This window comes from Phacochoerus africanus, chromosome 6 (genome assembly GCF_016906955.1).
Source record: "Phacochoerus africanus isolate WHEZ1 chromosome 6, ROS_Pafr_v1, whole genome shotgun sequence".
NCBI classification, from domain to species: Eukaryota; Metazoa; Chordata; class Mammalia; order Artiodactyla; family Suidae; genus Phacochoerus; species Phacochoerus africanus.
In genome coordinates this window covers 109,253,153-109,386,970 of record NC_062549.1, presented here as the reverse complement: position 1 = coordinate 109,386,970, position 133,818 = coordinate 109,253,153, and the positions used below count along the sequence as shown (strand labels likewise).

The following is a 133,818-nucleotide window of genomic DNA, read 5'->3' as shown; positions in this document are numbered from 1 at the left end:
CATAGGTGGGGAACCCCATGAGGAGCTTCTCTGAAGGGACCCCGTTGGCTCTCCAGTACTTCATGGCAAATTCCTAAAGAAGGCAGCACAGACATTTCTCCTCACCAGTGTCTGACCCATTCGCTTAACAAAGTCTAGCTCACTGCCCCCCAAAGAGAAAGCCTCTTTCCCAGCAAACACCGCTCCCAGGCTCTTCCCCATCTCCCCTCTGCAAATGATCTGAGGTTTGCTTTCTCACACAGTTGAAATAACGCATGTCGCCTTCATCCTTGGATCCGACATGCAGCGGACTGTTGTGCCCTGTACATGTATCCCAGCCACCATGGAAGTCATAGGTCATCACACTGATGAAATCAAGGAGCCTGGAGCAAGAGATTTGGACCCATCACGACCCTAGGAGAATTTTCCTATGGAAAACTTAAGAGCAATCAACAGTAGCAATGACAATTCATGACGCCAAGTAGATACCCATATTGCCCCACTGATGAGGCTTTCTGGATGGTATCCCCAGGAGCAGGTTTTCTTCTGTGACCCCCACGGAGCTAGACAGGAAGTCTCCTTTACGTCCTTGAAAGAAACTGGGCAAACCCAGAGCAGGGAGTAAGGAGATGTAGTCGTAGGGCGTGTGTCTCAGAAACCCATGTCCATAGAGCTATGGGAATCACAGGTAAGTAGCTTTGTCGATAGCAGCTTTCCTGATTGTACACTTTTTCTAATGAGGATTTCTATTACATATAAGGATTTCCCAAGGTCTTGAATCTTGTTCTCCTTTCCCCCAAAGCCTACTATAGTGATAATTTAAAGGAGAGACAGCCTTATCCCAGAACCACTAAATCTCCAAACATTTTTGCTTATTGACGGTACCAACTTTCCCAATGCTTTGTTTACATAACTACTTGGAATGCTTTCTACCAAACTATGAAGGAATCTCTGATCTAGTATTCGAAGGTCCTGAGGGACTCGTCACACTCACTTCCCAATCTCTGCAATTTCATATCCTGCATCAATGGTTCCTTTTCCAGCAGATACACCTGCTGTGAGCAGCAGTCGGGGGCCAGAAAACCACACGAGGGGGCTAGTCACGATGTGGAGCATTCATTTAAGGCGTGTCATTTTCCTCCTATGGGACCAGATCCTACACTCAAGGCCAGTGGCAAGCGTCTGAAGGAACCCTGCAGGGTTCAGGAAAGGGCAGGACTAGCCCCGCTCCTCTTCTCCCCCTGTCCCCTAGTGATTTCACTGCCACAGCGCTGGAGGGAAAGACAGGACAGACACAGGATGCTGCAGCTGCCAGCTGTCCTCCCTTGTTCCAGCCCAGGGAAGGCATGGGGAAAGGGCAGCTGCTGCCAGAGAAACGTGAACCTGGTACCTCTGCCCCCTTCTCCTCATTCTGGGAGGGGTCACGGCATCTGGATCTAAGCAACTGCTTTTGCCAGAGCCTGGCTCCTTGGGAAAAACGGAGGAGACTGAAGTGGGAGGTGGGGGGAAGAGGTGTGACCAGGGGAATAGTCAGTGCTACATGGGAGGCAGGAGTTGTAGAGGGCAAGACTCGTTTTATCTCACCCTGATGCCCCAAGGTCATAGATTTGCCCCTGCCAGCAGCTGTATCCCTCAAACCTGGGCCAGGTGGGCAGATAAGAGTGGGCACAGGTGCAGGGGCCGCTGCCAGCCTTGGCCTTAAGGCAAGTCCTCAGGCTGAGCCAAGGATTTCCTCAGTGTATCCAGCCTCCTTTAAGATGTCTCAAGGAAGGCGCTGACTCACATATTTCCAGTGCCAAGTTGCGTCTTTGGATCCCTGGAAGTCGACACAGACTAGGCACTTGATGAAAGTTGGTTGAATAAATGGACGTTTCATCTCCAGCAGGTCCGGTGCTGAGCAACCTCAGGGCCAAATATCGACCAGCATCTATTCCTGACTCTATTTGCCATCTATTGCTGTATAACAAATGATCCCAATCTTAGCCACTGAAAACAATAAGCAATATGTATTCTTTCGTAGTGTGTCTATAATTCAGGAGAAGCTTGGCTGAGCGGTTCTGGATTGGGTTTTCTCATGAGAGCTGCAGGGTGCAGTCAGGACGCTGACTGGAGCAGTCATTGAAGGCTTGACTGGGTCTGAAGGGTCCGTTCCTAACGTGCCTCCCTCACATGGGTGGCAGGGTGGTACTGACCATCAGCAGGTGTTCCCCGTACCTCCCTGTGGACCTTTCTTTGGTGCTGATGGAATGTCAGCTGGTTCTCTCAGCATAAGAAAACCAAAAACTAAGCATGATGGAAGTCCCCCTCCAATGTATCCACAGTGTCCTATTAGTCATGCAGACCAGTCTTATTCAGGGTGAGAGAGGATTACACAAGTGTAAGAAGACCAGGAGGCAAGAGGCACTTAAGGCTAATTTGGAAACTGGCATCCACACTGAATGAAAGTTGTTTTTTTTTTAATTGTTATTTCCCCAATATAATTTTTTTCTATTGTACAGCATGGTGACCCAGTTACACATACACGTATACATTCTTTTTTCTCACATTGTCATGCTCCATCATTAACCACCCGTTTTGTGACAGTATTGTGCTAAATATTGAGGATTCAAAATTCAGACACCATTCCTACCCTCCAGGAACTCAGAGACTAGTAGGGGAGATTGAGATGTTGTGGGGTTCTTAGGAGAACAGAGTGGGGGCACCAGCCCCACCTGGGATGCTTAGCAATAGCTTCCTAAGTCTCCGACTCGCCCAACTAAGGTATTTTGGTAGTTTTCAGATGTTATACTCTTATCCACTGATTTCTATGGACGTATGCCTGGCACATGAAGTGGGCTAAATAAACTTTGAGATTTACTATTCTCCTTTCTCAGGACCTGATTTCTGCCCCAGGCCCACCTTGCTGGTGGAAGTCCTGACAGATCTCACTTTATCAATGTGCTGACCTGGCTCCACTCAGCTGCTTTCCCGTTCACCGTGCAGGTACCTACAGCTCAGAGGTAAGACTTCCCTACTTACAGCCCATCTCTACAGAGCCTCCATCAACAGAGTTAATCAAGGACCAGTCTGCATCTTTGACAGTAAACAGGGTCCACCCCCTCTTTCGTACTTTCTTTTCTTTTCTTTTTAGGGAGGCACCTGGGACATATGGAAGTTCCCAGGCTAGGGGTCAAATCGGAACTACAGCTGCCAGCCTACGCCACAGCCACAGCAATGCAGGATCCAAGGTGCAGCTCACCGCCACGCTGGATCCTTTAACCCACTGAGCAAGGCCAGGGATCAAACCCTCATCCTCATGGATACTAGTCGGGTTCATTACTGCTGAGTCACGATGGGAATTCCTTTCATTCTCCTTTGATAGGAAAAAGAAATATTGTCATATAGAAGGGCCAATAACCCAGGCTAAGATCTTTCTAGGAAATTAGTAGAGTCTTAAAATTATATAAAAATGAATCCTCCGGAGTTCCCGCTGTGGTGCAGAAGAAATGAATCTGACTAGGAACCATGAGGCTTCAGGTTCAATCCCTGGCCTCACTCAGGGGGTTAAGGATCCAGTGTTGCCCTGTGCTGCAGTGTAGGTTGCAGACACGGCTCGGATCTGGCATCGCTGTGTCTGTGGTGTAAGCTACAACTCCGACTAGACCCCTAGCCTGGGAAGCTCCGTATGCTGCGGGTGCGGACCTAAAAAAGAACAAAAAGACAAAAAAAAAAAAAGAATCCTCAATGTCCACCAAATTCTCACATCTTACCATTTGTCTAAAACCTAAAATAAGTTTTATTCTAATGAGAAGAAACCTATTTTTTTTCCCTTTTAGAGGAACCTGAAAGTTGACCTAGGAATATTTCTGATCCCTTGGAGAAAGGCTCAACAGACTGTTCACCTCCTACTTCCATCACTGCCTGAGAAACCCCAAAGCCCGACCTGTATGAGCACCCACAAATAACCACTGACATAATGGGAAAAGGAAAATAACACAGCATTGAAGGGAAACCAGTTAGCTTGAAAAAAGAGAAACAAACAAATTTCTATAAATACAAAAGCATTTCTTTATACAACATTTTGACTTCTCAGAGGACAAGCCTTTATCACTTTTCCATTTTAAGAAATTTTTTCTTGACTATTTTCCCTAATGTATTTTTCTCAGTGAACATGATAATCAGTTTATCCAATTAAAATTCATGTACACACACACACACACACACACACACTTTTGGGATTTTAAACTGTAATACATTTAGAAATTGCTATGTGAGGAGTTCCTGTTGTAGCTCAGCAGTAACGAACCCAACTAGCATACCCAAGGACACAGGTTCAATCCCTGGCCCCACTCAATGGGTTAAGGATCTGGCATTTCTGTGGCTGTGGTGTAGGCCAGCAGCTATAGCTCTGATTCGACTCCTAGTCTGGGAACCTCCATGTACCTTTAGTGAGGCCCTAAAAAGCCCAAAATGAAAGAGAAAAGAAAAGAATTGTTACGTGAAAATTGATAAGTGTTTTACATTGAGTTTTTTATCTAGGTATATAATTTGTTTCTGATGGTTTGGAAGAGCCATGAAAAAGAGAAATCTATATATCTTATTTGCTTCTGATCCCCAGGGCCTAGCAGAATGCCTGAGAAATAATAGATACTCAATAAATATTTGCTGATTCTTTATCTCTATCAGGTTTAGATGAAATGGAAATAAATTGAAAAGATTTCCTGTGCTTTGCAAATTCTTAATTCTTTCTTAAATGTTTGATAGGACCTCTGGTTCTGGTAGCTTTGGGATTTTTTTTTGTCTTTTTTTGTCTTTCTGGGGCTGCATCCGCAGCTTACGGAGGTTCCCAGACTAGAAGTCGAATCAAAGCTGTAACTCCTGGCCTGCACCACAGCCATAGGAATGCAGGATCCGAGCCACATCTGTGACATACACCACAGCCACAGCATTGCCGGATCCTTAACCCACCCAGTGAAGTCAGGGATTGAACCTGCGTCCTCATGGATGTTAGTCAGATTTGTTTCTGCTGAACCATGATGGGAACTTCAGCTTTGGGGAATATTTTTAATAGCAGCATCTTCCAAGGTTATTGGTCTAAGTGTTCTACTTTTTATGTCAATTCAATTATTTCATGTATCCCTAGAACCTATTCATCTAGATTTTTTAGATGAATTTTATTTGCATAAAATTTTTATAGTAGCTGCTTATAATTTGAATCTCCTTTGTATCAGCGGTAATGTCTGGAAAGAAAACAACATATCAATTCTACATTCAGGTAAGTCTAAAAGGGAGCTCTTGGCTAGAATAGTAAAGGGGTCAGTATCCTGGAAATCAGGCATGGTAGGAAGATATGGTTACTGTTCAGCCCAAAATAGAAATAGCAGAGCACTGGGACAGAGACGCTGGGTTTGGAATCAGATAAAGCTCTGTTTGAATACTCTCACTTGTTAGAGATGTAATTTGGTCAAGTTACTTAGTCTCACAAAGCTTCAGTTTTGTCATGTGTAAAATGCAAACAACAACACCTTTTCTAAAAGATTCTTGCATAAAAAAGAAAAAATAAGAAAAGAAAAAAGTAAATAAAAGCCTACTGTGTGGTGGGAGGGGTTGGGCTGGGGCTTTGGATGGAAGTGTAAAATTAGGTTGTGATGATGGCTGTACAACTATAGATACAGTAAAACTCACTGAGTTTAAAAAAAAAAAGACTGTTGTGAAAATTAACTGCTGGAAAATTAACTGTTGGAAAATTAACCAAAAATTGTGTACAATTATTTACACATAGAAATAAGCATGCCCAGTAGTTATTATTAAGATGCACGGTTAGAGGATTTCTGGATTTAGTGAAACGCTGAGAATAGTGATTTTTAAAACTTTTTCTTGAAGACTCAGTATGAAGAGCTTTCCTCATGCAAAGGCTCTGGAAACTATTTTTATGACTGTGCAAATTGATGTGAACTGACAATGTAGGAAGGGAACTGGATCCTCAGTGATCCTGGAAACGAAGGCAGTGGAGCTCACCGTACTGGCTCCTTAATAAGGGATAAAGTAACTTAAAGAATGCTCATTGCCATCGATACATATTTTTGTATTGTTAGCTGATTCCCCAGTTAGAAGTTGGAAGAGTGTGCATAAGCCATAGGAAAGCATTTTTATTTATTTATTTCCTTTTTTTTTTAGGGGCACACCTGTGGCATATGGGGGTTCTCAGGCTAGGGGTCGAATTGGCATTGCAGCTGCCCGTCTACACGACAGCCTCCGCCATGAGGGATCAGAGCCATGTCTTCGACCTATACCACAGCTCAGGGCAATGCTGGATCCTTAACCCACTAGCGAGGCCAGGAATTGAACCTGCATCTTCATGGATACTAGTCGGGTTGGTTAACTACTGAGCCACAACGGGAACTCCAGGAACGCATTTTTAAAACAGTATTGAGGAAATCATAAAATGATAGTAACGAAAGCTAATACTAACGAGGTTGAGAGTAGGTCAGTGACCTAATCTCTGCCAATGGGCAAGGCCTAGATATGTCCCAGGAAGAAGTCTTGCAAAGGTCAAGGAGATTGCAATCGTGGGGGAATCAGAGAACACCTCTTTGAGAAGGTTTGAGGAAGAGCTGATTCAACAGATAATGGGCCCAGTTTGAGAAATAATGAATCCTAAAAATAAAGTTATTCTTTACTTGCGTTCACTATAAATAGGTAATGAATTTGTTTGTTTAAAATGAGTTTTCAGTGTAGGTTGCAGATGCGGCTCAGATCCCATGTTGCTGTGGCTGTGGTGTAGGCCAGCGGCTACAGCTCCGATTGGCCCCCTAGCCTGGGAACCTCCATATGCCACAGGTACAGCCCTCAAAAGACAAAAAAATAAAATGTGTTTTCTAGGCATTCTACAAGTGCATTCTCTTGTAGGATGCAAGCTATGAATGAAAGGATTTTGTGTGCTGAATTCTCTCCCTGGGGCAGGGTGGGAGGTGTACAACAGGAAGGTAACTTTCTAAGCTATAATGAAATAAAGAGAATATTATGAATAATTGGCAAAGCAATGTATCATGTATTTATCGCATTGAAACAAATTCCAGGAAGCTTCAGTCCTCTCCCAGCCCCATTCTTTCTATTCAAGGCCAGTGAGTTACCGCCCTTACAGCTTTGGTCAAACACAAGGCCCTGTGGACACCTTTTGGCCACAATGTCACCGTTGGTATACTCAAGAGACCTGGGTAGATCATCGGAGTCCCCAAAGATCCCATCAGCTTTGCCTTCACAGAACGTCCTGGGAGGTGTGGGCACAGGGCGGGGTGGGGGCGGGGAGCCTCTGGAGTGACGCAGCTTACACACAAAACAACAGAAACACTATCAATGGCAATCCATGAACACTTTGAGGAAACATCTAAACACACGAGGTCAGAAAAGTCTTTTCATCTTCAATGAGTATTGGGGTGCATGTATTATTTCCAGTGATCGTTTTCTCTGGATATATGCAAGTGGAATTGCTGGATCATATGGTAGTTCTATGCTTAGTTTCCAGACAGCTATTCAGCACTCTATGGTGGCCTATATGGGAAAAGAAACTGAAAAAGAATGGAGATATATATATATATATATATATATATATATATATATATATATATATATCTCTGATTCTCTTTGCTGTACACCTGAAACTAACTCAACATTGTAACTCCGCTATATTCCAATAAGTTTTTTTTTAAAAAAATAAGAAAACATTTACTACAATTAAAAACTAAAGTCTCCTGCTGTATAGCACAGGGAACTATATATCTAGTCACTTGTGATAGAACATGGTGGAGGATAATGTGAGAAAAACAATGTGCGTGTGCGTGTGTGTGAGACTGGGTCACTTTGCTATACAGTGGAAAACTGACATAACACTGTAAACCAACTATAAAGGAAAAAATAAAAATCATTTAAAAATAAAATAACATATAAAAAATAAAAAATAAAGTCAAATTAAAAAAAATTTTTCTCATCTTAAATCCAAACCAAACCAAACCATATTAGAGGTAGGAGGATACCTTTCACCAATGATTAGAGCAGAGTTGCCAAAGACCACAGGATTCTTTGTTCAAAGTGAAGAGAATGCTAGTTTTACTTCTTTCCCTAGCTAGACTAGAAATAAATATATAGTCTCCAAATATTGGGTATTTAATTTCTTTGCTGAGATACTCAGCAATAGCTGTTTCTTGACAGGCAAAATTAGTCTCAAGTTCACCATAGCAAGCCAGTAATTTTGTAAATAGCATCCTGTCAGATGGAAAAGTGCATATTTTCTAGGTTTTTGTTCAATAATTTGCCTCAGCAGCCCACGTCAATGTCTCAAATGAGAAATTCTTGAATGTTAGGCACCATAAGTTGTCTTGCTATTCAAGCTGCTGACTCTCATGGCATATCATTTAAACTGTACGTCCCCTACCTGGGTGAAATGGTTTCATGGTCCCTGATCTATTCTAATAGGATGATCACCAATGCTTTTTCAAGACTTTAAAAACAACTGGTGAGATGCAGCTTCCCCTAGAGCATAAAAGAGGTTTGTTTCTTTAGCCTTTGCTGAAAGGTTTTGAGCTAACAACCTAATCAGGCATTGAATCCCATTGCGACGTGACTCTCAACCTAACAACTGGCCCCAGAAAATTATTTGTTTTATTGCTTTGCAAAATGATGCTCTGTAATTTCTCCCTGTTGGCACGAGCTTTTCATTCAGGACCAACGAGCAAGTCGATACCCTCAGATGTAGTTGTTCGTGATTCCCCTACTCCACTTTTTTTTTTTTTTTTTGAAAGACTTTGCTAAGTGTCAACTCAGATCTCAGAATTTCTTCCAGGAAAACAACTTCGCTATTTATTGGAATCTCCAGTTAACCGGTGTGCCCATCCAGGTCCATTCCAAACATGTTTCTTTCACGCTGGATAATGATGCTGCATGACCACAGAGGCCCCTCTGGTTTTTCATGTAGCGGACAACTCAGGGAGCTGATGTACTGTTACTGGAGTTCCCATTGTGGTTCAGTGGTAACAAACCCAACTAGTATAAATGAGGATGTGGGTTTGATCTCTGGCCTCGTTCAGTGGGTTAAGGAACGTGTATTGCCATGAGCTTCAGTGTAGGTCGCAGATGCAGCTTGGATCTGGCGTGGCTGTGGCTGTGGCGTAGGCTGGAAGCCACAGCTCTGATTCGACCCCTAGCCTAGGAACTTCCATATGCTGAGGGTGTGGCCCTAAAAAGACAAAAAATATTACAAAATTAGTAAACCGAATCCAACAATTAATTAAAAGAATCACACTATGTTCAAGTGGGATTCATTTTATGCACGCAAAGATGGTTCAATATTCAAAAATTAGTCAATGTGCTATACCACATTTACAAATTGAAGAATAAAAATTCTATGTTCATCTCAATAGATGCAGGAAAAGATTTTGACAAAGTTCAACATCCATTTATGATTAAAAAAAAAAAAACCTCCCAATAAAGTAGGTATAGAGGGAACATACCTTGACATAATATAGGCCTATTATGACAAAGCTTCAACCATATCATAATCAATTGGGAAAAGCTGAAAGCTTTCCCTCTAACATAACATAACAAGACAAGCATGCCCATTCTTACCATTTTAATGGTTGTGCACCAGGACCTAAAATAGCATTGCTGCTCAATTACTCTTCAACAACAAATTAAAAACTCAAGTAAAAAGAGATTAGACTTGTGGTTACCAGACACAGGGGTGGGAGGATTAGGAATTGGATGAAAATACAAACTGCTAGTTACAAGGTAAATAAGTATGGAGGGTGTAATGTACAGCAGATAAATACAATCAACATTGCTGTATATTATATGTGGAAGCTGTTAGGGAAATAAATTCTAAGTGTTCTCATCACGAGGAAAACATTTTTTCTTTCCCTTTTATTTTGTATCTGTATGAGATGATGGATGTTCACTAAACTTACTAAAGAAATCATTTCATGATATATATCTATTATGCTGTATACCTTAAGCTTATACAGTGCTGTATGCCAAATGCATCGCAATAAAAATGGAAAAAACAAAAATAAAATAAATAATTTTAATTTAAAAATTAAAAAGAAAATTTTAAAAAGAAAAACAACAATATCTCCACTTGACTGAAAAATTCCTAGAAGGCCAGAGCCGTGCTTCATTTATATTTGCATGCCTCAGTAACTGGCACGCAGAAGACTTTGTTACAGAGCAATATAATAAGAAATATGTGTTACATTGAATCTGGATCTTAATTTCAACACTAACTGCATGATTGCAACTCTACTCCTCGGTTTCTACCGCTGTGGAATAAGAGCAGGGTGTAAGACTGAAATGCTTTCAGGCCTAAAGTGAATATGGGAGGCCATGTGAGAGTACATTTAGAGCCTAATGGGGTTTGCAAAAATGTCAGATAGCATGCAAATTCATTAACACTGTGCTGCTCCCCTCAAAAACCAAATTGTTTTCAGATCAGATTTGGTCTTCAGAGCACCTGCTTGAGATGCTCTCTCAGCGTTTTGGTTTTCTTCTCTGAAACTCTTGATTCAGCATTGCCCTGATTCACATATTTTTTTAATAATGGAGACAAAATAATGTTGGAGGGGTGAAAACTTCCAACCAGGGCTCCTCGCATAGAGACCCCTACATCCTTGACGCCTGTGCTGCATGCAGCCCGTTACCTCCCGTCCTCTTCTCTCCCACGGATCCGCAGAGCTCCCAAACTGTTGCTAGCAATTGAGAACAAACTCCTAAATTCTTTATTGGAAGGAGCCTCAAAGATGTTTGAAGATTTCTGAATTTATTAAGTTCAGGAAGAAAGACTCTCATGAACAGGAGGAATCAGGACAGTTTAAAATACTGCCCTCATCTACAGAGACATTAGGGCAACCCCAGAGTCCTCGGGGAGGGTGGAGACGAGGCGCTCGTCTAGGCGGAGAGGGCAAAGCCCACCTGGTTGTTGGCCATGTCGTAGACAGAGTAATACTCCTTGAGGAAGACATCCCCCAGAATCCACAGGGGCTCCCCGCTGGAGGAGGGCAGGTAAGAGGCCTCAATCCCGAGCCTGCAGGAGTCATTGTTCTGAAGAGACAGAGGACACGAGGACATCACCAGGGGCACAGCTGAGGACTTTCCCCATGGGAACATCCCCCACTCTATATTCCATGGCACCTGGAGGTCCCCGACTTCTCGTCCACCCTCAGCCCTGCCCGCAGGGACTCCCCATGGATGCCCCGATGTGAACTGGGACACAGAAGAGACACCGGGCCCACCCGACCACATATCCAGGGAACCTGGGGTCAATACGCACACTGAAGACGTAGGCAGAGGGAGGCAGAGGGAACTGGGACCCGCCGATGACGAAGGTGATGGTGGGCATGCTCTGCACCAAGTCGCAGTCGACCACAAACTGAGAGGGAGAAGGGGCGATGCTGCAGGAGCCCCGGGCTGGGAGTCCAGACAAAGGGCCCGGCCCCCTTTGCCCTCTAAGACTCTCTTCTCTACCTTCCAGCAGGGGCTGTTTCAGAACTGGAAGGCCAGGCCTGATTCCTAGGAATAATGCTGTCCCAGGGCTCTTGCTTCTTGGCTCCTGTCCTTAAACACACCTCAGCTCTCAGGGGGTGTTTGTATAGCTATGGTCTGTTGTTTGTATAGATGTGGTCATAAGGAGTTTGGCACGTCCAGAGCACAAATTCTAACCCCAGAAAGCACAAGTGACAGAGAAAAAGCATGGACACACAATTGTAGAGGCATACTCATCACATGCACACACACACACACACACACACACACACACACAGTTGCATGCAGGGAGAAGCAAACTACAGATATGTGTACAAAGGGGAGCAGATATGGAGACAGGAGGCTACTCAGAGTGAAACCCAAAGGTGCATTCCTAGCGAAAGAAGAAAGCCAAGTGGAAAGGAGAAGTGCATTGTGTCCTGACTCTATTTAACTCAGTCAAATGACAGTGGCCAGACCAAGCTGACCTAGTCCCCTGGGAACTGCAGTGCTTTAGAAGCACCTCCTGACACCACCCAGCCCATGTCACAGTCTGGACGGGGCTGGTATTACTCCCTCTACTTACCCTTGCTTGCATTGGAGGTTCATGCCTGAAATACTAACCTGTGTCCCCAACCATTTTGTCCTGCCAGAGGCTCAGGTCCCCACACAACCCTTCCTCCTCCCTCTCATGAAATAGTTGCACTTGGGCTCCTTGCTGAGGCCCAGATGTGCAGAGAAACTCTGGGCTTCTGGTTACTCACATCACCATTCTCAGCCTCCTGGGCTCCAGTTGCCTGCAGGAAGGAGGCCAGGTACTGCTGGGGAACAGCCAGCAGGAAGGTCCCTGTATCCACAATGGCTTGGCAGCCCTGGGAGGAGCACCAGCCAGTGGCCTGGTCACCGATGGCAAACCTGAGAGGGACACCAGGGTAAAGAGTCATGTGCCTCTGCTGCAAACATGAGGCATGTCCTCCCCTCACCCACCCAACCTGGCAGCTCCAACATTCTGCATCTTCCAGAAAGCAAGGCCACCCTATGATACATGTGCCCATGTAATGCTGCTGGGCCTTCGTGGTTCCTGGGATAATAGCCTCAGTCTTGGACTGGTGACCTCTCCATCTCTGACTCTTGGCAGGCAGGGATTGTCTTGTCTTCTTTAATCTGCATGTATGGAGCCCAGCACATGGTGCCAAATGCAGTCAGGGCTTGAAATTAATTACTAAACACATTTTGAGCACCTACTATGTTCAAGACTCTGTCATTGGGGTCATAGTGATATAAGTTAGGGGTAAATTGTACTTACTATTTTTAAGAAGCTTATTCTAACTGAGAAAACACAACATAATACATTATGACATGACAAAAACTATAAGGCAGTAGCTGATCAACTCCATAAAGTGGCACATAAAGTCCTCTGTGATTCAGTCCCTGATTCCTTGTCCAACTTTTTCCAATGTTCTACTTCTCCTCTTCATTCCCCATGTATTTGTTGGTGCTGGCTACGTGACAAGGCTTAAGAGATACAATGGTGAAGGAGACAAATGCCACAGCCTAGGGGAAGGGCCAGATACTCAACAAAAGCACACATTTGGAAACACAAAATACCCTAAATAGCCAAAGCCATCTAAGAAAGGGAAATGGAGCTGGAGGAATTAGGCTCCCTGACTTCAGAGTATGCTGCAAAGCTATAGTCATCAAAAGAGTACGGTATTGGCACAAAAACAGAAATTTATATCAGTGGAACCAGAAATAAACCCATGCATTTATGGTCAATTAATCTGTGATAAAAAAGGCAAGAATAAACAGTAAAGACAGGGTCTTCAACAAGCGGTGCTGGGAAAAAGAATGAAAATAAAATTATCTCCAGCATTGTATACAAAAATAAATTCAAAATGGCTTAAAGATGGAAATGTAAGACTAAACACTATAAAACTCCTAGAGAAAAACATAGGCAGAAAACTCTTCAACATAAAGCACAGTAATATCTTTTTTGACCTATCTCCTAGAGTAATGGCAAAAAAAAAAAAAAACCTACCTAAATTTAAAAGCTTTTGCACAGCAAAGGAAACCATTAACAAAATGCAAAGACAATTTACAGAATGGAAGAAAATATTTGCAAATTATTTGATCAACAAGGCATTAATCTCCAAAATATACAAACAGCTCATACAGCTCAATATCAAAAAAAAAAAAAAAACAAACAACACAATAAAAAACTGGGCAGAAGCTCTACAAGACATTTCTCTAAAGAAGACGAACAGATGGCCAAAAAGCACATGAAGAGATATTCAACCTTGCTAATTATTAGAGAAATGCAAATCAAAACTAAAATGAGGTATCTCCTCACACCAGTCAGAATGGCCATCATCAAAAAGTCTACAACTAATAAATTCTGGAGAGGTTGTGAAGAAAAGGGAACCCTCCTACACTGTTGGTAGTAGAGCTACTATGGGAAACAGCATGGAGACTCCTTAAAAAACTAAAAATAGATGATCCTGCAGTCCTACTCCTGAGTGTATATCCAGAAAAGAGCATATTTCAAAAAGATACATGCACCACAATGTTCATTGCAGCACTATTTATAATAGCCAAGACATGGAAGGAACCTAAATGTCCATTGACAGAAGAATGGATAAAGAAAATATGGTTCAAATATACAGTGGAATATTACTTGGTCATAAAAAAGGAACGAAATAATGCCATTTGCAGCAACATGGATGGATCTAGAGATTATCATACTAAGTGAAGTAAGCCAGGCAGAGAAGGACAAATGTCATATAATAGCACTTATGTGTGGAATCTTAAAAAAAAAATGATACAAATAAACTTACATACAAAACAGAAATAGACCCACAGACATAAGAAACAAACTTATGGTTACCAAAGGGGAAAGGGATGGGGAGGGATAAATTAGGAGTTTAGGCTTAACATATACAGACTACTATATACAAAAGAGATAACCAACAAGGACCTACTGTATAGAATATGGAACTATCCTCAATAATGTGTAATAACCTATAAGGGAAGAGACTCTGAAAGGAATAGATACATTTGTATGTATAGCTGAATCATTTTGCTGAACAGCTGAAACTATCACAGCATTGTAAATGAACTATACTTCAATTTATTTTTTGTGTGCATAGATATTTATTGAAATAATATTTTTCAAATTGTAAAAAAACTGTTTAACAATAGAATAACTTCAAATACTAGTATACTCATACCTTAGAATATTATGAATCTATTAAACTGTTTTTAATTTTTATTAACGTATAGATGATTTAGTGTCCTTCAATTTCTGCTGTACAGCAAATTTAAATTGAAGTACAGCTGGGTCACTATACTTCAATTTAAAAAATTAAAAATTAAAAAAAGAGCTAGATGCCAGAGTCTACTGAGCTCCAGGACCACCTCAGCCTGAGGCTTTGGTGATTCTTTAAGAAATTTGTGCCATGACGGGAACAGGAAACAGTGTCACACTGGAGGAACACCCCACGAGGGTGCATAATCCAGAGGAACCGTCCACTCTACTTACTCCTGGATGGCAATCTGCCAGTACAGTTCCCGGGTGACAGGGGTCCAGACGATCTGACCAGAATAAAGCTGGGTGTCCACACCGCCCAGGATGAGCTCTCCACCATACTCATAGGTTGGTTGGCTGCGGAGAAAGTTACGACAGCGCTGAGTTTCCACAATACAAGTGGGTCAGGCAGTTCCTCTCTCCCCTCTCGCCTTCCCTCTCTTCCCCAGACCCAGAGGGACCGCAGAACAAGGCTGTGCTGTCTTCTGAACTGCTTCTCAGACTCCACCTGGCTCCAGGTCCAGAGAGGAGAATTCTCAGAGAAACACCCAAAGCATCAGACACTTGGAAACACAGAGTGTGTCGTGAAAGAGAAGACAGGCAGCTGAAGACAAACTATACACCTACCCCAGAGGAACCTTCCCTGGACAAGGTGAAGAGAAGAAACCCCTCTGAGAGTACCTGGAACGGGGGCTGGGAGAGATCCCAGGTGTGCTATGATGGGGGTGTGCCTATCGTGGTCAGGTTGGTAACTGGATGATGTTAAGAGGATCTAGCTTGCCCGTCTTCACTACCTGGGCCTTCCAGTCATCACAGAAAGACCCTTGGATCAGGTGCCCTGAGTATCATGTGTTTAAGAAAAAAAGATCATGGAGTAGATTTTCCATGAAAGTTCAAGGCCAGGTGGAGTAGAAAAAGTACTAGATTTCTTTTTTTTTTTCTTCTTTTTTTTTTTCTTTTAATACTAGATTTCTGATCAAAGTATTTGAACTTGAGTCTTGGCTTCCCAACTACCAGTGATTGACTTTGCTCAACATCAACAACCTGTTTGAGCCTCCATTGCCTCAGCGGCAAAACTGAGCTAATCACAGGATTTTTGAGATGTCTTTGGAAATAAGTGCTACAAAAACACTTTATAAAGGCAGAGGTGTTTTAATTATCATTCCATGTCTCCATTTCTGTCTTCTCTACTAGTAAATGCTCATGTAGCTTGTTCAGTCACTCTACAGTTTTACTAATACAGCAATCTCCAGATTTACTAAACAAATGTTGAGGGAGCATTACTCTTTTTTTTTTTTTTTTCTTCTGCTTTTTAGGGCTGCATGTGCAGCATATGGAAGTTCCCAGGCTAGGGGTCAAATCAGAGCCACAGCCGAGACCTATGCCACAGCCACAGCAATGCCAGATCCAAGCCACATCTGCAACCTATATCGCAGCTCATGGCAATGCCAGATCCTTACCCACTGAGCAAGGCCAGGGATCCAAACTGCGTCTTCGTGGATACTAGTTGGGTTCCTTACCATGGAGCCACATTGGGAACTCCCAATGTTACTCATTTTTAAGAAAAGAGTCCTCCTATAGCTTATGGCCATAATTAAAAATTCTTTCAGTGCATTTAAAATAAAATTCTCCCCAAAATGCAATTACAAGTTTTCAGAAATACATGGATTGTATATAGCAAGTTACACTCATTATATCAGAAAACTTTTTTTTTTGTCTTTTTATCTTTTTAGGGCCACACCCACGGTATATGGAGGTTCCTAGGCTAGGGGTCCAATCAGAGCTGTAGCTGCCGGCCTACACCACAGCCACAGCAATGCAGGATCCGAGCCATGTCTTGACCTACACCACAGCTCACGGCAACACCCATTGAGCGAGGCCAGGGATCAAACCCGCATCCTCATAGATACTAGTCGGGTTCGTTAACCACTGAGCCACAACGGGAAGTCCAGAAAACTTTTGAAATTTGGTCTCTATCTTATGTTGAGTTGTCCAAAGCCCATTAGAGCCTCATTTGATGAGTGCTTCCCAGGACAAGTGTTCTTACCGAGAGAAGTAGAAGCTGAAGATGGGTTGGGTGAGCTGGTCCTGCTGCAGCATGCTCTGCATGACTGTTGGGCTATTCCCCACTGCCATGTTGGGGTAGGCCATTCCCAGGATCCCATCAAAGTATGAGTAGTAGAAAGGATCGCTGGGCTCACTCACACTCAGGCCAAACTCCTGGTTATCGATGACGATGTTCTGAACCTGGGGTGAGCAGAGAGAAGAGCATGACAATTCAGGAGGGCCAAACCTTCCAGACTTAGGTGTCCGGGGTTTGGAATCTAGAACCTCTCCCCAGAAAGGAAGTTGGCTTCTTTCATGCTGAGCTCAAACATGAGAGTGGAAGGTGAAAAGAGCAACAGCATCCCTAACCATGCATGTCTTTGAAAAAGCAAGTGTTGGGGAAGCAGAGCAGTTACTTTCTGGAGTTCTAGTTTCCACTTCCATGCACCGTGAAAGGACAGTTACTGATTTTATGCTGAACAATCCATGTGCAATAACAACAGAGAACTTTAGGAGCTAGATATGAAGAACTAAGAAAATGGTGAAAGGGAGTTCCTGTTGTGCTGCAGCAGAAATGAATCTGACTAGGAACCATGAGCTTGCAGGTTCAATCCTTGGCCTCGCTCACCGAGTTAAGGATCCGGCATTGCCGTAAGCTGTGGTGTAGGTCACAGACGTGGCTTGGATCTGGTGTTGCTGTGGCTGCGGTGTAGGCCAGCAGCTGTGGCTCCGATTAGATCCCTAGCCTAGGAACCTCTACATGCTGCGGGTGCGGCCCTAAAAGGCAAAAAAAAAAAAAGGGTGAAAGGACATATCATCAAATATGCAAAGTGAACCAGTGTGTGTAGGAGGGAGCAGATTTATTCTATGTGGTTCTCGGGGTGGTGGGCAGAGTTAAGATCAGTAAGTCAAGTCACGAGATGCAGCAACCTTAGCACCATATAAAGAGCTTTCTGTAGTCAGGACTGCTGTGGAAGCAATTCCTGTCTTGGGAGGAATCGAATAAGATGGACTTTGACATTCTTTCCAACTTCTGGGAAGGTTGTACCAAATTAGTAATCATGGATTTTTCTGACGGTTTAAGGCTCTAGAAAACAGGCAAACCACAGACCCTCAGGAGCTACGAGAACATCACTCACAGTCACAGTGTCATATCCCAGGACCACACTCAGGCTGCCACTTCCATAGGACAGTGTATAGGTTTGCCCATTGATGCTGAAGGTGGAGGACTGGTCGGGGTTGAACCTGTGGTGATCGGCTGTAGAAAGACAAAATGAAAGATTAGTATCAACCACAAATTTCCAAAATACTTGGAGACAACTTACTTGAGATCATCAGACCAAGGCTGGGATAAGGCCCTTAACTGCAGCTCCTTTGTACTGGAGACAAACTGTGTTAGCCCCAGGAAATTCTGTCCCCTTGGATAACATATGTTGACCAAATTCCTTCCAACCTGCCATCCCTGGGGGATGATCTCAAAAGTGCCAGGGATTCCAGCCCACAGGAGTGAGCGGAGGGAAAGGAACAACGTAGAAAGGAATAGAAGCCTCCGTCTGTTTCTGCTGTTTCTCTCCAGAACGGTCAGCACTTCTGAGATATAGACCAGGGGCAAAATTTATAGGTGTTTCTAACTAAAGGAGGATGAGATGATGTTTATGCACCAAGAACTCTGAACTTGGCATCATAAGCCTGTGCTCAATCCTGTCCCTGCCCCTCCCTCTACTCCCATCCAGGGGGTGGGGGTGGTGATGCTAGCGGCATACTCACAGCAGGCCTGGGTCTGGCAGTAGGTGGAGGGCACCCACAGGTTGGAGGAGCCCGTGTCAAAGAGAACCAGGAAATTTTGGGGTGGTGTCCCAATGCTGATCTCCCCAAAGTAGAAAGACTGCAAAGAAAGGTTTGTCACCCTCATTAAGCAGCCAATTCTTAAGCAAGCCCTGTCCTAAGAATGGGGAAAAAGGTAGCCCACTTGAAGCCACCTTTTCCTCCCATGATTTCCTTGGGGAATAAGAAGCTTCTCCCACAAGATTTCCTTTCCTTCTGGAGCCAGATGCTCTCAACATTCCACTTTTTCACAATTGCAAATCTTTGACCAGCTGAGACTTAATCACACAAGACGACAGTCTTCTAAATGTTTCATACTTTTGAAAATTGACAGAAGACTGTAAATCAGCTATAATGGAAAAAATAAAAATCACTATTCAAAAAAATAAAAAATAAATGTTTTCTACTTTGTAATAAGGTGATACCTCCATGGATTTACAGTGCTGTGCCAGAATACCCAAAGACCGAGAATTGCTTTTTTCTCTTTTCCCACTGTCTATCCACTTTCCTACTTCTCATACACACACGCAAAGTCTCTCAAACACACACGTACACACTTACACACACGTAAACATTCAAATGCCCTTGTCTCCCCTTCTCTTCCAGTGTCAGCTGCTTCCAGCACCATTCTCCTCCTTCCTGGTCACACACTTGCAAAGAGAGCTAGAGTGAGAGCTAGCATGAAGAGCAAGGGAATTTCACTGAGAAGCAGTTTTATTTAAAATTGAACTGGGTATATGTACCACATACACAATGAAATATTACTCAATCATTAAAAGGAAAGAAATAAAGGCATTTAGCAATGTGGGTGGACCTAGAAATAATCATGCTAAGTGAAGTCAGTCAGACAATGAGACACCAACATCAAATGCTATCACTTACTTGCAGAATCTAAAAAAAAGGCACAATGAACTTCTTTGCAGAACAGATACTGACTCGCAGACTTTGAAAAACTTATGGTTTCCAAAGCAGTTTGGGGTTGGGGGGATGCACTGAGGGTTTGGGATGGAAATGCTGTAAAATTTGGTTGTGATGATTTTTGTACATCTATAAATGTCATAAAAAGCATTAAGTAATAAAAATTAATTAATTAATTAAATGCTGCATGTAAAAAAAAAAATGGAACTGGAGCCAGTTCCTCCGTGTATAAAATGTAGGAGATCCTTAAGGTGTGGCTTCCAGCTCTAAGACTCTATGTATGTTAAGATGCCCTGTGCAGATACAGTAGCCTCAAGAGCATTCAAATAATTGCTCTGGGTACCTGCATATCTTTCCAGAAAAGGGAGGTGTATAGTGTCTGCAGCCACTGGAGATTTTGCCTGGGGGACTTGCATGTGTTTTCCTTCTTTCTCCTGCAGCTCATTGCTGGGACAGTCTTTCAGTCTCTTAATTGACTTGAATATTCCCACTATGAATCTCTTAATCACATAGGCAGGGGTGAGGAGGTTTGGGGGATTGAGCCAGTAATCAAAGGAACAGAGAAAGGAAAAGGAACTGCTATACCATTCCATAGACCAACTCGTAACTCTTGCAGATACTTTGCATGGGAAGGTGAGGCTTAGATTCAGTAACCAGTCCAAAATCGGAGCTAATGAGAGGTGCAAATGAGTGTCTGAGAACAGTTATTAGCTGAGGGTCATGGATCCAACCTTCCCCTTCACTCACATCCAGATAGTTGGTGAAGGGCTCATAAGCAACAGCATCGTTATTGAAATGATACTTGGCAGCTGGATCAATCTTTGGGCGGTTCTTTAGGAATTTCTCCAGCACACCCTGCTCTTCCATTGCCTCACGGATAGACTTGCCTTTCCGCAGGATGATTCTGCACAGAATAGGGTAAAGAAAAGAAATGTGCTTCACATATCCTATTGCAGCAGCCCCTTCAATGATCTGACCTGGAGTTTTCAAATGTATTCAATACTTACTTAAAAGGGGCTCTTTTAGGTAATGATGTCAGATTTTAGCAAGTTCTGACCGTCGCAGTCAGTAAAGCCTTCCCAGCAGAGAAATACACTACACCATATATTTGAGTTTTGTATTTACATGTTGTTTCTAAAGAACAAAACATCTGTTTCTTCCCAGTCTCTCCTGTAAGCGTGGGTCAGAGATCATGTATTCTTCCTTCTTAAGTAACAAAACACCCAACGCATTCTTACACACACACACACACACACACACACACACACACACACACACACCATCCATTTGGGTCTCGGCCCACGGCAGGTGTTCATTCAGTTCTTGGTATTAAGGAAAAACCGGACAGCCTTTCCAAGAGAACTGCTGGTAAAGTCCTTTGCTCTTTCCTGGGTTGTCCTGCTCATTCGGGCTGAAATTCACGATGAGGCTAAATCCCAATACCCACCTTTCCATGCCCTCTGAGAGGTATAGACACATCAGGACCAAGACCAGGATCTTCATAGTGCTGATTTTCCACTGTCCACCAACGCACAGGACACGGTGGCAGACCCAAGGGTTGGGACACACAGAAGGAGGTCGGGTCTCTCTCTTATACCCTGATCTCCTTTCGCTTTTCATCTCTAGGCACATGGGCTTTCCTATCTTTGTACCAGCTTGTGCCCCTACACATCCATGGATTCTGTTTGTTTTTTCCTCTGGCAAGTATCAAGCGCTTGAATATCTACTTTGTAGCCAATTTAAAAGCACTTAGTATCTTTGCTGGTGAAGTCTAAAGATTAGGATGTGATAACTAATGTAAAATACATTGGGATCAAAGGATTCTGGTACACTTGTCGGCTGGGAAATGGCTACTGGCAAGTCCTGCCAGAGCAATGGAACAATTTGCTCTTAGGCTCCAAAGGGCACATGCCTTTTTTTTTTTAACGTTTACTGTATACTCTCTACTTCTTCTCCTTTTCCTCCTTCTTCCTTTGAGCAGTCTCATCTATAGCCTTCCATACATGGTTCTCATAGTCCCTGAAACACGATGCTCTTTATTTTATGTTATTAGTTAATGAATCATTGAATGCCTACTTTGTGTTTGCCTCTGCACTAAGCTTTGGGAGTAAAAAGATAATTAAGAAATGGTTCTCATATGTAAATATTTACATTCCTGATGGAATGATTGACACATATGCAAATTATGAGGCTATATACCTTGAATGCCATCACTCTAGGCGTTCAAATGGATGTTGAATGAATGAGTGAAAATAAGAGTATTTACAAAGCAAACAGAGAGGAAGTGATAGCTCCTGGTGGAATGAAAAAGGCTTCCCAGAAGAGGTAATATTTGAGTAACAATCTTTTTTTTTTTTGTCTTTTTTTAGGGTTGCACTGAGGCATATGGAGGTTCTCAGGCTAGGGGTCGAATCTTAACTGTAGCTGCTGGCCTACACCAGAGCCATAGCAACGCCAGATCTGAGCCACGTCTGCAACCTACACCACAGCACACGGCAACGCCAGATCCTTAACCCACTGAGCAAGGCCAGGGACTGAACCCGAAAGCTCATGGTTCCTAGTTGGATTTGTTTCCACAGCGCCACGACAGGAATTCCTGAGTAACAGTCTTAATGGGAGCTAAATGAGAAGTTTTAGAAGTGGAGAAGTGGAAAAGTTTGAAGGCAGAAGGAAAACATGAGCAATATCACACAAAAAAAGTGAAGTTGGAGTTCCAATCGCAGCTCAGCAGAAATTAATCTGACCAGTATCCACGAGGATGTAGGTTCAATCCCTGGTGTCACTCAGTGTGTTAAGGATCTGGCATTGCCATGAACTATGGTGTAAGTTGCAGACATGGCTAGGATCTGGTGTTGCAGTGTCTGTGGCGTAGGCCAGCAGCTACAGCTCTGATTCCATCTCTAGCCTGGGAACGTCCATGTGCCACACCTGTGGCCCTAAAAGAAAAAAAAAAGTGAAGTTTTGTGATGATTGCAGAGAACATTAGGAGGAATGAATGCTGTCAGAAGGGCAAACCTCAGAGTTCCCGTCGTGGCTCAGTGGTTAACGAATCCAACTAGGAAAAATGAGGTAGTGGGTTCAACCCCTGGCCTCACTCAGTGGGTTAAGGATCCAACGCTGCCGTGAGCTGTGGTGTAGGTCAAAGACTCGGCTCCGATCTGGGGTTGCTGTGGCTATGGTGTAGGCTGGCAGCTACAGCTCCCATTGGACCCCTAGCCTGGGAACCTCCATATGCCTCAGTGCAACCCTAAAAAAAGACAAAAGACCAAAAAAAAAAAAAAAGGGCAATTCTTAATTAACATGGTTCTTCACCAGCCAAGACATATCCAAGGGACCTGCACTGGCTCTGTGCAATTCTCATCATGCTAGTTGTAGCTCTCAAAACTATTTTCTACTCAAGAAACCATTTGAAATGAAGTGACTATAATGCTAAAATAGGAATACTCTTGAGTCTACAGTTCTATTAAAGCAGTACATTGCCAGTACTTTCAGTATTTTAGCTACTACTCTATCAAAGTATTCATGACATGCCTCATGATTAGACCACATCAGAGCACCATGGACAGAACTACTGGACTATAGAACTAGGTAGTGGTATAAGCATGATGGTAAGGCCTATTGACGCATGCTTTTTTAAAGCACTGTGTTATTATCTCTGCTGTTAATAAATGAACAAAGGACTATCTGGAGGGACAGATTATTTTCAGGATTCTAGAGATATTTTTATTTATAGTTGGATAGACTATGTGAATTAAATTTATACACCAGCATGATTGTATAAACTTATAGCCTTTGTATTTTTGTAATTTACATCTTCTGCATATATTAAGGGTAGTTAAAAGGTATTTAATTGATTCCTCTCTGTATTTCTTTATTTTGTATTTATTTTAAAAATATTTTTATTTTTACACAATTTTAAAAATTTACTTTCCACTTACAGTTATTACCAAATATTGGCTATATTTCCCATGTTGCCAATAGTTTGTATCTCCACCCTTCTACCCTTATATTGCCCCCCACCCACACCACCGGTAACTGCTAGTTGTTCTCTATATCTGCGAGTCTGCTTCTTTTTTGTTATATTCACTAGTTTGTTGTAATTTTTAGATTCCACAAGTCATATTATACAATATTTGTCCTTGTCTGACTTATTCCACTTAGCATAAAGCCTTCCAAGTCTACCCATGTTGCTGCAAATGGCAAAATTTTATCTGAGTAGTATTCCATTATGTACACGCACCACATCTTTTTTATCCATGCATCTGTTCATGGACACTTAGGTTGCTTCCCTATTTTGGCTACTGTAATCAATGCTCCTATGAACACTGGGGTGCCTGTATCTTTTCAAATTAACGTTTTCGTTTTCTTTGGCTATATATCTAGGAGTGGAATACTGGGTCCTATGGCAGTTCTGGTTTTAGACATTTGAAAAAACTCCATACAGTTTTCCATGGTGGCTGCTCCAATTTACATTCCCACCAACAGTTTTCTCCATATCTTCTTGTGGATATTTGTCATTTGCATTCTTTTAGGTGAGTCATTCTGACACCTGTGAGGTGATATCTCACTGCGGGTTTGATTTGCATTTCCCTGATGATTAGCCATGTTGAGCACCTTTTCATGTGCCTGCTGGCCATCTGCATTTCCTCTTTGGAATAATGTCTATTCAGTTCTGCTCATTTTTTAATCAGGGTGTTTGCTGTTCTGATGTTGAGTTACATGAACTGTTTAAATATGTTGGAAATTAACCCCTTATCTGTCATATCATTTGCAAATATTTTCTCCCATTCAGGAGGCTTTCTTTTCATTTGTCAATGATTTCCTTTGCAGTGCAAGTCTTTAAGTTTCATTAGGTGCTATTTGTTTGTCTTGCTTTTATTTTCTTTACTTTAGGAAACAGATCCAAAAAGATATTGCCGTGATGTATGTCAAAGAGTGTTTTGCCTATGCTTTCCTCTAGGAGTTTTATTGTATCTGGTCCTATATTTAGGTCTTTAATCTATTTTGTTTATTTTTTTCTATGGTAGTGAAGAATGTTCTAATTTCATTCTTTTACAAGTAGTTATCCTGTTTTTCTAGCCCCATTTACTGAAGAGACTACCTTTTCTTCATTGTATGTTCTTCCTCCTTTGTTGTAGATTCATTGACCATAGTGCCTGTGTGTATTTCTGGGCTCTCTATCCTGTTCCATTAATCTATGTATTTTTGTACCAGAACCATACTGTTTTGATTACCGTATCTTTGTAGTAGAGTCTTGTAACCATGCAGAACCCTATGGAGGCTACCTGGGGCAGACCCTTTCCCCATATCCTCTGCTTTAACTTCTCTCTGAAGAACCAAGATAATAGTATCAGATACACATTTCCTGAGCTGTTTTATAAATGTGAAGATCCACCCCTCCACCATCACCAAATGAAAGATGTTAACTTCTTGATGACCATAAGCACATATCCCCAAGGCCACCTGGAGCCTAAGCATTGATAATGATAATCCCCCAAACACTGTAAACCAGCTATAATGGAAAAAAATTAAAATCATTTAAAATAAAACTTTTTTAAAAAAGAGATAATGATAATCCCTGTGACATTGCCATGCTTGTGGCCCCTCCTTAACCCACTGAAGGAAGCCAGGGGATTGAACCTACACCCTCATGGATACCAGTCAGGTTCTTAACCTGCTTAGCCACAATGGGAACTCCAGGAGACTGTACCTTTCTAAGAATTTGTCCTTTTCTTCTAGCTTGTCCATTTTATTGCTGTATAGTTGCTTGCAGTAGTCTCTTGTGATCCTTTGCACTTCTGTGGTGGTAGTCATAATTTCCCCTTTTTCATTTCTGATTTTATTGATTTGGGCTCACTCCCTCTTTTATGCTTGATGAGTCTGGCCAAAGGTTTATCAATTTTGTTTATCTTTTCAAAGAACCAATTCTTAGCTTCTTTGATCTTTTCTATTATTGTTTAGTCTCTATTTCATTTATTTCTGCTCTGATCTTTAATTTTTTATTAAAGTTTAGTTGAGTTACAATGTTGTGCCAATTTCTGCTGTATAGCAAAGTGACCTAGTCAGCCACTTTGTCAAAATTATTGACCAAGCAATAATATATCAAAGGCATTATAACTGGAAAATGTTAATATATGCACTATTCAGCATATATTTTTGCTTTACACATTTTCCATCTTCATATACCTTGGTCCTGAATTTGAAATAGTTTTTTTTTCTTTTAAAAAAATGCCTATATGCCATGCTAAACCATTCTGGCTTTATTCCATATATGAAAAGGGGCCACTAAAATTTTTTTAATCTAGAGAATGACACACTTAATACTTTCTCCATATCATTTACATATAGTTTTTTAGATTGTAGTCTTTTAGAAGCATTTAGTAAAATACCAAAATACCAAAATGATTCCTTGGGAAAGTTGTAGCTGACAGAGGGAAGTTGCTGGAACTCTGTCATGAATCTACCCTGAAGCTTTTGACCTGTGCACAAACCCAAAGAGAATTCCAATTGCACTTATATGATTTAATTTTTTATACAAGTAAATTCTTCAAGGGACACTCACGAGCTACAGAGGATATGTTTATAGCAACAACTCCCACTTATTGAACACTGACTTTGCATCAGGCACCTATTTCCCTTAACCACTGTAACAACTTTATGAGGTCAATTTACCGTCTCCATTATCACATAGTCAATAAAAGGCAGAGCTGGAATTTCAAGTCTGCTTTGTCTGAACTCAACCTCTGTCTAACCACGGCCTTCTTCTCCTTGAAGCCTTCTGTGCATGAGCTCTCTTTGCTTCAGTGTGCATGGAAGTATCTAAAGATCATGACCTGATTTGATTTTTTTTTTTTTCTTTTTACGGCCCCACCATATGCATATGGAAGTTCCCGGGCTAGGGGTCAAACCGGAGCTGCAGCTGCAGCCTATACCACAGCCACGACAATATCTGTGACCCACATCACAGCTTGCAGCATCAACAGATCCTTAACACACTGAGCAAGGCCAGGGATCAAACCTGCATCCTCACAGAATCAGGTCCTTAACCCCCTAAGCCACAGTGAGAACTTATTGATTTGATTTGATTTTATAGAAAACTATTCTTTCTTTCTTTGTCATTTTAGGGCTGCACCCTCACCATATGGTGGTTCTCAGGCTAGGGGTCAAATCGGAGCTGTAGCTGCTTGCCTACACCACAGCCATGGCCAATGCCAGATCTGACCTATACCACAACTCATGGCAACTCATGGCAACTTACACCACAACTAATGGCGATGCCAGATCCTTAACCCACTGAGTGAGGGAAGGGATTAAGCCTGCATCCTCATGGATACTAGTCAGATTTGTTTTTCCTGAGCCACAACAGGAACTCTTAGAAAGGTATTCTAATTGCTTTTCTCATCGTTCCCAAGTTTTTTACCTGCTGCTGTAAACACAACCCTGTGTGCTGCTGCCACCTGGTGGCACTGTTTCTAACTTACAAAGGAAGGTTTTTGAAATGTAGAAAGGAACTTTTTATGTGACTCTTCGAAATTTAAATTAGAAGATGACATTAGGCATGAAGGCCTTGGTGTACTGCCTATCTAAGTATTTGCTACCACTGAGTCCTTTAGTCTTTATACTGGTGCCATTTTTGAGGGACTGCAAACTGAACTATGCAAGGAAGATGCAAGGGAGAAGCTTTCATTTTGCCAACAATGAACTGACTGGATGATGATGAAACTTAGTCCCCTCAGAGTGGATAACTCAAGGCTGATTCTAGGAGTTTGTGTACAATATAACTTTTTAGTTTTTAACTCATAAGCATCTACAATGACTATGGTCCAATTATAAGTACGGAAGTCAATGAAGTACTTGCCAGCCGCTGATACTGGGCAGTGGGAAGTAAGGTCCAGATGGGCTGTAACCTTAGTACTCACTGCTAATCTGGCCACTTTTGATGTATTCTCTCATCCTGCCTGCAGAGATCAGTACAATCTCTTCTCCAAAGTCATAATCTCCATTCTCTAGAGATCAGAGTTTTCCTTCTAAAGATGTTAGCGAAAGAATCAGGAGTAGGTAGAAGCTATACTGCAGTGAAAATTTAAATGTGAGCCTCAGAGGAAATCAGCAGAATATAGTCCTCCCTATTTCCCACAAAGGGATACCCAGTTGATGGTACTTAAGTGTAGGGACAAGAGAGTGCCACCTGCTGTCATTTTCAATAAACTCCCAGCTAAAGTCATGAATAAAAGGGTCCCAAGTTGAAGACCTGCTCTAAATTCAGGAGCCAAACTTACTGAGTTCGAATGGATGCTTGCTACACCCCAGGGGAAAATCTTCTGTTGGTCCATGTTGTTGTAGGCACTGAGCCAGACCCCAGGGAGGGGTGGGCAGAATTACGCTCTGGAGGATAGCATGCCTCCTCAGGATTCTAGAGATGGGGTCTGAATTCACATACAGCATTCTAATTATTCCTTCTCCCTGTTACCCTTTATTCTCAAGCAATGCCCCCCCCCCAAAATCCATATTGCCAGCTGATTTTTTCTTTTTTCTTTCTTTCTTTTTTTTTTTTTTTTGTCTTTTTGCTATTTCTTTGGGCCGCTCCCGCGGCACATGGAGGTTCCCAGGCTAGGGGTCGAATTGGAGCTGTAGCCCCCGGCCTAAGCCAGAGCCACAGCAACGCAGGATCTGAGCCGCGTCTGCAACCTACACCACAGCTCACGGCAACGCCGGGTCATCAACCCACTGAGCAAGGGCAGGGACCGAACCCGCAACCTCGGGGTTCCTAGTCGGATTCGTTAACCGCTGCGCCACGACAGGAACTCCTCAGCTGATCTTAATAAGTCAGAGAGAGCAAAATACTGGGAGCTTTATAAACTATATTTCAACAAGGATTCACAACAATGCCATGAGTTATATTGGATTTTGCGAGCCCCAGTTCTTCCTTAGGAATTCACCACTCTCCCACTTTGCTTCTAGAGAGGCCAATCGTGTCGGTGCTCCCTCGCTCACTTCCAGCCTCAGTGATGGGTACATTATCTAAGGCCCAGAAAAATCTTGGATCCTCATTCCCTGGAAACAATGAATGGTACCAGGATTAGCACATGAGCCTCATGAGGCCACCAGAGTCTTTCTTGAGACTGACATAGAATTACGATGTGAGATAAGCATTCTTTCCACCAGGAAGATATTATTTGGGGGATTTCAGCAGCAGTTGGCTTGATCAGATGAAGAAGATTGTAGAATTAAAAGCAAGCAGAAATGTGTGTGTGTGTGTGTGTGTGTGTGAGTGTGTGTGTGTAAGAGAAAGAAAGGGATCCAGCCCAACTGACCACCCAGAGCAGGCACAGTGGGAAAAAATAGAAAATGAAAATATTCTTGTGCTCTGCTAATGCTCAGTCTGACAGTTACTAGCATCTTATATTAAATCTGGATTCTGTTTTTCTATCCCTGCCATGCTTGGTGAATTTGTATTTACAAAGCTGTCTAGCTTAGCCTGAAAAGTCTGTCATTGTCCAAATCCCAAATAACTCCCTGCCCTAAAAACATGTACCATCAAGAAACAAACTACAGGATTTCCCACTGTGGCTCAGTGGGATTGGTGGCAGGACACAGGTTCAATCCCCAGCCCAGCACAATGGGTTAAGGATGCAATGTTACCGTAGCTGCAGCATAGGTCAAAAGTGTGGCTCGGATCTGATCCCTGGCTCGGGAACTCCATAGGCTGCAGGGTGGCCAAAAAAAAAGGAAAAAGAAATAAAGACACAAGCTACATTATGATGGATGGAAACTAACATTTGGGGTGGTAAGCACACTGTAGTATGTACGGAAGTAGAAATATAACGTTGTTCACATTTTTAAAAAAACAAGCTACAAAAACTACACAGCCCATTGAAAGTGCAGACTCTCCAATGCCTACTTCAGATGTGGTTATGAAGGAAATGGGCAAGAGAAGGCTCTGAGAAAGCAGTTAGGAGTATGGGGTGCATACCATGTGCCAAGCTCTCTCCTAAGTGTTTCAAGTATATTAACCAATACCTTTAGTCCTCCAATTTAGCCATAAGGAAACCGAAGCATAAAAAAGATAAGGAACCTGCCCAAGATCACATAAGAGCCAAGAACAAATACAGTCTAGCTCTGGATACACATTAACCACATACTCTGCTTCCTCTCTAAAAGGGACAAGAGATGCCTCTCAGAGAGAACTAGGGGCTGGCAGGTGGACTAACCAAGAACTCACACCACTGCCAACCAGGCAGTCATTGGAATTCATAGCCAACAGGGTATGATCATTGCACTCTTTCCCATTCTTTCATTTTTGCAAAGGGAATTTTTATTGGGAGAGATAAAAACAATTTGCCTTGTGTAGCTTATAGGTTATCCGGCCATGGGAAGGGTCGTATCCAGACCTAATGGTGAAGACTGTGAACCACCCAAAAACCCTGGTCTTTGAGCTGATGCAGTAACTGAACAGACTTTGGAGATGCTGTCCAGGAGGATAATAAGGGGGGTCCAAAGATAACAGAAGGGTTTGCACAGGTATTTGAATGGTTAAAAGGGCAGATGCATGCAAAGAAAGCTATTTGCCTCCGATATCAGTCCTTGTTTTATATTTCATGGTATAAGAATCCTAATACTTTCCTGGGTCCATGGCCCACCAGAATAAAATCTGTATTTCTTAGGTTTCATTGCACAATGAGCTCACTTTTGGAATAAGTTCACAAGAGTATGTGCCACCTCCACACCGAACTCTCCTCTTCCCCTTTTCTTGTGACAAATACAGGGTGGACCCTTGACTGCCCATTGATCTATGTTTTGTGATAGATGATGAAGTTACAAGTCCCAACCAATTTACAGCTAAAAGACAAGTTCTGGGAAGCTTATAAGTTATGTATTTAAAATACAGAGATACAGAGAAACTGGCAGGCACATTATCCTTGAATAAAGCACATGCAGAAAGGGGAGGAAAAAAATCACAAAGTTTCATCAGAAATATTTATCATTCATACACGAGCTAGTGGGAAAAACTTCACCTCTAGTTCTTTTCAATACTCTAAAATGACCAATTAAATATATAATCCCAAACCTTAAAGGAGATGAAACCTTAAAGGTTTATATAACAAGTAGGCGAAGAAACCTAAGATAATCCAGGGTCCAGTGGAATGTCAACTCATCTCTATTCTACCAGAGCTTAATGCAAACATCAAAGGCTTTGATCCAACTGCCTTAACAGAGCACCAACACACACATACACACACCTAATTCTGCCTTCTCTTAAACAGAGGAGCATTGAGCTTGGGTGGTATATTATTGCAATAATATCCTCCCCTTTTGTATGCCTCCCTGTCTCCACTTGGCTAATTTCCCTACCATCCTAACTCAAGGCTTGGTCATTTGACTTGCTTTGGCCAATGGAACAATAGTAAATATGATTTAGGCAGAGACTTTAAAATTAATTGCCTACTGGAGCTCTACTGCTTTCTAGTGACAATGTGACCAAATCTTGTGAACTAGCCAGTTTCTCATGAAAAAGAGACCTAAGCTAGCCCAGCTTGACGCCATGATAAACCAGCCACCCCAACCCAACCCACTAGCTAACTGTAGACACAAGCTATTCCAGCCCAAATCAACCAAGACCAGTCTAGACCATAAAAAACCAACTAGTTGAATACAACGTAAATGACTAAACTTTAGAATTATGGGCTAAAAAAATATCTGTTGTGTAATCAACTAAGTTTTGGAGTTGGTTTGTTTTGCAGCCTGAGTTGTGATTTATGCTGTGACAACCTGGTCCCAGGGCCATGTGCCCACAAGAGTGGATATGCCCCTCACCTGCTTTAGTCATTTATGATAGATATGCAAGCTCCCACAAGTATTTTAATAGGAGACCCTTATCTTGAAGTCTTGGAGGCTGCACTTCTAAAAGAAAGGTAACCTTGGTGATAAATCTGACATCCACTAGTATCATTGTTTCCTCGAAGGGGAGGGCTAGAAATTGGTCCTGTGTCCTTGTTGACTTATGAGGGTCAACCATGCCCAGGAAAATCCTCTGTATGTGGACTGCAGTGTGTTGTATGTGGGAATTGGTGTTTCTGGAGGAGGACTAAGAGAAGCATGCAGATAAGACACAAAGACACAAACCCTCTCTTTCCAAAAATAGCGGGAGGGGAAAGTGACCTTGAGAGGGAGAAGCTGACAATTGGCTCCCACAGGTCATTTCAAGAAAAGAACCTCAGAGAACTCAGATGAATTGTTGTGCTTCTAGTTTATTCAACAGAAAAGAGATTAACTCACTGCGGCCTGGGGCCTGCTTTGCCCAAGAAAGATTTATGAAGGGCTGTGCAGAGGCAGCTTCTGTCAGGGAAGCCAGAAGAAAAGACCAGGGCTTTCCCCAGCTTCTGCCACCCACGGAGCTCAGGATCCGGGATGCACAGCAGACTTCTCTGGGTTTTCACTGTTTAGAGGACTCATTGGAAGGGTTATAAAGTTGTCAGAGGGATGATTCCATTAACAGGAACAAAGAGGTGTCAAAAGCAAGAGGACTGTGTCTGGGGGAGATGAAAGGACCAGAGGGCAGCATCTAGTTTTCAGCTTCTGTCTGACGATGGAAGTAACACACCAGGGCGTCAGTGTCAACCTCAGAGGTCAAATTCTCCTCTTAGACTCAGTCTGACCTCTTCCCAGAGAGGAGAGTCATCTTCTCAGGGGCTACAGCCTGGCGTCTTGGGGGCGTGATCCTGTCCACAGTCTGAATAGGCACAGGAGGCACAGACATGTCACCAGGGGTCACAGACGGATGCCCCACAGGGGTCATGGTCTTCTCTCCAGGACTCTCAGTCTTCCCTTCTGAAGCGACAGTGAGCTTCCCAAAGGACAGCGTTGGCCTTGTAGGGGTCACAAGCCCACCTCCAGGGGTCACGGTCATATTGTCAGACCTCCTATGGGTCTCAGTGGCCACAGCCTCTCCTCCTAGGGGCAAAATCCCCAAATCAGTAGTCAAATCCTTGGTCACAGCCAGGCTTTCAGGGCAAGTTCTTGAAGAATTCACAGTGGTTGAGAGCCCAAATCCCAGTGAAGGAGTTGAGCTAACCTCTAGAGAAAATCAGGAGAAAAGGATAAGATTCCCACCTCTTCCTTCCCATCCTATCACTTCCTGGAGGACTAGACCCGCTCCAGGGCTGAAGGGCCTGCTCCCAAAGCAGAATTGGAGGGTTTCCCTATGCACCCACGTGAGGACATATGTAAAACCCCACCGCAGAGCAGCCCTGCTCCATCACCTCATCATATTAACATGATCCCAGGCACCCACAGGCCCTCAGTGACTCCTCTGCACGTCAGCTGAGTGACCGCGAGGAGAAGTCCGCTGGTCCTCCAGGCCCCACCTTCACTTGGACCTTTGCATCTTCAGCAAGACCTTGCCCTCAAGGCCCGTTCCTTACTTGGTGAATCCTCGAGGAGAACCCTTTGTGTCCCCCATTGTGGGGGGTGCCAGGAACAAGGCTGAGGGCAAGGAGGCTGCTCTAGGGCATGTTGTAAAGAACTGCGTTGGAGTCCCCTTTCCACCTCTGACCAGCTGTATTGTCTTTCCAAGCCCTAGTTTTCTCGCAGAATGAAGACTGTCAATCATCTCCAAGAATATTTTAACTCTGGCATGCTGGGTTCCATCTCCTAACTGCCAGGGCAGTCTCTGCTATCAAAGACATATCAAAAAGAAAACTAGGAGTTCCTGTCACGGCGCAGTGGAAACCAATCTGGCTAGGATCCATGAGGATGCAGGTTTGATCCCTGGCCTCACCCAGTGGGTTAAGGATCCAGCATTGCTGTGAGCTGTGGTGTAGGTTGCAGATGTGGCTTGGATCCTATGTCGCTGTGGCTGTGGTGTAGCGGGGCTATTTGCCCCCTAGCCTGGAAACATCCATATGCCACAGGTGCAGCCCTAAAAAGACAGAAAAAAAGAAAAAAGAAAAGAAAACTAATTTCCTTTTCTGGCTCTTGTCCCATGAAAGCAGGAAAAAGAAACAGAGAAATAAACTAACATATATTGAGCCAGCATATTTTTATTCCATAACTCATTTTGTTTGCATAATAACATGGTAAGTATAAGGATTATCCCCATTTCTTAGATGGGAAAACAAAGCTCAGAGAAATCTAGTGGAGCATGCGTCCAAACCAAGATTAGAAAGCAGGCCGGTCTGGCCTCAAAGCACATCCTCTTCCTTCAGTATCATGTTCCCTCACCAAAGCCTTTAGATCTAATAGAAGGGACCCAGCCAGTGTCTGGTGATGCAACTTCCAGCCCCAGCTTCCAGGTCAGAGCTACTCACCAGCCTTCAGCAAGAGATCATTCAGCATGTAGACAAGGGGGAAAGGGCCAGTGCCACAGAAAGTGCCCCTGACATCATCCAGGTCCAAAGTCCACACCATGGCTCCCCCAAAATGCTCCTTCTTTATGAAAAACGCCTGCAAAGCAGGAGTCAGTCAAAGTGCTGTCCTGGGCATCCTCCAGACTGGGTACAGTGGTAAAATCGGATGGACTCTCAGAAGGCAATATGGCAGGACAGTTAGGAATACAGCCTGGATTTGAATCGAGCCTCAACTGCTTATTAGCTATGGCATCTTAAAAGAGTTACAGAAACCCTAATATGTCTGTTACCTGGGGATGGAACTAAGAATGTCTACACTTATCAAGTCTCTTAGGTGATTCCAAGAGAAGGCAGGTAGGGAACCACTAGAACAAGTCATTCTGTTCTAACTTACTATAAAAACCTGCCAGATTCACCTTCATAGGTCCCTGCTAAACTGGGGAGAGTAGCTGGTCACAATTAGAGCCTAAAGGCTTCAAACTCATAGGTCACAGACTTGTTCAGAAACCTGATTTTGCCTGAAAATGCACACGGGATAAAGCCAAACACCTTCACCGGCCTTCAAGTCCCTCCATAAACTCACCTGCATTTTACCGCCCTCTCTCACACTTTGCCCAAAATTCTTGTCTTATCCTAAATTCTTCTTGAACATGCTTTGAATGCGTTTTCTGTACACACTGAGCCTTTCCGCATGTCATCATCTCCTCCCGCTGCTCACCTCCCTCAGGAAGCCCTCCCTGACTTCCACACTCCCGCCACACAGCAGTGATATTCATGGCCTACTTAGCATGATCGACCTCACATGGGTATTTACCTGGTTGGAACTGAACAGATACAAACAGAAAAGAAGAGACTGCTGCCAAAAAATCTGTGTACTGAGAAAAGATACTTCTCCTCTCAAAATCAAGATTCCCTGCCTTCAAAATAAGAGGGTTGGGCCAGATGGGACTGGGAAACTCCAGTTATTCAGATCTGCCTGACACTCACCTGATGTGGTCATCCTCCCCGTTGCACCCTCCACCCAACACACACACACACACACACGCGCGCGCACACACACATTTGTACAGAGCCCATAATCCAGAAGGAAACCCTGTGCTGGAACAAGACAGGACCCAGGTCTCACCTTGTAACTGAAGCTGATGTCATCATCATAGCCGACCCACTCCTTCCCCCGGTAGGCGTATGGCACATACTGATGATCAATCCAGCGCTTCTTCGCTCTCTGGACAAAGGAGCAAACCTGCCAGGTGGATCAGAACAGAGGAGGGTTCTGCACGTGCCATGGAGAGAAGCACCAGCAGAAGCACCAGCAGAAGCACCACTGTTCCTGGTCCAGGAGTAAAAAATCCAAGAATCCCTCACCGGGGAGTGAGAAGAAGGGAGACCAGAGAGGGGGTGGAAAGGCACTCACAAAGGCCCCCATCTCTAGATTGGATAAGTTCCTACTATTGCACACTCCTGACTCTAATGTCCTGATGCATAAACAGGGAGGGGACCAAGGAGTGAGGAGACACCTTTAAGAAAGAAACCAGCGTTTGTTACATAATGTCAATACCAAATACTACAGTAACAAATCTGACCTTGGACTAAGCCTGCATCTTTTTTCAAAGTGTTTACATGAACAAGTCTCTCCTCTGTTCATTAAAACCAACATAAACCACACCACCTAGGTTGTTATCAAACTAACTTTTGAATCCGTAATAAATTTTGAAAGTCTGGAAGGCAGGGAGAACCAGATTCTTACAATCAAGGACGCACTGAGTGTGGACTGTGCGCCCAGCACTGTGCTGGAGACCACATGCTGCCAAGACAGAGATGAGTTCATGTTGGGCTGCAGAAGTTAACATGTAAGTTGGGGTGGTTTTTTTTGTTTTGTTTTGGTTGGTTGGTTGGTTGGTTTGTTAAAGGCTCAGTCTTTCAAAATCTCTTTGACCCAGAGTGTCCTTCAGGAACACTATTTCAGAGTTCCCTTGTGGCACAGCAGGTTAAGGAGCCAGCCTTGTCACTGCAGTGGCTTGAGTCGCCACTATGGCATAAGTAGGATCCCTGACCCTAAAACCTCCCTATGCCGAAGGTAGGGCTGAAAAAAAAACAAAAACAAACAAACAAAAAGCAAAAAAAAAAAAAGCAAACCATTACTTCAGCTTTGTTATCACTCCTAACTAACCACACTTCATCAGATTAGCAGGAAAACAGCTCCAGGAGCCAGCGCAGGGCAGAGACTGGAGAGACACGGCCACCTCCACGACTGCAAAGACTGTCCCTCTGCGCCCCTACACACCTGGTGTCGGTGGACCTGCTCTCCGCTACCTGGGAGGTCCTTCCCAGCTTGTCATTCCTGGCCAGCAGGATTCAACCTGTGCTTCCGAGTTCTGCTCAAAATCCACCTGCTCCATAAGACCCTTCCAGGTCCCACAGCCACGGACGCGGTGCCTCTTACTGTTTTCCCTTCTGTTTCACGTTCCTGTGGCTCCAAGCCTTTCCTCACTCAATACCAAGCTTCGCTGAGATGGGAATTAAGGGGGTGGAACTGGTGTAGAGGAGGAAGAATCTGTGATGGAGGATGTTTTGGAATTGCTTCAAAATAAAATAATAATAATAATAATAATCTAGTATCAGAGGGAGTCAGTCCAGGAGCAGAGAAGAAACCAGCATGGCCATGAGCGGTCAACAACTGAAGCTGGGTGAAGGCTAAGCGGGAGCCAGGGAGAGTGAGAGGAGGTTATCTTATCCTTTTACTTTTACAAATGTTTAAAGTTACATATATTGCAAATAATAATTATGTTTATTTAGGCTGTATAGTAAGTCAGGATTGACTTAAATATCATTTAATATTCTCCAGGGGTTGAAATATCTATCCCCCTCCATTCAGACTCCACCCAGCCCCTCATCCCTTACAAAGGACTGAAATAACTTCCCCTGAAGAAAAAGAGCCTACCCCAGAGAGTGGACCTCCCTCGGCTCAGCAAACCACCTCCTGTCCCTTGTCCTCGCCTTTGGCCCTTGTCCTTGCTCTGGCCTGGGCTAGGGTGAGGAAGGCCTAATAGACAGAGGTCCCATTCCTGTCACCTCATAATAAGCCAGGAAGCCAGCTTGCTTGGTGTACTTCCCTGGAGATGCTGGTCCCACAGCTTCTGCCCCCAGCTCATTCTTAGAGGCTTTGAGGAGGCGAAAAGTCCGTCCATATGTGGGAAAACCCATAAGGAGCTTCTCCGGGGGCGCCCCAAGCTTTCGCCAGTAATTCATGGTGTACGCCTGCAGGTGGGAACAAACCCTTCTTGTTACCAGGAGCCAACGGTCTGACCCAGGCAGATTTCTGGGCTGTCTGAGAACTTTCCTTTTCTTACCGAAGATTTGGGGTCATCAGACAGAGAGAACAGGGGGCTGTTGTGTCCCGTGACCTTCTCCCAGCTTCCATGTAAGTCATAAGACAAGACATTGATGAAATCCAGGAGTCTGCAGGGCGCAGGAAGAGGACATATGATGACTGTGCTAGCTAGATTTGCAAGTCAGATCAGCCCAGCACTAACTAGCCAACTAGCTGCCCACTGAGCAACGAACTCCTTGGCCATTTCTGCCTGAGGGAATGCCCGAGCCGTGCCTCCACATGGGAGCAGGACGCACAGCTGGTTAGAGACAGCGGTGCCTTAGGATCCCAAGGGAGGGGCAGTACAGAGCAGAAAATAAATGCACTCAGGCCAGATCCAAGTGCAGCAGAGGCCTGCATAAACCGCCAGGCATAAGGGCTCTCTGACCTACAGTGTAAGGGAGATTGAGGAACCATGGAAACCCATCTTCCAGAAAGCTTTCCTTTTTTTTTTTTTTTTTTTCTTTTTACAGCACCCACAGCATATGGAAATTTCCAGGCTAGGGGTTGAATCAAGCCGCAGCTGCTGGCCTACACCACGGCAACAGCAATGCCATCCTAGCTGCATCTGCGCCACCTATGCCACAGCTCATGGCAACACTGGATCCTTAACCCACTGAATGCAGCCAGGGATCAAACCCAAATCCTCAGGGACACTATGTTGGGTCTTTAACCTGCTGAGCCACAGCAGGAACTCCAGAAAGCTTTCCTAATGATAAAGTGTGACCGAGTCTTACCAGCTTATAGGTGTAGAGGTTTACACAGATTATCTGGACTAAATACCATCATTGTCTCCATTTTAAAAATGAAGAAATTGGAGTTACCGTCATGGCTCAGTGGAAACAAATCTGACTAGCATCTATGAGGATGTGGGTTTGATCCCTGGCCTTGCTCAGTGGGTTAAGGATCCGGCATTGCCATGAGCAATGGTGTAGGTCACAGACGCAGCTTGGATCCTGAGTTGCTGTGGCTGTGGTGTAGGCTGGCAGCTACAGCTCCGATTCGACCCCTAGCCTGGGAACTTCCATATGCCGCAGGTGCGGCCCTAAAAAGACAACAAAAAAAGAAGAAGAAGAAGAAGAAACTGAAACTCAGACAGCTGTCTAATTTGTCTAAGGTGACCAGCTCTGGGAAGGTGGATTCACTCAACCCTGCCTGGTTATAAGGCAACACTGGCAAACTCTGCCCGACTGGGTCTCTCACCGTTCCTGCCGCATTGAAACCACCCCTGAGTGTAATCCCCTCAGTGAAACACCCCATCACCTCTTGTGCTCTGCATCTGCCCCAGTTTTCCCATCTGTAAATACTTGATTCTTGACTTTTGAGAAAATGAGTCTAGAGCTGGCATGTCCAGACAGAGTTTGTGCTCTCTTTGGCTCTGTAACATTTGCATGAAAATCTGTGCCCTGAAAACTGAGCATGGCTGGGCCTTCCTACTGTTGTTTCCATGGCAGTAGTTGGTTATTCACCTGCTCTCTGATGCCAGCCATCCAGCACCCAGGGTGTGTCTACAGGGAACTCTGGGATGGCAGAGGGCAAGCCCATGGATTCTCTCCTTGAGACCCAGCAACAGGCTGTTCAGATCTCTACCCAAGAGGCTGCTGTGGGGCCACCTGCAGCTTCATCACCTCCCTCTGGGCTTCTAAAGAAAGCCTGTATAATGGGATAAGCCTTGTCCCCACCTGATCAGCCCAGCTCCCAAACCTGCACTTCCGCAGGGGGCGACCTCAGAAAGCTCAGGGCGTTGCTTGGGCACCTCTGGCTCCGAGCTTGACATGCCTCCTTCCTCCCAACGTTTACGGCACCAAGGCAGCCCCCACTCACCTTCCCAGAAGGCGCACATCATAGGCTTTTTGGATGACATGCGGGTCCGCAGAGACAGCAGCAGAGAGCAGCAGCCTCGGACGCATGGTGAGCTGTGCCTCCCTCCTGAAGGCAAGCAGGAGCTCCTGCGGAGAGAGAGGCAGACACAGAGATCCAGACAAAACAGAGTTGGGAAAAGAAAGAATCGTTCAGAAAACCTTTATTTAAGGAGATTTAAGGAGCCCCTGAGCCAGGAGAGTCAGACACAGGTCCTGCCCACAGGCTGGTGAGAAAGGCAGGCGTGAGCCAACATGCTAAGTCACTGCATAGACAGCTGGCAGGCCGGCTCAGAGCACAGGGCTCAGACCACTCGCCCAAGGGAGCCCAGAGCGCTGCACAGAGATGCATTGCTCAGGCTGGAGGGCTGGAGCAAGACCCCAACGTGACAGCAAAAAAGAGCCACCCCAGGGAGCCTGCTCAGCAGTTCCACGTCCAAACCTGCAGGCGGATGGCAGCAGAGGCCCTTCTGTTACTGCTTTCCTACCCTCGCCCTGGGCCTTAGGCCCCTCCTCGGCCACAGGCCCAGATGTGGTAGGATCATGTCTGGATTCAGGAGCTGCCAGGCTGGCCTTACTTCAAGTAAGAAGAGAAAGTTCCAGCGGTCACGCCTGGGGCTGCCTCTGAGCCCAGGGTACAGGAAGAAGAGGTCCAGCCCGTCGAAGCCATGTGTCCTCAGGAGGCCTATGGCAGACCTGATGAACTTTTCCCGGTTGGTGAAGGTGGACAGCATCGTGGTGAACCTGCAGGGAGGCCAGAGGTGAGCCCAGGAATGCCTCCTGCAGAGCCACGGCCTCCCACGAGGCCCCTTGGTCCACCGTGGAGGGCACAGAGGATAGGATTGGGGATCCGAAGGCAGGTCTTTGAAACCTTCAACCCAGCCTAAATGCCCCTCTCTGCAGTGGGATTTTAAGACCGAGATTTCAAGGGGGGAAAAAAAAAAAAAACGGATTCACAAACAACCACCAGCCCCTGCCCCATGGAAACTGGCACACAGCCTGGGTGGAGAGACAGGGTTCAGGCAGCCTTGCCTCTGGAAACACAGTCTGCCACCAGCCAGCCACTGCCCCGCTGCTGTCTCCTCATGGGTAACTGCTCAGTCTTGGCACCCTGTCTTGGCACTGACTTTTCCTGCCTACCTGGATGGAGGGGAAGGAACACGAGCCGAGGGCCAGCCTTTCCAGAAAGATCCCTCATCCAGTAGGCTCCTAACTTGGCACAGGAGGCCAGTGATCAACTGAGGGTTCCCGACCCTGCTCTTTTGTTCATTGGGTGTTTGTTTTCTAGGCTTTCTAGTGTTTTCTCTTCCATAGAGAAGACACAATTGCAAAGCTTCTAACTTACTGGAGTTGAATTTTAAACAATCCAGGGCTAGTCTTGCATGCAATGATTAGAAAATTAACCAGATGCAGACTTAGGCAGAACTGAGGCCATTATCCAGCTGCCACCTCCTAGAGCGGTGATCTCTGGGGGAAACCAGGGGAGTCATGGCAAGTTCCTAACCTCTCCCTTTTGCATTTTGTCTACAAATTTCAAAACAAACAATCTCTTTGTCAGCCTCTCCTGAGTAATCCTGATAACACGTTAAAGCCCACGACCAGGTCTGGACGCAGCAAATGATCCAGTGGTGGAAGTAGGGGGGTGAGGCCTGGGATCAGGTAGAGCCAGCCTGTCCCCAGCGCCCCACACCCCCGCATTGCTCCCAGGTCCTGGGCTGGGCTCCTCCTCACACCCCAGGGACTCCAGGCATCCCTGTCCTGCGGCTCCCTCCTCTGAGGCCAGAAGGAAGCATGGCTCTAGCCTGGGCCTCAGCCATGAAATGGGGGGAGATGTTTCTTCAGTGGCGTGAAGGCCGTGTGTCACCTCCTGGTGCCTGGCAGAGCGTGTAAAACGGAGGGGAGCCCCAGGTACCGGCCACGTGTTCTGCGCCGGGGCGCTCCGCTCAACATCGCTTTACGTTACCTCTTTCCTGCCATCCTCTGCAGCTGACACCGCGGGCTCCCTTTATAAAGCAAGGAAACCCAGGCCCTTTGCGGTGTGGGGTTTATTCTTGTCCCAAACAAGTCTCCTCCCCTCTCTCAAATAAACCCCCGCCTTTTAGGAAGGGTTGAGGGAACTCCTGTGAGCTTCCCACTTTGTCCCTCATCTCCTGAGCCCCTCTTTCACCCCCTGCTAGACGTGCGCTGCCTCCCCTCGCTCACCAGGGAGGAGAGGTCGGGGGGCCGTGGGCTCCAGGGGGGGTCAGGACTTGGAGGGGGCGGGCTCCCTGCGCCCCGATGGCTCTCCCACCCCTGTCCTCGCCTCTGGCCTGCTCCCCCTCCCATCACATCACCCCCACCCCAGAGAGAGGTGGTGACAGCGCCGGCTCACCTGGATGTGCCAAAGTTCCACCCTCCGATGGATAGCAGTGTTTTCAGCTTCCCGTTCCTGTGACGCAGGACAGAGTCAGAATCACTCATTTGGGGACCAGGGACAAGTGGAGCCTGGTAGGAAGGGGAGTAAAAGGGGAGGCAGGTGGAGGAACCAAGGGAAGAGCCTGAGGGAGAAAGGAGCAGAGCCACGCCCAGGAAGGGGAGGAAGGAAAAGAGGGCCAACAACCAGCCCACACGATCATCACAACCCAGGGACCCCAGACCATCAGCAAACTCCCCCATCCTTACAATGCGCCCACAAAAAAGGAAAAGAAAAAGCAGCCTGAAACGTTTTCTCTCTCACTTTCTCAGTCAACAAACATTTATTGAGCAACTCCTCTGTGCTCCCGACAGATACAGCAGTGACCAGATGCACAAGCTCCCTGCTCTCCTCTCCAGGGCTTGTCATCTGGGGACGTGGATCTCCCCACCCTTCCACAGCCATCCATGCAGTGACAGATGCCCCTTGGACAGGAGGGAGCCCAGGAGTGCGGGGCAGAGGGGCATCCAGCAGCTCTTACTGAGCTCAGCACTGTGCTGACCAGGTGCTGGTCTACGGAGGGCGCTCTGCCCCTTCCCCGAGGGACTCACAGCTCAGGGGATGCAGGCGACAAATGGTAACAGAAACACTCGCATTTGAGGAGCATCCGTGATGTGTGCCCCCCTCTGAAGCACCGGAGCAGCATGCAAACATGACTCGTCACCACTGGGCTGGAGGGGTGACGTGGGTGACACCAGAGAGAAGAGAGGGGAGGGCGTTCCAAGCAGGGGCGACAGCGAGCCCAAGGGTGAGGAGGCAGGAGGAGCTCAGACTGCCTATCACAGGGAGCTCTCAAGGCAGGGACACTCTGAGCCCCCTGCTCGGGAGGCTGGGGCACAGCAATCAGGGTAAAGGTGACAACTAACAGAAGATAAGCCTTCATTCTCTTCCATCTGTTAAAAACAAAACTAGAGCCAAACAAGCAACAACAAAAAAACATATCCATAGTGAGCACACCTCTCCTTGAGCTGGTTGAACTCTGGGTAGAAGATGCTCTCATCCCGGGCATCCTTGGCCACAATCTGACTGTCGTTCATTGAGGCGAAGGCGAAGACCAGGTGGGTGCAGAGAAAGGGGTCCAGGTCCCGGGGCAGGATTGAAGCAGGGCCTGGCCGACTGAATGCCCAGTTGGCAAAATAACACACCAGCTTGTGGGCAGCACCTGGCAGGGGAGAGCAGGCATTTGCTGGCAGAGACCAAGGTGAGGATGGGGCTCAGAGCAGCATGTCACAGCCCAAGAGGCCAGGCCACTGTAACCCCCATACACGCCCCCCCCCGCCCCCGCCAAGCTACACGGAGTCCTGTCCCTCCCCCATAGCTGGGGCCCCCAGGGCGGGTAGCAAGAATTTCGCCTTGTGAAACCCTGGTCAGACTGGATCCTCAAGTCAGGATCGTGGCCCAGAGTGACCCAAAGAGCAGGTGACAGACAGTCCTCTGCTGAACTGCCTCAGATCAGTGATCCCCAACATGGGAGCCCGGGCCAATGGGCTGCAGGGGACACTGCACATGGAGCACTTCTCAGCTGGAGACTCCCTGGCTCTGGCGGGGATGACCGGTTCCTTACCATTGTGGTGTTTCAGCACAAGAACCAGCCCTGCAGAGACAAAGAAGGAAGCACAGGGAGATCCCCTCACACACCAGGAGTGACAGCCCAGCACAGCCTGCGGCTCTGGGTGCACCTACCAACCAGGGCCCGCGGCCAGAAGTGTGTAGACACAGAACGGACACACACACACCCTCCACCTGTCTCCTCTTCTCCACGTTGGGCAAGTGAAGCCAGATCTATCTAAGCTCCTTTCCACTCTAATAAACACCCCGGGTATACACACACATGCTTTGCACAGGGACAACCATGGCTTTTAGGAGTCCCAGCAAAAGCTCTAGGCTACTGGTTCTCAAGCCCAGCCGCAAATTTTAAGGTAATGATATCCTCCCCGCAGAGACTCTGATGGAAGGGCGAAGCCAGGGCTAAAGTATTTAATGTGCAACCAGGGTTGAAAACCACTGCTCTGATCATTCCTCCCTGGGCCCCCAGCCTTTCACCATGACCTGCCCCACCTCTACTAACCCAGGCCCCGGAGTTCCCAGAGATTCTGGGCACCAGAGAGATAACAAGTTGATGAAGCCTTATACCACTGGACCCAGTGACACTGGGGGGCTGGGACCCACCACACTCACCGACCCACAGCAACAGCTTCCCCATCGCCATGGTCTGAGCACTGCAAGGTTGGGGCAGGAGCCCCTTTATATGAGCTTCCCCAGGTACAAGCCTGGGACAGCACGGGGACTGCCCAGCTACACACACACAAAACCAGGGACACTGATTAATGGGCGGCTGCCCCAGAGTCACAGTGACCCCAGCACCTCCTGTCTGCCAGCCAGGAGAGCCAGAGCTCGGATCCAGCAGAGCAACAGCTCCCTCTGGCTCTGGCACAGAGTGGGAGGCCACCACGGCCACAGAGCGGGCAGGACGGTGCTCAGCCCCTCTTCCTGGGTCTCAGCCCCACAGAGACTGAGCATGAGGAAGAAACAGGGAAGGGCAGCAGTAATTCTCTTGTTAGAAGCTTAATGGTTAGGAAAGCAGTGCCATGTAAAGTCAAAAGCCCCAGCTCTGGACTCAGGCAGGCCAGAGTCTGAATCTCAGTGACACCAATTAGACGTTTTATAATCTTGGGACAGTTACTTAGCTCTTTGAGCTTCAGCTTACACACTTATAGAGATAACACTTGTGCTTACCTCATAGGGTTTCAGAGGAATTAAAGAGAAAATATATGAAGATTTGTTGGTTCAGTGCTTTGCATGTAACAAGGGCTCGGTGAATGGTAGTGGTTCTCAACCTCAAGGGCTGACAGACAGGTGATGTAAAAGCGTGAGGGGGACCGAATAAAATAGCTCACTCTCCACTTTACTGGAAGCATAACAGTTCAAGGTCAGTGATACACAGCAACTAACATGAAGCTGCTTGGTCAGGAGACAGCAGACAGGGGTATGGACCAGTAGCTACTTGTTTTTGCCTTGCAGGGAAATAGAGCCACTGTTTTTGGAGGATTTCACTGAAACTTGGAAAAGCCCAACAGAACATCACTCCCAACAGACTGTGTCTCCATTTGCTCATCCCTCTGTACCTTCCATTATGTATCAGTGAGTATCCACTGAGCAGAGGCCAGGCCCTGATGGGCACACTAGATACAGGTGATCAAGACACAGTTTCTGCTCATGGAGCTTCCCATTTAGTGAACAGATTGATCACGTCCCCCAGGCCAGCGTGTATCTCTGTCTTAGAGAACCCATGTTGCTCTCTTGCATCTCTTAGATGAATGCAGTGGGAAACTCATGAGCTTTTTGCCTTGAGATACAATTCCTGCTCTGCACTATCAGTGGAGCCCCCTCAGTCCCACCTGCTTGCTCAATGCCCCCTTCCATTCCTTGGGTTAATAGTCACCTGAAGTAGGAGATGATTAAGGCCTCCAGAGAGCAATGCTGGATCGGGTTTGGCAACAACATGCACCACGGGTTCGATTACCCCTGGTGTGGTTTCTAACTCTAGTGACCGAGCTCTTACTCGTTTCTCAATCCCTAGCCTGTGGGCCCTGATTCTTGTTTTTTGGGTCTCTGCTTTGATTTCTCTTCCTGGTTTATAAACTGCAGCCACCACAGTTGGTTCCCAGGGCCTGGGTCCTCACTCATTCTTGCCAGGCTCCAGGGGCCTTACTGCCTGTCTTTTAAGACCTCACTGACATGAATGCCAGCCTCTCTCTGCTCCTGAGCTTCCCCTCACCCCACCTCCTGCCTCACCCCCCGAGTCAACATCACTGAGATTTCCCACGAGGTTTCTGCCCTTCCACCCAGACTCCTGCCAAGGGCACTAGTGATTAATTCTGGACCCATCACAGAGCCAAATTTGCCTGCCAACTGAACCTCTTCCTTCTGCATCCGGTCAGTGTTCCGGGCTCCCAATGTGCCACGGTGGGCGAGGCTGGATCTCAGACCTAACTCTTCCTTACCTTCAAAGTGACTGATGATGCTGAGAAGAATGGCAAGATACAACAATGGAAGCCCAGGAGTAAACCCCTCGTCATTCTGGGATGATTGTGCCAAAGAGTTGACAACTATGACCCTGTGTGTAGCAGATGATGGATAGTAAAACGCGGAGTGAGGGTCATGTGGAAAATCAGTGTCGCTCTGTTCCCTCTCAATCCTCCTCCTTGAGTTCTTGCTGTCAAAAAGACAACCACTGCTTTTTTTTTTTTTTTTTTACACACCCACCCGGATACTTAGAAAACACTCCTCCGAGGGCTTAGCCTGTTCTCACGAAGTGAGAAAAGACACGTACAAATGAATTTAGTTGGCTTGCTGAAGAAATTCCCACAGCAGCACAACCTCTCCCATAAGTGACAACACTCAACTGATGAAGGCAAGATCACAGACTTGAAGGGCTTTGGGTTTAACGAAGATTTTGAACAAAGTTTTCAAGATTCTTATGGGAGTGAATTTTGACTTGAACAAAAGCAACTGGTTGAATAACATAAGACCAAAAGAGTGCTGACTACACGGGAGTTCCCGTTGTGGCTCAGCAGTAATGAACCCGACTAGTATCCTTGAGAGTTTGATCCCTGGTCCACTCAGTGGGTTAAGGATCTGGTATTGCTGTGAGCTGCAGCATAGACTGCGACTCAGCTTGGATCTGGCATTGCTCTGGCTGTGGTGTAGGCCAGCAGCTGCAGCTCTGATTCAACCCCTAGCCTGGGAACCTACATATGCTGTAGGTATGGCCCTAAAAAGCAAATAAAATAAAACAAAGAGGATAAACTGGAGCAGGGTTTCACAACATTTAATACAAATGATGATTTTTGATTGTGCAGTAGGATTTGTCTTAATTTTAATATTTATGCATTTATTTTAATGTGTATTAGAAAATATATATTATCTAAAGAGTCCATGATTTCATGGATATTTTTTAAGTTTAAAAATTGAGGTAATTCAAAAAAGAATATTTTAGCAAGGTAGCCAAGGTGGTAGGATTTATTCAAATTTCCTTAGAAGTCATTTTGAGGACATCACAATCCTAAGCACATCCGATGACCCAGCGACTCCACTTTCAGAAGTTTGCCATGCCGATAGGTCTGCCCAAGTGCACAAAGAAAGTATGTTCATTGAGGCTTATTTTAACAGCGAGAAAACAAACAAAACAAAAGGGAAGTCCTCACTGACCAACGGACCATTATTTGGAGACAGATAAATGTGTTCTTGCACATCCATATGATGGCCTCTTTCTTCGCCTTTTAAGCCCCCGCCTCTCAAATGAGCAATAATTTGCTCCCACAGACAGTTGGCAATGTCTCTGGACATTTTTGGTTGTTACAATGCAGGCAGCAGTGCTACCGGTACCTAGTAAGTAGAAGCCAGGGATGCTGCTAAACCTCCTACAGCGCACAAGAGAGCCCCCACAACGAAGAATTATCCAGAATTGATAACTGATATTGCCAAGGGTCATAAACCCCAGTTAGAGCAGATTTGCTTTTGATGCTATTCTTGTTTTTGTTCTTTCAATTTCATCACAAACCTGAGATCATGTATCTACTTACCCCTTACTACCTAAACGTTAAAAGGAAACAACTGGGAGTTTGCACAGTGGCTCAGCAGAAATCGGACTAGCACCCACGAGGAGACAGATTTGATCCCTGGCCTCGCTCAGTGGGTTAAGGATCTGGTGTTGCTGTGAGCTGTAGTATAGATTATAGACATGGCTTGGATCTGGCATTGCTGCGGCTGTGGTGTAGGCTGGCGGCTACAGCTCCGATTCGACCCCTAGCCTGGGAATCTCCATATGTCCCAGGTGCAGCCCTAAAAAGACAAAAAAAAAAAAAAAAAAAGTAAACGACTGTTTCATTGATTGCAAAGTGAGCTCTTTTAGAGGAGATACAAGATTGATTGATCACTGTAGCCCCAGAAGCAAGAATTAAGTGGTCTGCTTTTGGAATGAATGAGCTAAGAAAAAGTACAGCCAAGGAGCACACTTCTGGCTTAGAAACCGGCAACTGGCCTTGTGTCCACTTATAGAAATAGGGACTGTAACAGATCTATTTTGCACTATTTGTCTTATCTTCCCATTTCCCTCCTGTTACTTTATATGAGGGCACAAATGATGGCTAATCACTTACATTTAAGGTGAACGTATGAACGAATGGACATTGTCCCATGACGATAAATAGCTGGTGGAACTCTGAGCTTCTCTCATGCTATGGACATGAAATTTCACCTGCATTATGGACAAGAGAGGACACCAGGGGGCAAACAGGAAGGACTGTAACAGCTCTTTCCAGTTGTCCTCTACCTCCCCATCCTTCCCCCACCCCGCTCTCTGCCCCTGGAAGTTAGTCTGCTTGGACAACATCCAATAGCTCCTGGGCCCTGCCTGACAGAAGAGTAGAGGGAGAGAGCAGAGTGAGATCAGGGTTTACTCTGCAGTCGTCACATCAAGATGACTACGTCCCCCCATCAAGGCTCACTGCTCCTCTCCAGGAAGATGGCTCTGCATGACCATCTCATCTTCCAGTTCCAGGTAACCTCTCCCTGTAACAGCTCCCCTGTTTCTGGCCCTACGTTCCTGCAGTAGCCCTGTGGTTCCCCATACCACGCCCAAAACTTTTGGTCTCTTTGTAAATAAACCCTCCTCGAATTGTCTTAATTTGAGTATACCATCTGTTTTCCTTAGGACCCTGACTGATAGACCATATAATCTTGGATCATGTAGTTTGATTTTTATGAGTCTATCTATAACATTAAAATAATAATAATTATCTTTCACATGAATGGGAGAGATATTTGCAAGTCTGACATGGGTTTAAATGTCAAAATATACAGAGTTCGTACATCTCAATATCAAAAAACGAACAACCCAGGGAGTTCCCATCATGGCTCAGTGGTTAACGAATCAGACTAGGAACCATGAGGTTGTGGGTTCAATCCCTGGCCTTGCTCAGTGGGTTATGGATCCAGTGTTAACATGAGCTGTGGTGTAGGTCGCAGACGAGGCTCGCTTCTGGCATTGCTGTGGCTCTGGTGTAGGCCGGCGACTACAGCTCCAATTAGACCCCTAGCCTGGGAACCTCCATATGCCACAGGTGTGGCCCCAGAAAAGACAAAAAAAAAAAAACCAAAAAAAAACCAATTTGAAAATGGGCAGAAGTCCTGAATAGACATTTTTCCAAAGACGATACACAGGTAGCCAATAGGCATGTAAAAAGATGTTCGACATCACTAATCATCAAAGAAATGCAAATCAAAACCACACCATCACCTCACACCTGTCAGAGTGACTACCATCAAAAAGACAGTAATAAAAAAGGTTGACAAGGATATGGAGAAAAGGGAACCCATGTACACTGTTGGTGGGAATGTAAATTAGTGTGGTCACCATGAAAAAACAGTACGGAGGTTCCTCACAAAATTAAAAATAGAACGACCGCATGATCCAGCAATTCCACTCTTGGGTGTACCCCAATGTTTATAGCAGCATTATTTACAACAGCCAAGATATAGAAGCAGTCTAAGTGTCCATCAACAGATGTGGGCAGTCTAGTGGTTAGAACTTGGTGCTTTTGCCACTGCAGCCCGGGTTCAATCCCTGGTCTAGGAACTGAGGTCCCACATCAGGCACTGCACACGGTGGCCAAAAACAAACAAACAAACAAACAAAAACTCCAGATGAATGGATTAAAAAAAGATGTGGAATATATATATAATAGGTATACACATATTCTCAGCCATAAGAAGCATGAAATATCATCTACAACAACATGTATGGACCTAGACGGTATTACACTTAGTGAAGTAAGGCAGACAAATACAGGGAAATACTGTGTATTTTCACTTATATGTGGAATCTAAAAAAAAGAAAAAAGAATAGAACAAAAATAGTCATAATTACCTTTCTGTGTGTCCAGATGATTAAAAGTATCACTTTGCATAAAGTGTTTAAAGGATAAATACTCAAAACTATAATGCACTATTAACTATTTGCATCTGCTACATGCAGCAGAAAACTCAACTAGAAGCAATCTGACCAAAATGAAAACTTATTAACTCACATCAGAAGAAATCCCCAGAGGTGGCTTAATCAGCACTGCTTCACTCAGGTGTTTAGCACCATCATCCAAGATCCAAGTTCTTGATATGTTTCTTCTCTAGCCTAAAGGATCTGGCCACCTGTACCTGCACAAAATCAAAGTCCTGTTAGCAAAGATGAAAGAAGCAGGGAGAATAGTTATTAGACAACCAACTGCACCTGCTACACTATTATTAAAATATACAGTAACAAGCAGCCGTCCAGCTTCTCTGGTGGCACATCAGAGTGGACGGGTCCCCAGAAAGACTCTTGGGGAAGGAGGGTGGAGTCAGCGGAGCAGGATCAGAACAAGAAATCAAATACCCTTCATAGATGCCAATGAAGAGAGGTTGTTATTCCCAAGGGCAGTGATGACCTCGCAGAAAGATTCTCATAACTTTGACAACAGCTTCTACTTTACTTCCAGCCTCACAGAACATGCAGGATTTTCCCCACTGAGCAAGACAGTAATGGTGGAGTTGCAAACAACAGAAACCACCTATTGCTAAACCAAACAAGAAAACGAATTTAAGAATCAATTATAGAATCAGTCTTTTCTAAATTGAGGTATAGTTGATTTACAATATTATATTAGTTTCATTCAATATTTTTATAGACTACACTCCATTTAAAGTTATAATAAAAACAGTCTATATTTCCCTGTGCTGTAACTTCGTTGCTCATTTATTTTATACATAGTAGTTTGTGTTAATCCCATACATACTCCATCTCACCCCTCCTTCCCTTCCTTCTCTCCACTGATAACCATTAGTTTGTTCTTTATATTTACGAGTCTTTTTCTGCTTTGTAATATACATTCATTTTATTTTTTTAGATTCCACATACAAATGATAACACAGAGTATTTCTCTGACTTATTTCACTAAGCGTAATGCTCTCTAGGTCCATACACATTGCTACAAATGGCAGAATTTCATTTTACGGCTGAGTAATATTGCATTGCATGTATGTATACCACATCTTCTTTATGCACTCATCTGTTGATGGACACTTTGTGTCCATATCCTGGCTATTATAAATAATGCTGCCATGAATATTGGGGTGCAAATATCTTTTCAAATTAGTGGGGGGGGTTGTTTGTTTTCTTCAGCTATGAACCCAGGAGTGGAATTGCTGGATCATATGGTAGTTCTATGTTTATTTTATTGAGAAACCTGCATAGTTTTCCATAGTGGACGTACCAATTCAGAATCCTGCCAACAGTGTACAAGCATTCCCTTTTGTTCCACATTCCCATCAATATTTTCTACTTGTAGACTTTTTGTTGATAGCCATTCTGACAAGTGTGAGTTTTAATTATGATTTTGATTTGCATTTCTTTTTTTTTTTTTTGTCTTTTTGCTATTTCTTTGGGCTGCTCCCACGACATGTGGAGGTTCCCAGGCTAGGGGTCTAATCGGAGCTGTAGCCACCGGCCTACACCACAGCCACAGCAACGCAGGATCCAAGCCGCGTCTGCAACCTACACCACAGCTCACGGCAACACCGGATCGTTAACCCACTGAGCAAGGGCAGGGACCGAACCCGCAACCTCATGGTTCCCAGTCAGATTCGTTAACCACTGCGCCACGACGGGAACTCCTGATTTGCATTTCTCTGATGACTAGTGGTGCTGAGCAATTTTTCATGTGCCCCTTGGCTATCTGTATATCTTCTTCGGAAAAATGTCTATTCAAGTCTTCTGCTCACTCTTTTATTGGGTCCTTTGTAATAGTGAACTATGAGAAAGAGAAATTAAGGAAATAATCCCATTTACAATCACATCAAGAAGAATAAAATACCTAGGAATAAAATTAACTAAGGAAGTGAAAGACATATATTCTGAAAACTACAAAATATTGATGAAGGAATTTGGTAATGATACAAAGATATGGAAAGATATCCCATGTTCTTGGATTAGAAGAATTAATATTGTTAAATTGTCTATACTACCCAAAGCAAATTTAATGTAATACCTAACAAAATACCCATGACATTTTTTACAGGACTAGAAAAAACCTAAAATTTACATGGAACCACAAATGACTCTAAATTGCCAAAGCAATCAAGAAAAGAGAACTAGGCTGGAGGAATCATGCTACCAGACTTCAGACTATACTACAAAGCTTTTTAGAGTAATGAAAACAGTATGGTATTGGCACAAAAACAGACACACCAACCAATGAAACAGGATAGAGAGCCCAGAAATAAACCCATGCACTTATGGTCAATTAACCTCCAACAAAGGAGGCAAGAATATACAGTGGAGAACAGTCTCCTCAACAACTGGTGCTGGGAAAACTGGACAGCTACACGTAAAAGAATGAGACCCAGGAGTTCCCATCATGGCTCAGTGGTTAACCAATCCAACCAGGAACCATGAGGCTGCAGGTTCGATCCCTGGCCTCGCTCAGTGGGTTAAGGATCCGGCGCTGCCATGAGCGGTGGTGTAGTTTGCAGACGCAGCTTGGATCTGGTGTTGCTGTGGCTCTGGCGAAGGCCAGCAGCTACAGCTCCGATTAGACCCCTAGCCTGGGAACCTCCATAGGCTGTGGGTGTGACCCTCAAAAAGACAGAAGACAAAAAATAATAATAAATAAAATAAAGGAAACCAGCAGCAAAATGAAAAGACAACCTACTGAATGGGAGAAAATATTTGCAAATGATGTGACCAATAAGGGGTTAATTTCCAAAATTTATAAACAACTCATACAACTCAGTTTCAAGAATCAGTCTTAAAACACAGGCAGGATCCAAGAAAGACTATAAAGGACACTGCCTGGGTCCTGTCACTGGAAGTCTGATTAGGAAGTTCCCTGTTGGGACTGGTGATGGTGCTGCTGCCTCTGGGCTGTTAGTCATCATTGCCAGATACCCATTCTTTGAATCTTTGCAGCATTCCCTCCAGATTTAACTCCTGGGTGGGAGTAGCCAAATGGCCAAGGCTAATCTAGTGGCTCAGATCAAATTAAAAAAAAAGAACAAAACAAAACAAAACAAAAAACCAGTCCCCTTTAAGCTTCCATAGTCTTCCCTCCAAAGCACAGCAATGGAATCCATTTCAAAAAGCACATGGAACATGTTACTTCTGAGTTACGTGTTACTTTTGAGATCCTTACTGAGGCTCACAGCATCCACCATGCAGCTGTCACTAGTCTCATCTCCTTTTAATAGTAGCTGCAGTGTCCTCCTTGTCCAGGAAGCTCAAAGCTCCTTCCACAGCAGCACTTCCACACAGCAACTTCCATCTGGAATGCCTCCCTAGCCCCAAACATCAGCCAACCCACATTCAATCCTGAGGGCTCCATTCAAATGTCACTTCACCACTGCTTCATGACTGGTTATGATCCCTCTGTTTTCTACCAATCTATTTCTTTTGGCTAGCACTGAAACACTAATTTCATCCTCCCTCTCTCTCTCTTGACTAGGCTGCTGAAGCCTGGGCTGCCATCTTGCTCACTAGCACAAACCACAATGCCTGAAAGCTTCTGACACACCACAGCTGCTCATTCTTCAATGACTGGTGACTTCCCTGCCTGGTTCCTGAACCTAGAATTCTCAATAGCTAATCGGAGCCAGTGCTTCACAAAATTTAACATGCAGGAGTCACTAGGGAAGTTGTGAAAATATAAACTCTGCCCTTCTAACAAGTTCCAGATGATGTCAATGCTGCTGGTCCATGGACCACGCTTTGAGGAGCAAGTCAACACCTTATAAAACCAACTGATAAACTAGACACAGAGGACAAACGCTTCCACTCATAAGAGGCACCTAGACTCGCCACATTCATAGAGTTGAAAGTAGAATGGAGGTTGTCAGCGCCTGGGAGAAGGGAGTTATTGCTTAACCGGCATGAAGTTTCAACTTGGGATAATGGAATGTGGAAATGATTACATTACAATGTGAGTATACTTAATGCCACTGAATTGTACACTTAAAATAGTTAAAATGGTAAGTTTAAATACTTTGTCATGTTTAAAAAAAAAAAGAAAAAGAAAAGAAAAGAAAGAGATAACTAAGGCTCAAGTTGGTCCTGCCATGAGGAATCTGCCAACAGGAGCCCAGGGATGGCGGGTGCCGAGGTCAGGTAGCATTAATATTAACTGCCAGGCAAGTTGATTTTGGGCAATGATCAGGGGCCTGTACTGATCAGCCAGTTTCTAACCTACTCAGAGGGTTTCTGTAAAAGACAAGTTGCTTGTTAAAAGATCTGGCAGAACTTGAAGCTGATTTAGCTTGTACATGTAAAAAACACTTTCTAATCCAAATAAGCTTCATTCCTTTCGACCGTGATCCCAGATGAGATTTATTATTGGAGTAAAAACTTTTAATTTGAAACTGAAGTTCCTATTGCTTATAACATGGTGCCTCCCAAAGTGAAATATACCAGAATCTGACACCCAGCACCACAGTGATAATGAAATGTCTTTATTCACTGAAGGAACTTTCAACAAGTAGCACTGGCTAGGCTGCCACTATAAAGTTAAAAGGATGGTGTTTAGGGGTTAAGCTCTTTATTTACTGATCTTTTGAATTTTGATGATTTATTATATTATATACTGAGGCAGCAGAACATTTACAAGACAAGGAGGGTTTCCAGAATAAGTAGAACTGCATTAAAACTTACCCAGATGATGAAAGATTTTAGGATCAATGATTATACCTTACGTGCCTCTATTACTTAAAATGAGTTAATGCTTCCTCTCTTGATCTTTATGTCTCCGTCACTCTCTGGATTGTACTAATCCTGTGACCCCGTGATGAAGAAGAAAAACTCCACAACTGCCCATTTTTTGATAGAGAACTCAATAAGAGACTGTTTTGGGTTTAAGATTGGTCTGCTTACTTTCCCAAAATCAAGCTATATAGAAAGCTGATGTTCTCGAAAATTTGAATTCCCTCACAACTCAAATTGTGAAACTAGACTAGAGCTTGCTTATCCTCTTTCCAAAAAAAAATCTGTTTCCTGCACGAGTGATTCTTAAGTTCAGTGTGACCTAGAGATATGCAGTTAAGAAACTTGCTATGAAGGGAGATCCAATAAGAATTCGCTCAGCTTCTTTCACGTATGCTGGCTTTCCTTAGATGTCCTAAAACTGCCCCGGAATACATAGAAACACTTGGTATATGCCTTACTGAAAGAAATGCTCATATATTCTGGAACAAATCTTTTTTTCCCATTCTTCTAGTTTGTAGCTAGAGTTGAGTCAAGCGACCACTGAAACACAAAAAAATATGAAAGCACATCGTTTGTGCTGTCCAAATACAACAAGAATCTGCCTTTTAAAAGTCAGAGCCCTTTTCTTTTAGGTCTGGATAAGGTAATCACTCTGTAGCTGAGTGACTGAAAAATAAACTGCAGGGACCCTCCCACCTATATCTTCCCAAGTTCCAGCCCTTTCTATCGTGCAGCCTAGAACAAACATGGCTAGAAGCCCAGAGCACTCAGAGCTTGGGGGATTTTGCTGCCAATAGTGCGATTGTGAATCAGCAGGAAATGCTCACGTAGCTGGTAATTAATGACCAGCCTCCTACTGTTCCGAGGGGCAGGAGACCCTGGAGAAGCAGCCTGATGTCTGGAGCCACCTGCAACTGCACTTGAGCCAACCTCAGCCTTTGGTGTTCTGAGCACCTGAAATCAGCAGGGGAACATCATGGGTCTGGTTAATGGATCTTAGAGTGAGAACAATGAAGATAGGGAAATGGGTCTACTCCCTGGTGCTCAGACATTGGAACGAGTGAAACTAAATGGAGAATACATGCTTGTACGACGTCAAACAAACCAAAAAAAAAAAAAAAAAGAGCCCATTTCCACCTGTCACAGGGAAGTCTGCTCACTCTACTAAAACTACTCTCAATCAAGGGTCTGTGAATAATCCTACATGTGACGCTACATTTCTGATTATTTGGAGGTCGTCTTCTATCTTGAACCAGCTTTTTTCTCACGACAAGAGAGATATTTCACCAAAATTGTGATGGTCATTCCTACTGTGACTTCAATTAGTTTTACAAATGTCTTGGGGGCCATCACTAATCGATGTGAATTGCCTTCATCAGCCCAGATCTGAATCCAAACTAACATTTTTTACATTAAGTAACGTGGTTCTTCAAAAACTTAGGTTTTCCTCCTTCTACGTCATTCTAAGCACCTTGACAGACTAGCATTCGTTTCCTTGAATTCGTCTCTTCTGAGTCTCTCCACCATTCTGAAGTCCATGAACAACAGGCCAATGCAGGTTTAATTCCTACTCACCTCACCCCCTACCTCCTTTCTGTAAATGACCACAAATTTTAAGCTTTTGCCTCTGGGAAGTGTTTCTACCAAAGCACCAATTCTTCCCAGGGAGTTAAGAGTTAAGAACAGTGAAGCTTCCTTCCTACCTCCCCGCAAACCCAGTAGACAGATCCACTGACTACAAACTCCCCTGTTTTTACTAGAGGGTAACTGTGAGAATAGAGCTTGTGCTCAGCAAGGGTGAAACACAGAAGCTTTGCTTACCAATACTTTGCCCATGAAACTGGGGCGGTTTCATGGGATTTTCGCTAAATGAAACTTGGAACGCACAAAAGTACATAGCTGATTGCATTTAGTTTCAATACAATCAGTAATTGATCGATAACTTCTAAGCGGCAGTAGCCACCAACCAAATAACCAAACGTTTGCCTTAAGTTCCAACTACTCCGTGGGGCTGGGGAAGCACACACAAAAAATAACGGGCTATAGGACTGGTACCCAGATGACACATAAGTGACACAGGTCTAACTGCACATGAGACACACACCTCAAAAGACAGGCCAACAATGAATCAACTTTTTATTTCACTGACCAGTATTTCCGATTCTCTCTCTCTTGCTGCATTTAAAATCTTCAGAGTTCCCCAAAATAACATTCAGGCTTCCTAGATCCAGAGGCAGGGGCCCAGAGGCAAAAAAGGTCAGGCCCCAGGCTGTTTTCAGGTGGGAAAGTGACAGACATTCCTATGAAAGTCTGTGTCAGTTTTTAACTGAAGTGCCTTTAAGCTCTCCACCTTCCTGAAACTTTTTCCCATGGCATCTATGACAGAAATACACTCATCTCTCATATACACAACTTCACGGGGGGTGGGCATCACACACTTCTTACTCAGCCAGCAACTGGACTTCTGGCTCAGTCTAATGGCAAAGAGATGTGCAAAACCGTGTTAAGTGTCCTGGCTCTTCCTCAAGGCGAGCTGGGCCGGACTTCTGTGAATGGAAGCACTGCCCATGACAAAGGTGAATCAAGCTCTATTAAAAAAATAAAGGTGCTCCTATCTCTATGACGAGTCATGAGCTGCTTCCAAGAATCCAGCAATGCCCACAGCCCAGACCTTACCAAGACACAGTCAATTCCTCAAGCACAGCTACATGGGAGGCATAAAAACCTTCTGCCAACTTTTTGTGGGGGGAGGGGGACTAGATCTTGGGGAAGATGTGGGATGCATTTTTTTTTTATTCACCTCTGCTAAAAAAATTATGTATCTACACATACACTCAGACACACACACACACACACACGTCCATCTTCAAGGAAGTTTTTCTTCTCTGTGACTACAGGACCCCAGATCCAGCCTCCCCCAGGCTGAGAGACAATGCCTATTAACAGATCTGGTGTGTCAACACACTATATAAGGCTCCTGTGTTGTCTCACAAACTGAGTGGGCAGGGGCAGAGGGAGCAGATACTCATGGGGGATTTGCTTGTCTTAAATCCAATCTACTCGGCAGCACTCTTAAGTCCAGGCTCTGGGAAAGGTTCTGTGGGCAAGATGTGGTGGACGACCTGATGGTCCCAGCCCACTGTCGTAAGAAGGGAGTGATTGAGCGGGGACCAGGTAGCATCTCTCACAAAGTCTCTGTGGGCTCGGCTTCTAAACCTACAAGAGAAAAAAGAAAAGTGTGGGCACGTAAGAGAGACAGGAGGGACCAAGAAACGGACCCGACACCCCAGGGCACGTCCTGTGGATGTGTTACAGTCCAATCCAGGGCCCGATTTTCATAGAAGAAATGAGAGCCAGAGTAAAGGTAATGACACAAGCCAGCATCAGACAGCGGACCACAGCAAAGAAGGAAGTGCAATTCCAATCTCTGCCTGGTGCCTTTCGCCCTACAGCAGGCTGCACTGCCTGCGCGTAGCTCTTCACATGAGGAGGGTAGACTGCCCCTTTCTGGGAGACAGCTGGAAGGCCAGACTCGGAAATCCCACCCCCCACCACCATCCCCCACTGCCAGGGACAGAGCTGGTTGTGAGTCAGCCCTAGACAAGGGAGACAGTCAAGCCTGCTTCCATCACCCGGTCCCGTGGAAAGAGACAATACACTTTTCCAAAGAGAAAAAGGACCCAGCCAGCGGCTGCTCCCCGCCCTGCTTCCCGATCACAGGATTCCACGTCACACTTACACCTCGGAGAGGCCCGAGTCCAGCACGGCGAGGGAGCAGTCTTCACTCACAGAAGCCAGGAAGGGAGTGCTAGGAGACAAGGGGGTGGCGGGGGGAGGTAAAGCCCACAGGCCCCAACGCAAAACCTCACTGGCCCCCAGACCCCGACTCTAAAGTGATCGGAGCAGCTGGCCTGACCCCCACTTAGGGCTAAGGTCTGGCTACACCTAAGTCTACAGTACACGTTTCAAAGACAGATGAGGAAAAGGGAGCAAAGCCAGGGCTGAGAAGCATCCCGGCAACTAACCTTCTCACCGGGTCCCTCCCCACAGCTTCATCAATAACCCAGAAACAACTTCCAACCACACAGCCCTAGAAGCCCACAATATTAGTCACTGTGGGTATTGAGCAGGAACAACACCGAATTTCAGCCATTTGCAGTCAGAGACCATACAACCCCAAAAAGGACTGCAGCGTTAAGAGCCCCCTCACTGAGATTCCGAAAGCTCAGCTACAACAGTGCCTGCTTTAAGGAACTACCCAGTCCACCAACACAGGCATCTCCCCTCGCTGTTCCCATTTACACCCGCCAGGCCCTCGACGACAAAGAACAGTACCTGTGTGGAGAGAACACCAGCCCGGTGACACTCTGGGAGTGCACAGTTGCGCTGAGGGCACAGCTTGCACTCTTGGTGTCCACAAGGGAGACGGTCCCATTCTCATCGCCTGAAGGAAAGAGGGGGTACATCACAGAGGTAAGAGCATGGGCTTTGGACTCAGCCAGGCCTGGATTTGGATGCTCGTTCCTCAATCTTGGACGAGTTCACCACTCTAAGCATCGGTTTCCTCTTTGGTAAAGTAGAAATGATTAGTCATCTAGGGGTTGTGAAAATTAAATTAACAGAGTTAATTATAGTTATTAGGTTATTCGATGACATAGTTGTTAGGTTCCCACAAACTATGTGCCTACAGGCACAGCCACGTCGGCACGTCAGCACCACCACCCCCTCCACACAACAGAATCCCCCCTGTAACAATCCACTCGCTTTGTCGCCCCCTGACTTCCAGCTATGCCCAGAACACAAGAGCCACAGCACACAATCAGGAGTCAAATCTACTAAGAAAAAAATCATCGTGTTCTCCAAAGCTAAACCAAAACCACTTTCGGATCATTCCGCCTCCCCGCCCCCCATGAGCACAACTCATCTAGTGCCCAAGTGGGCAGAGTGGGCAGCCAGGGCCTCGGGGTGCATCACGGAGTTAGCTCTCTCGCTCATCCTCCCCTTCCCAGAGTCGTCCCACAGTTTCACATGCTGCCTTACCAAAGACAAAGACTTCACTCCGCTGAGGATGCCAAGCCAGCGAGGTAGGCAGGTAGCCAGAGGCCCTGTAGCCTGCAAAGGGGAGAAGAGGGGTCTGAGACAAAGCTGCTCGGGTGAAGTCACTCTAAATCCCGGCGGCACCTCTATTCGGTATCCTGAGTCCTGCCAGGGCCGTCTGTTCTCCTCCGTGACCCTCACAACCTGCACCTCCCCATCAGCCTCCTGCCCCTGCCAGACATGAGTCACGGGCAAGTTTCAATGATAAAGCAGGAAGAGAACAACTCTGGCCCCTTCGTTCCCTCATCCAGGCAACATAAGGTACATCGCCCACCTAGGAACCAGCCCTTCCTTGTGGGACCCACGGCATCAATTGGCTCAACAGAGCTGCAGTGGGTAGGAGAGCAATTATGCCATTGGGTCAGTGACTGGGCCGCCTTCGCCCTTGACTCTGGCCCAGGAAAGCCTCTTTCAGGTGGGTTCCTGGGAGAACTCGTTCCTGGTTCACTCTCCCACCACCGGCTCTCAGACTCACCTATCTGTGACGCTGGCTTGGGACAGCGAGTATCCCAAAGTAAAATTCTATTGTCCTAGAAGAAAAAGGGACAGAAAAAGGGCTTCACGATCCAAGGAAGCAGCCGCTCGCCGGAAGCCCTCCACACCTGACTGAGGTCCACAGGGTCTGGGTGCGCTTAGGGGGCGGGAAGGGGAAAAGAGGCTTTAGCTCACCTCACTGCAGGACAGAAACACGGAGTCTTTGTGGGGAGAGGCAGCAACACAGGTGACCTGCCCAGAGTGAGCTGCAGAGGAGAGAGAACAAGAAATACGACGGAGAAGATGGAGGCAGTCCAGACACTATCAAGGGGTAGGAGGGAGGCTGTGAGAAACAAGCCTAGTCGCGAGATGCAATTTAACAAATTCCGTGAGCGTTTTGGATAAGACAAAACCTAAGAGGAAATGTTGATAGCATTATAAAACCTCAAAAGGCTTCGGGAAAAATGAATCACTACAGACATGAAAGATAAATTAAAGGCTGGGTAAAAACAGTAGAGGAACTTACAGCAAGGACCGTGGAAGAGCAGAGGCCTACGTGCCTCCAGGTGCATACGAAGACTTCTGAGGGAGCTCTGGACACCGAGAGTTTAGAGGGAATGGCTCCAAGGTTCTCTCTCCACATTGAACTGAGACACTATGTAGAGGCTGCCAGCACTGCTCACCTCTGCCCTCAGTCACCCGTCTCCCACCGTGCGGAGGAAACACGCACCTCTCACCCGCCCCAAGCCCACCATGCTACGATGCTCAGGAGTCTAGAAACCTAAGGTAGGAAACAAAAAGGGCTTGCCCGAAGAGCTGACCAAAAAAGAAAGGGCATCTGGGTAAAATTCGGTGGGGGAAACTGGCCTTTCTCATCCCCATCACAAATCCTCGAGTGGTTCTGTGGCTTATCTCTTCTGTTTAATAATGAGAATTTTGAAAAATATGGCATATGGTCACATAAAGACACCTAACAGGTCCATACGAATTTAAAAACGAAGTGTCAGACTTTTTCAAGAAAAGTGAAGTCTCACTTGGCCAACTTTAACACTGCAGATGGTTTTTGGCAGTTAGGTTATTTGGTAGATTTTTTACATAAATCAAATGAGCTTAATCTGGAAATCCAAAATTCTGACAAACATATTTTGAAAAAGTGTACCGTAAATGGCACGGCTAGATACAACTTTCTTTGCAATGAGCTCAATTTAAACTAGAAACCACTTTAAAAACATGTGAAAGGGTACAGTTTTTCAAGACTCCCTTAGGGCTACAGGCTAAAAATGTTCAAGGTCAACGCTAAGTGTTAATTAAAGGCTGTGGAAACCACCTTCTCTAAAGCAACTAACCAGACTCTCTGAGATAGTCTGAATGTGGTTCCGCCCAGGTACAGAAGGAGGGGCCTCAAACCATCCTCCAGAGAATCCATGCAAAAGCAACATGATGAAAAGCAACATATTACTCTCTTAAAAACAGCAAAGTTTTGGGACAAACACAATGGGAAAGTACAAAGATGAAAAGATATGTGGTTCCTCTGCCCTGGAGGGATTTGGAATCAGCGCAAGAGAGTAAGAACAAATACAAAGAACTAAAGAAAAAGGCTAAAGGTGGCAGGCAATGAAAAAGTTCCTTAGCACTGACCAGGAAAACACGCTGTACATCTAGAAAACACAAAGTAGGTATGTCAGACTTTGAGCACTGACATTCGAACATTATTGTCTAAATATATGCTCTGAAGCTCCAAGAGATGGATGAGTTTGTGATTTTGCTCCCAACATATCTGAATCATGCACTTAGCAGTGAGAACTGGCAAAGAAAGGCACTTAGCCATTGAGGGAACCAGTGATCAATCACCCCATCTACATCACTTAGCCACACACACATTAATGCTCTAGATGCTATCTTCAGTAGGAGTTCCTGTCATGGCTCAGCAGCAGTGAACCTGACTAGTAACCAGGAGGATGCAGGTTCAACCCCTGGCCTCGCTCAGTGGGTTAAAGATCTGGCATTGCCTCAAGCCACAGTGTAGGTCACAGATGCAGCTCGGATCTGGCGTTGCTGATGATTCGACCCTGAGCCTGGGAACTTCCATACGCTGTGGGTGTGGCCCTAAAAAGACCAAAAAAAAAAAAAAAGATTTGGTATCTTCATGAAGATGGCTCTCAAAATAAAATCAACTGCCGGTGCTATTCATGAAAGTGAGCAGAAAAAGAAACATAAGTGATGGTTCTCACCAAAAAAAAAAAAAAAGAGAGAGAGAGAGAGATTTTATGGAGGTGAATATTCAAAAGTTCAAGATTCACAAGCATCAGAGTTTATGCTTGGGGAATGCCAAAGATCTACTGTGACTGGGTTTAGCTAGCATGGTATGCTTGAAGGAGAGTCACAGTGAAAAAAAGCCCGAACACCATGACATAAACATGGGATTGTAATCTGTAAGCCACAAGAAATCAATGAAAGACCAAAGATTACAGGTAGAGAGATGAGATGAGTGCCACCGTCTGTGTGAAGCCTGTAAGTAAAAGGGGGCATAAGAAATGGAAAAGGTCATGGACCAAATGAAAAAAACACTCCAAAGGACCTGGGGACCAACTGATAGTGGGAAACAGGAGGAGCAGGAGAGGACTGGGAGTTTGAGCCACTGGTGGCCAAGAAGGTGGTGAGGCTGTCAATAAAAATAGAGAAATTAAGGGGCAAGGATCAACAGTGGGGCCTGACCACCGTTTTGGAAGAAAACTACCAGGCAGGAAAGCAAAGAATTGATTCATTAACATCCAAGCAACGTTCAAAAAGCACAAAGGGAAGAATAAAAACAAAACGGCCAAGGCCAGGACTGAAAAAGAAAGAACATGCACTCACCTCGGTATGAATTCAGAACCATCTGCTGAGCAAGGTCCCAAACCTTGATGCTAAGAAGCAAAAGGAATCAGAGACTTAATTTTGACCTACACCACCTACATTAAAAAATTGCATTCAAATAAGAACTTCGAGAGAGCTCCTGCTGTGGTGCAACTGGTTAAGGACCTGACTGCAGCTCTTGGGAACTTCACTTAACTGACACATCCTATGTCTTCGCCTCCTGGATTTCTGTTATGGGTCTACGTTTACAGTGGACTGCAATATCTCTAATGCCATCATTAGTCACTAGGTCCTTATAATGAGTCTAAAATGTTGGTTAATGAAACGAACATGATACTAAAGACACACAAAGGAGGCCTAGGCACAGGAGTGATGAGATCAGGGACCCACCAGAAGTCTTTGCTACCACTGACAGCTTGTGTGCCAGAGCTCAGGACACTGACTGAAGACACGATGTCATCGTGCTCATACTTGCAGAACTTGCTGACAATGAGTGTCTCATTCTCATCCAGCTCCCACAATTCAACAGCACCTGTTGTGGGTGGGGAGGGGGGGGGGAATAAGCTTGGATTACACCAAGACAGCAATTCACTTCTAGGATTCTAGTTCTCAGGAGATTAAGATGAATCTCCACAATGATCTGCAGCACACAGTCTAGTATGGTTAAATCTTTCCAGTTATTTGGACACTAATAAGTATTTGTTGAACAGTTTGAATAAATGTCTCGCAGAGCCATAAAAAAGCTGGTGAATAACATAAAAATATGTTACACAGTGATGGGGCAAGTACAGAAACCCCCCAAACAGTTGTCCTGAATGTGTAGTGTTCAAGCTCAACTGCCAGGGGCTCAATCTTCAACGTCCTGCTTTTATGCTTCCATGCCAACATCTGCCAACACCCATATTCTGATTTTTTTTTTTTTAACATCAAAGCCTCCATTGCTGAGTTTGACATTCAAAGCAAAACAAAGCAAAGCAAAATGAAGATATTTAAGAAGAAAATGGGAAGAAACGGAAAGAGACAGCACAGATCGGCTCAGCATCATCTTTAGGATCAAGATTATCCTTGGTCTGGGGTGCCAGATAGTGGGTGATACAGAGGGGTTACAAAGAATAAACATGGTTCCAATTCACTTCTTAATTTTGATGTCTATTTTGCTAGAAATGCTCACCAATTTAGGATCTTGGGAAAGGTGTTTTCCACTTATACATGAGTTCTCTTTCCGGGCCAACACCCTCAAGCTCCCCCAAGCACTGAGTACCAGACATTAAAAACTGACCCTAGCCTGACCTACACCGCTAGCTTCCATTCCACCTGTAAGGTTGAAGAGAAAGTGACTCACCTGAATCAGAAGCCACCAGGATACCTCTGTCCCCTACCCAAGTGAGGTCAGCCACTCCGGCCTCCGTTTGGACTCCAGCGGAGCAGAAGCCTTCGTTGGGGGCGGCGCAAGGGTCCTTGAAAAGCCAGAGGGAGCCAGCCCAACAGCGGCCACTCAGGCTGGAAGCCCCGAGCAGAAGCGCCCCATCTAAGGGAGGTACAATCTGTCAGCGTGTGAGGAGTGGAAGGGCTCGTCTCCATGGTGACCGCCCAGAACTGCCAGCTGGCCAGGTCTGGATCAGAGCCCGGAAATGCGGGGCAAGTTGGGGACTGAGCTCAGCGACGCGAGGCAGGGATCAGGATGGCATGCGGAGCGGAGGCAGGATGGAAAGTTCAGTCCCAGGAAGGGGTACCCGGGGCTGGGGTGAGGGAGCTCCCAGGCCCGGAACCCAGGCTCACCTGACCGGTACCGCGCAGCCTCCAACTGACGCTCCATACACGCGGGCGCATTAGGGGGAAGGTTCCACTCCCGGGCCGCCGGGGGCACTAGGGAGGGAGGGGTCTCCTTCCGCATCTCCACGGTTCCAACTCCAACTTAGACCTAAACTGGACGCCCGCCGGAGATTCAGCTCCACCAGCCCCCACGTGGTCCACCTCTGGGCCTCCGCCCCTCTGGACCGGCTACAGCCTCTCTACATCTCGCGAGAACTGCTTCAACGAGTCCATTCCACTTATCAGTGGCCACCCACCTGTAAAGGGCTCTCTGGGCGCTGTACCTCTTATCGCGAGAAAAAAATTCAAACGGAAGTTGATGTAGGAGAGCAGGACTTCTCTTCTCGCGATACTTGCGAGCCTCCATCTTGCTTCTGCCCCCGACAGGTTCTCCTGTCCGGGTCACTGGGACGCCAAGACCGTTCTGTGGACGCCGGTTGACAATGCTGTCCCGGGTGGTACTTTCTGCCGCCGCCGCTGCAGGTGAGAGTTGCAGATCCTGGTTCGGGCTATCAGGGTGATTGCAAACCAGCGCGTCTAGGCTTACTTGAAAAGGGTGGGAGGAAAGTGGGTGAAGAAAGGCGCTGCGAGACCTGGGCCTGAATGGAGAGTAACGCCTCTCGGAAGGTGAGTGTGGGGTCTCAGAGGATACGAGAAGGGGACGCACGGCCTTAGTGATTGTGCTCCGCGGGGAACGAGGAGGGGGCAAACCAGATTTCACCTTGACCTTGCTGACCTGCGCCTTTGTGTATTTGCAGCCCCCTCCCTGAAGAACGCAGCCCTCCTCGGTCCGGGGTGAGTGAGAGGGGTGTGATACTCCCCTTCATTCTTATTTTATCATCTCATTTTATTTTCGGGTAATCTGCTTCTGGTTTTCGGCCGGTAGTAACCATTGTTTAGTTTATTTCAGAAGGCTTAAAGCCTCATTCAAACACTTGTGCTCCTGTAACTGCCTGGAACACTGTCGTATTACCTAATAGCAGAGGATAAGTGATTTGTGGTAACTAAACTAGAAACTGATTGTGGTGTCTCTTAAGCCCCGCCTCTCCCCCTTATGACCTTCAGCTGGACAGAGCTGCCGCGGCCCGAACCGAGGTTACTAGACTGCATACCCAAGAACAAGTTTTGTTAAATAAAACAATGAAGTGTGTTGTTTTCAGTGTGTCTCCCAGATTCCAACTTGTGTTGTCAGATCAGAGAAATTATTCGTTGGTTGAGTAAATAATTAGCTTACCATGTACATAACCAGAGCTCACACGCAGTCTCCCAGAGGAGGCAGCTATAGTACAGTAGTTAACAGTGAGGACTCCAAAGCTAGAGAGCAGTGCACCTGGCTCCTCCACTTACAAGCTGTGCGACCTTAATTTACCCCTTTGCATTGTAGAGATATAGTACATTATAAATTTATTAGAAGTAAGGGGCTTAATTCCTGCAAAACTAAAAACGGTGCTTGGTTCCTAGTATGTGCTTAGTAAGTCTTAGAAGCTGTTATTGATATTATGTCATAAAACATGTCAGTTTTCTTCAGAAGTTCTCTTTTCACTTCTAAACTTTGTCCTAAATCTTGCAAAATTCGATAACTAGCCTGTGGCTTGAAAAAGTGGCTTCAGCTGCTCTGTAATTTTTGTATATGCCATAAAGTGAGGCTGTAACTGGCTGCTTCCAACTTCTCAGGGAAGAAAGATTTCATATAGTCAAGTAAACAATTGTAATACAGCTAATAAATACATAACAAGATGCAAGAAACATCCTTGACTTCTCTTCACGTTCCGTGTCTAATATATCAAAAAGGCTCTCTGCCTCCAGATTATATCCAGACTCTGACCGCTTTCACTACCACTGCTCCTGGAGTGTGAACCACCATCATGTTTCATGTAACCTATGTCAACTGCCTCCTAACTAGTCTCCTTACATCTGTATTCTTGTCCCACTACAGCCCATTCTCGGAGTAGCCATACTGATATGTCACTTTACACCACCCATACCCAACTCCCCCCCACCCCCTGCAAAACCCTCCAGAGCTGCCCATCACACTTGAAATAAAATCTAAACTTACCATAACCCAGAGGACTCAGCATGAATGGACCCCATTCTACCTCTTGATTTATCTTCTTCTCTTTTTAGCTCATTCTCCAGCCATACTGGCCTTCTTGTTATACCTATAAAAAACTGCCAAGGTTACTGTTGCCTCAGGATTCTTGTACGTCTCTCTTTTCTGCAGGTCGCTGATTCAGATGTCACTTGATCTACCAAAAACCCTTTCCCCTATTTCCCCATTTCTCCTTAGCCCCTTCCCTCCATTTTTCTTCATGGGACCTAACAGCTGCCTGAAATTGTGCATAGGTCTATACACTCACACTTTCCAGACCCCCACTAGAATGTTTTAGTCTGTTCTCTTTTCAGAGGGAAACTGCCTCAGCCCTCATCCCTATTCTTTCTATCTACAATTGCTCATACATTGTGTTCTTGTTAAAGAATAGGCTTTAAATTTGTATAATTGCTACCTATAGGGTACTGCAGGCAACAAGGATCTTTCACACAGGGCAGCCAAGCCTTGCCCCTGTACCACCTCTTCCTGAACATGGAGGAAAAGTTCGTTTGGGGCTGATCCCTGAGGAATTCTTCCAGTTCCTTTATCCTAAAACTGGAGTGACAGGTGAGCATTTGCCCAGTGTTTGAGTATGTTTGGATGGTATGGTTTTTGTTAACCTGGACTTTTATTGGGTTCTTACTTTTTCCACATATACCAGAAAAATCAGGTCAGCTGGTTTTTTTGTTTTGTTTTTGGTTTTCGTTTTTTGTTTTTGGTCTTTTGTCTTTTTTTTTTTTTTTTTTTTTTTTTTTTAGGGCCGCACCCGAGGCATATGGAGCTTCCCAGGCTAGGGGTCTAATTGGAGCTACAGCTGCCAGCCTACACCACAGCCATAGGGACGCTGGATCCAAGCCGAGTCTGCACCCTACACCACAGCTCACGGCAACACCGGATACTTAACCCACTGAGCTAGGCCAGGGATGGAACCCGCAACCTCACAGTTCCTAGTCAGATTCTTTTCTGCTGCTCCAGGATGGGAACTCCAAGTCAGCTGTTTTTAAAAGTATAGGGTACAAATGATTCAATGTAACAGTTGATTTGCTTGCTTTAACTTGTCTTCCAGATTGATTTGTCTTCCAGATTGACTTGTAACATTGTCTCTGTTACATGATACAAATTTATTGAATGCCTTCTTTATACAAGGCACTGTCCTAGGCCTACAGTGGTGAACTAAAGCCCCTGCCATCATGGAACATACATTCTGTTGTAAGATGGATAATAAAAAAAAAAAAAAATGAGCAAGTGTGTAATACACTTTCAGGTAGTGATAGAGCTATGGATAAATGATAAAACAAGGTAAGGCAATAGAGATTATTAAATTGTATGTGTGATTATGACAAAGGACTGGGCCATATTGATCAGTTTTACTCCCTTTAAAAAGGCATAAACCATGCTGAAACCTTTCATTTTTATAATACAGTATGCTTTCACTTATTTTATTTACTGCACATAACAGTTCTGTGAAGACATTTTTGTTACCGAGAAGAACTAGAAAACAATTTGCTGAGGTTTATTCTCTCCTTAGTGACTGAGTTGGACTTGAACACAGGTTCTCCAGTTAAGTTTAGTGTTCTCTGTATTACACACACTGCCTCTCTTGCTACCCAGATACTGCCGTGACTGTGGAACGTGGGAAACCAAGTGTTTGGGATTTTTTAATCTCTCTAGGGAGTGGCCTAAAATATTAGCATCTGCCCTAACTGAAATTGTAAGAAAGTAGTTTCCTCAGATCTCCATATGTGATAAAAATGCTGCACATGATTCACCTTTTTTATAAATTCACATTTAAAATTTAGACATTGAAGACTTTTTTAAAGTAAACTGTTGAAACTTTGGGAAACTCTGGGTAAGATATATTTGAGATTGTAACCCTGTTATTCTCATAATACATCCTAACATCCTTTACCATCCTTTTGTATTGGTCGGAGACACTATAAACTGCTTCCCCAAAGACCTGCTTTGAACCTGCCTAGTGTCTTGTGAGGCACAGAGGAAAATCCTAAAGAAATGTACATCATGGTTTGTGTCCTTTCAGAATTCATGGCTTGGTTCAAAAAAAAAAAGCCATATTTGAAGCATTCCAGTAAGGTGCTATAGGAAATCTGAATCTTGTTATTTAGTTCTTTTACAGACCTGCTATTCTATAGTTGTATTTGTTTTGGTTTTGTTTTTTGCAGCCATACCTGTGGCATATGGAAGTTCCTGGGCTAGGGGTCCATCACAGCTGCAGCTGCTGGTCTGCACCACAGTCACAGCAACACTGGATACGAGCTGCATCTGTGACCTGTGCTGCAGCTTGTGCCAATGCCGGATCCTTAACCTACTGAGTGAGGCCAGGGCTTGAACCCACATCCTCATGGACCCTATGTCAGCTTCTTAACCCCGAAGCCACAACAGGAACTTCTGTTTGCTTATTTCTAACGTCAGGTTGCAATTCAGTAAATAGGCAAGAGTGGATTCAATAAATGGTATATTTTTCTGCATAAATTACTTTTGAAAGTAACCTGACATCTTGTAAAATACTTCCTATTTGAGCAGTTGTACTAGATACTTTATATACATTTTTTCTCAATTTCATCAACCTGTTGAAGAAGGTACTGTTCCCAATTTACAGTTAAGGAAACTAAGCTCAAAGGTTTTCTCGATTGCTCAGTGTCTTATAAGTTGCAGAGTTAGATTTCCATGAGTCCAAATCCTTGTTCTCTCAGCTCTACCATACTACTTCTCATCCAGTGTTCCATCTTTGAATCTGATTATTTAAAATCATTATTAACTGCCTTCAGCTAGTCATGCAAAAGTGTCTCCCTTCCCCTTTTAGACATATCATACTCATTGTAATAACTTTTTCTATTTTTAGGACCCTATGTGCTTGGAACTGGGCTTATCTTATATTTACTTTCCAAAGAGATATATGTGATAACTCCAGAGACCTTCTCCGCCATATCAACAATAGGTGTACTTGTCTATATAGTTAAAAAATATGGTGCCTCTATTGGGGCATTTGCTGATAAACTCAATGAGGTAAGAACCATAAACTTTATTTCCCATTTTAGACTACACCAGAAGCATCAAAGCCATCAAGTAATCCTTTTTTTTTTTTTTTTTTTGTCTTTTGTTGTTGTTGTTATTGTTGTTGTTGCTATTTCTTGGGCCGCATATGGAGGTTCCCAGGCTAGGGGTCGAATAGGAGCTGTAGCCACCGGCCTACGCCAGAGCCACAGCAATGCGGGATCCGAGCCGCTTCTGCAACCTACACCACAGCTCACGGCAACGCCAGATCGTTAACCCACTGAGCAAGGGCAGGGACCGAACCCGCTACCTCATGGTTCCTAGTCGGATTCGTTAACCACTGCGCCACGACAGGAACTCCAAGGAATCCTTTTGATATGAATGATAGGGACAGAACCCATGGAAATTAATGTGATTATGATGATTTCAATTATAAGTCTTAATGTTATTTAGTAATTTGAGATAAATTTTTAAAAATCTACCAGACTTTCTCCAGTTTTTCCATAGTTTTGTTCATTCAGCAAGATATCACATAGCTTTTTTTGTGTGTGCTTTTTAGGGCCGCACCTGCAGCTATGGAGGTTCCCAGGCTAAGAGTCAAATCGGAGCTATAGCTGCCAGCGTATGCCACAGCCACAGCAGTGCAGGATCCAAGCTGCATCTGTGACCTACACCACAGCTCACGGCAACGACAGATCCTTAACCCACTGAGCGAGGCCAGGGATCGAACCTGCAACCTCATGGTTCCTAGTCAGGTTCGTTTCCACTGTGCCACAACAGGAACTCCTGGGGGCAACTCTTTTTAAGGATTTGTGCAGTTCTCCCTCTGTGTGAGTGTTTTCACAAACAGGGATATAACTTTGAGGAAGCATAAAATGAATCTGTTTTTATTACCCTTTGTGTTGTCACTGACCTTTGTTGTAAATATCATAATTGCAGCAAAAAATTGCCCAATTGGAAGAAGTGAAACAGGCTTCCATCAAACAAATCCAGGATGCGATTGATCTGGAGAAATCACAGCAGGCACTGGTTCAAAAGCGCCATTACCTTTTTGATGTCCAGAGGGTAGGTTTCAGAACTTTCTAAGACAGGTAAAGTTACTCATTTGTGTGCATTTAAAACAAAAAAATTAGATCTTAGGAGGAATCGTTGGATTGACTGAGCGTATTTTATTTAGAAAAGAGAAGGTTTGGGTGGGGGTTGGTAGTTACAGCTCGGTAGCCATGTAAGGCCTAACAAGTAGATAAATAATTAGAATTGTTATCCTAAAGCTAGAAAGAATAAAAATTATAAAAACACATTTTGGATCCACACAGAAGGAGAATAGTCATTAAGTTATAGCTGATTAAATAGGTGATATTCACAGTGAAATACAATAGGTGAAATACATGCTGTGCATTTCATATATGCTCTCTATAAGAAAATCTTACCTAACATACTTCCTATAAGAAAATCTGATACCTTCTATTCCAAATTCACAAAGCAGATTCACATGGCAGTAGAGTATTTTACCATGGTCAGAGCATAATTAGATAACTAAAATATTTTGTTTCTAAAAACAACTTGAACAAAACAGTATCTCCCTTCGTAAGGTCTTACTTTCTAGCCAGGGGTTGAGAGAAGGACAGGAGAAAATTAAGCCGATGTGAATGTGTGAATATCAACTGGTGTGAGTATGTGAGTACATGTAGAATAACGAACTTATGTTAAAGGAAGAAAAATGTTAGAAGGAAAGAGTTGTTACTATTGGATGTTCTAGAAAAGGCCTCTAGTGTGATCTTTGAGCAGAAACCTTGGAGAAGTGATGGTGCAGGCTGTGTGGATTCTGAGGAAATAATATTCCGGGCAGAGGGAAGATCAATTACAGGGGCCCTAATTTTGGAAGCTTTCCTGGTGTAGACAAGGAAAAGTAAGGAGGCCAGTATAGCCAAAGTGGAATGGGTAAGGAGGGAGGTAAAAGCAGGCAAGGTGAAGTGGCCAGGGGCTAAAGCATGTAGAATCTACATGCTTCTGTAGGACTTTGATTACTGTACTTGGTATGAGAAAGTCATTGACTCCATCGGGCACAGGAGTGATATGGTCTCACTTGTGTTTTGAAGGGTTACTCTCACTGCCTTCACTCTGGTTTGCTTTGATTTGAAATGCCTATGAGTTAGCCAGATAGAGTTGTTAGGTAGACCATTAGATGTATGAGTCTGAAGTCACTGGGCAGAATTCCAGACTGGACATTTGGGAATCTTGAGCGTACGAATGGTACTTACAGCTGTAAGACTAGAACATGAGGGAAAATAAATGGTGGAAACAAGGACTATTTTGATTTATAGTTGCCCTACTTATGGTCAAGTAATAAAGGGCCTAAGAATTTGCCGTAGGATTTAGCAACATAGAGGTTCTTGTCTCCTTGGTAGAGGCTGTTTTGGGGAAGTGATTGGAGTACATGAAAGAAAAGAAATTGAAACCCGCAGGTAGACCACTATCAAAATTGTGATTTTAGGAGTTGCCGTCATGGCTCAGTGGTTCAAGAACCCAGCTAGTATCCATGAGGACACAGGTTTGATCCCTCACCTGCCATGAGCTGTGGCTGTAGCCAGCAGCAATGGCTCTCCTTTGACCCCTAGCCTGGGAACTTCCATGTACCACGGGTGAGGCCCTAAAAAGACAAAACAAATAAACAAACACCACAGGAACATAGTATAAAATTATATGAAACTGTAAATAGCATGGTACACCATGTGTGACTATGGATAGAAAGTCAAGTTGGCACAATAGACGAGAGGGTCTAGAGATAAAACTAAACACATTTAGAGCTAAAGGCAATTTAGATAAGTGGCATTTTCATTTTAGGGGAGAAAAGACAAATGGGTATCTCTGTAGTTACAGAGTTGTTTTCCTAGTTTTTGCCTGGTACCAAAGCAAATTTAAAATGAATTTAAGATGAATTTAAGATCTTCAGAAGATCTTTAAATAAGAAGTAAAACATAATCTAGTCCCCTTGGAGTGACAAGGCCTTTGTGATAAAGACAACAAAATCCAGAAACTTGTATTGTGACAGATGTTGACTTATCATGGTGATCATTCCTCAATATGTAGAAATAAGTCATGTTATATGCCTGCAATTAATATACTGTTGTATGTCAGTTATATTTCAGTTTTTAAGAAATTCAGGAACTATAAGAAGAAAAATTGTTAGCTTGATCTCATAATTTAAGTTTAAATTTTACATATAGAAATTGCCATAAACGAAGTTAAGTGACAAACTAGAAAGAATACGTTTCATTCCATGTGACACAAAAGCGTAGTTACCTTAGGGTAGAATAACATCCCAGTAGAAAACTAGGCATAGAACATGAACAATTTTATAAAGATAGAGGCAAAAGTAAATGGCTTCTAAATATGTAAATTTTCTCCTGAGATAATGACAGAGTTGATTTTCTGCTTATCAGAATAGCAGTGTGAAAGTTTTACAAACACTGTTGGTCAGGGTTTGGAGTAACAAGCATTCGTTTTGCTGATGAGAGAATAAAGTAGTACAACTTTTCTGTGCAATTTGATGGTGTTAAATCACAATTTAAAATGGAACTTTAAGAGCGTGGGCTTTGTAGCCCAACTTGTATTCAGGTCTTGGCAGCACAGTTTAGTAGCTCTGTGACTAAATTTAACCTTGGATAAATTCCTTCACTTGGCCTCAATTTCCTCACTGTAGCTGGATATAATAATGGTAACTATCCCATGGTGTGATTGTAATTGGAAGCAGCCTGATCTATTATTAGAGCTTGGTTAAATACATTATGGATTATGAGACATCAAAGAGTCTGCATGTGGTAATTAGTAAAAGTGATGTTTGTGTGTGTACTTAGACCTTTGCTTTGTTCATTAAATACTTCTGGGAGGGAATACAAGAAATATATGGGGGGTGTGGCTGGAGGAAACTTATTTTTTACTGTATATACTTTTAAATATATACTTTTACTGTATGCTGTTAGAATTTTTTTTACCACATGCATGTGTTCCCTATTCACATTAAACAAATGCGTTTTGCATAAAATTCAAGGCAGTGGTCGGTTTTCTAATTGACAGAATCCTCAAAATAGAAGCAATCCTTTAACTGTGCAAACCATTTGCATCACTTCTTAATTTTGCCTCAGAATAACATTGCTATGGCCTTGGAGGTTACTTACCGGGAACGGCTACATAGAGTATACAAGGAGATAAAGAATCGCCTGGACTATCACATCTCTGTACAGAATATGATGCGTCAGAAGGAACAAGAGCACATGATAAAATGGGTGGAGAAGCACGTGGTGCAGAGCATCTCCGCACAGCAGGTATGTGTGTTTTGAAGCTTCCGTGGTTGTGTAGACATCTGGTAGGATAGGGATAGCTTGCAAGGAGTCTTTAGCCTAGAGACATAGCTCTGGCTTGTTTTTCTGGTGAGTGGTAACCTAGAAGATATTGCACAGCTGCCAGGTAGGTTTCCTCCTTTCTCTAAGTTTGCTTACCCCAGGTCAGAAAGAGCAGAAAGATTACTGAGAGCACTGCTTGTGGCACACTTGTGTATTTCTCAGTGAAACATGGAGACTGTGTCTATTTCTGAGCCTCTTCTGTTTTTTTTAATTCCATGATTTCCATTCCATTTCCTCTTCCCAGCAGCTTAACTCATTGTTCTTTTTTTTTTTTTGTCTTTTTGGCTATTTCTTGGGCCGCTGCCGCGGCATATGGAGGTTCCCAGGCTAGGGGTCTAATCGGAGCTGTAGCTGCCAGCCTGTGCCAGAGTCACGGCAACGTGGGATCCGAGCCGGGTCTGTGACCTACACCACAGCTCACGGCAATGCCGGATCGTTAACCCACTGAGCAAGGGCAGGGACCGAACCCGCAACCTCATGGTCCCTAGTCGGATTCGTTAACCACTGCGCCACGACGGGAACTCCAATTCATTGTTCTTAAAAGAGGAATTTTTTCTATTATTTACCTAAACTTGATTTTCCTTTTTGAAATTTATATATAATTTTTTTGTCTTTGTATATAAATTTCTTCTTTTTATATATAAATTCTTTTTTGTCTTTTTAGGGCCACACCCATAGCATATGGAGGTTCCCAGGCTAGGGGTTGATTTGGAGCTGTAGCTGCTGGCCTACAACCACAGCAATGTGGGATCCAAGCCACATCTGCGAACTACACCACAGCTCACAGCAACGCCAGATCCCTAATCCACTGAGTGAGGTGAGGCCAGATCAAACCTGCGTCCTCATGGGTACTAGTCAGATTCGTTTCCACTGAGCCACAATGGGAACTCCTAAAATTTATATTCTTTACTCAATTTCTTCTTTCCCAGAAATATAACATACTTCGGCATTTCTGGTCATTTTATACATAACCATGCAGGACTAGAAAAACAGGGTCCATCAGCTTTTAATGAATTGGATTTTTAAAAATAAACAATCTTTTACGTAAAAGTATTATGCTTATTTCACAAACTTGTGAAACATAAAAGAGTATATAAAAGAGACAAAAGTTATTTGTGTTCTTTTTTAATTCTTTATTATTATTCTCTATTACTGAAGTTTGTTAGATTGATCTTTTCCAGCAGCCGTTAGCTGTGACAGCTATAACCTCTGGGCCACATAGTTATGGGAGTATCTGGCTTCAATCTCTAGCTGTCTAGAGATAAAAGCTTGGGCCAGGGAACACTAACTAATAGCAGGAATTTACGTAAAATAAATTTCATCTCCCCTATTTTAAAAAATGAGGCAATTTTTAGTAATCTATCACATAAGCCAGTATTCCACCTTAGAGTCTGTGGGAACCTCAGCATCTTATACAAGGTGTCCTTTAGAATTGCAGTGCTTATACCCTTCTGTTATTTGAAAAAGTCTGACCGCCTTTCTCTTTCCTTATCACAGGAGAAGGAGACAATTGCCAAGTGCATTGCAGATCTAAAGCTGCTCGCAAAGAAGGCTCAAGCACAGCCAGTTCTGTAATTGCATCCAGCCCAGTTGAGATAGCTAGAAACATTTGACTGACTAAATGGAAACTAGTCTGTGAGACAAAATCTTTCTGTATTGCTATCTACTGAAGTTAAGTTTATCTTTCTAAAAGAAAAAAAATGAAGTTTTTGTTTCATATAATGAGAGAATTAAAACAGTCTATTGGCCAATGAGATGTTTTTCTCATCCTTCTTGCTCTGCATTTTGAATTGTTCCATGAACACTTTTGAATAAGCAGTTTGCATTTAATACAATCTGGTACCTGGCTAAGGAGTTATCAGGTTATAGTTTAAATTTGTAATTAATTCAACCATCTAACAATAAAGTGACAGTTAAAACAAGGTTTTTCAACATGCGTGATTTTCTTTTTTTTCTGTTCTTTTTTTTTTTTTTTTTTTTTTTTAGGGCCATGCCTGTGGCATATGGAGGTTCCCAGGCTAGGGGTCTAATCGGAGCTGTAGCTGCTGGCCTACATCACAGCCACAGCAATGCCAGATCCAAGCCACGTCTGCAACCTACACTACAGCTCATGGCAACACCGGATCCTCAACCCACCGAACAAGGCTAGGGATAGAACCCGAAACGTCATGGTCCTGGTTGGATTTATTTCTGCTGTGCTACAACAGGGACTCTGCATAATTTCCTAACTAAAGATGTCATTGAACTATTAGTGGTAAGCGATTTCTGGCTGATAGGTTATGGGAAATGTAAAACTTTTTAGTATTCTTAGAATATCTGAAGAAAACCTTATATATTAAATTATATCATTGATTTTATTTTCACTTTAGTAGCATGTCTACAGAAAATATTACAGACTCCAGGTGTTATAAAATCACTCTTAAGAATTCAGCAGATAGGAGTTCCCACTGTGGTGCAATAGGATCTGCGACATCTCTGGAGCACTAGGACGCAGGATCAACCCCCGGCCCAGCACAGTGGGCTAAGGATTGGGTGTCGCCATAGCTTCGGTGTAGGTCACAACTGCAGCTGGGGTCTGATTGGGCTGGGGGTGGGGGGTCCAGCAGATAAATCAGAAAATGCCCTTCCATGGGTTTGTCTGCATTTAATTCTCTCTTACTTGTATAAGGATTTACTTATTAACAAATGGACAACTTACATGATAGGAAATATTTGAAAATATTTACCATTTGCTATTTAATATTTGCTATTTTCCCTGACTTCTTAAGATTTTAATTATGTAACAATCAATTGGGTCTATTTATTGGTGGCTAATGTATTCATCTTCTGTAAAAATCATAATGACATTATTTTTAAGCTCTCACCCAAAAGATTTCAATAGGGTGAACAGAGGTGTTCCAAATTATCCATTGAGAAAGAGTTGTGCTGCGCATGGGTCACACAGAGATAAATGTTCCTACCTCAAGCAGTTAATCTACTGGAAAGGCGGTGAGGATTTGTGATACAATACAGGCTTCAGTGCAAGGTGCTTTGAGATGTAGTGACAAGCAGTTTCAGGTAGTCTCAATAGCCTCATCATTTCCCTAATAGATAACTGTATCAGTCAGCAATCAATCAGAGAAGCAGAGCTACTAGAATGTATGTTTATATGTAAGGGATTTGGCTGCCTGTTGTCATGGGAGCTGGTTAAACAGTGTCAGTAAGTCCTGATCTTTGTTTCTGATGGAGCTTGACATGCAAGGAGCAGGCATTTAAGAAGAGAGGGTGGATGTGAAGTGGGAGAGGTAGGAACAAGTGGAAATTACAAGCACAGACTGGAACCCACGTCAGTTTTATTACCTTTGATCTTGATGGTATGATTGTCCTGCAGAACCCCAGACCCTTCCTCACACCCTTGGTCCAAAGGTTAGAGAAACTGAAGGACGACCTGGGAAAAGGTTGAGTCGTTGCAGGCCAGCTACAGCCCCGAGCCACAGAGTAGTTTCATCTGTTGTCAAAAACCGTTCAGGAATCTCCTGTGGCTCATTCTAACCAGAACATTCATCCAGAGAGGAGAACCGGGAAACTGTGGTTCACCCTTACTGAGCTGACACATTATGAACCGCCACAATAACTGTTCTATCAATAAATGTTAACCTGAATAATACTCAGAAAGCAAAGGTTCTAGTTGCAAGATGTCAGTGAAAGCATCCGGTAAAACAAGGAGAGAACAGAAAGGTGACAGAAAAGAACATGTTATCTGAGCTGGCATTCAGAAGAGGAAATTAGCCTAAAGAGTGGGGGATTAGAATCCAAGAAGATGGGACAACATCTCTGTAGAGAAGCCAGTGTAGGAGAATAGCATTTTTTGAAACTCAAGAAGTTAGTTAAAAGTGAAATATGGGAGTTCTTCTGTAGCACACCAGGTTAAGGATCCAGCATTGTCACTGCAGCAGCTCGGGTTGCTGCTCTGGAGCTGGTTCGATCCCTAGTCCAGGAACTTCCACATGTCACAGCAGCAGGGGGGAAAAAAAAGTGAAGTATAAACACTAATGATTTATATTAAAATTATAAATGACCTATATTAAGGTCCCTAATTGCCGTGCTTAGAAGTTGAATTTTGGGAGTTCCCTTTGTGGCTCAGTGTGTTAAGACCCCAGCTAGTATCCGTGAGGATATGGATTTGATTCCTGGCCTTGCTCAGTGGGTTAAGGATCCCTCGTTGCCACAGCTGCAGCATGTAGGTCACAGAGGAGGTTTGGCTCTGGCCTTGCTGTGGCTGTGGTGTAGGCCAACAGCTGCAGGTCTGATTCAACCCCTGGCCTGGAAGCTTCACTAAAAAGAAGAAAAAAATAAGAAGTTGGGAGTTCCTCTCATGGCTCAGCAGTAACAAGCCCAGTTAGTATCCACGAGGATGTGGTTTCAATCCCTGCCCCCCTCTCAGTAGGTTAAGGATCCGTGTTGCCGTGAGCTGTGGTGTAGGTCCCAGCCGTGGCTGAGATCCAGCATTGCCGTGGCTGTGATGTAGGTCAACAGCTGTAGCTCCGATGCGACCCCTAGCCTGGGAACTTCTATATGCCACAGGTACAGCCCTAAAAAAAAAAAAAAAAGAAGTTGAATTTTGTTTTGAGGACAAGGGAGAAAGTGAAAAGTTTTAGGCAGAGGAATGATGGCTAGATTTTTTTTTTTTTTTTTCCCCAGAAAAAGCAGTAGCAGTATCAGAGGATTGTTTGGAGAGGGGCAAAGCTAGTTGAGCTGTTGGGTCATTCTAGCTGAAAGACATTGAAGACCCGAAAGCCTTTGGCAGTGTGGATGGAAAGGAAGGAATGAGAAATACTAAAGGCAGCGTTAGAGGACCTAGGAGAGTATGGAAGAAGGGAAAAATCAAGTTGAGTCACAGGTTTCTCTCTTGAGAAAAGAAAAAGGGATGTACTATTCACTGGGATTTGTTAGTACAGAAGGAACTGTTTCTGGAAAGAGAATAGGGCCAAGTATAAAGTCACGAAAGAACATCAGTGTTTGAGGAATAGCAGAGAAAAGATTCTGCAAAAGAAGAAATGCCCAGTCATTGGAGGAGAACCAGGAGAGCCTATTGTCATAAAATCAGGTTTAGGTTGAATGGCAAAGAGGATAGATATGGTGTTGAAGGCGTGGCAGGCAGTGAGAAAATAGATCCATGTAGAATAACTTCAGAACATTACTCACCCCAGCGGATAGGGGAGGGTTACTAGAGGGAGCCAGAGGTTAGCTAAGGGGAACGCTGTTTAAGATGAGAGGCTTCAGATTTTCTGTCGTGGCTCAGTGAGTGGTTGACGTGGGTTCAGTCCCTGGCCTTGCTCAGTGGGTTAAGGATCCAGAGTTGCCATGAGCTGTGGTGTAGGTCGCAGACACGCTGGGATCCCATATTGCTGTGGCTGTGGTGTAGGCCAGCAGTTGTACCTCCGATGTGACCCCTAGCGTGGAAACCTCCATATTGCCGTGGGTGTGGCCCTAAAAAGAAAAACAAAAAGATGAGAGGCTTAAACAAATAATAGCTGTGAAGAAAAAGCCAGTAAAATGAAGAGGATGAAAAGATAACAGAGGAATGATAGATGTAAAATCCTTAAGTGGGAGGATGATATTTGGGTGACAAGTGGAGGAATTAGCTTTAAACAGAAGAGAAACTTCTTCCATTGAGTCTAAAAATATAAGGATGGACATTGAAAGAATGGCTTTCCAGTGGAGGAATAGGAAGTTCATTCAACAATCATAAAAAGCACACTGTCAGGCACTGTTGAAACTAGGGCTAGTAACACAACATAGCATCTGTCCATATGGCTTACAGTCTAGCAACCTAGACATTGAATAATACTATATTCAATGTGATAGGGGCACATAAAATAAGTGAACTTAATCTAGTACAGGAGGCCATGAAAGGCCTTCCGGAACAAATTATGTTCAAGCTGATATCTGAAGGATAGGGAGACAATAAAGCTGGGAATAGCTGTGCAAAGAGACCCTGAGATGAGAAAGAGCCAAGCACCTTGAAAAAAACAGAACTGGAGCATGGAAAGGGAAGGAGAGAATCATGGCTGGTCCTAAAGAAGTAGATGGTCCAGATGTGCAGGTTTATGGCCTTCTTGGCCATGTTAATAAGTTCTATGTTCTTTAAAAGACGGGGAAGCCAGTAAAAAGATTTTAGTAGAGGAAAGTATGGATAATGTATTAAAATAGCAGTCAGCAAATTTTTTTCTCCAAAGGGCCGGATAGTAATGGTTTATACCTTGCAAGCCTCATATTCTCTGTTGCATATTCATCTTTATGTCCTGTTGAGGGGTATTCGTTTTGATTTGATTTTTGTTTCTCCAACTCTGACCCCTAGAAGACAATGGAAGACAGAGTGGGAGGCACGAGCAGGTAGGGAGCTAGCAGAGTCGTCAGTGGGAGCTGATGATGGCTTTAGTGATGCTGGTGATAATGAGAGAAGTAGATTTGAGTTTGAGTTGACAAGCCTTGCTTATTAGATGGGAGAGCAGAGAGTGAGTTGGGAAGTGTGTAAATTGTCCCCTAGGTTTCTGGCTCGCAGTGCTGTTCATTGAGAGAGAGCACATGAGAGGAAGCATGTATTTTTAGAAGAGAAGGTAGTCCACTGTTGTATTACTGCATATAAGTACTGACTGTCATCCCGAATGTTCACGTTAATGGATATGAATTCTGTATTGAACATGAGTGGTGACATGTAGGAAACGAGCTTAAGCTCTGATACAAGTCAGCTAGAAACCTAAGGCATTAGTAGCACATAGATGGTAAGCTGGGTCTGGGGAATGGATGAAACAACCTCGGAACATAGTATAGAGTGAGACGAGAAGGCTGTCTCGGATTATATGATGTGCCAGGCAAAGAAGACTGAGGAGGAGGGTCAGAGAGGTAGGAGGCAGACGAGGAATGCGGTGCCTCAGCAGAGGAGGAGAGCCTGAGCTGAAAACTGATGCTCGGAGGTCACATAAGATAAGGGCCACAATGCCCATGTGACTCAACTGAAATGTCATTGCTGCTCTTAATGGAAGATTTTGTTCAGAAGTAGGGCTGTAAAGAGGAGGAGAAGGAGGGTAGATAACGAGGTAAAAAGTTGGAGGGACTTATGGAGTTCCCGTCGTGGCGCAGTGGTTAACGAATCCGACTAGAAACCATGAGGTTGCGGGTTCGGTCCCTGCCCTTGCTCAGTGGGTTAACGATCCGGCGTTGCTGTGGCTTTGGCGGAGGCCAGTGGCTACAGCTCCGGTTCGACCCCTAGCCTGGGAACCTCCATATGCCGTGGGAGCGGCCCAAAGAAATAGCAAAAGACAAAAAAAAAAAGTTTGAGGGACTTTTTGTTGTGAAGTGGGAGTGGCTTGTGCATGTTTAAAGGCTTTGGAAAAGAAAAACAAAGGTAAGCAATGAGATCCTGCTGCACAGTACAGGGAACTATATCTAGTCACTTGTGATGGAACATGATGGAGGATAGTGTGAGAAAAAGAATGTGTGTGTGTGAGAGAGACTGGGTTACTTTGCTGTACAGCAGAAATTGACAGAACATTGTAAATCAACTAATAGAAAAAATTTAAAAATCTTTAAAAAAAAAAAAGAACAGAAAGGGAGAAGTTGATGTGAGATAGAAGATAACTGATGGTGTAAGATTCTTGAGTTATGTAAGGTGATAAGACGCAGAGCACAGTGAGATGTAGGGACTTTGATGGGAGGAGGGTCACTCGTACACCAGCACACCCATCCGGACAGCACAAAGGCGTCTCAAACCTACCTCCTAAACAGATCTCTGAATCACCCCCAGCTTGTTCCTCCCTTCGTTCTCTCCATTTCAGATGCACCACCATTCACCCAGACTGCCCATCTCCAACCCCTGGCGTCTGTCTGTCTCTTTTCTATCCAATCCCTCAGCAAATCCTGTCGCTTCTACTCTCAGCACTCAACACAGATCTATGGTGAATTCTCCTGCCCCCCAATCCAAGCCATTTCCCCCATTTCCCACTTAGACACCTGCGGTTATCTGTGGCCACTCCAGTACCCCTTCCAGCAACTCTCTGCTGCCAAAGCGAGTTTAATAAAATGTAAGTCGAGTCTATCACTCCCCTGCATAAAATTCTCTAATGCCCCATCACACTTAGACTAGAATCTGATTTTTACCATAGTTCACAAGATAACAGTGCAGTCTGGTCCCCGGCAGTCTCTCCGGCCTCGTCTCCTATTCTCCTTGTTCATCCTGCTTTGGCTAGTCTTTCCCTGCCGTGTCTCAAACAGTTGAACTTTTTCAACTCACAGGTTTTGTACAAGTTGAGAGCTTCCCAAACAAGTTGCCATGAATGGCATATATTCCAGGAAATACTGCTCTCCTCAATCCATAGGTCAGCCGGGCTAGACAGGAGGCTGTCAGCCCTCAAGTCAGTCACTTCACACTGAGGACAAGCTTCATCTGGGGCTCTGCATGCGGCCATCGGATCCACGCAGAGTGACAGTGTGTCCCCGAGTCCCCAGAACCAGGGAGCCAGGTGAGGGACAGCCTGCACTCCGCAGCGCTGCAGCGTGCTGTGAGTACAGCCAGCACCATCCTCTGCCACCTGGTAGCCAGCTGTAGAGCACGTGCTGCTCCCTCTGGACAAAGATGTGCCCAGGGGACATGGTGTCACAACCCAAAGTGAAGCCAGTCAGGAGTGAGAAGAAGGAAATAAGCTGAAAGGGTTCTGATCAATGATAACTAATAAGAATCTGAAAATCATCCCCGTCAGGTGGTCAGTCACCTAATTCACTTAATTCCTAATTCTCAGTGTCACTCCTGGTGGAATAACCAGAAATGTGTCCTGATGAGCTGAAGTGTGAAGTAGACACTATCACCTGTGATGTAATCTAGCCAAAGATACTTAACTTGAATCTATCAAGACTTAACTTGAAAATTCCAGTTTTTAGGAAATGCAGGAGCTAGAGGAACAAGGTCAGTGACATCAGAGGAAGTAATTAGATTAGGGATTATGTTTCCATTTATTGAGTTGTAAATGATTCTCATTAAAAACTGTTGATATTTGGGAGTTCCTGTTGTGGCTCGGTGGGTTGAGAACCCAAATAGTATCCATGAGGATGCAGGTTTGATCCCTGGCCTCATTCAGTGGGTTAAGGATTCCGTGTTGCTGCAAGCTGCAGCGTAGGTCACAGATACAGCTCAGATCCCATGTTGCTATGACTACGGCTGTGTTGTAGGCCTCCAGCTGCAGCTCCTGTTCAGCTCCTAGCCTGGGAACTTCCATATGCCGCAAGTGCAGCCCTAAAAAGCAAAAAAAAAAAAAAAAAAAGAGGAAGAAGAAGAAGAAGAAATTGTTTGCAGTTATTTTGTGGCCCATAGCGTTGTCACTGCTATGGGGTGAGGTCAATCCCTGGCCTGGAAACTTCCATGTGCGGCAAGTGCAATAAATAAATAAATAGAGAAATAAATAAATTTGCTAAGGTCCTGTTCCTTCCTTTTAAGATTTATTCTAAAAACTTTCTATTCTTTATTAAGATTATGGGAGTTCCCATGGTGGCGCAGCAGAAACGAATCCAACTGGGAACCATGAGGTTGTGGGTTCGATCCCTGGCCTGGTTCAGTGGGTTAAGGATCCAGCGTTGCCGTGAGCTGTAGTGTAGGTCACAGACGTGGCTTGGATCTGGCGTTGCTGTGGCTGTGGGGTAGGCCGGTAGCTGTAGCTCCCATTAGACCCCTAGCGTGGGAACCTGCATATGCTGCCGGTGAGGCCCTAAAAGGACAAAAGACAAAAAAAAGAAAAGATTATAAAATGTACCTGGCTTAAAATTAAATTTTCTTTTGTTGTTGGAGTGAGAAATTAAGATTCAAATGGCTGGAATTTTGTTGGTGGGGTTAGAAGCAATTAAGATACAGAATATTATAACATTTGCTCCCAGTAATGATAGAGTAGGTAATTCAGACCAACTCTCCGACTGAAGAGATGTTTAACATCTGGGTGAAACATGAGACATACCTTAAAAATATCAAAGCACCAAGCGATAATGAGAAATCATCAGGCCAAGAACTGAGCGACTGGAAATTCCAAGGTGAGTTTAGCACTCAGGACCCTGGGAGCATTTGCCAAACTGAAAGAGATGGCTGAGCGACTAAGTTATATTTTTGGTGGCTTCCCAGGACTAGGGCAACAAAAGATGGAGCCCAGGACCCATCGAGGATGGAGACCCTCGTAAACCACCACTGCCCACCACCACCACCACCACCAGCAGCAGCAGCAGCACACACACAGTCAGCTGCACTCAAGGAATAAAGGTGGAGATGGAAATAACCAGCCCTTACATGAAAACTGCCCTGCTTTGAACAGATGACCCAGTAAAAACCCAAGTCCTGAATTTGGATTAAGGTGATCCCAGATGGCTAGTGTCCCCAGGTACCTGGCAAAAGCAGTAAAAGAAATCTTGTTTGGAAGAACATGATCCCAGTGTTACAGTCCTGTCACTACATGACGTGTAAGACTCCATCCAGCAGGCTGGAGAGAGACTCGCCTGCTGTCCTTAGAGAACTGCCATGTTGTGAACTGCCTGGGGACAGGTTCACACGGCAGGGAACTGCAGGCAGCATCTAGGACCTGAGGACAGACTCCAGCCCACAGCCAACAAGAAGCTGGAGCCCTCAGTCATACAGCCAAAAGAAAAGATGTTTGTCCCATAAATAGAAGAACTGGGTTTTCAGTCAAGCCTCTGATGAAATCCAGGCCCCAGCTGATAGCTGACCTGCAGCCTAGTGAAACCCTGCAGCGAAGAACCCTGTTAAGCCATTTCCCAGCCTCTAACCCACAGAAGGGAAATGTGTAGCATTTTAAGCCTCTACATTTGTGATAGTTTGTTACACTGCAGTAGAAAATGGGAACTCTGCAATTCTGAAGGACTCCCCGCCCAGGGTCAGGCCCTCACCAGTCCCCCCTCCCCTCTACTGCCCAAACCCAAACCGAACGTGATCACGTCACTTCGCTCAGCAGTCTCCCCATCGCCTCCGAGGTGAAGTTTGTGTAGGGTCGTCCATCATATGGTTTTACCCTTCCTCTAGAGCCTTGCCTCTTCCATTCCTCATCGCCCCCACCCTTCTTCCCTCTAGCACTGGCGAGGATGAAGTACTTGCTTTTCTCCGAGCAGCACAAACATGACAAAGCATGTCTTGGCTCGTGCAGTCCCCGTGCGGGACTCCACTTCCTTCCTCTGCCAAGGAAATGTGATTCAGCTTTCAAGAAGTTGCTCAAACATCATCTCCCCTGTGGTGCTTGACTCAACACCCTCTCTCCTTACTGTGCAACCTGAGCCCTTTCTCTTTCGACTCCCCACTCCATCCTGTGTGTGTGACACAGCGCGTTTGGGTCACAGTAAGTGCTCGGTAAATGTCAATTAATCCTCACTCTGAGTCTCCAACTACTGCTCTGTCCTCCTCTGGCTCCTCTTCCTCCACCAGCCCTTTGGTCTTCGACTTTTTATCCTCCCTTGTTTTTGCTGCCACTCTCCTAAATTTCCTCAAATTCATCCATCTCTTCATCTCTTGGTTGCTACCACCCTAGTCCAGGTTACTCTTATCCCTGAACTGGATCCTTGTCATCTTTAACCAGTTGTTTATTTGTTTGTTTGTTTGTTTGTTTGCATGTGGAAGTTTTCGGGCCAGGGATCAAACCTGAGCCACAGTTGTGACCTGAACCATTGCAGTGACAAGTTAAGTGCCAGATCCTTAATCCACGACCCACCGGGAACTCCTTAACCAGTCTTTTCATGTCTCTTCCTGCTGCCTTCCAACTTAATCTCTCTCTGCCAGTTTTACTGATTATTTCAGAAAGCAAGTCATACCACCCTTAAGTATCTTCATGTTTTCCACATCCCCCCAGCACCCCAGCATCACTTTACACACTTCCTTGTTCTTCCACACTAGGCCACACCTTTTTTTTTTTTTTTTTCTTTTCTTTCCACTCTCCTTTCTGGCACAGGGCTTCTAAATTTTAATGTTCTCTTCCCTCTTATTCTCCCCATCTTGGCCTAGTGGAAATCCCATCATACCAGATTTGGGCTTGTTCTCTTCCAGGAAGCCCTCCGTGGTTCCCTGTGTCACGGGCATGCACAGCCAGGGAGCCTGCACAAAAGGCTGGGTTTTGCCTACCATTATGTCCTCAGAACTTAGAACCAAGTACATGACACCTAGTAAATGTTTAAGAAATGATTTTTGTGAACAAATGAATTCTCTCAGGCAATGAAATTCCAACCCTTGAATAATCGTTGCCTCATTCTGCTGTTTTATTCCCTGTATCCAAGTCCCAAGCCTTAGCACTTCCAATCTTACTGCACCTGTGGATCCCTCCGCATTCCTGATGCTCACATCCTTAAAAATTCCTGAGTTATTGCCATACTCCCCTCGCTGATTCCCTTGTCTCTTTCTCTACCCAAAATCTATCTTATTTGATGTGGTGTAATCTTCCTTAAAGGCCATGTTTATCATCTACCCCCAACTCAAACACCTTTAGTTATTCGTCAATGGTTAAATTATATTGCTTGGATTTAAAGACCTCCAATTTATATATATAAACGTGGAGTTAAAATGTAGTTGAAGGAGTTCCCGTTGTGACTCAGTGGAAATGAGTCTGACTAGCATCCATGAGGACACAGGATCGATCCCTGGCCTCGCTCAGTGGGTTAAGGATCCAGTGTTGCCATGAGCTGTGGTGTAGGTCGAAGATGAGGCTCAGATCTGGCATTGCTGTGGCTGTGGTGTAGGATAGTGGCTACAGCTGTGATTCAACCCCAGGCCTGGGAACCTCCATATGCCACAGGTGCGGCTCTAAAAAGACAAAATTAATTAATTAATTTAAAAAATAAAGTGTAGTTGATTTACAATATTGTGACAATTTGTGCTGTATAGTTATGCATACATATGCCAGGAGATCAGGTATGGTTCCCTGTGCTATGCAGTAGGAACTTTCTAAACACAATATGGCTTATGGAGTTCTCGTTGTGGCTCAGCAAGTTATGAACCTGCCCAGTATCCACGAGGACGCAGGTTCAATCCCTGGCCTCAATCATTGGGTTAAGGATCTGGCCTTCCCATGAGCTGTGGGGTAGGTTGAAGATGCAGCTCAGATCTGGCGTGGCTGTGGCTGCAGTGTAGGCTGTGGTGGCTGCAGCTCTGATTGGACCCCTAGCCTGGGAACTTCCATATGCCACAGGTGCAGCCCTAAAAAGCAAAAATAAATAAATAAATAAATAAATAAATAAATAAATAAAGATTTAAATAAACTATCTGTCTTAAATCTACCTATGAACTATTTTCTGCTCCTCACCCTTTACAGAGGGCCGACTCTTGAACCATGCTGATAACCCAGAAAGACATCCCCCGAAGCCCAGCAACCCGGCCTGGGCCTGGACCTCCTCACGCAGTCCCTCTCTTCTCCCCCATCCAAACCCTCTCCATGCTCCAGGCCCCTGCACAGAATCTTGCCTGATTCCACCAGCTCTGCCAGCCGGTCCCTTCTTCCAGGCCTGCAAAGAGCTCTTTGCTCTGCCCGAAACTATCTATTCCAGACTCTCTGCTGGGCCAGCTCTTCCCTGTCCTCTGGTTCTCAGGATAACAGGCCTTCCCTGGTCATCGATTTTATCTAAAGACATTTGCCCATCATTTGGTCTCCAGCTTGGCTCTCTGCTTCTTTCCTTCGTGGTAACACAGCCTGCGATTAATCCGTTGTTTTCTTGTTTATCATTTCTCTTCTCAATTAGACAGTGGGCCCCCATGAAGAGCTTTCCTGCCTTCTCTCTGAAATAGCCACGGCACTTAGCCCACTTGCATGGCCCACTGTGTTTATTTAATGACTATTCTTATTAATATGATTTTATAGATAAATGTTTATAAGTAAATGATTCATTTTCCCTTTGAAGGAATCGTCATACTCTTAACACACTTAAAATCTCTACAGCTGGCACCTAACACTGTTTGCTCTTCAACCTTATTTTCCTGCTCAGGAGAAGTGAAACTGTAGATACTTTTTTTTTTATGGCCACATCCTGTGGCATAGGGAGGTTCCCAGGTTAGGGGCCGAATCGGAGCTGTAGCCGCTGGCCTACACTACAACCACAGCAACGCCAGATCCGAGCCGCATCTGTGACCACACCACAGCTCATGTTAACACTGGATCCTTAACCCACTGAGCGAGGCCAGGGATCGATCCAACGTGCGTTCTCATGGATGCCAGTCAGATTCGTTTCCACTGAGCCATGACAGGAACTCCAAACTGTAAGATACTTGATGACAGATAATGTGAGCCCTACCATACCTGGCATGGTGGTTATAGACTCAATACATACTTTATTAGAAATGAACTCATCCCCCTATGTTCTGGCATTCATGGGTCAAAAGATATAAAAGAAGCTCTCTGCTTATGGAGTTAAAATATATACAAACCGTATTGGCCACAAAGAGGAAGTATGCCCTGGAGTTGAAACAAGATCTTTGTGGCACAAAGCTTGATGGCGGCAGTGGCAGTAATCACTATTTCATCATTCTGCAAAATAAGGGTGGTAACAGAAGCAGCAAGTGAAAAGCTGGCTTACACAATAACATCTTAGGACCGGACTTTTTCTTCAAAGGTAACTATGTGTACCCCATACTTTTAATCTAGATGAAATAAATACCCAAAGAAAATGTTATCAAATTTTTAAGCAGTTTCTGTAACTTTTAACTTTATTTGGTGGGGGTGGGGGTGGGGGGAAGAGTTGCATCTGGACATCTAGAAGAGTTGCATTTAGTCAGTGGATTTCATGCCCAGCGGTAAGATTCTCCAGTGCTGGGAAAAAATGTGAAAAAGTAGATATAGCCCTCTTTCTACTTTAATTTATGCTTCTGTCAAATGTTTGGAGTATTTTCTGCTTTCCCTGGGGCCTGAATCTGTAAGTAGCCATTTCCCTGAGGCATCATGCGATGGCTCTGTCTTTTGGGGGGCGGGGTGGGGGGGGAGGGAGGGCAGCTTTTGTTTCAGGGGGTCTCTGCTGGCATTTCCTTGGGATGGTTGTAAATTCAGAGCCACTCATGAGAAAGTTAAGATTTTACTGAAACCTATGATCTGCTCCTCTCCCACCTCCCCAGTGGTACAGTCAAGTACAAATTCCCAGGGTAAGTTCATACAGGGTTTAGTGCAAACATGTATTTCAATATTTTAAAAATACTGCATAAATATTTCATGGTGTTCTGCAAAGAGCACCCATGACTCTTAAATTAGAAAAGGAGCCAAACGTGCTAGAAAAATTGTTATCACTATCGATTCTGCTGTGAATGGTGGACTTTCTATTCTCATGGCTCAGAATTCTAACCAAATGTCTCTGTTGGTGCCTTTCTTATTGTCCTAGATTACACACTCTCTAAAAGTTTGTTTGATTGTAAGTCACTTAATAATGTTGCTGTTGCTGTTGTAACTGGTACGTGGCAATGAGGTGTCCTTCTTCAAACCCTCCCGCACGTCCAAGGACTTAGAAGTTGATTCACTATTGAGAGCTGATACTGTTTACTCTTTAACCTCATTTCGCTGGTGAGAATAAATGAACCTGTGAGAGGCTTGATGACAAAGATAATGTAACCTAATGAAACACAAGTGATTGATAGCATTTATTGTCTAAATAAATCACCTTAAAATATAATCGATTTAGCAGAGCCAAAAATTCTTTGTCATGGGCTTGGCTAAGTATGAGGCAAAATTATAGCCTCCTAAAATTGTTTTATTATTTTTTAAAAAGTAGCAACAATTGTTATCAACAAGCAGAAACTGGCAAAGCAAGCGGCAGTGCATAGCTATAACAGAAAGACCTATCCCCAATAAAAGGCTTATAGAGATTTTCAGTGAATTGGGAAAATGTTTATGATAAAAAGCTTAGTCTTTTTTTAAAGGAAAAATGAAGAATTCAACTAGATTTTTTTAAAAATGCATGTAAGTATAATGAAGAGGAAATACACTAAAATAGGAAGAGTGGGTAGTGGGAGTTTGAGTGATTTAATCTTCTGCCTTTAAGTACTTACACATTTTAGTACAAACAAATAAAAGAAGGAAGCTTAACATGATAGAACCATAGCTTAGGAGTTTCTGCTGTGGCTCAGGAGTAATAAACCTGCCCAATAGCCATGAGGACGAGGGTTCGATCCCTGGCCTCGACCGGTGGGTTAAGGATCCGGTGTTGTCATGAGCTGTGGTTTAGGTCACAGATGAAATGGCTTAGACCCTGCGTTGCTGTGGCTGTGATGCAGGCTGGCAGCTGCAGCTCCGATTGGACCCCTAGCCTGGGAATTTCCACATGCCGCAGATGCCGCCCTAAACAAAACAAAACAAAAAACAAAAAGAAAAAAGAAAAGAAAATAGAACCAGAGCTCAGATAAGGGCATGGTCACACTTGAAAAGATAATATGTAAATAAAATAGAAGTGTCTGATGATGCAGCCTTGAGGAAGGACCCCAAGAGCAAGTGAGTCAGTTTATGCAGCCTGCCAACGAGAGTGAAGCAAATGCATCAGGCCTCGATGACCATTTTAAAATCAGCTATTCTGCCTCTCTCCTTACTTCAGTGTTTACCAAGCGGAAGTGTGGTTTTAGTTGGCTTTCTCAAATGTTCTGATAGAATGCACAGGTTACACCAACATGTTCCTCGTGTCATTCCAGTTCATACATTAGTCTCCTGTGAGTTGGTCGATGTGAGTCAGTTCTGGAGCAATCATTCCATTCTTGGCATCCTGATAAGATCAGATTTACGGACCTACAAAGTGGAGGACTGTCTGCTGAGCTCTAGTACTTGCTCTGTAACGTACGTGACCACACGTGACCACGGCTCTCACTAGGACACCCCCCCACCCCTTGCCTCTCTCCCATGTTACGGCTCGGGGAGTAAGGTCACAATCTCGAAATTGGCCCCTTTGCTGCCTCTCTTTTCCAAGTTTTCTAAGAGGTACCTTTCTTTAATTCTCAGGGGAAGACAACATGGGAAGCGGTGGTTCCAAATCTGAGCCCAACAAAAGTAAGTCCAGACAGAACCCATTGCCTACCTTGCTTCGAGTTAAATTGGACTGAAGTAACTGGGAACTTGCTGAAAGGCTGTAACGGGACATTTCCGAGGTTGGAAGAATCAGAATTGACCATGATGCAAGATCTAATGCTAAGAAGGGTGAACAGGGAAACCAGAGAGAATTACCTCATCCTCCAAATTTGAGGAAAGGGTGTCTCTGTGCTCTATATTAGACCATCTGGGTAGTTTATGGATGGTGGCTCACTTCTGTCATCACCCCTCTCTTTGTGGCATAGGTATTAGGAAGGCTCACCCAGCCTGCTTTTGCCTAATCTCTGTTAATAGTGGCCCTGGAATTCCCCCTGTGGCGCAATGGTTTGGCAGCATCTTGGGAGCACTGGGTTGCGGGTTCAATCCCCAGCCCAGCACAGTGGGTTAAGGATTCGACATTGCAGCAGCTGCAGCTTGCGTAGTGACTGTGTTCAGATCTGATCCCTGGCCTGGCAGCTCCATAGGCCTGGGGGCAGCCAAAATAGGGGGGAAAAAGGGGGCTCTGAAAATAAATGAACAAAAAAAGGCAGCTATTTCCAAGATCAGATGCCCCAGGACTTTGGGAAATGCTAGTTCTGGGTTTTGTTTTTGGTACTCTACTCCTTGGCCTTGAGATTGTTCTACTTAAGTCCCAGGGAGCAGAGATCCCTCAGGTCCTATTAAAATCTTCAAAGGAGAGACCTGCACTGTTTTTTTTTATCAAAGGGACATGTGGCGGATGCAGAAACGCTAGGCTCTTCTTTCATTTATGTGGCTGTTGTTTAAGTTCCTGAGCTAGTTTTCATGTTAAAGGATCCAGGACTTGAGAAATGATGTTCCCTCCTTTTGTGGAGTCGTAATCCCCTGGTTGCTTGGATAAGGTGAGGCACGAGGGGACCCTTAAACTGGAGAGGGGCGTGGCAGACACACTAATCCCCCTCAGGTTCTTCCACAGCGGGACAAAAGGTCCCCCCCACCACCACCACTACCACCACCACCACCGCCGCCGCCGCCGCCGCCGCCACCACCACGGCAGCCCCGCGGCCACCGACCTTCAGGGCACCGCTGCAGTTTACCTCTACGCCCTTCCTCTCTGGCCACCCCAAGTAAGCGAGCCTCCCCCCACCCCTTTCATCTCATTCCACATGGCATTTGATTTTGTGCTGACACCTTTGCCTATGGACTTGGGGAGGGAGGTCTGGGGAGAAGGGACAGCAGCAGTCGAAGAACGAAATCAATTTTTTCTCTTCGGAGTGTGGTTCTTAACCTGGGGTTCCCCCAACCACCCCAAGCCCCCAAGCCTCCAGAGACACTCATGAATCCCTTAAGCTGATAGGTAAAACAAGCCAAGTGCAGGCCCCGGCGAACGATTTTTGAGCGGGAAGAGAGCCCCCGGCTTTCATTGAGGCCTCACATAGACCCAAAAGCCAGAAGTTGGAAACGGGGGCTGAGAGTGAGAGGGAACGGAACCAGTGCAAAAGCTATTTCAGGGATTAACCCACCGGTGGAAAAGGCGGCCCTCCCGTCTTTAGGAAAGGCCCTCAAACAGCCCGGTGGGTCATCTGCTCCCTTGCTTCGCCACGACAGCAAAGAACATCTGGTCTTAGCCTTTTTCGCTGGGGTTGTACTGACGCTGCTGCTGCTGGCCCTGATCTTCCTCGTCATGAAGAGCTACAGAAAGTGTAAGTGCTCGCCCTCCTCCCTCCGCCCTGGCGAGGAGCGTTGGCTTTGAAGGGGGGTAAAGGCTGCCGAGCGCCCCCCTCCCTGCAGACCGAGGACTCAAATCCCTTCGCTGCCCTCCCCACCCTCCTCCCTTCCCCCCTCCACCCCCTCCCTCCACCCAGCCCTTCCCCCAAGACTGAAGAAAGCCGCTTCCGACTCCCCCAGGCCCCACTGGTGAGACTTGTCCCTCTTCTTCCTGGCACTTGTGGCAGGTCGCGCCAGTCCCCGGGCCCCGGACCCTCCCTCAGATCCTCCAGCCGAGGTAAGACCACCATGTTTCTTCCTGGAGAGGGAGGCCTGCTGCCCCTGGAACTGCCCTCTGTGCTGCACCTTCTCGGCCAGAATAGTGTTCTTGCTCTGGACCCTGGGCAGCTGATTCTCTGAAGGGTTCTTCCCATCTCTGGGTCTTCTTGGACCCCAGCTTTCAAGTTGCTTCTAAAAGGCAATTTCAGGAGTGCCCACTGTGGCTCAGCGGGTTATCCATGAGGACACGGGATCGATCCCTGGCCTCGCTCAGTGGGTTAAGGATCGGGCATTGCCGTGAGCTGTGGTGTAGGTCGCAGACTCGGCTCAGATCCCCCATTGCTGTGGCTGTGGCGTAGCCCTGCAGCTGCAGCTCTGATTCGACCCCTAGCCTGGGAACCTCCATATGCCATGGGTTCGGCCCTAAAAAGAAAAAAATAAATGAATGAATAAATAAAAGGCGCTCGCTTCTAAGAAACGCCTTCCTCCACTCTGAATGCACTCCTTCCTCCTCCCCCTTCCTCTGCAGTGTGCACCCCCCGAGGAGGCCCTTACTTATGCCAACATGACTTTCAAAATCTCAAAAGAAAAGAGAGATCACCTGACCATGAGTCATTCTGCAGACTCAGACCCCGTTGTTTACGCTCAAATTAAAGAGACAAACTCACCTTGCCTTTCCGGGGAGGCTTGAGTCCCGTGCCTCTCACCTCAGCTTGGGCTTCCTATGTCATGTTCCCTTTTAACCCGGACCACACCCTGGCTGAGACCACAGCCGGAGCTGTCTGGCTGTGATCGGGCAACGCTAGCCAGCAGTTTTCAAGAACAAGGGTCAGTGTTTTTCCTGGCCTGAGAAGAGATCTCCAACTCTCCTGCCTGGACCAGCAGCCTGTTAGCCCCTGGATGGCTGGGACTGGCTCCCTGCCCCCTCCCAGCGTGCGTGGTACACAGCTCAGCGTACACAGCGCGTTCCTGCAGCATCACCGATCCACTTGGGGGAAGTCAACCAAGGGAACACCCTCGAGAGGATCACAAATAAAAGCAACCCCTCTGCAATGCGGCCTCTTTCTCCATCGCTGATGTGTCTGTCCCCATCCCCTCCGGAGTGACAGGCAGAAAAGCCGAAGGTATCACCATGGTACAAACTCTGGAACAAACGCAGGGTTGACTGGGGGCACGGGGCTCGAACCCCACCACTACCTGCCTTCATTCCCTGGGGTAAGTGGGTTAAGCTTTTAAAGCTTCAGTTTCTTCATCTTGAAAACAGGACTAATAGCACGTGTCTCTCAGTGTTCCAATAAACGGGATATCATATACACAAGTACCCTGTACATCCCAGAAGTCCACACAAATACAAGGCCCCTGTTGGCTAAAGCGTTTATTCAGATGTGAGTGTCCATCTCCTGGCTAGAGCCTGAGAGATGTGCGTAACAGTGCTATGTGGGAACTAAAGATTAATCTAAATGTTAACGTCCCCCGCCAAATCCCAGTGGATAAGCCCACAGAGTATCCCATCAAATACCAATAAGATTATTTTTTTGCTATGTAAGATTACTCCAAAGCTCCATGGAAACAATGAACAGGAAAGCAAATCTAGGAAAATTCATAAAATAAGCAGATAAAAGTAAGATGGGAAGGCTAGCCCTAACAGCAAATTAAAAGTGCTGTTTTATTAAGCACTTTTAATGACTAGTTAAAACATGTTAATTGTTCATGAACAAATAAAGGAATAAAATTAAAAGACCAAAATACATGAGGAAATTTAGAGTATGATGAAGATGGCATGTCAAATCACTTGGGGGAAACTGGTTTAGTCATAAATGGTATTGAGACAATTACGTAGCCATGTAGATGAAAATAGGATCAGATCTATATCTCACTCTTTATATCAAAATCCCAATGTGCTGAAATTTAGCTTAAAAAAAATAAAAGTACTAGAAAAAAAATGGGAGGTTTTTTTTTGGGGGGGGTTTTGTTTTGTTTTGTTTTTTGGCTTTTTAGGGCCTCACACGAGGCATATGGAGGTTCCCAGGCTAGGGGTCGAATCAGAGCTATAGCTGCCAGCCTACCCCACAGCCACAGCAGTGCCAGATCCGAGCCACATCTGCAACCTACACCACAGCTCACGACAACGCCGGATCCTTAACCCAGTAAACGAGGCCAAAGATCAAAACTGCGTCCTCATGGATACTAGTCAGACTCATTTCCGCTGAGCCATGACGGGAACTCCTAAATAGCTTTAAATATATGAAGAGATACTCAGCTTTACTCATAATAAGAGAAATCATAATTAGAACTACAGTTCGATAATATTTTCCATCAATAAGACTAGAAAAATTCAAAATGCTTGCTAAAAAACTGTTGGAGCAAAATTGTGAGGAATTAAGACACACTTCTACTACTGGAGGCATACAGTTACTATGGAAGGCATTTTGGCAGTAACAACATTTTAAATTCTAAGAACGTGTCCTACTTAAACATGTGGGGAGTCTTACCTGTGTAATTCTAATTGCAGCAACTATCCAACAAACTAAAACTCAGCGCGGCTTATTCGACTCTAAGCACTGTTCTAAGTGCTTGGCATGTGTTCATGGACTCCTCACAAAACTAGGAGGTTACAATGAGAATTATTATTCTTGTTTCACAGAGAGGTCGAACAATTTGCCTGGGTTCACACTTGGTAGTGGCACTGGGACTGGAACGCAAGGGGGCTGGCTCCAGACTTGGCACATTTGTCTGTTATGCTCAACTCTCACACAGTGGAAGATTGAGAAAACCCTCCATGTCACTGAGAAGGGACCGGGTAATGGAGCGCAGTGTAGCCATTGAAAAGAAGGAACAGCTCTTTACATCTTAAAAAAAAACCAGATGCCTAAGATACAATATTAAGTGAAAAGTGCAAGCTGCTGAACAGACTTGTGATGATGCTCTATTGGTGTACAATAGAATGTGTGTGTGTTCACACATGGGAACTCGTGTACATTTACATATATCTCCGGAAGAAAACCCCATGAACTGGTCTTAGTCATTGCCCCTGGGGAGGTGCACTTGATAACCAAGGGACTGGGCGTAGAGGTGGGAGGAGGTATGCTCTCCCCGGAAAACCTTTTTTTGTAGCTTTTAAAGTTCTTCATGTACCTTGTTGAGGATGTTCAGGAGGCCGGATGCCTAGTGCTCTGAGTTCCCACCTGAATTCTGGACCAAGGGAGAAATAAGGAGCACTCAGCAGGTAGAGGACAAAGTATCATCTTTATTACAAACACAGGCCACACTAGAGAATCGATACTGGATATGCTTAGACTGTAGCTGCGGAGAAGTGAGAAGTAGGCTTCGAAACCTTGACCTCCGTGATTGACAGAGCCGCACCCAGGATTCGCAGAAGAGACTATGTGCTCTTTGAAAGCTGCACCCAAGAGATTTAAAAGGAAAGAAGACGGCACGCTAGGCCTGGCCTGTTTCCTATCCCCAGACCCACTCATCAGGTCACTCCACCTCCACCGGGCGATACTGAGAAATGTCCTCAGTGGAACTCAGCCTACAGGGAAGCAAGCGGGAGTGGAAAGGAAGCATCCATAACAAATGTCTCTTAAAAATACAGTAAGTGGGAGTTTCCCAACGTGGAGCAGCGGAAACGAATTTGACCAGGAACTACGAGGTAGCGGGTTTGATCCCTGGCCTCGCTCAGTGGGTTAAGAATCTGGCGCTGCTGTGAGCTGTGGTGTAGGCCGGCAGCTGTGGCTCCGATTAGACCCCTAGCCTGGGAATCTCCATGGGCCGCAGGAGCGGCCCTAAAAGCAAAAAAAAAACCAAAACAAAACAGTAAATGCTATCCTTGAAAATCGAGTTAAGGAAATTCAAGTTCAAAGAGATGCAATTAGTTTATCCAGTGTCTCCCAGCTAGTATGTGGCAGAACAAAATTTAAATCAAGTCCTCTGACTTCAGATTCCTTGCATCTTGCCTTTCCACCAAGCCGGCCCAGAGCCGGTATGGTGGCAGAGAAACTGGAAAGGTGAGGTCAGGTGACATGAGGGAGACAGCATGTTCACTCTGAGATGGAGCCGCTGCTCCTGACAACTGGATTTGGAGGGGAAGAGGGAACTGATAGAGGAGCCAGCCCTCTGAGTGGGACAGCAAGTCCAGGAGGAAGACTGTCGTGGCCAGAGACAGCAGCCCGGCAGCGCGGCCAGCCGCCGCACGAGGGCAGCAGAGCGCCAGGAGTGCCCTTCGCTAGCGCCCTGTCCCTCCACCCTCCCGCTGCAGGGCATCTGGCTGTCACCTGAAACTCTGAGGTGACTTCAAACAATTCTGCCAACCTCGAGGTTAAAAGCTACACCAGCTTTCCAGTGGAGGGCCGGCGCCCAATGAATGGCTTCGAGAGGAGGCAGAAGCATCGCCCTATGACCACTTGTACATGAAATACCAGATTAATTGCTCTTCCCTCTGCTTTCTGGAAGCTTCCCATTTTTTAACAGCACAACCCTGCGTTTACAAAGACTTGGGGGTTTTGTTTGTTTGCCTGTCTCCGTCGTGAAAACTGGTGCACAAAAAGCCTTTGTGGAGAGTGAAACGAGTAATTCAATAATGAATCATAGGCTGAACAAGACTTTGCTGGGTATGGGAAGAAAAGGGGCTCTGGGACCCTCGATGATGGAACCAGAACAAACTGTCGAGTTCTCAGGGGACATAGTTTTCCAGGTGGGTGAGTGTAAATCGACCAGGACATTCTGGGTGCCATCACCTTTCCTGGAAGATTGCTGTCTGCTCTCTTGCCTTGTGCAGTAGCATGTCCTAATGAGCCCAGACCAGACTGCTATTTGCTATTTGCAGAACCGGTGAGCCAGTGGCTCCTTTATGCAAATTCAGAACATGGCCACAAGGGAGGACTTGGGGCAGTTTTGTGGCTGAAGGGAAAGACAGTACTTGCTGATGCTGTTTGATCTAAGACTCTGGGAGGGAGGGGGACCGGCTGTGTGGGAACCCGGTGAATGGCAGGAATGGGCTGGCACCCACGTACCCTCCCCCTCCCCACCTCCATCAGGCTTTGAGTTGAGTGGCTTTGAGTTCCCTACCCATGGCAAGAAGGGCTTGGAGTGGAGGCTGGAGGAACTGTATTCATAAAAGACCCTGTTAGAGCTGGAACCTGAACGTGCAGCACAGGGCATGTGCCGAATCGTGCCAAGAGCCGGTCTCCCTGTCCCACCCCTGCCCAGATCAGGTGGCCGCTGAGCATCCTGGGTACTGAGACTGGCCAGCACCCTATTGGAAGGGACTGGAAGAGTGGGATTTTGATGAGGGCAGTGGAGGCAGTGGTGGGGAGACCCTGGGGTCTCCCCGAAATAGCAAGAGAGACACTCTATAGGGAGAGAGGGAGATCTCTTAGTTGGGAGCTAAGAGTTTGGGTCATTCTAGCATTAATGACAATATCATCTCACTTGCGCCACAACTGCTGATGCCTTGGTCTTGCTTTGTCTTTCCTGATGTGAATGAATAGTTCTCTTAGTTTATCACCCATTGGTTTCTCACTGACCAAAAGCAGCATCCCCTAATGCCAGTTCCCCATACAGGACAGTCTTTGCCTCAAGAGAATCTGAGGACCTCTGATTTAGCCTGTCTTCCTTTCTACTGGGTAGAGCCATGTGTAATACCAATTCAGAAGTAAATTGGAACATTACACTTTAAAAGAAACTTTTCCAGAAATCCGTCCCCAGCAATAGTCTGAGAGACGTTAATCATACCTTGGAGTTCATTCAACACTGGGTCGGAAATTTATTGGCTAACAAATAAAACAGCAGTGATCTCCTGGCCCCCTGACCAAGATCTGACCCTCTCCTTCACTTCTGACAAGCCGAGGGCGTGAGAACTAAGATCTTGAGATCTTATCTGACCGTGGCCTTGCGCAGGCATGGCCTGGCAGAGCCCCTCTGGCTGCCACTATTCTCACCTAGCTGTTGCTAGCAAGGTTAGAGGGGCCTTCAGCATGCCTGAGATCAGAATCAGTTGGCCGGTTGTCATGGCAATTCTATTGTGGCATCATTTTATTTACGAGCTAAATAAAAGAAATCTTCGGTCCCATCTGTTCAGGATGAGCCATGTCCTCTTTGGAGTCAGGACACTGGAGAGAGCCTTCAAAGAGTTGTCTACTTTGTTGGAAATAGAAAAGGAAAACGGAATTGAGATTTATTGCCTACCTCTGCTGGGTGTTGCTGCAGCAAGAGGGACAAACACTGTCACGGGCCTTCTCAGGGACTAGACACCGAAGTTTGTTCTCAGGGCTGAAATCAGATCCTATGACTTCAAAGCTCATCCATCGGTCGGCAGGAAAGCTGGGAGCATGGCGCTTGTATTCGCCTCTCACCAAATGTTGGTGATGTGAATGCAGCTGGACCCCTTCAGAACCCAGAAGGGACCCAATTCAGGCTGCCGTGTTTCAACTGGCTGAGTGTGAGGAAGCGGGCTGTGGCTCAACCACATACAGCTCCTTGCTAAAAAGCACAGGGTTGGGTTCTATTGCCTCAACTTTCATGGTACCATGCATCTCCTTTAGAGCACTTACTAGCTGAGAGTTTCGTGTGTGTGTGTGTGTGTGTGTGTGTGTGTGTGTGTGATGGTTTGCCCACCTCCACTCTATGTTTTAAGCTCCATCAAGACAGAAGCTATTTCTTTGGTTCTTCAGTGTATCCTAGCTTCTGACGTAGTCTTTAACGAATGAATAAAAAACCCTAGGGACTATGGGATCCTTAATTTATAGAGAAGAAAAAAGGCCCAGAAGAGCAACAAATTGCCCAAGATCATGCCTGAAAGAAGTGAGAATGTTTTTTTGCAAAAACCTAGACTCCAGTTGTGTCCCAGAGGGAGTGCTCTTGGGCAGAACTGAGCCAGATGTTGCTGAGTCTTCACCCCCCACCTTGGCAGTTCCCACAGCTCTTAGAGGACAAAAGGCCAGGAGTGCCGTGGGAGCCGCCGCTTTGACTTCTCAGAGTTCCTGCTCTGGCCATGGGGCCAAATTATTACAGAGAGAGAGTAAGAAAGCTCGAGGCCGTAGCTTTGGATTTCAGAGTCTTCCAGCTCGAGGCCCTTGTGTCTCATTAACAGGTGTTTCTGGGTTCACTTGTTTTCTCTCTTTCTCTAAAATGTTCTTCTACATTTCCAATACCCCACGGAGGGTGGAGTCTGTTTTGTAATTACACCTACAGTCTCTCCATGGCCCGAGGTATTTCTGTGGTTTCTGAGCATAAAAAGAAAACCAACAAAAACCTATTGGCCAAACGGAGGCCCCTGTGTCAGCTGTTCTCTCTATCCTGTGTCCACTTGAGAAGTTAGCAGATTCATCCCCCAGGGGCCTTGAGGATTTGGGCTTGTCTGCCGTGGGCCCTAGGAGAGGTGGGTAGATCCACACCCCGCTTCGGAATGAAGGTCCTCTGTGTAGGAATGGGGAGCCCTAAAGACCAGGGAGCTGTGGGCCCAGGGCCCAGGACAGAAGAGCCAAGGAGGGAACTTACCAGGGGTGTGGGGACCGCAGAAGAGGCTTGGCTGCTTTTCTGGCTTCTAGCGAGGCCTTTACCTGCAATCACCCAAGGGCAGAAGAAGGCACAAAGCTGAAAGGCCAGCCCTCCCCTGGCTCAAGGTGGGAGCCTGTCCTTTTCCACTCCTGACCCTTCTCCAGGGACCTTTCTAGCCTGCTTCCCCAGGGGCCCCAAAAGCTCCTTTTTTTGTCTGTTTGGTTTTTGTCTTTTTGCCATTTCTGGGGCCGTTCCCGTGGCATATGGAGGTTCCCAGGCTAGGGGTCCAATCGGAGCTGTAGCCGCCGGCCTACACCACAGCCACAGCAACACGGGATCTGAGCCACGTCTGTGACCCACACCACAGCTCACAGCAATGCCAGATCCTTAACCCACTGAGCAAGGGCAGGGATCGAACCCTCAACCTCTTGGTTCCCGGTCGGATTTGTTAACCACTGCGCCACAACGGGAACTCCTCCAGAAGCTCCTTTGACAGGAGCTTGGCGTCTGGTCCCTCAAGGTGAACCAGAAGTTTCCATCAAGAAGCAGACCTGCCTCCCACAGCGTGTGCCGGGGAGGCGGGTGGCCCTCCAGACACGGTGCCTGCGGAGTGCTCGTCTCAGGTCTACACACACACACACACACACAGAGTGCTCCCTTCCTTTAGGGCTGCACCTGAGACATATGGAAGTTCCCAGGGCGTCAAATCTGAGCTGCAGCAATGCCGAACCTTAACCCACTGAGAGAGGGGAGGGATTAAAGCCTCATCCTCATGGATCCTGATGGGGTTCATTACTGCTGAGTCACAACAGGAACACCTTGTTTTTCACTTTAGGCTGCCCTATAGTCTCTGGAGTTCCTGGGCTAGGGATCAGATCAGAGCTGCAGTGGCGACCTGTGCCACAGCTTCAGCAAGGCAGGATCCTTAACCCACCGTGCCGGGCTGGGGATCCAACCTGTGTCCTGGTCCTGCAGAAACACCACCAATCCTCTTGCACCACAGCGGGAGCTCCACATTCACTCATTTGAAAGCCTCCCCTTGACCCCTTTCACTTTCCCCAATTCCCACCACCGCCAAACCACTACCTACCCCTTCTATTCCTTTGACTTCGCCTCCGATTGAACAAATGACTGATTATAGAGATGATCCCCAGGCCCGTGATCAGAATGCAGACGATGAGAATGGACGTCCTGGAAGGAACCAGACATGGCCCTTGGAGGAAACCACCTCCAGGTTCTCTAGGCAGGGTCCCCTCTCCCGGGACCTGTCCCCTCTCCCCGCCCCTGCCCCCACCCAATCCCAGCAGCTCCTGGCAGCCGGATTCCTTTAGAGCATCTCTCTCCTCCAGACCACACTTGATTGGACCAGGGCCGGGGGCGGGGGTGGGGGTGTCTGACCAAGCTGGGCCGAGCCCCCTCCTCAGAAACTAACGTGGGCCTGGGAGTTGGGGGGCTGGTCTCAGGCAGGCTAGGCTCTTGAACAGGGAGAAGAAAACTCAGGAGCTACAAATAGGTATCTTCTCCCGTGACAAAAAAACGAAACATAAGACAGTGGCACAGAGAGCAAAGAGGCAAACACCCCCTAAGAGTGGCAGATTGAGATGGAGCTAAGTGCCGAGGGTGCGCCTGACCATTTCTGAGGGTGGCCGTGTTTCTGCCCGCGCACTTCCTCAGACATTGCTCTCTCCTTATGAAGAATTCTCCTCTTGCATTAAAACAGCTGGAGGGGGAGTTCCCGCTGTGGCTCAGCGGGTTAAGAACCCCACATAGTGTCCCTGAGGATGCAGGTTCGATCCCTGGCATCACTGCTGCAGCTGCAGCTTGGGTTATGACTGTGACTCAGATCTGATCCCTGGCTTGGGAGGGAGCTCCGTATGACGCGGGGCAGCCAAAAATGAAAATGCTTTGGCGTCGCCCAGATGCAGCTCGGATCCAGGGTTGCTGTGACTTTAGCTCCAATTCAACCCCTAGCCTGGGAACCTCCATATACGGCACGTGCAGCCCTAAAAAGAAAAAGAAGGAAAAAAAAAAAGCTGGAGGGCATTTTTGCTGCTTGCGACCAAGAGTCCTAAACTATATTCTTTTGAAAGAAAGCAAACAGTCACTTGAAGATAGATGGTTCAGGAGGAGAAACAACACACGGCTGAAAGCAGCAGGGGCGAATCAGTGGTCAGGTTGTGTTGTCACTGTATTGCCCACCCGCAGTCCGTTCGTCTCCTAAAGTTCCCACTCACCTGGAGTGATCTGCCTTGTGGACAACTTTGGAAGCCCTGCAGCTTCTGTTCTTGCTGCCTGATAGGTCTGTGTCAGAAAGGATTTGCTGAGAGTCAAATAAGACCCACCCCCAGCCCCTTGCTTTGTCTTCTGCACCTCTGCCCAGCATTCTCACGGTCTCCCGGGAGCAAGTGCCCTGGGGACGGCTGGGTCAAGCGGAAGCACCGGGTCCCGCTGTATAAATGTACCCCGCACAGGGCGGAAGGTGGAGGGAACAAGCAGGTGCTGAAATCCAGCCCCTCCTCGCTTTGCCAAATTACACACCCTGCCACCGGGCTTTGTGCACCTGGGGAAAGGGGCGCCTTTTCCAGATTTGCACAGAGGCTCTGTGTTGACTAGAAGCAGCCCGTGGTTTGAGAGTCCCAGGCTGAAGGCTGGAGGAGGGAGCCCATCACAGGTACCAGAGGGCCAGTCCTGTCCTTCAGAACTGATCAGTAGGTAACACGATTGCCACATCGTGCTTCGGATGTCCACCAAAACCCTCTGAGAGAAGGGCCACCATAGCCAGCCACATTGCCACCTGTGATGAGACCAGGGCGGGGGGTGGGATGTCCGTGTTTCATTTACAGTAAGGAGCACATTTAGGTGGGACCTCTCTCATCCTGAGCCCAACACTCAGGACAGACCACACGGGCTAAGTAAAAGGAGAACCACACAAAGTAGAAACAGAGTAGGTGCAAAGGCCGTCGCACAGTCAGTAAGAGGCTAAAACCTACTGGCTGAGTGTGAGCGAGGCTCTCTAGCACCAGGAGGGGACTCTCCAGAGTGTCCCTTAAGTCCCCTGGTGCGTTTTCCTACTGGCTTTGTGCTCAGGGTTGCCTGGAAAAAGACAGCCCTTCTAGAAACGGAAATAATGAGGAGCCACAGGAGGGAAAAGAAGAGAAAGGCAGCGCTTTCCGCGAGCAATGTGCCCAAGAGGGGCTTTCTGGTGGGAAGGGAGGCTCTCAGCCTTGGACACAAGAACTTTGGTGACCATCTGGGGACCCCACGCCTTCGCCCTGCCTCAAAGGAGCCACACCCAGGCTTCGACAGACTCCCCCTGTCCCCCTGTGCAGTGCCACTCCCACCCAACACCCTCCTGGTGCCAACTGCACTCCTTAAAAGAAAGCACCGCCCCTTGGACCATATTTGTCCCTATAAGTTATGAAACCACTGGAAGTGGACGGATTTTGAAGGGGCTTGTCCAGGGGCCTAGACTGCTTTTTACAGCATCGGTCACTTCTCAAGGGGCGAATCTTCAAGATTCTAGACTTTGCAGGCAAAGATGTCACCCAAGTTCCACAAGCCAGAGGGCTCTGAGTGGGGAGCGGTTACAAGAGCACCCTGGGGGCCCAGACAGCCTCCTCTTCCCCAGATTCCAAGGGCAGCACCTGTAGCGGCTGCCCTGCTCCGGAGGGAAGGACAGACCAGTTCACCCCAGAGCGCCTAGGGGAGCGAGAGTTGTAGGAAGTATTTAGCACATTCAGCACTAGCTAATGCCCCCTGCTGTGGGTCACGCCCACTGGGCCCCCCGACAGGCTCCTTACCTTTTCCAGACCAAAAATTTTTGGCCAGGGCTCTTCTGTTGTCCGTCACGACCAGCTCGGTGAAATCCATGTCATCCCTGGCGAAGTCCCTCTGGATGCCACACCAGTACCAGCCTGTGTCCTCCTTGGTCAGACAGGACACGGTGATAATGAGCTGGTTTCCTGTGTCCTGCAGGACCACCCGGTCAGTGCTATTGGGTGTGAAGGCGAGGATGTTGCAATAGTCTCGGAAATAACCTCGGCACCAGTATTTGCGGTGGTCCTTATAGTGGGCATCGTAGTGGCAGATGGCGGAAGCTGTGTCCAGCACAAAGCTTTCCTTGACTTTCTCATCCATGACCATGGCATCTGTGAAAACACACACATGCACACACACACACACACACACACACCCCATTACTCTTTTTAAACACATTGCAGTTCCTGAATCCTCAAGGAGAATTAATTAAACCATTGGAAGCTGATTTTTGCCAGCTTTGGATTGGCAACCGTTATGGGCTAAATCGTGTCCCCCTAAAGTATATACTTTGACTCATGACCAGCCAGTGCTTTGAGCTGTGACCGTATTTGGACTTAGAGCCTTGAAGAAGGGAATTAAGTTCAAACGAGAGAATTAGAAGGGACCCCAATCCAACCTGACGGGTGTCCTAATAAAGACGATGAGGACACAGACGACAGAGGGGTGACCATGTGAGGGCCCAGTGAGAAGGCGGCCCTCTGCAAGCCAAGGAGAGAGACCTCAGGAGAAACCAAACCTGCCGACGCCTAGAGCTTTGTCTTCCAGCTCCATCACTGCAAGGCAACACATTTCTGTGGTTTAAGCCACACCATCGAGGGTCGTTACAGCAGGCCTAGCAAGTCAACACGGCAGCCCTGGAGAAGCCTTCTTCCCTGGCCTGAGAGTAAGTGACAGATGGGATCCCCTTCTGCAAGGATTTTGGGGGGCTCTCACGTGGCGTGGTGGGAGGCTTGAAGAACGGAGGCTCCCGGCCCCCCACTCCACCTTGGCCCCCACTAAGAAAGAAAGGAAGATTAAAACAGAAACAGACTCACAGACAGAGAAAACCAATGTATGGTTACCAAAGGGGAAAGAGTGGAGGGAGGAATAGGAGTTTGGGGCAAACAGATACACAGCACTGGGCATAAAACAGATAAACAGCAAGGACCTGCTGTATAGACTAGGGAACTCTATCCAATATCTTATAATAACCTATAACAGAAAAGAGCCTGAAAAAGAATGTGTGTGTGTGTGTGTCTACACACATACATGTATATATATACATACATATATACACACAGGTATTTTCAGGTATGTATGTAAAACCGAATCACTCTGCGGTACACCATCACAACATTGCAAATCAACTGTACTTCCATTTTTTTAAAGAAGAAAGTCAGGTGGTTCGGAGGCTTCTGCTGGCTGTGTTGGGCTGAAAACAGAGGAGTCAGGCTCTGCCCTGTCCTTAGGGGCTAAGAACTTCGTATTTCCTCCACGCAAAACTGGTGTGGACACCTCTGCTGTCTCAGGATGTTGCATCACGAGGAAGTCGTGCCCACTCCGTCCAGCTTGACCGTGGCTGGGGAAGTGTCTGACCAAGGAGACCTGATGGGCTGCAGAGCCCACGCCTTCTTCAGCCTTCCAGACGTCTGCTCGGTTCCCCTCAAATGCTGCCTCAACCGTAGCCCACACTGGGTGGGACCAGCCTACAGTGCAGGCTGGGCTCTCCGATATCATTTGACATGATGTGATATTTTGTTCTCATATCAACCCCGTGAGGAAGCTCGTGCAAAGCAGAGGCACGGTAACTCCCAAAGGTCACGCGGCTAGAGGGCAGTGGAGCGGGGGCCAGCCTGGTCCTCTGAGTCTCATCTTTGGGGTCAGGCATGGACACAAAGTGGAAAGTCCCATCCTCATACATCAGCACAAACGTGTTCAAGGGGAGAAGGGGGAGGGAAGGGACCTTAATCTGAAAGGGAGAATACAGAGCCTTCATTTTAGCTGAGGGTTTCCAATTCCCCAATGTGCTTTTATGAGAGGTAAGAACAAAGAACTCATTTGGACCAGACCTAAGTTCACCTCCTTTTATTTTCCCAGCCTGGTCCTTCTGGTGAGTTGAGCTAATAAGCAGAAACTCCAAGTAGAAAAGGAGAAGGCAATGCAAGGTCGCTGGGAAGCTTGAGGCTGGAGATGTTCCCTCCCCATCTCTTACCTGAAACGACAGTCAAGGAGAGCAGAATGAAGAGCCCCATGGCTGGAAGGAAGTGAACCTTCAACTGGGGTGACCAGACGGACTCAGGGGGTCTTTGGCGTTCTGGATCTGTTTAAAGGAAACAGATGTCTTTGTGCTTAAGATGGTTTCATCCTGTTTGGAGAGACCATGGGAAAGGAGGACCAACCAGTTAATCCAAGAAGTGCCACTATGTACAGGTATCTGGGTTGTGCACTGCACAAGGGTCCCTCATCAGAGGGATGCCATACACGGACATAAGCTTACTTCTATAGTAATGTGGGGCAACTGAGAAAATTCTGGGCTTCCCAGCAGAGCCCAAACAGTGGAGATCCCCCTCTTAGATAAATCCATTCTGGAACACAAGGCCTTGTCCACACGCAGAAGAGCATGTGCACACACAACCTCACCAGCACATACTCGGCTGTGTGACTGTGCTGTCCTGCCAGTGGTCCAGGTATCACCCGAGGCCAGGCCTCTTGTCTGTCCACAACTCTTGGAGGCCTAGTTCCTGTTCAGCTGAGAGGAAGACTAGGACGGAGATTCATAACTACCCTGCCTCCCCAGTGGCCACTGCAGCCTCATCTGGGGAGTGGGTTGGGGCTGGAGCCTGCAGCTGTCAGTGGCAGATGTGCCTGGCATCTGGAGCATGTGAGCAGATGAAAGTGTGGGTGTTTGGGCACCAGCAGCCAGGCCGCAGCCTATAGACATCCTGAAGATTTTCCTGGGCAGAGCCAGATCAAGGCTTTCTGTCTATGCAGCAGAAGCTTCCCCTGATTCTTAATGGGAATCATATGACCTAGCCACTGATTTTTAAAGTTTTTTTTTTGTTTTGCTTTGATTTTTAGGGCTGCACCTGCAGCATATGGAAGTTCCCAGGCTAGAGGAGCTGCAACTGCCAGCCCACACCACAGCCACAGCAACTCCAGATCCGAACCGCATCTTCGACCTACACCGTAGCTCATGGCAATGCCAAATCCCTGACCCACTGAGGGAGGCCAGGGATTGAACCTGCATTCTCATGGAGTTGGTTTTCCTCTGCAACACAAGGGGAGCTCCCTGATTTTTAAAGTTGGAATTATAGAACCACCCTCGGGTGAACTTAAGCGGAATGCTTACTCAGCACATCCCAGAGCGACAATTATTCATCAAGGGCCAGAAGTGGGTAGTTGCCCAGGTTTTGAAGAACGTCCTTTCTTGCGGAAGAGGACCCTGTGTCTAATTCACACCAAGTCAGCATACGGGCCAGCATCACAGTTCTTGTTTCACCTGCATCATTGCAGGGGCTTTGCCTCTATTGCCTCATCTCTTCCTCATGAGACCTTTATGAGGTCAACAATCAAACTACAAGGGGAGAAAAAGGAAGGGTGCAAGAATCTACAGATGAAAGGCGGCTTAAGAGACACCCTGACACAACTGCAACACGTGGAACTTTTTTGGATCCTGGCTGAAGCAAACCATTGAGAAAATTTGGACAGTGACTAGGTAGCTGATGCTAGAGGGAAATAATTGTTAGGCTTTTTCCGAGGTGACAGTGACCTTGCCATAGTCAGCCTCTGAGATGGCTCCTGGCATTCACGCCATTGTAGAGCCCCTTCCTTTGACACAGGTATTATTAGTTTCATTTTACAAATGAGAAAGACGGAGGCTCAGTTTAAGTAATGGCTAAGATTGAGTTCACACAGCTAGGGCAGCCACCAGGGGGTGGGGGGGTGCTGAATCTGAAAAGAAAAAAATATTCTTTCCATCACTCGATTCTGCTTCCCCAGTAGCAACAACTGCAAAACTATGGACCCCTTTGGAGTTTACAAAGGCCTGTTACATCTGCCATGTCACCTGAGCACTTGGGGCAAGATGCAGCCTTATTTTCTTATTCCCATCATCCCCATACAGTATCTAAGGGCAGGGTTTCTCTAGAAAATGTGCATTTGTTGGTTAGAAACTGAACATTCAGAGGGGCCGTGGCCAGACCACATATAAAAATAGAACTCTGGCCCGCAACCAGCCCAGGAAACCAGCCCCTTATCTATAGTAACTGGCCCAGGAAGCCAGCCTGATGTAAACCAGACTTATAGGAAGTGAGACCATCATTCCCAAGAACAATCCGGTGAGCCAAACAATAGTCCTTGTAACAACTGGCCTCGAGTGGCCAGGACCTGATGAATCACTGAGCGCTTCCCTAATTTTTGTCCAATGAGGGACCAACCAGAAAAAGCCAACCCCCCTAAGCAGTCACACAAGGATGTCCCACTTCAGCCCGACTGCAGGCCCCCCAGGCCGATGGGCTCCAGTCAGGATGGACCTGCAGCCTTTTTTCTACAACGTAGAAGGACCCCACTCCTTGGCCTGCCTTTGAGTCTCTGCCAAACAGCAAGGGGCGGCGGCTGACTCCCGTGCTATCGTAAGCTCAGAATAAATAGCCTGTGCTCCTCTCACTTGGTTGGGCTTCACTCATTTCCACAGTTGACTTGATTAAAAAATTGGGTAAATTGGAGTTCCCATTGTGGCACAGTGGAAACAAATCCAACTAGAAACCATGAGGTTGCAGGCTCGATCCCTGGCCTCGCTCAGGGGGTGAAGGATCCAGCATTGCTGTGAGCTGTGGTGTAGGGTGCAGATGCAGCTTGGATCCTGTGTTGCTGTGGCTGTGGTGTGGGCCAATGGCTGTAGCTCCGATTGGACCCCTAGCCTGGGAACCTCCATATGCTCTGGGTGCAGCCCTGAAAAGCAAAAAAGCAAAATAAAATAAAATAAAAAATAAATTGAGTAAATCAGCCCAGAGACTTAACATCAGCCTTTGTTCTAGCGAATTCGTACGGAGGAGGAGGGAGCCAACCTCGGTTTAGTCTGGGTGGTCTTTTCACCGTGTTCCTTTTAAAATGAAAGCCCAGCAGCCGCTCATGCTGATGTTTAGCTGGAGGGAGCTGGGCAGGAGGCAGACTTGGGGAAACTCCTGGGACACTAAGCTCTAAACTTGAAACCAGAGTGGGTCTTGCTGCTTCTGGTCCAGCTCCTTACCAGTGAGTTTTGGTTCATCTTTTTTTTTTTTTTCTTTTTAGGGCCACACCCACAGCACATGGAAGTTCCCAGGCTAGGGATGGAATTGGAGCTGTACCCACCAGCCTACGCCACAGCCACAGCAATGTCAGATTCGAGCTGCCTCTGCAACCTACACCACCGCTCACAGTGGATCCTTAACCCACTGAGCGAAGCCAGGGATCAAACCTGTGTCCTCATGGATACTAGTCAGGTTCTTAACCCACCGAGCCACAATGGAAACTCTGGTTCATCTTTTTTGAGCTCACACCAAAAGCCATTTCACCGTAAGGGCCTCTTCTGGGCTGGCAGAGCCCCTTCACTCAAGAGGTTCCCGTGGAAAGAAAAAAGAGGGAGAAGAGAGAAGAGGAGGGAGAGAAAGGGGGGGGGGTGTGTTTCTGAAACTCAGGAAATACAGCTTATCTGAGGACACCGCATGATCCGGGATGGACTGCTGTTCTCTTTGGGGGGGAAGCAGACACTTCAACTCAAGTTTCCAAAAAGGGCAAAGTTCCAAGTGCTGCTACAGCCTGAGAACCAGCCAGCCCTGCCCTCGGGTCTCCCCACAGGGCAAAGGCGAGTCCTGGGCAGAACAGTGTGCCAGGGACACCCAGTGCCCCAGTGTAAACCCAGGGCCTGGTCCTGAGGGGCATTTTAACTAAACACAAAAATTAATTCAAGGCGAAAAGCCTTAAATCAAACAAGAGGGTACCATTAAGAAAAAAAAATTGGAGACGGGGAAGGCTTGTTTTTTTGAAAGCAAAAAAGCTCCCCCAAAATGTTGACAGGGAGCTTATCAGGACAAAAGTACCCTCCCATGTCCAGGAACCCCCAGAAATGGTGGGGTGCACCCTGGTCCTCTGCCCGGAACAGAGGACTGGGGATGGCACCAGGCCGTGGCTATTGGGGTGCCCAGCTCTGCCTGGCACTAGCACAAAAGTGCATATGGGCTTTTAAACATCCCAGACAGAGTTGATCCTTCCTGGGCCGACAAGGCGCGACACAGGACACTTCCCTGCAGTGAAATGTTAACAAGATAAACATGGTTATCAGACTCTGGCCTAAGATCAGGGGTAGGATAAACTTGCAGGATATTGGCTAAGAATTCATTGAGAGAGAGAGAAAAAAAAATGTTTTCTGTACACTTATCCTCTTTGATGTGGTTTAACTGAAATCTCCATCCTGCTACTCTTCATCAAGTTAATATATTTATTGTTGGGGGTGACGGTCCACGGCTGCAGATTTGAAGAGCCCCCTCCGAGGTGCCACCTCGAATCTCCAGAGCCACACTCAGTGCCCCAATGATGCGACTAGAACTCTGTTGCTGTCTGATGTCCTGATTAATGAGAGATCAACAATCGTAGCTAAGGCCAAAACCCCAGCAGTCAGTGACTATACAAACCAGAGTTTGTACCCAGGTGTCTGTTCGTTGTACCTAAGCTGAACTTAAAGAGTTTGGACTTTGTAGAAGTTACAGGTCCCTCTGCATGTCTACGGAGAGTAGCAAGAAGCTTGGGCTCTCTCACAAGGCAGGGCTGTGTTTATTTATTTATTTATTTATTTTGTCTTTTTAAGCCCACACACGTGGCACATGGTGCTTCCCAGGCTAGGGGTCTAATCAGAGCTGTAGCTGCTGGCCTACACCACAGCCACAGCAACGCGGGATCCGAGCCGTGTCTGCAACCTACACCACAGAACACGGCAACGTCAGATCCTTAACCCACTGAGCGAGGCCAGGGATCAAACCTGCAACCTCACGGTTCCTAGTCGGATTCATTAACCACTGAGCCATGACGGGAACTCCAGGGCTGCATTTAAATCCTGGCTCTCCTACTTGTTAACTGTGTGATCGTGGACAAGTTACTTAACCTCTCTGTGCCTCAGTTTTTTTCTTCTGCAAAATAGCGCTGATAATAATGGTGGGACCTCAAAGACTGTGAGGGCCAAAAGAGATAATGCACGCCCCGGGGGAGGGATAAATTAGGGGTGTGGGATTAAAATACACAGACTACCATATATAAAATAGATAACGAACAAGGGAACCGTACTTAACATCTCGTAATAACCTATAAGGGAAAAGAATCTGAAAAAGAACAGATTTGTGTGTGTGTGTGGGTGTGGGTGTGGGTATGGGTGTGTATAACTGATTCACTGTACTGTGCATGTGAAACTAATACAACGTTGTAAATCAACTGTACTTCAATTTTTTTTTTTGTCTTTTTGCCATTTCTTGGGCCGCTCCCATGGCATATGGAGGTTCCCAGGCTAGGGGTCCAATCAGAGCTGCGGCCGCCAGCCTACACCAGAGCCACAGCAACGCAGGATCCGAGCCATGTCTGTGACCTACACCACAGCTCACGGCAATGCCGGATCGTTAACCCACTGAGCAAGGGCAGGGATCGAACCCGCAACCTCATGGTTCCTAGTCGGATTCGTTAACCACTGCGCCACGACGGAACTCCTCAATTTTTAAAAAAGAAAAAAAAAGAGATAATGTATACAAAATCGTTAGTACATAGAAAGTGCTCAACAAATGATGGTTACCCAGTGTCTCTTTTTGCCGTGCTTCCACTAATCCTATTAAAATAAAACACCAGGACGCTCCTGCTATGGCGCAATGGGATAAGCAGTGTCTCTTCTCTAACACCTGATGAACTGTTCATAAAGCTGACAAATGCTCTGATCAGCCCTGGAAAAAAGGAGTAGGGTGTTGGGGGGCCGGGGTGAAGGTCCTAGAATTTACACAGATGAACAAGTCACATGGCATCAGGTAGCAAGCAGCCTGAGTGCCAGGAGCAGCCAGCTGGGTCTGACCCTCAGCAAAGAGCTACACAATAGGTAGTTACCTTCTTTTATTTACTCAAATACACTGACAAGTGAGTTCAGCAATTTAAGTCCCCCTTAAACTCAGTTCATTCCTTGCATTCCCACCATCTTCCAGGCATCTGCCAAGAGCAGGGTTGTCCTCCTAGTTCCACGGTGGAGGAGAACTGCGTCAGCATCGTGTATGTATCCAGCCTGATTGGGCGGCCTTTGGTCAGGATGTCAGTGGAGGCATCCTTCAAACTCCATCACTTCTGTTTGGGAGGGAGGGGCACAGGCAGCCATAGCAGTAGAACACTGTCCTCAAGTCAGATACCCAGAACATCGAAAAGAAGGACGAGAAAGCAAATGAATTAGATCGTAGGGAAGGTACAATTGGAGGCAGCCAGCCAAACGCTTCCCACCTGGGTGGAAGGCAGCAAAGACATGTGAGCCGTTGGCCCAGGTGGACAGACCCCCAAGTGTTTGTTGTTGTCGAATCCGAAGGTCAATGGGATGGACGGTCATCTTTCATGAACTATTCAGAGGGCTTCTTGGTGCTTGGGTCCAAGGAATTAGAGGGCTGGCAAATCACACAGGCTTTGAGGATCAAAATGTAGGTTTCCTTGAACTTCTTTATTTTATAAGCATAGACGATAGGGTTCATCATGGAGTTAGCATGGGACAGCAGGATGCCCAAGTACAGCACAACTTCTGGGACTTCACCTTTAAAGTAGATGATACAGTTGATGATAGATAAAGGCAGCCAGGACAAGGCAAATAAGAAAAGAACCAGAAACAGAGACTTGGCTGTCTTGAACTCCCGTCCATAAAATGCACCTGTCTCTTTGGAGCCAGAGAAGTTAGGATTGAGTTTGTGCCGGATGACATAGAAGATGTCAAGGTAGATGGCGCACATGACAACCAGGGGAATGAAAATCCAAGTGAAGAAGCTGAAGTAGACCATGTAATCCATCCTCATGACCGAACGGAACTGGCAGGAAAGGAAGGTGAGGTTCCTGTGGTACTCTGAGGTCAGTTTCACGTTCCAGCCGAACATGGGGGTCAGTCCCACCAGGAATGACACCAGCCAGCAAAGGCCCAGAGCCAACCATATTCTTCGTTGAGTGGTGACCCTCCTGTATCTGTTGGAATGGAAGAGAGTCCGTGAGTTCCCAGCAGGAATGGCTAAAGGGTGGGGGCAGCTGGAGCTGGAGAGTGTTGGCGTTCTATGGTGATTTCAGCCAAACTCTACTGGATATGAAGACACAGTGAGCTGATGCTGACTGGGAACTTTGCTAAGAAAGTACAACCTCCAGTGGACCTGGAGTTGCCTAGAGTTGGGGCTTGCATGCCCCACTCCCAGTTCTATTTCTAGCCCAAGAATTCTTCAATCCTTGGGAGGTGAGAGTTAGTGAAGTCTCCTGGGATGGCCTACCTGGGGAGAAATCAGCTCCTCAAAGCACGTTGGCCTGCTGTGCTCTGCTTTCCTGCTTGCTTCGCTTGACTGCTGTGCCACTCTCCATAAATCAGACACTGCCTCTGCCCTCCTCCCCCTCTATCTGTGTCTGCCCCTGCTTCTCTATTTGCACCACACTTGGTGTTTGAGTTAAGAGTCCGTGGAGTTGCCAAGGTCATGTTGAGGTGCTTCTAGGACCTTAAAAGACTCATCCCATCAAAAGTCACCATTTCTCCTTAAACCATTCTTCCTGACAACATTCTACACAGACTGCAAGAAGGAAACAGATTTTCCAGTACTATGGCCTCAGTAGACTTTCTCTCAATGAAATCTCATGACAAACGGGAGGTATTTTTATGATAATCTCCATTTGGTGGATGGTAATGGCACCACAGTAGTTAACCGCTACCATTGACTGAGTCTAGACTGTGTGCCGGGCATATTTCGAAGAGCTTTACCTGCATTGACTCACTTGATCTTATGAGACAGGTGCAATTATCATCCTCATTTTATCATTGAAAAAAAAAAAAAATGAAACAGACCAGCTAAGCAGCTTGTACAAGCTAAGAGTGGTGGAGCTAAAACTGGAAAGAGGTAAGTCTATGTTCAGAGCAGTTTAACCACTATGCTGAGGAAATGAGGCAGAAAAAGGTGAATAACTGGCCCAAGATCAGACCTCAAGATCTGGGATTTGAACCCAAGTCGGTGGCTCCCTCACCATGCACTTTCCACAAGAGAAGAGGAGAGACAGAGACCAATGCAGCTCAGGACATCTGGGGAATTCGGTTTCTTTATCTGGCAGTCTGTTCTGTTCACATGGGCACACGAAAGGTTGTTACTACTTTCTGCCATGGAGAACTTTTTGGGCTCCATTCTCAACATGGAAGAGGAAGCAAAGTTAAGATAGGTTTAAAATAACCTACATTTGCAAAGAGCAAAACCATCAGTTTATCTCCTCTTCTTCTTCTCTGTCTGCTTATCTTATCATCTGGTATGTTTCTGTCATTTCTAAAAATCAAGAGCATTTTTCACTATTTAAAGATGCATCAAGCTTTTATCATCCTTAGCGCCCCCCCCGCCGGGATTCGAGCACCTCACTCCCATAGTCGGTGCGTGGGGTGGGGGTGGGGGTGGTGCGGTCAGAGTGTCCTCTGCTTTCTAGTTCCTGAGCCTCAGCTCGTCCTTGCTAAACCCTCATCACACACCAAGCAGGGAAAAGAACCTCTTTCAAGCTCAGAGGCCAGTTTGGATTGGTTTCCACTCAAAAAGTCCAGGATCTGAACATTGTAACCCCCTTCCCCAGGCGCCCCTTGCACTGCTGCACGGCACCCCTCTTCAACCTAGTTACCTGACCGTGAGCTTGACCCGCAGGTATCGGTCCACGGCAATGGCTAGCAAGGACATGATGGAGGCGTGGGTGAAGATCAGCAGCAGGCAGGTCATGAGAAGGCAGCTATAAAAGTGGATCGTGACACCCAGGCTGACGACAATGGCCAAAGGCATGACCAGCACCCCAACAGCGATGTCAGCCAGGGCAAGGGAGACGATGAAATAGAAGGTGGTGGTCTTCAGGCTGGGGTTCAGCTTGACCACCCAGATGACCAGCACGTTGCCCACTATGGCGCAGAGCCCGATGAGAATCTCCACGGTGATGTAGGCCACACTGGCCAATGACACAGCAGTGCTGTTGACCAGCATCTTGCTCTCCAAGAGGAGCCTCCCAGGGGACAGATGTGCCTGCAGGATCCGTGTGGACCAGGGAGCCTAGCTCTTGCCCGACATCTTGCCAGAGTCCAGGGGCAGCAGCTGCAGTCCAGAACTCACCACTGGCCCATTCCTTCTCTGCGCTGGTGGAACCCCCTCTCTTGAAAGAGAGCCCATCCCCGGGCCATCACTTCCAGCCCCGACATGGGCTACACGTCCCCGAGTTCCCAGAAGCCTGGAGGACAGTTCTGTGTGGGCCGAATGTGAAAGTGCCACGGCTCTCAGTTCCCCCACCTCCAGAGGGCTACTCGAGCTCCATCGAGATAAGCAGTGCTCTTCAGTGCTGTTTCAGGAAGTGAGATGGGCCAAGAGGAAGCCCAGAGCCAGGAGCCCTCGGCGAGAAGATGGAAAGAACGGGGTCGGGGTCGTGGGGGGGAGGAATGTGTGTGGCGTGAAGGAGGCTCAGCCTTCATTTCCTCGGGGACCGGATAAGAATGTCACACTGGGTGGGAGAGGGGCTGGGAGCACTGACTATGTCATGTTCTCGTTTTCTGCTAGCTTAGCAGAAAGATCCCGTGATAAGGACGTAAACAGAACATGCAGAGGAACAAGAAGTGGACTTTGGTGGCAGGCTCCTAACCTCAGCCAGAATGGGCTGTTTCTGAGTGCAAGCTACAGACTGACAACCTGTGTCTACTCGAAGCTCACAGGTTGACATCTGCCCCTCAAGGTCAAGGCATTTGGAAGTGGGAGCTTTGGGAGGTTACAGGGTCATAAAAGGGGCGCCCTCATGAATGAGATTAGTGTCCCTTTAAGAGAGACCCACAGAGCTCTCTTGCCCCTTCCACCATCTATGTAGCAGGAAGTGGGCTCACACCAGACACGGGTTCTGCTGGGGACTTATCTTGGACTTCCCAACCTCCAGAGCTATGAGTAATAAATGTCTCTTGTTTCTAAGCCACTTAGTGTTGGGTATTTGGTTATATCAGCCCAGATGGATGACACAGTGCATAACGGCAAGTGCTGAGAATTCACCCACATGAATTGACCCTTCCCTGGGCACAGCTGGAACCCAGGCTTTGGATCAAAGATCTTTCGCCAAAGGGACAAATTCAGATGCCCTGTTTGGATGAGCAAAACGTGAACACCTCCCGTGCGCATCACATCTTTGGCACCTCATCTCCCCTTCTCAGCCCACACGCCCAGCACGCCCTCACACTAGCAACCAGACCGTGTCAAAGCTATGTGAGGGACAAGAGGACAACAGGATGACTGGCCACACAGAAAGGAGGGAAGGGGCAACAGGTGCACATAATCGGGGCACACCTCCTGCCCTCCTGCCCCGAGCCCCGCCCTGCAGGAACAGCTGTCTGTCTGGGAATCTGACCCTCTCCCCGAAGCTGCTCACCTGGTCTCAACTGCTGGGAATGAGACCCTGGAATGCAATTGTGTCGCAGGGTCCCTGAGGGTCACGAGCTTCTCAGTGCTGCCCCTCGAAGAGTTACTGAGAGAGACAGCCAAAGCAACAGTGGCACCCTAGCTCACACAGTGGATGGAAGGGTTTATAATATTGATGTTAAGCACCAATCTATGTACAGCCCAAAATAAAATTTGACAATCCTGCGAGTGCTGCTCGGGTGTTTCAAACAAATGCTTCTCAGCGGGTACTAGCGAGATGGCCCGGCGTGGGGCCGGCCAGCGTCTCCTTTAGTTGTCCTGCTTCTGCAGCATCCTTTGCACCACCTCCCCTGCAGAATCCCAAGTCTGCTGGTCTCCTTGCTCATCCTGCTGGACTTGCCACATCTACCTGAGCAAACTCCCCAGACTTTAAGGGGCAGCCCTCTCCTACTTTGTTTAAAATTTTTTTTTATTATTTTTTCCATTTTAAACGCTTTTTATTTTTTACATTGTAGTTGGTTTGCAGTGTTCTGACAATTTTCTACTGCAATTCTTTTTTTTTTTTTTTTTGTCTTTTTAGGGCGACACCCACGGCACATGGACGTTCCCAGGCTAGGGGTCCAATTGGAGCTGCAGCTGCCGGCCTACATGACAGCCACAGCAATTCAGGATCTGAGCCGTGTCTGTGACTTACACCACAGCTCACGGCAACGCCAGATCTTTAACCCACTGAGGGAGGCCAGGGATCCACATCCTCATGGATACACGTGGGTTTGTAACCCGCTAAGCCACAAAGGGAACTCCCCCAGCTGCGTTTCTCTCGCTCCAGCATCTCCCCGTGTCAGCAGCGCCCACATCCCTGCGCTTGGGGACCATGAAAATCTTCACCAACCTCCACCGTGGCCTCTCCTACATGTTTCTACTGCAACCGCTCTTTTCCTTCAGAGAAGGAAGACACAGAAAGCAATTTCTAGCAGGCTGTGTGCTCCCCAGATGGGTCCTCCTCACTGTAAAGCAACTGTCGAGTCTTGGTGACTCGCTGGAAAATGTGTACCCCCCTCTCCGGACCTTCAGCCATCTTAGCACCCAATAACCTGCAGTGACAGAAAGGCCCTCTAGGGTAGGGAGGAGTTGTGTCGCCTGGCTGTGACATGCTCTGGTAGAGCTAAGGAGCATTTTCCCTGGGGGTTTGGTAGCTCCGGGTCTGCCTCTCAGGCCATCTGGCGGGGGGGGGGGGAATGGAAGGAGTGGGCCCGCCACAGAGTGGTGCGTGGATGTCTGCTCTGTGTCCGGGAGCTGGCCAGACACTGGACACCTCCTGCATTTAGAAGGACAAAGATCGTGGCCCTTGCGGGGTTGTGGGCCCGAAGCTGGGGGCAGGAGAAAGGTGATGGAGGCCGAGAAAAGTGCCTGAACTGATCCATCCACTGGAAGTGGGCCATTAGGCCTGGATGTGACAGCTGGAAACCTGGCTTATGTGCGCTTTCAGATTCTGGCCCCTTTCCTCTCCTTTGAGACCTAGGTGAGTCCTTCTGAAGCCGGCCCATCTCAGCTGGGTTAGGAAGCCAAGGAGAGGGGTTTGGGCCCAAAAAAGTGGGGATGGGCACAGGGTAGCTTGGGAGAGAATAACCCCCAGGACAAAGGAGAGACCGGGGTTACCCCTGGAGCCACTGGCCCAGCCTCCGCTTCTCCCAGGAATTGTTCCCAGGATCCTCTGCCCAAACCTGGGGAGTTTCCTCTCCGCAAAAAAGGGAAGGGGGGGGGCTGATCTGAGGGGGAGGGGAAAGGCTTTCACGATCACTTAGCATTTGGGGCCCAGGACCGGCCCCTGGGGGTCTGTTTCACTCTCGATTGAACACCAAAGGGCAGCCAGGGACAGAGGACAGAGAGGCCAGGACGAATGGTCACCTTTCCCCACGCCCCAACCGCCGCCCACAGCCACTCTCAGTCAGGAGCTTCCCTATCATCGCTGAGCCTCCTAACCCAGCCCCGGGTCCGAGCCCCCCTCACAGCCTCCGTGCTGCTCTCGGGAATCCAGTCCAGACTCCTCGGAATGGCATCGGGGACCCTCCGAGACGGGGGTCTCCCAGCCCCCGCCCCCATTCCCTGGGACACATAAATGCCACCGGGACAGGCACCCCCGCGCAGAGCGGGCCCTTTCACTTCCTCCTCCCTGTGCACGCGCTCCTTTCCGGCTGGGAAGGTCCCCCCAAGCCCGCATCCTCGCAGAACACAAGCACTTTTCCTTCTAGACGCTTCTTAAACAGAACTTTGAAGAAAACTTTGCACGCCTCCCCCAACCCCCAAGGCGTAGTCCCCCGTGAACGTCTGCAGAGCCGGGACGCCCACTCTTCCTTCCTGCATTTCTAGCCCCTGACACGACCCCTGGCAGCTCTGAGAATATTGATAAATGAATGCCTAGGAAAGCAACTCGGTGAAGCAGGGAATATAAACGCAGCACTGGGTAGAGGATGCCGGTCGGCTAGGACCGAAGCGCGCTCCATCCTACCAGCGGCGGCCGTGAGCGGTTTAGGCACCCGGTGGCATCCAGCGCTCTGGATGAAGCGAGAGCATCGTGACTGTTGAGTACATGGAGGCGCCAAAGGGTTAAGTAGGTCGCCCCTGGTGGCAGAGCTGGGAAGTGGCAGAGCTGGCACTGAAACCTCAACTCCCGGCTTTTGTCAATGAATGCTCAAGGGAACTAGCTTTCGCAAGGACAAGGAGTCCCTGGATTTGATGTTGTCATATTCTGATGTTGTCATATTCTAAACTCATGCCTGGAGAAGAAAGGGGTGACCGAGACCAGAGGAACAAAGTCCAGGTAGAGTGTAGGTCCATCACCGACTCCCAGTGAACAAGAGTCAGAGGCATCAGAGAGACACTTCTACAGGCAGGCCATAGAGGGGCTGGGGCCCCAAGGGGACCTCTGGGCCACAAAGAAAACCTTTTGTGGCACCAAGGTGCCACACAAAAATATATATATATATTTTTTTGGCTTTTTTTTTTTCTTGGGCCACTCCCGCGGCACATGGAGGTTCCCAGGCTAGGGGTCGAACCGGAGCTGTAGCCACCGGCCTACACCAGAGCCACAGCAACGCGGGATCCGAGCCGCGTCTGCAACCTACACCACAGCTCATGGCAACGCCGGATCGTTAACCCACTGAGCAAGGGCAGGGACCGAACCCGCAACCTCATGGTTCCTAGTCGGATTCGTTAACCACTGCGCCACGACGGGAACTCCAAAAAAATATTTTTTAAAAATAAACTGTGAGTGAAAGGTGGCTCAGTGGATTTTCCCCGCCTACACAAAGGCCATGTCTGTTTCAGTTCTACTAAGAGAACCTGAAATCCCTGGAGGAGGGAAGGGTCCAGAAGGAGCCATGAACCTGAACTGAGGAGAAAGCAGCTAGAGACCTGAGAAAAGGCCCCTTGTGTCCCAAACTGGCCTAGAGTCCCCTTGGGATGACACAACAGGATACAGCTCGACCTCAAGGCTGCAACCTGGTCCTTGGGGTTCTGCTTAAAATCCTAAGAGGCTGGCCAAGGATGGTTCCTGGCTCTTTTGCAGCTTCTCAGAAAAGCCCGGGAAACCCCAGCAATCAGTCTGCAGTCACAGCAAGATGCAGTGTTAGCAGGGGCCCTGGGAAAGAACTCTGGGGCCCCAGAACTGGTGCAGGTGGCTGCTGAGACAGAATGTTCCACAGGCGGAAGGTGGCGGCTTCTCCCAGGGGCCAGTTCTCACTGACTCAACTGCTGCCTGCAGAGTTGCACAAAATCATTTTGCTCACTTCCTCTTGCCCCCATCGCCACTTCCCCAAAGCCTTATATTTTTACAGAGTTTGATGCTTGCTAGCCAACAGCAAAGGCCTAGAAAGAACAAGTGCTCAGAGTCGCTCCAGGATGGTGGCCTCTCTTCCTCCCCTCTCTCAGCACCCCTCCCTTCTCTGCCTCTCAGTCCAGCCAGAGGGAAGAGGCTGGGCTGATCTGGAGCCACTGTCCCCAGGGGACTTCCTACTAAGGCTTCTGCTTTGACCAAGGAGCCAGGGAGTTCTTGTAGGCTGAGTTTAGGAGATTCAATTAGAGTCCGCACGAGTGGGGAGGAAAGAGGTCAGGGTTCCTTCACTCTGAGCAACAGGAAATCCTGCCCAGGCAAGGGGAGCTGTTCCTGGCGCCTCCACCCCACCCACCAGACCCTCCACCTACACGGAGCATGTCAGAAGGCCTCTGGCCCCTAGTGGAGAATCCAGAGACGGATTCAGCCAACTGTGTTTGTTCCAGGTCCTAGGGACTTGGGAAGTGAGATATTCCAATTGCTTGAGTCTTAAGAAGTAGAGGGAGGCTCTTATTCCTGTGTCCCTGTCAAGGGCGCTATGTGGAGCAGTGGCCACCAGGTGGCAGCACAGTTCCACTACCGCTCAAGAAGCCCGCTGAGCAAGAAGACCAGCGAGAAACTAAGGGCATGGCCTCCAAGCACCGCTTTGCCAGCCCCCTTGGGTGGTGCAGCAAATGAAAGAAGAGAGAGGACTAAAAGCAAGGGAGACACGGAGCCCTTTCTATCTGCCTAACTTCAATCCAATCTCAAAGCACATTCCTGGGCAGTACCAAATTCCGTCCCTTGGACCCAAGAAGGCTGAAAAGCAGCTTCTCCTTTCAAACCCGTGAGTCTTCCAATAAAAACAGTATTTGTTGTTCTTCATAGTGTGAAGAACAACACTCATTCAATTAGCATCACGAGCCCACATGGCAGGCGTCCGTTCATCTCATCTCCCAGCAGAAGAAACTGGGGCAGACCGGTGGAGGGGAAGGCTCCAGGTTGCACAACTGGTCAGAGGCTGTTTGAGGACAGAGCGTCTCCGGCCTCCTTGACTCAGGGCAGGACAGAGACCACGAGGGCAGGTGCCACCGGGATGTTTTGCTCCTCACCACACCTACATCGCCAGCCCTCCCTTGGCACCTGCCAACCTCCGATATCCATCCTCTCCCTTCTATGGGCACAAGCCCACTGAGCCATTTTCCAGCCCTTTGGGCTGGGCAGCTCCACGACCCCCGCAGTGACCAACTGACTTCCTGCCCTTGACCCCCAGGCTCTTAATCTAGACACCAGAGGGTGTAGAAATGAATCTGGGTAAAGCAGCTGCTGATCCTACGTGTCTCCAGCAGGGCCAGGTCCTGGCCCCCCTTCTTTTTACCTTCTACCTAACAAATGTGAGGCCACGCCCGCAGGAATTGGTGCAAACTCCCCCCATTTTGATGCCATATGTGTCTCCCCCACCTGCTCCGCAAGGCCTCTCATATTTACGGTTGTGAGAGCTGCATTGATGGGTGCCAACTGACATGCACCAGGCACTCGGCCAGGAGGTTTGCATGCCTTGGTGACAATTCTCCGGCGACCCCGCAAGTGAGTATTATTTGATCCATTGCACAGATGAGGAAGCTAAGGCCCCGGGGCCCCTGTATGCCTGGCTCTGGGAAACACAGCCAGAAAATGGCAGAGCTGGGCCCGAACCCAAGTCTGTCTGGGCTTCAAAGCCCTGGCTCGTCTCAAGTGAACCACACAAGAAGGGTTCCACATCAGCAATGCCAAAGCCCGCATTGTCACTTGGGGCAGAAGATTTTTCCGTGTCCTAATGGATGAAACTTGTTTCACGGGTCGGGCCAGCTACTAGGGTCAGTGTGTTATTGGGTCACTTGTCTGCTCTCCAGCTCCTGCCAACGCTCAGCTCAGACGGTGGTTCCTCTGGGCCAGTGGAGAGCGGCCAGCACCCTCGCCCCCCACACTCTCTACGTGCTGGTCCCGCCGTGGGCCATGATTAGACAGCGGTGTCCTGGAACCATGTGACTCTCATTCCCCACTGACGCGCCTTCCTGGACGACCTTATTGTCTTCGCTTTTTATTAAAGGTAAAAACAGCAGCAGTCATGCGAAGCGCGTCTTGCATTTCATCAAGATACTCTCTGCTGTTATGTTCCCTCCAGAAAGTTGCTCAGGATGCATTTCTCTGAGGAGGTTCGTGCTGGAAAAGAGGTTGCTTTTCTTCATAAGCTGGCCTGCTTTGTTGAACTGCTTAGTGGAAAAGCTTTGTCTCGTTGGGTTTTGTGTGGGCAGCCAAGAGGCTCGTTGCTGGTGTTCTGTCTCCGTAACCACGCTGTGGTTTTTCACAGAGTCTGTATGACCCATGTCAGCCCTTGGCACCTGGGGACCCCATTATGCCCTGTTCTTTTTTTTTTTCTTTTTCCTTTTTGGCTGTCCTGCAGCCTATGATGTTCCCAGGCCAGTTGGGTCAGTTGTCTGCTCTCCAGCTCCTGTTGCTGGAGATCCAAGCCACAGTTGTGACCTAAGCCATAGCAGCAGCAACCCCGGATCTTTAACCCACTGCACCAGGCTGGGAATTGAACCCATGTTCCAGTGCTCCCAAGACATCACCCATCCCTTTGCACCGCATCGGGAACTCCTGCCCTGTTCTTTTGCTATGAGTGGCTCAAATCCTTTTTGGAAGCAGGCAGAGTGTAAATAATAAATATGCAGAACCAACAGAAGAAGGCCCATTGGCACTTATTTTGAAAGCGTGTCTGCTGGTTGATTATCCCAGCCTATGGTATAAAGATTCTGTCAATTTTCCTGCATGCCTTTGGGGTGAGGACTTTTCCCCAGATGATCAGTTTGGAGATTAAAAAAAACCAAACTCACCTGAGACTAGAAATCCCCCCTGGGGTTGAGTCCTCTGAGGAAAGCTGTCAACACGATAGCTGAAGCATCAGTGTCCCGCAGGACCTAGTGGACGCTCCCTTAGCAATGACACCGTATGGGGCACGCGAGCACCACTCCCTCCCCTCCCCCGGGAGAACTTACTTTTGTTTACGTGGCCTCACCCACTTCCACAAAGGACCGAAGTTAGAGCCAGGCTGAGTCGAAAGCTTCCTCCTCTGCACTCCCACTTCATCTCACACATGCTTCTATTCGAGCGCTTCTTACACTACTTTGTAGGTATTTATTTCCACGACGGCTCCTCTCACTAGCGAGGAAACCTCCAGCAACTAGAAAATTCCTTAAGAAAACTGCAGAAGAAATTGTGCCTTATTCATCTTTCCATCTTCCACCCACACCCTCTCCCCAAAGCACCAAGAGCCTGAAGTAACGCCTGGCACGTACAGGCGACTGACGCTGCGTTCTCACTAGATGCAAGATGTGCTATGCTCAGGTCTTGCTGCCCCTCACCTGGTGAGAGTGCAGAGCCTAGCTTTCCACGTCCCGCGAGGAGTCAGGAGGGATGCAGGAAGACCTCTTCCTCCACAAAAATAGCCTTGTGCTTCTGACGTCAATTGCAAACCAGTACAGACAGAAAACAGCTTGTGAGCACCTCGGGTTTCATCAAAGGGACCCTCAGAGAGAATGTCTGATATTTACAGTACAGTTTGTGGTTTCAGCCTTTTTATGTACAATAGCCTATTTCATTCTCTCTGCGATATATCTAAAGTGGTGCCCTCTACACACACACACACACACACACACACACACACACACACACACACACGAGTCCCCCCCGCCCCCCGCATCATTTCCCTCTGTTTATTTCCGTTGTGACCCTTTCGCAGCCAGAGCTGGTTTATTCCCTTCCTCACTCGTCTTGGCACTGCTCTGTCTGCAGGACCCAGCACCACCTCCGGCCCTAGCTGGCCAGTTTCGTCTGACACACGGTGTAACGGGACTCACAAAGCCAAGTGACTTGCCCCAGATCGCTGTTTGGCACGGGGTTTCCAGGACACAAGGATTTGCGGGGGGAGGAAGGACTAGAAGAATCTGCTGCCCCGAGTGGCTAGTTCAAGGTCAGGCCCGGAGCGGGCAGCCAGGGTTCTTCGCTGGCAGAAATGTTGGGACTCCACGTGGTTGGGAATCCACAGGGATGCGCTTCCGAGTTCCTGCGCGTTTCCTCCAGATTGATTCTCCCAGTCTCTCCCTGGGGCGGTTCTATCCGCGCTCTTCTCCGTGGGCTCCATTGTCACTCTGGTCCCCATCTCTCGGAATCCCCAGCCAAGCCATGATCTTCTTTCATGGCTGCCCCTGATCCTTGAGCAGGCTGCTTGTCAAGCCCTGCTAATGGTGCTCCGGGGGTGCTACTGAGTCACGCCGCCCCGCTTCAGCAGTGCCTGGGTATACCTAGAGCACCCCGGCTATGCCCAATGGATGAGCTCCAGGGAGATGCTTGACAGAAGGCGCACCACGCCTCTTCATCCGGGCACCAGGCCTGCCCCACTCTGCTCTCACCAACACGCTCCAGGGGAGCAATCACTGGCAGGTCCAACCCTAGGCTGCAAAACACATCCATCTTTTCTAAAACCCTGCTTCTAAAGGGGTGATGGTGAACATTGTTCATTCTATGTCCTCACTTTGCCTTTGATAAATGACAGAGATACCCGACGAGGCCTGAGGGAAGCACGTGCTCCCGGCAGCTGGCAAGAACTGGGTCCAGGGTCTCATTCACCTCCCCCTGTGCCAACGTGCGAGGAGGGTCTCTGTTGCACCATCAGGACTGCTCCAGTGCCCGGCCCAGTGCTCACTTAGCAGGTGCTTTATAAATACCGAATCAAAGGAAAATCGTTCTACGCCTACCACCCTCCCCAAACCATGAAATAACAGGCTTGTTGGGGCTCCCCCAGGATGCGCTCCCCAGATGCTGGTCCCCCTGGGCACGGACTCTCCCAGTATCCCACTGGAGTGGCTGCACTTCTGCCCAAATCCCCTGATGGTGCCCCTGGCCTCAGAAACAGGACATTGGGAGGCGGCAGTGACATCTCCCCCTCCTTTCCCCTTTCCCCTCCCTCCCACCCCACTCCCCACCCCAACAGTCCCACCCGTGACTCCTCTGTGAGCCTAGAGAAGGGCAGCCTCCGATGTGAAGACGCTCAGGTCCAGACACGCAACCTGCCAGGTCACTAGCACCTAAGAGTCACAGGTGACGCTCTCCCAGCACCGGTTCTCAAGAGCCAGATGATTCTAAGCAAAAAAATCATAGTTTCCGTTGCTCATGTGCCACTCATTCCAGAGGGCCTGGCACATCAATTGACACTATTCACCACTAAGAAGGGCCCCCCTCCTGCGCAGGGTGTGTGGGTTGCTAAATATTGCAGGCAGCTCCGGCCAAAACAGCTGCATGGCAAACGGGGGCGCACGAGGCCCATAATTTAACTTGAATTACATTTATTTGTATTTGCTCTTGACCCGAAACACCAAACATCATCCAATCTTTCATTAACCCTGGAATCTTTCCTGCTTTCAAGGGAACAAAAAGAAATACATTTGTTCCAGGTCGAGGGGTTAGCCTCAGAGCTGGGCTGTGGAGCCAGGTCCAATCACGCCAAGATAGCATCTCATTCTGCCCTTGTCCTTCCAAGATGAGTCAACTGGTCTGCTCTGGCCACTGCCAGGGGAAGGCTGGGCCCCGCTTCAATGACCATGACTTCAGCTGGGGCCACAGAACTCTAGGTCACTGCAAGACGGGCCAGCCCGATCGGCTCTCCTCCCCCACCCGTCCCTCGTCCAGTGCCCATGACTAGGGCTTTTTGTGTGATCCTGGAGTTGGCACCCTCGCCCTTTCCTGCCAATAATGCTGGCTGTTGTTTCTAAGCAAATGGAACAAACGACCAATGTGAACTCCGTGCAACTGGAAACATCTGCACAGAGGACAAGGCAGCGGCTGGCTGGGACGGGCTGGGGGAGGCGAAGGAGGGTCAGGGGAGGAAGAGGCACGAACCTCAGAAAGGGAGGGAGAAGGGCGCCGCCTCAACCGAGAACCACAAGCAGGCAGAGGCCCCTGGTACCAGACCCTGAAACCACTGCCGGCCTCACAGCTCCTCCTGAATTTTGCTTCGGAGGATGAACTCAACTGCATCTTGACCAAAGGAAGGGAGTATATGCAGAGCCTTTTAAAACATCACTTTAGATGTTGAATTCTATGTTGAAGGCAAAATGGATGGAGAAAATAATAGGCCCAACTCCCCATTTCACAGCTGCCAGCAAAGGCCCAAAGTCAGAATAGATGTGTAAGGTAGCAGCCTGGTCTAAACCATATCCAGCAGTACCACCACCCCACTGCGAGCGGAAATGCAGGGCAGGTACGCACGCACACGCACAAACACACACGCACAAACCATGCCGCCTCCAAGTCAGGTGGATGAGAAGGAAAGAGCCAAAAATAACAAGGGCCATTGCCTACAATGTGTCAGGAGCCGCGGTAATACAGCCAACAGCCCCTAACCCTCCCGTGGGCATCCCTGGGCCTGGCACCACGCTGAGTGCCACAGGCTCTCACTTGATCCTTATCATAGATCCCATTCTTTTCACCACATCCGCTTTTTGCAGGTAGGGAAGTTGCGTTTAGAAAGGTTACAGAACGTTGGGGGAAAAATGTAATTGTAATGTATACATGTAAGGATAACCTGACCCCCTTGCTGTACAGTGGGAAAAAAAAATAATAATAATAATTTAAAAATAAAAAAAATAAAAAAAAGAAAGGTTACAGAACTTGGGAAGTTCCCGTTGTGGCTCAGTGGAAATGAATCTGACTAGCATCCATGAGGATGTGGGTTTCGATCCCTGACCTCGCTCAGTGGGTTAAAGGATCCAGCGTTGCCATGAGCTGTGGCGTAGGTCGCAGATGCAGCTCAGATCTGGCATGGCTGTGGCTGTGGTGTAGGCTGGTGGCTACAGCTCTGATTCAACCCCTAGCCTGGGAACCTCCATATGCCATGGCTGTGGCCCTAAAAAAAGATTTTAAAAAAAGAAGGTTTACAGAGCTGCCAAGGTTGCATGGCTTATAGACAGTACAGCCAGCGTGCACCTTGGCCCCTCATTTGCCAGATCCCTGTGCCACCTGCCCAAGGCCAATCATTCAGTCCCACGGCAACCTCAAGAGGTGGGTTTTGCCAGTGTCTACAGATGAGTGACAGAGGTGAGCAGCTCCAATCCTGAATTCAGCAGTAAGACAGGCCGGATCTGCTTTTCCCCCAAACAGGGCATCTCCAAAGGGAGGGGCTAGTTCTTGACCCAGACTCTAACCTGCAAAACCTGAGCATCCCAGGGACTGGCTATTGGGACAACCAATGGGAGACAGACTGGTTCCTCCCACTGGAGGTCACAGGGGCTGCGGAAGCAGGACTCCCACCGCTAAGACTGAGCCTCCTTCCCAGGGCCTGGGAGAGGAAGCACCAGTTTCCTAAGCTGTCCGGTGCCCGTGCTCAGCTCTGGCTGTGACGAAGGAAACACCAGCTGAGAGGGGTTTTCGGTTATTGGCTGTTGGATCAGCCTAGGACGGGGCCGTGTGCTCCCTGATGGGAGCTGGCCGTGCTGTCAGTCTCTCCCCAACCCCCCTCTCCCCCCACCGCAGATGCCAAGGCGGCCCCTGCAGGAACTAATGGTCCCTTGGGCCGAGGTGATGGGCTGGTTCCTCAAGGCAGCTTTTGGGCTCTGAGGCCGCACTTGAGACACCCTGAGTGGATCTGAGAACTGGAGGGAGCCAGGGGCAGGAAGCAGAGGCCTTTGTGGGGAGCGGGTGTTGGTCTCCCGGGCACCCCCACGAGGCGCAGCGCCGTCAGCTCGGCTTCCTTGCTCTAACGCGAGGGTGGAGGAGGAGGAACCGTCTGGCTGATTCATCCGCTGCACAATTCGAGGATGCTGGCGAGGTACACCCGCCGGACGCGCTCCTCCTGGGACTCTGAACGAGGGACGCGGAAGGGGTGTTGCCCAGAGACCACAGACCTGAGCCGATCTCCTCCTCACAGCCAGGCGGGGAGAGGGGCGCCCAGGTCAGGATCGGATCCATCCTGCCGGCGGTTGTGTCTCTCTCCCTCCCCCTGCCCCCCCCCCCCCCCCGCCTGGTTTCTAGGACTGAAGCCGGGATCCTCGGACTGTCCTGTCCTGTGATGAGCTGGGACTGGACTCTGCCTGCCAGGAAAGCGCCCTGGGCACCTGCCTCTGCACAGCGGCTGCCCTCGCCGTCCACGGCCCTGTGCACATCACCGGGGCCTGAGGTGGCCTAAGCAGGAAGCTGCTGTCAGGGCCTGTGAGAGTGGACAGCAAGGACGAGGGCCAAGAGGAAGTCACAGAGATCAGCTTAAAAATAACCCTCCTTTCCCTGTCGGTGGCAAACCTGGAGCCAAGTTCTGACGGCCTGGCTCGGGGCGCTGCTAGAAAGACCTAGAAGCAAATCAGCAGAAGCCCATCTGGGGGCACGCCCGTGGCCTTATCAGCCTTAGCAAGCCCCCGCCAGAACCCTCTCTTCTCAGAAAACTTCCGCCCAGCCAGCAGCTGTTTCCTCTCCTATATTTAAACAACCAAGTTAGTGAACTTGGGGAGAGTTGCTGCCAGGGGAAGAACTCAGCCTCGGGTGGAACCCTTGGGCACAGAATGACACTGTGACAGCCTTGTGGCCTGTGCTTGGCTCCTCCCCGGCTTCTGCTGCCTGAGTGGGGCCCAGAGTTCCTGAGAAGCCTCAAATTGGATTGTCTATGCAGTGAGCTGTGGGGCCTGGGGGGTCTGCCAGATGGTTTTCTGGGTGCAAGTAGTGTGTGATGCCTTCCAACACCAGGTGAGGTGAACAGGATCCTCCCCCTCCCCCCAAAGCCAGAGACCCCTGAAATGACACCTATTTCACAGCCCCAGCCCTGAGCACAGTGCGTTGGACCCCAGCGCCGCTCGTCTTGGAACATAGTCGGGCATCCTGGCTATTTTTAGGCCTGTTTCCACTCTTATCGAAAGGGAGATATTTGTTGAGAGGAACTGCCACAGCTTTAGGGGGACCTTTTCCTGATTCTGCTGGCTCCCCAGTCCCAGCTATTGTGGTTTCATCCCACTACACACACACACACACACACACACACACACACACACACACACCCCACTCGTCTCAGCACTGGCTCCCTAACCACCCACCTTGTGATAACAGAAAATATTGGTTGAGCAGCTGCTCAGATGTGCAGACCCGTCCTTTGTGCATCTTAACTCATTTCCTTGAGGCAGGTAGCACTGCTGCCCCATTTTCTAGGTAAGCAGACTGAGGTTACATGACTTCATCAAGAATACACATGCAGTCCATGGCAAAGCCAGGATTTGGATCCAAGCAGACTGAGACCTCTTAGCTACACCTGCACCAGCTGTTCGGAGGTAGCACTGTTGGGCCTTCGCCAGACACACTCGCACCGTCCTTGCGTCCCCAGAATCTGGTTTTCAGTGAGCCACACAGAGCTGATTCTTTGGTAATGATAGCACCATGGATTCTGCACCTACCTAGTTTATGCCAAACACTTGCACATTATCTTAATCAGGATTTCCCAACTCAGCTCTGTTGACATTTTGGACCACATAATTCTCGACTGTGAAGAGCTGTCTATGCACTGTAGGGTGTTTAGCAGCATCCATAGCCTCTAGACACTAAATGCCAAGAGCACAAAGTCAGGACAATCGAACCTGTCTCTAGAGATTACCAGATGCTCCCGGGGTTGGGGGGGAGGAATCATCCCCAGTTGAGAACTGCTGCTCTAAATGAGAAATCTGACATTCAGAGAGGTTAAGCGATTTCCCCATGGCCACAAGGCTGGCAGGCAGAAGAGACCAGCGGGACCCAGGTTTGCCTGACACCAAAACCAGCTATATGTCACTGTCTCATGCTCTCCCCTACTTCTGAATAAGGAAGGTGTGAACGTGGTACTGAAACCTATTTGTCCAGGAGCCGAAACATCGATCAACTGGTTCTCCACCCCCTACCCCCACCCCACAGCCCCAAGACGGTTCAAATTCTGAACTTACAACATCTGGCTCCTACTTATCTGAGCAGCATCTAGATCTTAGACTTTTGAAGCTAAATCCCCTGAGACCTAGACTGCTCCGCCAAGCCTGGAATTTAAGCTCTTCTTTGCACTCACATGTCCCCTCAGCATGCCATGAGCTTGGTTTGGATACCCACTGCACCGGTTCTTCTGGAACCTGGGAAAGGCTGCAGCCTTGAGAACTAGTGGCAGCTCTACCAGCAGTTTGCCCACAGCCACCATCTAGGAAAATGCTGAGGCCAGGCTCACAATCCAAACTTCCGCCTGAGTCTCATCTCTCCTTTGAGTTCCGCTGGTTCATTGAGTAAAATCTTCATGGGCACAAAATGGACTGAATTTGCACAGTCTGCTACTTCCTGTGACACCGAAAGATGAGTAACTGGAGAGAGACAGCCAGGCATGTAAATGCAGAGTTGCCTACAGAAACCTAATTCATAGCAGAATTTAAACTACCCTGAGCCTCAATTCCTTGCATCATTTTTCATTCCCTCCCCCAGTTTTTTCTCTTCTTTGCTGAACCCTGGTGGGCACAGTTACCTACCACTGTCAATGTATCATGGGTTAGGAAACAGGAACCACTTTCCACGCAGCCTTCCTCACGCACACCCAACTCAAAGTAAGTTCTGCAGAAAATGAAATAAGTCGTCACAAAGAGTAGGTTCACTGCCAGAGTCTGCCCGCTTTCTTTTCTGAGGGAAATGATAGCTCATAGCAGCTGCTACCCACGTTAGGAAAAGTCCGAAAGCCTCGGCGACCACGATAACTGTGTGGTTGGTAGCTGCTGTCTCACTGTTCCTCAGAAGCCCCCCGGCAGTGCTCCTCTGGCTCAGAGTCATCACAGAAGAATTTTCATCATGAGATCACAAGCTCAACATTCTCCCAAACGAGTCAGTGGGCAGATGGTGGCCAAAGGGCAAGAGTAAGTCTCCGTTTCCAGCGCAAGAATTTGAAACATTAGGATTTCCACTTGAAGCTTCTGTAATTTCTCTACTACGGTCACATAGGGGAGATGAAAGGTAGAGTGGTAAAGACGTGGAAATGGACTCAGAGGAGCCAGCCAGCGTGAGAGACTGTTTTGGACTCAAGTCATTCATTTTTCAAACCTATTTAAAAAGCAATGTTTTCCAAACCACAGATCTCAATCCGCTATAGAAGGAGGAAGTCAACTTGGTAGGGCATGATCAGAGTCTATTTTCAATTAAATGGAATGCAACGTATGTATCAGATTATGTTGCACATGATAAGAGTAATTTTTTTTCACTTATGTTTGAGTGGACAGTGGATAGCCAACTAAAATGAATTGTCTTTGTTTTGCACCCTCACTGGAGTGTAACTAACATGCAAAAAACCTCACATACTTAATGTGCACAATGTGATCAAGTTTTGCTTGCATATACACCTGTGAAGCCATCACCACAATCAAGATAACGTATCCATTGCTCATCGAAGTTTCCTCATGCTCCTCCATAATCCTGCCTTCCACGCACTAACGACGGATCTGCTCCCTGTTACTACGGTTTGTATGTTGTAGAAAATGATATAAATGGGGTCATATAGTAACCTTAAAAGAGTACTTTTAAAAAGAGTAAGTATGCACTCTTTTTTCGTCTGGCTTTTGTTCGGTAGCGTAATTTTGAGGGGGATGCACCTGTTGTGTGCATCAGTGGTTCACTGTGACTGCTGTGTAGGAGTCTGTTGTGCAGATCGATTACAATTTGCTTATGCATTCACCTGGTGATGGACATCTGGCTTGTTCCCAGTTCGGGAATATTACAAATAAAAGTGCCATAAACATTCACATACAAGATTTTTCTGTGGACATATGTTTTCTTGGGTAAATACCTGGTTATAGAATGACAGACTCATATGGTAGATGTATATTTAGCTTCCTCAGAAACTCCCAACCCATATTGTAAAATGATTTTACCATTTTATGCTCCCACACGTAATGAACCACCGTTCCGTTCTGCTACCTGACTCTCTGCCAGGGCTTGGAATAGTCACTCGATTTAATTTTAGCCTTTCTAGTGGTTACACAATAGTATCTCATTTTAATGAGCATATCCCGAATGACCAGCGAGGTTGAGCATCTCTTCAGATGCTTCTTTGACATCTGATGCTTATTTATGTATCTTCTTTGGTGAAGTGACTCTTGAAATTTTTGCCCATTTTTAATTGGATTACCCATCTTTCTATGGGGTCATTGTTAGAGTTCTTTATATATTTTAGCCACGTGTCCTTTGTTGGATATACATTCTGCAAATATTTTCTCCCAGTCTTTAGCTAACCTTTTTTTTGGGAGAGGGGGGTACACACATGTGGCATATGGAGATTCCCAGGCTAGGGATCAAATCGGAGCTGCAGCCACTGGCCCACACCACAGCCAAAGCAATGCCAGACCTGAGCTGTGTCTATGACCTACACCATAGCTCATGGCAACACCAGATCCTTAACCCACTTGAGCAAGGCCAGGGATCAAACCCACATCCTCATGGGTATTGGTCAGATTCATTCCTGCTGCACCACAATGGGAACTTCCAAGTTTTCTATTCTTTTATATTGCAGTGTCTAATCTGTTCATCTCATCCGGTGTATTTTTCATCTCAGACGATGTCATTTTCCTCGCTAGGATTCTATTCGGGTCTTTTAAGTATTTTCTGCATCTCTACTTAACAGGCTCAAACTTTGCCTTCTTGAACATATAGAATGTATTATAACTACTATTCTAACCTTTGTCTATGAATTCTATCATTTGTGTTATTTCTGGGTCTGTTTCTCTTGATTGTATTTCTCATTGTTGGTCTTGTTCCTGCTTCTTTATGTGGCGGGTCCCTTTTTGATTGTATTCCAGGTCCTGTGAATTTTACCTTGTTAGTGCTAGATATTTTGGTATTCTTTGAGCTTGTTCTGGATAAGTTACCTGGAAAAGGTTTCATCCTTTCCAGGCTTGCTTTTAAACTCTGTTCAG

The 133,818-nt window shown here is 46.7% G+C and overlaps 6 protein-coding genes across 17 annotated transcripts; 2 read left to right on the top strand and 4 right to left on the bottom strand.

Annotated features, from left to right (window-relative positions):
- Positions 1-10,795: 10,795 nt before the first annotated feature.
- Positions 10,796-21,061, bottom strand: LOC125129854 (pepsin B-like). The gene is made up of 9 exons (XM_047785032.1): positions 21,006-21,061; positions 20,306-20,462; positions 18,584-18,701; positions 17,956-18,074; positions 16,818-17,017; positions 15,005-15,127; positions 12,231-12,381; positions 11,276-11,374; positions 10,796-11,046 (listed from the first exon to the last, which is right to left on the bottom strand). Exons 1-9 carry the CDS (start codon positions 21,059-21,061, stop codon positions 10,894-10,896), a joined length of 1,176 nt encoding a protein of 391 aa, XP_047640988.1. The 3' UTR covers positions 10,796-10,893.
- A 10,729-nt stretch (positions 21,062-31,790) lies between these two features.
- Positions 31,791-50,287, bottom strand: OVGP1 (oviductal glycoprotein 1). Of its 3 annotated transcripts, none has more exons than XM_047785030.1 (12): positions 50,016-50,287; positions 49,675-49,798; positions 43,149-43,178; positions 42,542-42,746; positions 41,504-41,560; positions 39,711-39,876; positions 39,098-39,222; positions 37,254-37,362; positions 36,976-37,161; positions 35,030-35,146; positions 33,865-34,000; positions 31,791-32,509 (listed from the first exon to the last, which is right to left on the bottom strand). In XM_047785030.1, exons 4-12 carry the CDS (start codon positions 42,619-42,621, stop codon positions 32,205-32,207), a joined length of 1,281 nt encoding a protein of 426 aa, XP_047640986.1. In that variant the 5' UTR covers positions 42,622-42,746; positions 43,149-43,178; positions 49,675-49,798; positions 50,016-50,287; the 3' UTR covers positions 31,791-32,204. The 3 variants fall into 3 exon arrangements, with proteins under 3 accessions (XP_047640986.1, XP_047640985.1, XP_047640987.1); XM_047785029.1 differs by having other exon boundaries at positions 31,791-32,632; positions 50,016-50,286; XM_047785031.1 differs by lacking the exons at positions 49,675-49,798; positions 50,016-50,287 and adding an exon at positions 45,589-45,799 and having other exon boundaries at positions 31,791-32,632.
- Positions 50,288-56,487: 6,200 nt separating this feature from the next.
- On the bottom strand, positions 56,488-64,873 carry WDR77 (WD repeat domain 77). Of its 2 annotated transcripts, XM_047785026.1 has the most exons (11): positions 64,575-64,873; positions 64,138-64,323; positions 63,186-63,327; positions 62,796-62,845; positions 60,135-60,205; positions 59,941-59,995; positions 59,409-59,480; positions 58,704-58,812; positions 58,108-58,176; positions 57,509-57,584; positions 56,488-57,453 (listed from the first exon to the last, which is right to left on the bottom strand). In XM_047785026.1, exons 1-11 carry the CDS (start codon positions 64,687-64,689, stop codon positions 57,394-57,396), a joined length of 1,005 nt encoding a protein of 334 aa, XP_047640982.1. In that variant the 5' UTR covers positions 64,690-64,873; the 3' UTR covers positions 56,488-57,393. The 2 variants fall into 2 exon arrangements, with proteins under 2 accessions (XP_047640982.1, XP_047640981.1); XM_047785025.1 differs by having other exon boundaries at positions 56,488-57,584; positions 64,575-64,787.
- ATP5PB (ATP synthase peripheral stalk-membrane subunit b) lies at positions 64,869-76,033 on the top strand. The gene is made up of 7 exons (XM_047785028.1): positions 64,869-65,090; positions 65,366-65,402; positions 67,118-67,263; positions 69,557-69,720; positions 70,648-70,773; positions 73,854-74,033; positions 75,609-76,033. Exons 1-7 carry the CDS (start codon positions 65,051-65,053, stop codon positions 75,684-75,686), a joined length of 771 nt encoding a protein of 256 aa, XP_047640984.1. The 5' UTR covers positions 64,869-65,050; the 3' UTR covers positions 75,687-76,033.
- Positions 76,034-85,418: 9,385 nt separating this feature from the next.
- C6H1orf162 (chromosome 6 C1orf162 homolog) lies at positions 85,419-94,422 on the top strand. Of its 7 annotated transcripts, none has more exons than XM_047785020.1 (7): positions 85,428-85,471; positions 90,775-90,916; positions 91,079-91,126; positions 92,088-92,250; positions 92,732-92,826; positions 93,079-93,128; positions 93,639-94,422. In XM_047785020.1, the coding sequence occupies exons 3-7, from the start codon at positions 91,090-91,092 to the stop codon at positions 93,798-93,800; spliced, it is 507 nt and encodes a 168-aa protein (XP_047640976.1). In that variant the 5' UTR covers positions 85,428-85,471; positions 90,775-90,916; positions 91,079-91,089; the 3' UTR covers positions 93,801-94,422. The 7 variants fall into 7 exon arrangements, with proteins under 7 accessions (XP_047640980.1, XP_047640976.1, XP_047640979.1 ...); XM_047785023.1 differs by lacking the exon at positions 85,428-85,471 and adding an exon at positions 88,306-88,721 and having other exon boundaries at positions 92,100-92,250; XM_047785019.1 differs by lacking the exon at positions 85,428-85,471 and adding an exon at positions 88,306-88,721.
- A 5,995-nt stretch (positions 94,423-100,417) lies between these two features.
- Positions 100,418-123,950, bottom strand: ADORA3 (adenosine A3 receptor). 3 transcript variants are annotated; one of them, XM_047785016.1, is made up of 8 exons: positions 115,280-117,432; positions 114,703-114,720; positions 111,472-111,478; positions 106,617-106,698; positions 104,407-104,754; positions 102,841-102,907; positions 101,697-101,797; positions 100,418-100,668 (listed from the first exon to the last, which is right to left on the bottom strand). In XM_047785016.1, the coding sequence occupies exons 1-8, from the start codon at positions 115,627-115,629 to the stop codon at positions 100,433-100,435; spliced, it is 1,209 nt and encodes a 402-aa protein (XP_047640972.1). In that variant the 5' UTR covers positions 115,630-117,432; the 3' UTR covers positions 100,418-100,432. The 3 variants fall into 3 exon arrangements, with proteins under 3 accessions (XP_047640972.1, XP_047640971.1, XP_047640970.1); XM_047785015.1 differs by lacking the exons at positions 100,418-100,668; positions 101,697-101,797; positions 102,841-102,907; ... (3 more) ...; positions 114,703-114,720; positions 115,280-117,432 and adding exons at positions 112,508-113,617; positions 123,883-123,950; XM_047785014.1 differs by lacking the exons at positions 100,418-100,668; positions 101,697-101,797; positions 102,841-102,907; ... (2 more) ...; positions 111,472-111,478; positions 114,703-114,720 and adding an exon at positions 112,508-113,617 and having other exon boundaries at positions 115,280-116,165.
- Between the last annotated feature and the right edge of the window lie 9,868 nt (positions 123,951-133,818).

Coding starts and splice junctions, on each gene's coding strand:
- ADORA3 (XM_047785016.1), bottom strand. CDS start 115,629: ATGCTGGTCAACAGCACTGCTGTGTCATTGGCCAGTGTGGCCTACATC. Junction 101,798..102,840: donor CACAAGGCAGATCACTCCAG/GTGAGTGGGAAC, acceptor GGTTCCTTCCAG/GACGTCCATTCTCATCGTCT. Junction 100,669..101,696: donor AAGTCAAAGGAATAGAAGGG/GTAGGTAGTGGT, acceptor GGGTGATTGCAG/GTAAAGGCCTCGCTAGAAGC.
- OVGP1 (XM_047785029.1), bottom strand. CDS start 42,621: ATGAACGACAGTCAGATTGTGGCCAAGGATGCCCGGGATGAGAGCATC. Junction 41,561..42,541: donor TTCAACCAGCTCAAGGAGAG/GTGTGCTCACTA, acceptor CCTGCGTCACAG/GAACGGGAAGCTGAAAACAC. Junction 34,001..35,029: donor ACATCAGCTTCAGTTACAAG/GTGAGACCTGGG, acceptor CCTGCTTTGCAG/GCGTTTTTCATAAAGAAGGA.
- LOC125129854 (XM_047785032.1), bottom strand. CDS start 21,061: ATGAAGATCCTGGTCTTGGTCCTGATGTGTCTATACCTCTCAGAGGGC. Junction 18,075..18,583: donor CTGCCAGACCCAGGCCTGCT/GTGAGTATGCCG, acceptor GTCTTTCTACAG/CCGATCACCACAGGTTCAAC. Junction 11,375..12,230: donor AGGAGGCTGAGAATGGTGAT/GTGAGTAACCAG, acceptor TCTCCCTCTCAG/TTTGTGGTCGACTGCGACTT.
- WDR77 (XM_047785025.1), bottom strand. CDS start 64,689: ATGCGGAAGGAGACCCCTCCCTCCCTAGTGCCCCCGGCGGCCCGGGAG. Junction 63,328..64,137: donor CCTGGTGGCTTCTGATTCAG/GTGAGTCACTTT, acceptor CACCCACAACAG/GTGCTGTTGAATTGTGGGAG. Junction 62,846..63,185: donor AGTGGTAGCAAAGACTTCTG/GTGGGTCCCTGA, acceptor TTTGCTTCTTAG/CATCAAGGTTTGGGACCTTG.
- ATP5PB (XM_047785028.1), top strand. CDS start 65,051: ATGCTGTCCCGGGTGGTACTTTCTGCCGCCGCCGCTGCAG. Junction 65,091..65,365: donor TTCTGCCGCCGCCGCTGCAG/GTGAGAGTTGCA, acceptor GTGTATTTGCAG/CCCCCTCCCTGAAGAACGCA. Junction 67,264..69,556: donor TCCTAAAACTGGAGTGACAG/GTGAGCATTTGC, acceptor TTCTATTTTTAG/GACCCTATGTGCTTGGAACT.
- C6H1orf162 (XM_047785020.1), top strand. CDS start 91,090: ATGGGAAGCGGTGGTTCCAAATCTGAGCCCAACAAAA. Junction 92,827..93,078: donor CATGAAGAGCTACAGAAAGT/GTAAGTGCTCGC, acceptor CACTTGTGGCAG/GTCGCGCCAGTCCCCGGGCC. Junction 93,129..93,638: donor CCTCAGATCCTCCAGCCGAG/GTAAGACCACCA, acceptor CTTCCTCTGCAG/TGTGCACCCCCCGAGGAGGC.